Source organism: Polyodon spathula, chromosome 3 (assembly GCF_017654505.1).
Source record: "Polyodon spathula isolate WHYD16114869_AA chromosome 3, ASM1765450v1, whole genome shotgun sequence".
Lineage (NCBI taxonomy): Eukaryota > Metazoa > Chordata > Actinopteri > Acipenseriformes > Polyodontidae > Polyodon > Polyodon spathula.
The window spans coordinates 62,324,345-62,468,523 of record NC_054536.1 but is presented as its reverse complement, the minus strand read 5'-3'; the positions used below and the strand labels follow the sequence as shown (position 1 = coordinate 62,468,523).

Sequence of the window (144,179 nt, the reverse complement as noted above, 5' to 3'; positions counted from 1 at the left end):
GACTTTTTATTTATTTATTTATTTTTCAGCTGCTGTCCACTTGTTGACTTCTATAAGTTTTATATCTAAATATTATTTTCTCTATGATACCAAATTATTGAAAATCTGGTAACATACAGTACATATATTTATGTCAAATTTAATTAGTGCCCTCATTTCATTTTTTCTTTTGCTTTTTTGGACTTGCTGTAAAGTGGTTGAATTCTGTAACTTGTATATAAATATAATTTTCCCCATGATACCAAATTATTGAAAGTTTGTTTACAGTATTCATTGTTTTGATATGTTTTTTTTTGCATATTCTAAATAGTTTTTTATGTATTCCTAATTGTTTCTTTCTTTTATAGTATGGCCACCACAGATGCAGACCATGCACACTCCTTACCCACCAAACGGCGCTGTACACATTGTCGCATTGCACTGGATCACTGATCACCAGATGGGTCTGCACCTGCTCGCTACACACGCTCACTACACTCTTCACACCTGATGCTTCTGCTGAACCTGCTCCATTCCACTTTGTCAGTGAAGAGAGTGATGCAGTCAGGTTTCTTTACATATGAAGTCACAGACCATGAGGCACTGAGACCAATCCCTTTCAGACCTAGTCGTCCTGAAGGAGTTGACATCCCCATGGTTTCCCACGCGGTTCAATCCACCACAGCTAAGTTTACCCGCAAAATAGATTTTTTCCTCCTCTTTTTCACGTATGTTATCATTGCTGATATCTGCAAATTTGGCCCAGGGATGGCATTTACGGTTACCTGATGTTTATCGGTGTTGGAGCATGACTTCTTTACATCACGGCTTATGGGCTAGAGCATTCATGATAAGCGATCAATTCAAGGCGACAGTGGCTGCGCTATATATTGACAATCCTGCCACTGAAAATAACATTGATCAGTTACACAATAACATTGATCGGTTACTGTGCTACCTCCTCGATCACCTAAAAACCACATGTTTTAAACATTATCAACCAAACCAAAATGTAACTGTCGATGAGCGTATGGTTAGGTCTAAGTCCCGATCAGGTTTTAGACAGTTTATGAAAGATCAATCAACTAGGTAGGGATTCAAATTGTGGGTTCTAGCAGCGTCAGACAATGGTTACACAATAGATTTTGACATTTACACAGGCAGTCAAGACGGTAGGGTAATTGGCTTAGCAAATAAGGTAGTCTTAGATTTGGTCCAACCACTTGCCCATCAAGGCTATAATGTATGGTTCGATAATTTTTACATGTCACCAAATTTACTGATAGAATTAAAAAGGCTTGTTTGTAATTCTTGTGGCACGTGCAAGACAAAACACATAAACTTTCCTGCTATTCTGAGGGACTATAAACAGTGAGAATGTTGGAGCAAGCATGGGGATATGAGATGGTCTCATATTGAGGAAGGGAACATTTTAGCAATTCATTGGAGGGATACTCGAGCTGTTACTTGTTTATCATCATTTCATAATGCCAATGAATCAAGCACTATAGAAAGGCTGTTAAGAACAGAGGGGTGTTGGATTCGGACAGTGATGCGGCAGCCTGCCACCATTCACAACTATAATCAGCACATGGGCGGCGTAAACAAATCTGACCAGAGAATTAGTACCTACCACGTTCTCCTTAAATCCATGAAATGGTGGAAAATGTTTTTCCACTTCATGACATAGCGGTCACCAACAATTTCCTTCACTTCCAAGTCAGATGAAAAAAATGAGGAAACAGACGCTTTTGAAAGATGCTGAAAATATTCTCATCTTCATTTTAGAGAAAATCTTTGCTGGCAGCTAGCGGGAATAGGTATAGATGACAAAGTACCGCTATACGAACCAAATTAAGTCAGCCTCCCTTATCGTTCCATACATTACACGTTCCTGGCTACCTAGAGAAGCATAAGAATTCCTGGTTTTGTTAACGAACGGCTAAAATAGAACATAAGACGTTTGTTGCATGCTTCGCTTCCGAATGCAATGGGGAAACCATTATGTATGATTCGCGAACGGCCTTGCTTCCAAAATTTGTCACTCTCTAGATGTTGATACACATCACAACGCTAATACATAGTCAAAAAAGACAGCAGCAGATGGATTTCGTTGAAAAGGAATGGACAGCCAAGAAAAGTTAGTTGGGCTTGTCGATGAAACACCTGAGACGATAGGTATCCACCTGTGACAAGATAGCTTGATGTGGTGTGGTACCCTGTCACACCACAAGTGCTATAATTCATATTTTTAATCTTGTTTTTGATTTTCTTTGCAGGTATGGTTAGATGCAATATAAAATAGTTGCTATAAATGTTTAGTTATACTGTTATTTGTCCCACAGTTCATTTTTGACAGGTAGTAAATTACCTATTGTAAGTTTTTAATGTTGTTCATTTTTATTATTTATTTGTTGTTATTTTTCTTACATGAAAAAAAAATATATATAAAAAATATATATACAGTGTCATGAAAAATTATTTGCCCCCTGTCTGATTTTCTGCATTTTTGCTCATTTTTCACATTGAATTTGGTCAGATCTTTTTGTGGGTTGTAGTAGTATATATGGGGAGACTGAGAGAAAAAAATTACACTAAAGTTTGGTGCTTCTTTCATTTGTTTGGTGTGCAAGGTAATCAAACATGCAATCTTCAGGTGTCTGACTGTAAATCTGACTAACTTTGGCCCTTACCATCAGAATGAAGTTGTCAGCACACAGGTTCTAGAGGCACATCATGCCACGATTAAAAGAAATTCCTGAAGACCTCCGGAAATAAAAGTTATTGATGTCTATGTCTGGAAAGTGTTACAAGCCATTTCTAAGGCTCTGGGTTTCCACCACATCACAGTCAGAGCCATATTGTCCAAATGGAGAAAGTTTGGCACAGTAGTGAATCTTGCCACCGTCCTGCTAAAATCTCTCCAAGAACAAGGGGTAAAAACATCCAGGAAGTTACAAAGGACCCTAGAACAACATTCAGGGATCTGCAGGCTTCTCTCACCTTGGCTAAGGTCAGTGTTCATGACTCCACCATCAGAAACACACTGGGCAAAAATGGGATTCATGTCAGAGTAGCAAGGTGGAAACCACTGCTCATTAAGAAGAACATGAATGCTTGTCTCAAGTTTGCCAAAAAGCACCTGGATGATCCTCAAGAGTTCTGGAACAATTTTATATGGACAGATGAGTCAAAAGTGGAACTTTTTGACCAACATGTGCACCGTTATGTCTGGCGAAAACCAAACACGGTATTCCACAGTAAGAACTTCATACCAACGGTCAAGGATGGTGGTGGTAGTGTCATGATTTGGGGATGCTTTGCTGCATCGGGACCTGGACGACCTGCCATCATTGAAGGAACCATGAATTCTGCTCTGTATCATAGAATTCTACACAAGAATGTCAGGCCATCTGTCCGTAAGCTGAAGCTGAAGTGCAGCTGGGTCATGCAGCAAGACAATGATCCAAAACAAACAAGCAAGTCTACATCAGAATGGTTGACTAGGCCATTCCAAAACTTTAAATTTTTTGTTCTTCAAAGTCTAGAACTAAACCCCATTGAGATGTCATAGCAGGACCTGAAACAAGCAGTTTATGCTCAAAAACCCACAAATGTCACTGAGTTGAAGCAGTTCTACATGAAGGAGTGGGCCAAAATTCCTCCACGGCGCCATGAGAGACTGATCAATAACAGGAAGCATTTTGTTGCAGTTATTGCTGCTAAAGGTGGCGTAACCAGTTATTGAGTCTAAGGGGGCGATTGCTTTTTCATACAGGGGCATTGGGTGTTGCATAACTTTCTTTAATAAATAAATGAAATAAGTATCACAATTTTGTGTTATTTGTTCACTCAGGGTCCCTTTTATCTAATATTAGATTTTGGTTGAAGATGTGATAACATTCCATGTCAGAAATATACAAAAATGCAGAAAATCGGACTGGGGGAAATACTTTTTCACGGCACTGTGTGTGTGTGTGTGTGTGTGTGTGTGTGTGTGTATATATATATATATATATATATATATATATATATATATATATATATATATATATATATATATATATATATATATACTGTGTATTAAATACAAAATATGAACTACTTTTAATAAAAACAAATTCATTTTCCCTTGTTTTTTTCATACATTACCACGATAAAAGGTTTTACACAAGATTTGGCAATATACTTTGTTATATTTTTCATAGTCTGGACTACTTTCTGAAAATACTTTCAGAAAGTAGGGCAGTTTTGGAATACAGACCATGGTTCAGACACAATCTTGTAGTTCCTCAATAGTAGAAGATATTTGAAATCTGATTGTTTATTTGAAATCCTCATATGCTGATAATTTTGTTATATCTAACTTGGAAAAAAGGTTGAAATTGGCAGTTTTTAAAAATATTATTCTACTTTTTTTAAATTATTTTTTGGGCGGTGCAGTTTATATAAAAACCATGCAATACATTTCACAATAAAATACATCATATCATTGGAAACAACAGCTAAAAGCCTTTCTATAGTTATATTGGGTTTTAATTTCTGATGTAAGGCTGCCAAACTACAAGAGCTAAACACAAGTGGTCATATTGAAGCCCAAATATGGTCATTCTGCCCAGGCGTCAAAGGGTTAACATCTTATATTTAATGGATCTAAGTGTCTTGATTGTTCAGGCAGTGCAGACTTCTGTCTGTTTTTCATAAATAAGGGGCAATCCTAATTTGAATTGACCTTCATTGCACACATCACTGACTTATGGTTATTCTGGGATAGGCAATTTTTACTCAGTGATATTTTCCTCAATATTTATGTTGAAATGTTTTTTGTTTTGCTTTCATTGAAGAAAACAAAAAAAAAAACTTTTGATTACTTTCCGCCAGCCATAACTGTTTTCAGAGTAGCCTAATGATTGTTCAGTATCTATTGTTGTCTGAATGCAGTACAAGACAACTGTAGACTTCTTTGTCATTTTTATTTTCATTTTTTGTTTTGTTTTTATTAAGGCTTAAGCAAATATCCTGTGTTTTTATTCTGTGTCCTTGTTATGGTTTTCTAATTACAACAGGATACTCTTTAAATGTAATGTATAACAACTGTAATATTGAAACTGGGAGTCTGACATCTTCATTTCATGTTAAGCAAATCTAACGTCATTTTAACAGGAATGTATTGTTTTTGTGTTTAATCTAACAGTGCAATGATGGTATTTCCTTTCTTATACTAACAATGGAAGTGTTTCCATGTGTGTTCTAATTTTTCTCACTACATTGTGCTCGAGCCAAATGAAAAATACATTTTATATTAATTAACGTATAGGTTGCAGTGCATTCGAGAATCTCAGGCTTTTGTGATATAAATAAAATTCAATTTCAATGATTTGAAGTTCGCCGTGTTATGATCCACCGCTGTGTAGATTAAAGGAATACAACCCAGTGTTTTTAAGTTTGATTTACAGATGTATTCTATGATTAGTTCAAGTTTCATTAGCGGTAATGTCCAGTAAAAATGTATATCAGTAAAACCTACCACATGGTTTTTTACATTACATGTTTTTGTCCTACACCACAAATTAAGAAAGGTTTTCAAAGCACACCTACAAACAAATGTTGAAATGGGGATATGGCAAAGTGGCTGCTGATTACGAACATGTGCAGAGGTGATGCAATGCAGGAATACTCACAGGCTGACAATTTGTAATCCTATTTGGAAAATGGTGTTTTATACAAACACAGACAGTTACTAAACATTCACGAATATATTTTTACACACAGCTTCCTCTGGGTCTCTCACGGTCCTTCCAGTCTTTAACACAAAAACCAAGCGAAGGAAAAGATTTGTGATTATCTGTCCCCTTTATGCTGTCATGCATAACCCCATGGTAAACGAATGCAGCTGTCTCTACTTTCTGCAGCTGCTACATCATTTACGTTCCTGCAACAGAGTCTTGCCTTCTTCCAGATTAACCAGTTTCCCAGCCTGGGGAAAGGTCAGCTCACAGGTCAGGAGGGAGATTTACAACCAAAACTCATATTTCTGTCACAGGGGACTACACAAGTTATTGTTAACCACACATCTTGTTTTATAACCGAATACAGCAGGAATATGTTTTTATATATATATATATATATATATATATATATATATATATATATATATATATTCCTATTGTATTAAATTTGAGGCAACACGTTTATTTCAACCTGGTACATAGGATCTGCCAGTCCCTCCCCTAAAAAAATCCTGAGACCAAAGTCTGGTCCTTACTAGCGCCAGTTTAACCATCTCCCCATCTCCCTAAAGATATTATGCAGCATTTTTTGGAGAAGCACTCTAGTTGACTAGAGACATTCTAGAAGTGGTAGATTCGTTTCTGGAGGACCACCGTCTGCCACCTGATCACACACATTGTACTTAACTTTCTTCACCACGGTGCTAGCAACAAAAGGTAAACAGTATTATGGTGTCATTTTTTAAAAATAACTACTTTCTCAATGGCATTAAGGCACATTCACACACTGAGAAAGTTAAACAAACAGTAAAAGCATAAAGAACACTCCAGTCGAGGGGTGTAATTAGCATGAGATAAAGGTACTTCGCATTTAGGGGTGTGATTATCTCATAATTAAAAATCCATTAAGCCTAGCCACAGGTGTACACTACCGGTCAAAAGTTTTAGAACACCTCCATTTTTCCAGTTTTTATTGAAATTTACACAGTTTAATGTCTTAATGTACTCTGAAATTAAAGCATAGAACAAATAAACAATTGGAGCTAAAAAAAAGAAATCATGGAATCGTTTTGTTTAACAAAATTTAATCTAAATTTTTGACTCATCAATGTAGCCACCTTTTGCAGATATAACAGCCGAAAATGCTGTGGTAGCTGTTTTGGTTCAGGGTGCCACTCACTTTGTGAAACTGAGACTTAAAGGTGGCGTAACCAGTTATTGCGTCTAAGGGGGCAATTACTTTTTCATACAGGGGCATTGGGTGTTGCATAACTTTCTTTAATAAATAAATGAAATAAGTATCACAATTTTGTGTTATTTGTTCACTCAGGGTCCCTTTTATCTAATATTAGATTTTGGTTGAAGATGTGATAACATTCCATGTCAGAAATATACAAAAATGCAGAAAATCGGACTGGGGGAAATACTTTTTCACGGCACTGTGTGTGTGTGTGTGTGTGTGTGTGTGTCTGTATATATATATATATATATATATATATATATATATATACTGTGTATTAAATACAAAATATGAACTACTTTTAATAAAAACAAATTCATTTTCCCTTGTTTTTTTCATACATTACCACGATAAAAGGTTTTACACAAGATTTGACAATATACTTTGTTATATTTTTCATAGTCTGGACTACTTTCAGAAAATACTTTCAGAAAATAGGGCAGTTTTGGAATACAGACCATGGTTCAGACACAATCTTGTAGTTCCTCAATAGTAGAAGATATTTGAAATCTGATTGTTTATTTGAAATCCTCATATGCTGATAATTTTGTTATATCTAACTTGGAAAAAGGTCAAAATTGGCAGTTTTTAAAAATATTATTCTACTTTTTTTAAATTATTTTTTGGGCGGTGCAGTTTATATAAAAACCATGCAATACATTTCACAATAAAATACATCATATCATTGGAAACAACAGCTAAAAGCCTTTCTATAGTTATATTGGGTTTTAATTTCTGATGTGAGGCTGCCAAACTACAAGAGCTAAACACAAAGTGGTCATATTGAAGCCCAAATATGGTCATTCTGCCCAGGCGTCAAAGGGTTAACATCTTATATTTAATGGATCTAAGTGTCTTGATTGTTCAGGCAGTGCAGACTTCTGTCTGTTTTTCATAAATAAGGGGCAATCCTAATTTGAATTGACCTTCATTGCACACATCACTGACTTACCGTTATTCTGGGATAGGCAAATTTTACTCAGTGATATTTTCCTCAAGATTTATGTTGAAATGTTTTTTGTTTTGCTTTCATTGAAGAAAACTAAAAAGAAAACTTCTGATTACTTTCCGCCAGCCATAACTGTTTTCAGAGTAGCCTAATGATTGTTCAGTATCTATTGTTGTCTGAATGCAGTACAAGACAACTGTAGACTTCTTTGTCATTTTTATTTTCATTTTTTGTTTTGTTTTTATTAAGGCTTAAGCAAATATCCTGTGTTTTTATTCTGTGTCCTTGTTATGGTTTTCTAATTACAACAGGATACTCTTTAAATGTAATGTATAACAACTGTAATATTGAAACTGGGAGTCTGACATCTTCATTTCATGTTAAGCAAATCTAACGTCATTTTAACAGGAATGTATTGTTTTTGTGTTTAATCTAACAGTGCAATGATGGTATTTCCTTTCTTATACTAACAATGGAAGTGTTTCCATGTGTGTTCTAATTTTTCTCACTACATTGTGCTCAAGCCAAATGAAAAATACATTTTATATTAATTAACGTATAGGTTGCAGTGCATTCGAGAATCTCAGGCTTTTGTGATATAAATAAAATTCAATTTGATTATATGTTTTATGATTTGAAGTTTGCTGTGTTATGATCCACCGCTGTGTAGATTAAAGGAATAGAACGCAGTGTTTTTAAGTCTGATTTACAGATGTATTCTATGATTAGGGGTGTGATTATCTCATAATTAAAAATTCATTAAGCCCAGCCACAGGTGTACACTACTGATCAAAAGTTTTAGAACACCTCCATTTTTCCAGTTTCTATTGAAATTTACACAGTTTAATGTCTTAATGTACTCTGAAATTAAAGCGTAGAACAAATAAACAATTGGAGCTACAAAAATGAAATCATGGAACCGTTTTGTTTAACAAAATTTAATCTAAATTTTTGACTCATCAATGTAGCCACCTTTTGCAGATATAACAGCCGAACACACTCATGGCATTCTTTCTGGAGACTGTACTGGCCATTCCATGATTTGAAGCCTACCGTCTTGTTCTTTTCTTCTAAGGTAGTGCTGACATAGCCTGGAGATATGTTTTGGGTCATTATCTTGCTGTAGGATGAACCCCTGACCAACTAGGCATATACCAGAAGGTATTGCATGGCGCTGCAAAATGCTGTGGTAGCAGTTTTGGTTCAGGGTGCCACTCACTCTGTGCAAGTTGCCGACTCTGGATCCAGCAAAAGAGCCCCAGACCATCACACTTCCTCCTCCATGTTTGACAGTTGGTGTCACACACTGAGGAAGCATCCTTTCGCCTACTCGACGGCATACAAAAACCTTGTGTGATGAACCGAAGATTCAAATTTTGATTCATCGGTCCATAAGACCTTCTTCCAGTCATCAGTAGTCCACTGGTGGTGCTTGATGGCCCAGGCAAGCCTCTTTTTCTTATTTTGCCATCTTAGTAATGGCTTTCTTACTGCCACTCGACCTGTCAAACCTGCAGCTCGAAGTCTTCTCTTCACAGTTGAAACTGAGACTTACTTCGACCAGTGTTAAGCTGTTGTCCTGTGGGCCGCCTATCACGCAAGCTGTTGACTCTCAGAAACTTGTCTTCTGGTTCTGTTGTGGCTTTGAGTCTGCCAGACCTCTTCCTGTCAGAGTTTCCTCCAGTTTCCAAGTGCCTTTTGATGGTGTAGGAAACTGTACTCACTGACACCTTGGCTTTTTTTGCAATTTCTCTAAAGGAAAGACCTGCACTTTTAAGGGTTATAATGGTCTGTCTGTCTTCCTTTGTTAATTGCCTTTTTCTCGCCATTATGACAGCAATATACTACTTCCTGCAGTACAATACTGTCCAAATAATGCTTAAGAGGGTGTAGTAACAGTCTGTTCCAACACTGCTTTTATACAGACAGAGGGTTTGTAAGTAATCAACAAAAGTTGGGACTCCTGTAGGAATTGTTAGCATCAGTTTTCAAGGCTTAATTTACTTCCGTTGCTGCAGAACAGCTGTTAACCCATTACTAGTTCCCTGAAAAAGGGCTTTTTGTATAACTCTGAAATGTACAATATTTTTCAGCTTTTGGTAACCTAAACTTTTTTTTTTAACCACTGGCAGTTTACCGCTTACCTTTGTGAGTAACCATTTCAGGTTATTCACTGGACTTGAACTGCTTAAATATCAATAAAAACGGGAAAAATGGGGGTGTTCTAAAACTTTTGACCGGTAGTGTATATAAGGAGCAGTCTCTCCACTTGTGGGACACAAAACCCAGGGCAAGCAGTAGACACAACAACCAAACCAAGGACTACAATTTGCCTTCTACTTCTCGGACTGAAAGCAGGTAAGCACCTCCACAATAACCAGAGATGATTATCTGCCAGCTCAGATAAAATAATATTTAAGTTATGTGAATCGATGGGCTTATATAAAAGTACAAGGTGTAACTGTCCAAGTGCCTATATATTTAATAAATACTATTCTTTTTATCTGCTTATCTCAAGCTCATTTATTACATAGACTGAATCTACAGGGAACTGAAATTCCAAAAACACTGTTTGTTTGTTGCTAAAGGGTCACATTTTGTATTTACAGCTATGGGCAAACGTTTTCCATCACCTAGGATTTTAGGATTGAAACACAATGAGAGGTTAATGAGAGGTTTTACACCTTTACAGTCTAAAAATAAGTTTTCTTTAAAAAAAAATGGAAATACAAGCAGCTTACTATTAAATACACTGTAATTGATCTACTGTACGTTACATGTGTCTATGATCAGCAACTAGAACTGAAGTGCAGCTCCTGAACTCAGTCAAAATACCAGAACAGGGACTAAACACATCAGAAAAAAGAAGATTAAACTGCAATAAGAACCACCCACATGATAAATGTTTGAACATATTCACCCAAAGCTTTTCCAGACTGTGGTTTTTAGTTTTCAGTTTTACTGACTGTCTACTTGTTACCTCCCTGTTATGTTCCTGATTGTGTTGTTTATGTGATTCTCTTAAAAGACTGAGTTAATGTGAAGGCTTTGAGTCAATACTTTATGTGACTGCTGCTTAGTTATGTTTTGCCAGCACATCTATAAAAACAATTAAAACAATTATTTGCTGTTAAATAATATAAACAAATCTATATTCAAATATTCACTTGTGTTGTGAAATTCATGTGTTGTGTAATCCAGGGTGGTGACTGGTAGCAGACGAATATTCTGTTTATACCATCCTGAACAAAGTAATTACAATTCTTATTCAAAGGGGAAGCATTACAACTGCAACAAAACTGCTATCTTACATGTTTTATCAGGGTGAACATGATAACTGCCCTGATTCTGAACCAATCTTCCAGCATCCTATAGATGTTGTGGCTATAACTGGAGAAACACAAATATTTATACAAATTGTGGCAGTGTAAAGTATTCTCCCTTCTTCAGGGGTGAAGTGTGGCCTCTCAACCAGGAGTGGCATGGTGTGCGCTAACTCCTACCCTCTCCAAGATGGCACGGACCTTAAGTCCTAGGGATAGGTGCAGGACTGATTCAGTGGGTGGAGTTTGTTGTAATGAAATGTGGGGTTGAGGGAGTTGGTCGTGCTGGAGAGGTCAGGATAGATGAGAGGAGCTTGGAGTTTATACAAATCACAAACTCTAACCTGGTTGGTTTAACGACAGTGCCTCATGATTTGAATAAAGATCTCTGTCAAATACATAAATAATGTATTAATAATAACACTGTTACAGGCAAGTTCTCTGCCAGTTTCAAAATGATGAAACACTGATGGAAGCTGTAAATCTGACAGAAACCATTGACTTTCAATGAAAATGCTCTAATTTTTTTTTTTTTTTCTTAAATTATTCCTGATTAAATTTGAGCTTTTAAGGTGGGCTACACTACGATGGATAAACTTTTTCTGCTCCATCAGACAACCCTCAGCCCCCAACTGCCACCCTTAGTTTGGAATCCTTGCCTCATCACTGGAGCTAATTACTATTTGGCATACATTAATTATATCCTACAAAATTCATGCTGTAACAATAAATGACTGACCATCATCCTTTGGAATCCTCTACCATCCTTTATAAAATGCACCTTTGTTACCGTCTTTCTTGTTTAGTCTCTATTTTCTATTTGTTTTATTTTTATACTTAACAGCAACAGTAGACCAAGTGAGAAAGCATTGGCAAATTATACAAAACAGGAAGACTCATATGTTGTGAGTTTGGCTTCAATCAACAATAGGAAAAGTAATCTGTGCACCCCAGTTTGTTCAAATATCAGTTAATATAAATCCAACAATAGGCACATTATCACCATACTCACTTAACTTGTTTGAATATGTTTTATGAACTGGAAGAAAAACAGGGAAAAGACTTGTTTAGTCTTGATATGCCTTGGTGAGGAGTATGGGTGCATACTTTGAAGTTTTAGGAATTAGGGATAAAACATGTTAATCACTCAATACAAAACAACACAGTCCCTTGATTTCCCTTGTTTGCACAATTATTGACAGTGTTTTTTAATATAGAACCTGTTGTGATCAAACAAACTAAAATATATATTTAAACAATTATTTTTCTTACCTTTCTTTTACATTTTTGAAAGTCATCCCTGCAGTGAATTGTGAGATTAGTCTCAACAAAAAAAATCCAGGTGAGGTCATTCCCCAGTAATGCCACATGTATAAAAAGGAAGCAAAACCCTTATTGTTGGAGGACTTTGAGTGGGCTGTGATTATTTTATTGTTTCAGAACTTGGTAGTGAAGGCTAATGCCCAGCTTACAAGTGTTTGGTTCTTCTGTTTGATCCTTTTGTTTTGGCTCTCATGCTGTGTTTTGTTTGTTCCAGTTTTTTAGTTTGCTTTTTTTAATAAATTGCGCGACAGCACTTTAAAACTGCAGCTTTCAGTCTCTGGTTCTAATTTCTACCGGTAACCATCCTGGGCTGTGAGGCTACCCTGTCACAGTGACCAATCAGTTCTATTTTCTAGTTTTGCAACATATTTTCATTGAGTTTACAGCCTCAGTATGGCAGTATGAACATAATGCAGAAAAAAAAAAAAAACATTTAAATATAGGAAATGCCCTGATAAGGTAATAATAATCTTTATATAGCACCTTTCTTAGTGGATCATCACAAAACGCTTTACAAGATACGAGACTAGGATGTGTGAACTATGCATCAGCTGCAGAGTCTCACCCCCAAAGACAGAGCACAAGGAGGTTAAGTGACTTGCTCAGGGTCACACAAAGAGTCCATGGATTTGAACCAGATACCAGCTGTTTAGAAGCCTGTTTCTTTAACCACTGGACCACACAGCCTCCTATGTCCAGGTAAACCAAGATGTAGTGAGTCTTAAATACTGAAACACAAAACATAGCTGCCATCTTGTGGCGAAAATCCACTGTTACACGTACCTATGTTTTAGTCAATTCAAATGCAGTACTTACTTCCATATTCACATTTGTGAAGTTACGCATACTGTATTTGAGTATATTCATATCAACAAGTGGAGTACAAGCCAATAATAATAATAATAATAATAATAATAATAATAATAATAATAAAATGCTTGACTACTTCAATTTACGTTGCATGTTAAACAATAATATGGACAAAACAGCAGGTTGGAGATAATGTAGAGTGAAATATTACTATTGCATACATATTATTATCTGATATTGGTATAATGTCAGGGGCACCATTTGGTCTACCTTGCAAAAGTCTTAAAAGAATACTGTGGATAGCAAAATACTAAATTGTTTCTTTAATGTATTTTATTAAGTTGCTGCAACTGGGTTAAAAAGAGGTAACAACCTCATGGCTCAAATAAATGATTTTGTTCCCATAAAAGGCATATGCACAAATATAAACTTGCCAAATTATTATGTTTTTTACATCACATGCTCAGTCCCCTGCGAACAGAGGGCTTGAACTAATGTTGCATAAATGAGCAGAGCAAAATAATTCCGTTATTGTTGACACCCAGTATTGTGGACCATGTAGTAGCTATAGTTTATGCTTACATTATTACATCATTGTATTGCAGTGTATTTCAACAAATTATTATTTATACATAACTGTTGTATGCCTGCAATCTATTTGCTATGTGAAGAAACATGAGTAGCTGTTATATACTTCCGGCTAATATTGGACTCGGCATTCGCCAAGATAAAATGAGATAGTAGTGGTGGAGACCAACCAGGACGGCTTCTCTGTAATGTATCAGTCTTCAGAGCTTTTCCTCCAACAGGTAATGTGGATTCCTATTGACCCGTGTTGATGGCTAAAATGTAATGATGGCTCCAGAGATCAGCCTATTTTTGGCCTCCCCAGCACATCATCACACACAAAGGTGGAGATACTGGCTCCAAGGATCAACCAAAGTATGTGGCCTCAGCATGACAACCATGTGGAATAGGGCTGGGCAGGACACATCGCAAGGGTCATCATGTGGGCACCTCCAGTCCAGTATTTCGGCCACTAGCCCACATCTCAGGAAGGCTCGACAGTTACTTCTCTTCTCCTCTCCATCCACCATCCAAATCAGTCCAGTTTAGCTTAGCCATCCATTGCTTTTTGTTGATGGTAACTTCCACCATCACATATTTATTTAAGATCCTCAATCTGCCTCTTTCCTCCTCTACGACAGCCAGTAGCTACTTTTCTCTGCCTCCTTGGAGAGAGCCTTCACTATACACCTCAATTCCTACCTATTGAACAAATGTATCTGAGAAACCAGATCATGGATAGCATGAGGAATCCCCGACAACCCACTTCTACTGGAGAAACCCAGACTGTCCACCCCCGCTGTTCCACCTCGGCATACAGGAGTCTTCTCATTCACGGAATCTTCCCATGGCACTGTTAGCTCCACTGTGAGAACAAGGCATGCTGAGGCTGACCACAGGACAAGGGTAGTTGTCGCAAAATAAGGTGTTGGCCAACATCTGCCTACATTGTCCAATCTCTAGCAGCCTTCAAATGTCCATGGCGAATCTCAGTTCTAATAACTTTTTCAAGTTTTATTTCACAGCCCACAGTGGTTTGTGTTTATTTAATAAATATTGAATTTATTTTAAAATACCTCCACCTCTGATTTTTACAATTGAAAAATAGAGTTGAAAAATATTGATTTGGGCAAATTACAAGACATTGGTGGGGTTTACATGCAAGTTTTAATCGCGCTACTGTTGTGCGTTCACGACGTGTCACATACAAATGATGTATGATTGTGCTCGTTCCAAAAGTGTACGGCAAAAAGTGTGTGAGTTAAGCGCCATTACACTTCAGTAAAGCACTGTAAAGTGGTGCTAATTGGCCTAATCAGTCCCATAGCAACAAACTCAACAGTTGTGCAAAATACTTCACGATAGACTTTCGTGAAATACTACGATACCTCCTCCACTTCCCCTATATAAAAGAACGCTTTTCTCTGGGAATGTTCTTTCCACCCTGTTGTCCTCTGTAGCGTAAGATTTTCCTTATCCCAGTCCAAATCAGTTAAATATCCATCCATCCATTATTTTCAATCCACTTCTCCTGGTGAGGGTCGCGGCTAAATTATATATAAATTGTATATAGAAAGATGTTGATTTATACCAATACAATGATGTTTATAACATTATTTATTCATTTCAGTGTATTATGAACGATGCATGAGAACTACTAGATCATTATTATAATCATAATAATATTATGAATAATGTAGCTTTGTCCCGCAGGATGTTTCAAGCTTCTACCCCTTCTGACAGCACACAACACCAAGTCCGCTGGACGGATGAGGAAACTCATTCCTTCCTCTAAATTATTGCGGACCTGGGGGTTATGGATGAACTGGATCGACCTCGCCAAAGAAATGCCACCATTTTCATCAGTATTACCAGTGCTCTGGCTAAACTTGGTATAAGCAGAACGCACCTGCAGGTACGAGATAAATTCAAGAAACTGAAATATTTGTATCTGCAGGAGCGACAATGCCTGCAGTCCTACAGTCAAAGCTCGAGGCCCTAATTTCGGTTCTGGGGGGGAATACACCAGTTAATGGGTGACCGACCAGTGGCAGTGGCTTCGGACCATTTGCTGGAATCCTCATCCTCCCAGACGTCCTGTGAAATACCAGCCCCATCAATACAATGTGGTAATTGCAGCCATCATTTACTTTTCTAAACTAAAATATGCTGCGATTGTAAAATATGGAAATCTATTGGGGGGGCAGTAATTGGAATATGGGTAGCATCTATTGCCCCCATTACCTGAGGCAGACCTATGTATCATACACACGGCGAGCTATCATCTGACCCTCTCTCTCTCTCGTCAGGCATGACAATATAGGTAGACCTATGTCTGCGAACAAGAGAGTGGCAGAAAATATTCAGGTAGCGATGGACAGTGGATTTGTAGTCTCTAAATACATTCCCCACAACTCTGTACACCGTGGCTGACATGAGTTTGTACAGAGCAATGCCCACTCACTTCAGTCACGTGGACGGACATGTATTGGTGGCGGCTCCATGTCCACCCTTACAAGTTCCACCAGTTGGTCAAACGTAGCTCGGATGACCCAAAATGTTTCAATCCACTGTTCGTGAGAGAAAGACTCATGAAGCACAATCTTCTCCCACTAAACAGAGGGACGATGATGCGTGCGCATTCATCTTTTCTGCCGATGCACAAATAGAGGTCTGTACATAGGAAAGAAGTGGATGAGGGTGTCTGCTGGAAAGAAAGCTCTAGATAAGAAAGCAATATGCATGATTCCTTTCCTGCAAACCCATTGCATGGGACTGAAGGAGTTCTTCTCATACAAGACTTAATCTAGCCAGTGTTTGTCTGCGTCTTCTCCATCCATCCATTTTTGTTGCAACTACGTTGTAAGTAGGCCTATAATTTTATATACCCTTATAACTAATTAGCAAATACACACAAATTATGTATTTATTATATTAACAGCTTGTGTAAGCATCCACATTTTCTGGATAATTAATTTTAATATTTCAACAAAGTACCTGTGTTTGAAATCAACACATCATGAGTTGTTTTTAATATATTTGTTCCACTGCTTAATTGATGCATTAACACATATTTGTGATTATTGAACGCATAATCCTTTTGTTTAGCACATTAACAGTTACACAGTTGGCTAAGACTAATATATATGGGTGTGTGAAAGGACATCAGTAGTCTAGAAGCATAAGAAAAGCAGTAATGGGAATTGGTGAGTGCTGTTGGTTTTTGTAGACATGCTACTTCTACCATTTCTAGAAGAACTAATTCTAAACAATAATAGTAATAACTATTATTATTTTCTTCTTGGCAGCATGAACTGTTTTAACTGCAAGCCCTTTGCATTCTAGACAGATGGGGATAACCTCCTCTTCATCTCTGCCTAGTAGGTAAAACCTCATGTAAACCCTTATGCATTATTTGAACGATATCCTTTATCGCGCAACATCTCTTTTCAGCGCGTTTGGTGATATTTAAATAAAACCTCCCATTATTGTATTATTAATGAGGTTGTTTGCATTTGGATGACTAAATTCTCTCTCTAAAATAAACTCATGTAAACATGGAAGCAGAACTGTCATAAAAGCGCAAGAGATCTGTTGTCACGATTTTCAGTTTTTGCTTGTAAATTGCCCCATTGTTTAATTTTCAGGGTCTTTCTAAGCAACAATGGACACTAGTCTCGGTTATTTTCTCAAAATAAATATTTATAAATAAAATAAGTTATTCATTGCATTATTATCAGTAGTAAGAAATGTACCTGATAACTTTAGTTCATGAAATCTTTTCTGATAAATGTAATTCTCTGCAGCAGTTTAAATAACGTTGCATTGTCTTTGCACACAGTACAGTAGCTACGTTTTATTTGTATCACGAGATTAGTTTAAATCATCTGATTTAACGTCCAACTCCATACGAAGCTATAGAGCTATAAGACTTGTACTAAAAACACAAAACAAATGTTAATTATAAAAATCATGACGAACAAGGCAAAATGAGAAGTCCACCACAAAGTTGCAGAACTAAACACATGTACAATACCTATTGTAATGCATATAAATATTTACATACTATTTTCTTAATGGTGGAACAATATGATAAATTAAATAAAACAAGATTTTCAAGCGGGATTTGTTTAGGTATGCGAGAGCAAGTGCAGTGCTCTACGTGCCACTTTCTATCTGCATACCTGAAAATAACACTTCACCTGTAGAGCATTCAACGAGTTCAACAAATTACCCAGCTACCCGGGCAATTTTTTTCAGCAAGCTCATTAAGACCTTATGGCAAAGTGAGTAAGTGTGCAGGTGAAGGTATTACAGCAGTGCAGAGGAAACAGACAGACAACGATATCCGGTGCAATGGTGTTTATTGATTGTATTTTGTCCAGAGCCTGACAGCAAACAGTAAACAATAATGAAGTAAAGTGATACAGTTATGTACAATCCCAGTAACCAAAAAGTCCCGTCCTTTAACACCCACATGTAACACATACACAGGTTATTTATTGAGTGAATTAGTGCTTGTGGTGCAAATACAGTTCTACATGAAAAAAGGGAAGTGCTGGTGTTCGGATTGGTGCTGGCCTTCGGCTACAGCTCTGGATCGTGTTAGTAGTCTAAATAACACACAAACAGTTTTTACATATGGCAGTAGAAACAAACACAACGCTCACGTTTTTCACTGGTTCTCCAATCCGCGGATGCCATGTTGTTTCCCATCCGGGTCACTGAGTTTGTGTACCATAGCTCTGCCCCCTTTCTAGATGGACAACTTCCACCAACCCGGGGAATAAACTGTCATGCCATTTAGTCCAGGTTACTCTGTTCCCTTTGCACAGGACCCTTGCAGGTCAGGAGGGAGATCTAACACCAAGAATCATTCAATCTCTGTCACAGAACCATATTTGTCTTTTTAAACAAGTTCATAACACCAACATTTTTATGTTTTGGTTTTTGCGAAACAAATTTGCTCTATGAATTAGGTTTAAGAAACTTTACATCAACTGTATCACAATCACTTATGGCTGGTGCGAAGGTCGGTTGCCTGCAATAGTAATATAGAAGGCCACTGGCGCGAATTCACAGCTATGCTAATTTAATACATTTTGGAGTACAAACTTGATTTTTTTTTGTACTTGGTACTGTTGATACCCATGATAGATGCTACTTAAGGCTAGTGTAACATGAACTGCAATTGTGTTATTGTTGTTTCTGGCAAAGGCGAGATTAGGCTGGTCGTCCTCTGCCAGTGTGTAATTAAAAACCTCATGCAGAAGGTGACCATCTCCCGAATTAATTTATTAATTTATTGCTAATCGGGAGACAAAAGGAAAAGTAAGCATAGGATCAGGGACCGCAATTTGCCCAGCCTGACCTGTTTGTGTTTTTTTTTCATTAAAACTTTTGTTTTGCTCTGTGAGCAGTGTTTTTTTTTCTTTTGTTTTGAAAACTAAACGGAGCCGCAGCATCTTTTGTCCTGCAGTACTGCCTCTGTGTTTCTTCCTGCATTCTGACATGACATCAACACAAATCCTTCCCTGTCACACTTGCTTAGAAAACAACTGAATTATAAAGTTCACTGCAAAAATGGTGTCACATAAAATAAAATAAAAAATTAAAACGCATATTGTATTATTATTATTATTTTCTATTTGGTCAAAGAAGGTTGCCAGTGCTACTTTCACTGCTAAAGAACATGGTACGTGTTTCTTATTGCCATGAAAAAAAAAAAAACTTATTTTTGGTCAATTTACGTGCTTTTTAGAGTGAGAAAGCAATTTACCCACCCTTGCTGGCCCAAACATCAGATATAAAACTGCAGTTTCTTGTGTCCAAGTATCCTGTTTCTAAAACTCATGCCACCACGCGTGAACCCAGCCTTTTCAGTCGCACCATGTTCTGGCTGCGCACTTACTATAGTGTGAGGAAACTGCATTATATGTGCATGCTACTTCATTCTCAGGACAATTGAAAGAGAATTTAAAGTTTCTAAACTGCACATAAACCAAGCCACTTACAGGTTGTTTTAGTTCCCATGGGCCATGGCTGAATGATATACAGGTAAATACAAGTTCTGTTTTCACACATCTGACAGGAACTTTACTGCTTCTCTTAATATTTTTACTTTAATTGTATGATTATTGCATCACTCCTGTTGAGTTTCACTTACATAATGTATTGCATTGTGTTATACATTCATACCATACCAATGCATTTATTATTTAAAGTATTTCCTTAACGGGAAGTAAGCTCATATTTATTATTTAAACATGACTTCCCTTTGTCTTTTTTTTTTCTTAACTCTAATCCTGTTCTATCAAGTTGCCTTCAGAAGGTGAAACAAGGTTTATTTCATGTGCCGTACACATATTTACCAGCACATATTTAGAAGCAAGTGGAAAGGTAAATTATCTGAGAACATTACAATAACTATAAAGCAAAACTATCAAAGTACTGTGAAGAATAATTTAACTGGGAATGAAACCTGTTCCATTGCATATTTCAATTAATGATTTATCCAGTTAAGCCACAGGGATGTAGACAACATAGTGTCACAGGAAGCTATTGTTCAATTCTAAATTGAATCCATTAGTGAAAAAAATAAAAAAACAAACATGTTTTCTTAAGTCATCTTGGCTTAAACATCAAACATATAACTGCAGCACACAGGATCCTAATTGCCTAGTTTCTCTCTCCTTGTGATGCAGCATTTCAGTATTTCATTCACACAAGCCTATAAGGTTGACGCACTTATAAATTACAGTGCTTTGAAAACGAAAAGCAAAAAGCTGTAGATGGTGATCTGCCACCATTTACAGTTCAACTGCTCTTGTGTATTTTATATATTTTTTGTGTTAATCCTCCCCTTTTCTCTAAGGCTGTGCATTGCAATATTTTTAAGAGTTACTTAACAGTGAAAAGGTAACGAGGGATCTACCCCCACATTTATTTACATGGTACACATTCATTTACACCAAATATTTGGAAACAATGAGAGACGTCAGCAGGAATAAAAAGCGATGTTTTTATTACGCAATAGAACCCGAAGAAGAGGGCTTTACCATCTGGTAAGCAAACCCCCCCCCCCCCCCCCTTGTGCTGTTAAAGCCCAGGCCTTTAACATAAAGAGAAGGGCCTTACTAAACGGTACAGCCCTCTTATGAGAAAGAGAAACATGGAAACATTACCCAAAAAAACCCAAAAATATTTAAAATTTGATTGTACACAGGACTAGTTTTTGTTGCTAATAAATAGAAATAGAGAAGTTCCTTAATATTCTATGAGTAATGTGGTTTGCTAAGAATTTTCACAGCCTTCAGGCTTTGATATCCTAGTGACCATTTCCAATAGCCTAAATACTACTGCAGTACTAAAACAAACATTCTACTTTACATGGAGTTGTTCTTCAGTTCAGGTACCTCCTACACAAACGTGAATGTGGTTTGTTAACTGTTTGTAAAACATGTAAAATAACTTATTTCATAACTGAACATTTGATACCTACTGTATATGGTCAATGAATCACTTCATACAAAATTAGAGAAGGTAAATACAACAGCAACAATGATCTAGGGAAAGAAGAAGGAAGGCCTCAGTTACTTCACAAGTGGATAATAGTGGGTGCCTGTGCAACCAGCTCATCCTCAACACATGTCAATCAAAACAGGCCAATGATAGTCTAACAATAGTCAAACCCTAATTGCCTACCTAACCACACCTGCAGCCTGTCGGTCCGTTAACTCCTTGACATCATGGCAGGCATGTATGCTGCCCACAGGTCCATCTGATCATTTCTGGCAACCTCTGTGGGCTCATACCAAACCTGCCATGAATGACTCCTGGTGGTAAACTTGTGAGCTGGCTCACAATATATATATATATATATATATATATATATATATATATATATATATATATATATATATATATATAAAAAAGGGACGATCCCTCTACCATCTCTTATGGTAGCCTGTCAATGGTAGCCTGTACTGTAAGTAGTGAAGCAACAGAATATATCCAGTATAATCTAAAATAGAGATCTAAATTACATCAAAAACAGCTTATTTGCATCAAGATGACTATGTTGTTTATATTGTGTAGATTTCATGCTTTTGTTTTTTTATGAAATAAGAACTAACAATAAATCTGACATATGAAACTTTATTTATTTATTTTGCAGAAAATATTTCACACTTTGTGCTAATAAAACTGCTATTTGTCATGCAGAATCTGAAGAATTGTATTCAGCACCACTGACTGTTTAAAAAGGAAGCATATATTTGCTTTGCTTTGTAACTAACATTAGCCACAGGAAATGACTAATGCATTCTGGTTGCATTTAGTTACTCTGTTACCTATGTTCCTTCACATATCTATACAAATCTATAGGAGAGGATGTATGGTCTGGGCAGACACATTCTTATAGATGCACTATTAACATGTGTAATAATAATAATAATAATAATAATAACTAGAACTGCCAGGCAGTTTTACGTCTCCTAAGCCCCAGTATCAGTACCCGTCTAAGCGTGTTTAGATCTCAATAAGCCAAGTTTAAAATCAGCAACTTCAACAGTTTCACGCAAGATTTTGAAAGTTTTTTTTTTCCAAAAATGCATAGGTGGCCATCTTGTTTAATGCACAAATGCCATTTTTGAAAATGTAAGCTTTACCGACACAGGCACGATGGTTTTCAAGTTTGGAGTTAATCAAGTGAACCATTTTTAAACTGAAGCAGTTTTAAATATAAGAAGAAAATGTAGGAGTGGCAGCCAAATTGTTTCACGAAACATAACCATTTTAACATATTTGTATTCCGCTGTCACCGGAACGATGCCTACCAAGTTTGGAGTCTGTTGGTCAGACGGTTTTCAAATAAAATCAGTCTGCTGTTAAGGGCGCATTTCAGTGAAATTTGCAGCAACCATTTTACTATTGAATTTTGGACGTAAACGTACATCTGGCGGCCACATTGTTTTATAAAACATAACTATTTTGACATATTTGTATTCCATTGTTATTGGGACAATAACTACCAAGTTTGGGGTTTGTTGGTCAAACGGTGCTCAAATAGCAGCAATATGCTCTTAACGACGCATTTCGTTAAAGTTTGTGGCAGCCATTTCGACATTAAAATTTATCACATCAACTTCTGCTTCGCAAACTTGATCCGGGTTTGGATGCTGATGATATATGCCAAGTTTCAGATCAAACACTTCACCGGTTCCCAAGATTTCCGTTGCATGAGAGTAAATGTTGAACTTCATACTGATTTGAACTCGGCTCTCGCCAAGATAAGCACCAACTAAGACGTAGCTTTGCAGTAAACTAATGTGATCCATCTGCATCTCCATCCATTTGCGTTGTTTTCCATCTAATGATGTAGGTATCCTTCTGTCTGGTGTTGATTGCTGAAGTGTAATGCTGGCTCCAGGGATCAGCTCATTTTGCCTCCCCAGTGCATCAGCACACACAATGGTGATTCCAGCAACACCCCCCTCCATCCCCCACTCAGCTCAGCCCAGCTTACTTACCTGTACATCAGCGTTGCTTTCTTTCTATTGTGCTTGAGATCCCCATCCAGAATCTTTCTGTCTCAACCACAGCCAGTTGCTGCTCCTTTCTGCTGCTTCAGATAAGTTCTTCACTGTGCGACGCAACTCTTGGCCACTGAACCCGACGTCTCTGAGAAACCGGGTTGTACAGTGTGCCACAAATCCTTGACAACCCACCTCTACTGGGTAAACTCACACTCTCCATCTTCGCTGTTCCATTTCAGCAGCTAGTTGAGCATACTGAAATTTCTTCCTCTCATACGCCTCATCCACAGCATCTTCCCATGGCACTGTTAACTCTACCAGGTGAACAAGGCATGCTGATCCAGACCACAAGACAATGTCTGGTCAAAGGTTAGTGGTGGCAATCTCAGGTGGAAAAATAAGCCATTGACCAACATCTGCCAGCATCTTCCAGTTTCTAGCAGCTTCCAGTTGTCCTGGGCAAGGCTTGGCTTTAACACCTTTTCTTGGTGGTTGCTCTCCAGGATGGAGGAAAATTGTCTTTTGATGAACACAAAGGACACAAAGGACATGAGGGATCCTCACCCACCAAGAGGTTTAGGTTCTGTGGTGATGGGAGAACATCATATGCTGCTCTGATGAGGAAACTGATCCTGCTCTGTTCCATTGTCCATGGGTCTTGGCAGCTGATCTTGTGTTATTCCACACTCTCATCCATTCTCCCTGCTTGGCCTGGGAAATGGCCTTTATACACCTGATCCTCTCCTCCTGCTTTTGCCCCTCATTGACTACCAGCTTCCTCCGTTGAGCTGGGGTTGCCTTGTGCCATGTAGGAGGAGCTGAACTGAGAACAAAACCTTCTTTTTCATGCTGAACTTGCCCCATAATATTTCCGATTCGAAGGGCAGCCTTAGCATCTTCCACAGCTTTCTTTGCTGTCCATTTTCTTCCAGTTTTCAACACAGGTGCTGCCTCCCTTACTCATTTGTTGCGTGAATCTACCATTGTCATTTGCAGTTAGACTTTGGCGCACTTAAACTCCTCGGTTAGCGCAGAGATTGGTAGCTGCAGTATTCCTTTACCATAAAGTCCCACTCTGCTGAAGCAGCGTGGAACTCCCAACCATTTCCTGATGTATGAACTGATTAAAGCTTCCAGCTTCTCAATTGTTGTCAAGGAAACCTCGTACACAGTCAGTGGCCACAGCAGTCTTGGCAGTAGACCAAACTGAAAGCACCAGAGTTTCAGTTTGCCTTGTAAAGCGCTGCTGTCTATGCTGTTCAACCCTTCCACTGCTTGTTGTCTAACTTCTCCCACACAAACTTTGTCCTTTAGATCCCCGTCGTACCATCTCCCTAGACTTTTCACTGGCTTCTCAGACACTGTTGGTATTGCCTCACCTTTGATGGAGAACCTTTTATCTACTAGTTTACCTTTAATTATAGAGATGCTCCTTGATTTAGTGGGCTTGAATTGCATTAGTGCCCATTCAATGTTATTGGTTAATTTGTCCAATAACCGATTAGTGCAGGCTACTGTTGTTGTCATGTCATCCATGTATGCTCAAATTGGTGGTGGTCGCATTCCAGAAGCAAAGCGCTATCCTCCCACTACCCATTTTGATGCCCTAATAATTACTTCCATTGCCATGGTAAAACCCATTGGAAAAATGGTACATCCTGCCATTATTCCAATTTCTTCTCCTTTTTTGCTGATTGAATTTGTTGCCAGATTACGCTGATGTGTTCTAAGCATCCTGGGAAACCTGGAATGCATGATTTTTGTACTGGTGTCAAAGAAGCAGTTCTTTAATAGGTAGATTGACAATCTCTGAGCAATAATGCTGAAGAAAATCTTGCCTTCTACGTTTAATAGGGGAATAAGACGAAACTGACCGATGCTTGTAGAATCCTTTTCTTTTGGTATAAAGACTCCACCTGCTGGGTACCATGCTCTTGGTACAACCTCTTTTTCCCATGCCACTTTCATCAATTTCCAAAGGATTCGTAGAACTCCAGAAGCACTCTTGTACACTCTGTATGGAACTCCATTAGGCCCTGGAGATGATGATGCCCTTGCTTTTTTCACAGCTTGCTCTACTTCTTTCCACTTTGGTGCACAGTCCTCGGTTTGGTATTCGGGTGGATTGATAGGTGGGATGTCTGAAGGAATTGACATAGGCTCCTGCCTTTTTGAATCTGTATTTCCTCCAAATATCTCTCTAGCTCAAACTTAGATGATTTTAATATGCCATTTTTCTCACTGGTGAAGATCTTCTTTACAAATTTGAATGGATCTTTATAAAAGTTAGTTCTCGCACACTCTTTCTTTTTGTAGCGTTTCCGTAGGCACTCTACATCAATGGTGAGACAATACCAACAGTGTCTGAGAAGCCAGTGAAAAGTCTAGGGAGATGGTACGACGGGGATCTAAAGGACACAGTTCGTGTGGGAGAAGTTAGACAACAAACAGTGGAAGGGTTGAACAGCATAGACAGCAGCGCTTTACCAGGCAAACTGAAACTCTGGTGCTTTCAGCTTGCTCTGCACAATTGTGCAAGTTTATTGCTTATGACCCTTTGGCTTGGAAGCCTAATTATTATTATTATTATTATTATTATTATTATTATTAAATCTTTAAAATTATTCTGAACACTAAAATGTGAAGCCCATTCCCATAAAAATTACGCAAAGTGTTTTGTATACAAAAGTTTTGCAGTAGTTGGCTACTTATTCAAACTATACAGTACTTCTGATAACTAAAACATCTGTAGGCTAACTATGGCTTGGTTTCCATGCAAAAAAAAAAAAAAAAAAGATAAGCCTCATTATTTTGTCAACCTGTTTTGGTAGTACAGTACCTTTCAGCCAATTTGGCTAGATGAGGTTTTCTTTTAGGGAGTGAAATTCACCTTCAAAAATCTAATTACCGAATTAGTATTAAAATACGTAATGGTGTATTTAAATTTAAACTGGTTTTACAATAAGGATTTAGGTTGTGTTGAAGACCTGGTAGTGCAGCCTGTCTCATTGCCCCCCCCCCCCCCCCCCCCAAAGAAAAACGAAAACCGAGACATAGGGTTCAACAAATACATATGTACCCACTGTGCAGTTAGCAAACATTTCAAGTAAAATATTTCGTGTAATTCATTCGATGTTACAACTATAGCTGAACACAGAATGGTCTGTCACTTTAAATACTCCCTCTTATTCCATTAACAATACATAACGCAACATAAGAGAATAGACTGTGTGGTACAATGGGCGTTGCAGTTTTTTTCATATTGATAATGCACCGAAACAGGTTGTTGATAGCAAGATACACATGCATACCTATTTTATGTGTCACCTACACCCCTTTTCTCGAGGGCTGCGTTTAAATAATGACATCCAGCATGGGTTGGAATTTTTGTTTACGTCACAATGATAATAAAAAGAAATACATTTCCCAGAGTCCTTTGGCACACAAGGCTCGGCATTGTGCAATGCAGGTTGTCTTGGCTGCAGATGACTGGAAGCGTTAACATTTGGCATAATGCGTTGAAGTCCAGTTCTCTTTTTACTGCACGAATAATGAACGAAATACAGAAAGAGTGATATAATGGCTGTTGAAGGTAAGGATTGTTTTGGTTTTTTTTTTTTGTTATCAGTGTGACATACCACTTTTCAATAGGGAAAATCAAAACGGCAGAGAAACGGTGTGGTGGATGTCACATATTTCCGCTGATGTATATACAATTAAATTGTGCTTACTGTAAAAAATAAACAAATAAATACATTAAAAAAAAAGGATAATGTATACAATAGGTATTGATCATGTGGATAGGCCACTATCGTTAGTATAACAACGCGGTACCTACACATTCTTTAGTGTCTTGCACTATGGTGCTTTTAACAGTGTTTTAACTGTAAAAATGCGGTGCTTCTCTTTTGACGTTGGAAAAGAACCAGGATCGTTCACATGAATTGAGTCAGGAATCCCAGCTGACGTAGCTGTGGTGTCTGCATGATTTGTGTGATGCTTAGGTTATATACCCCACAGTATGTCCTTTACTGTCTCTAGATAGATCTTACATTAAAATACTTTTTGACTATTTAACTAATCAGTAGCATCATATGTGTTTAATGCGCCCTGAAGTTTAAAGGAATTTAGTTTGAAACATCCTGCTAGCATATAGTGTTATTGGGGGTTCATTAACTTACTACAAAAGAACTATAGGAAATTCAGCAAAATACCAAGAACAATATTCATCCAGGATGTTGAAACACAGCATAGACATTACAGGGATTCAAAAAAACAGTAACAAAAGTATAGTACTACAGTACATGTAAACTGTAGTAAGTTCTTCGTATTTACTTTACTCACTAGTCCACTAATGATCTGCAGAATGATACATGATGCTATCTCATTGTAAACTATCCATTCCAGTATTTTGCATTCAACCCTTTATATAAAAAGTGCTAATGATAGTGAATTGTTACCAAAGGAAATATATATAAATAAAATTTCTGTCTACTGGAATTCTCCCAACCCAGCTCCTCTTCGCTCTACCCCTCTGCTTCGCACTCTCCACTGGCTGCCTAGCTCTGCTCGCATCCAATTTAAGACCCATGCTCTATTCATCTCCTTATATTCCCTCTCTCCCTCTCCGCTCAATCTCTACTGGCTGACTTGTCATGCCTTCTCTTCACTTTTCTTCCTCCTGCGCTCGCTCCTTCTCTTTCCTTGCCCCCCTGTGGTGGAACCAGTTACCAGTTATCCTCAGGACTGTTCAGTTTTTTACTGCTGTCTGCTGTCTTCTCAAAATCCACTTATTTAGCCTTTATTTGTAAATTCGTATTTATATTTGTTTTTTTCCTTTATTTATATTTATTTTGTATATACGTGTTTGTTTGCATGTTTATTGCCTGTAACGTATATACTTTTATATTTTGTTTAATTTCTGTAAGTCACTTTGGATAAAAGCGACTGCTAAATAATTAATTCAATTAAATATATATTATACGAAGGTAGAAATGTCTCAAGTCGTGATGTAGTGGTATATAATTAAATATATATTTATTGGGGAAAGGCTTAGTCTTAGTTTCTGTTTTGTTTCTGTTTCCCAAAAATAGTCTTAGCTTCGCTTATTTGGGAAGTATTTAACTAGTAGTAATGTTCCATTGTTTTGTTCATGGGTCTTCTTGACACTGCATTTTTTATTGACGTCATGTCAGAAAAGTATACAAATGTCATTAAACTATGTAATGTCTTCTGAATTAGTAATCAGTCACATTTTATTTACAGTATCCCATGAGCGTATATAAAGTCAATGACATTGGTATTTTCCAACTATAACTGTTTTATTAAATTACCCAGCGATTAAAGAAACAACAAGCTGCTTTGATGTAAACCAAAGTACAGTATTGGCCTTGTGTGAACTCTGATGTTAAACTTAGCTGTTCTACACAAAAACACGGTTTTTCATGTTATGCCCCATGCCTATGGAACTCACCGCCACTCACTGTAAGGAAGGCCCATTCATGATGTTTTTAAATCTCGTTAAAAATCTCGTTAGATCTTTTGAAAGGCACTTTATAAATTCAATAAATTATTATTATTATTATTATTATTATTATTATTATTATTATTATTATTATTATTATTATTATTATTATTATTTGTTAAAAATGAGCATGAAGATGGAAGCCTGTGCCCCTACAGCTAAGACTACTAACAAAACAGAAACAGAAACTAAGATTTTCTGAACAATGGAATGAGGAAGACTTTCTGAACAATGGAATGAGGAAGGCAGTTCAATCTCACATTCTCCAGATGAGCTCAAAGCCAGTGCTAAAAACTAAATGTAGGACAGACATTAAATATTTATCAGTGGTAGTGATCATGTGATTTAAACTATTGCTTAGTAGCATATAGTTCATGCTTGTGGGGGTGGGCACATTATGGTGGCACATCAGCAATATCCCAAATATCTGATTGAAAATCAGTAATAATATTAGCTGTTACCATGGTAGCAGAATGTCCAAAATCAGTGGCGCAGTGATTTAAAGAAAAATACATAATGTAACTTTAGCTTACAAGAATGGAGCTATCATGGCTATTTTAACCCAACCAAATAATTATACATTTATAACTAATAGCATATATAGGTTAGACTTAATATTTCTATTTCACTTCGACTCTGATAAGAGTTTAACTTATAGATTTGAAACTTGTTACGATTGTACAACAAACAGCATTATTTTAAAACTATGTCGTTGACTTTGCCCTATTAGGACAGTATACTGTTACTGTTACTGTGGTGTTTTGTTTTAACATATAAACATTACTCTGAATGCTAACAACTTTTTTCTGTTGTAACCAGTGTAACCATTAACCTGTCCCTCTGAAACACACTTCTGCAAGTGGGTGTAACAAACACTACATCTGCTTTATGTGGTATTTCTCACTGGAGGGCAGGTTAATGGTTGCACTCTGGTGATTTTTTTTTTTTTTTGAGTGTAGACATGGTTCTAACATCTGTAGATGCCACTGTTTACTAACCATCCCAAGTTGCTTTTTAAGTCATAATGATATGGTGTAAATGTGTGTACAGTAAATGTTGAAGAGCAGGAAAGCCATGAGGGACACTAAGTAACATTGATTGTGGGGAAGAAAAATGCCCATATTGCATTGCCTTTGAGTCAGGTAAGATTTATAACAAGCAAGAACGCAAATTGAAAGTGGCCCAGAGTCAGATATTATACGGTATGTAGGCTTTTACAACACAATGGCAGTACCACACACTAAACCTTACACATACAGTAAGGCATTTTCATTCATGCGAATAATGTAAAGTCTGATCTGGAACTGATCTAAGTACAGCTTTCTGTTGTATTAAACAAATCTTGTATTTCAGTCTTTTACACAGAGAAGGAGATTTGAATATTTCTAGTGGACTAACTAAACAATAGTTAACCACAGGCTTTCAAGACCTCAAAGGGTTCTACTTTCACCTAAGAAGAGACCGTTGAGGTCTTAAAAGCTTGTCATTAATTATTGTTTAGTTAGTCCAATAAAAGGTATCACATCCCTTCTCTTTGTGTATGATCTGTGGACTGATACGGCTCCCATTTCATCTCGGAAGTCTTTTACAAGAAATTGTTGAAGTTTTTCATTTCAAAGGCGCTATCATAGTGTGTAATATTTTTATTCTGTAGTTCCATTTTGGTTACTTTGTTTGTAATTAAAACATGTTGCTTTTCCATTGGTGGACCACTTCTAATGATCTAGATACCTGACAGGGTACATGGTTAAGATGTAAAGTACAGAGGAATAGAGATATTTATTCTGTTGCTCTTGGAGCTTAAAATTGTTCTCTAGGCTGCCCTACTTTTAAATAAAACAAGATTTAGTAGACTTAATATACAGTTACTTTACGTTATTACCCAGCATGGAAAGTACAGTTTATGACTCTCTGCAATACATTTAGGGGGACATGTACCAAGATCCGCTGACGCAGCACTAAATTGGTGGAGTGTAAAGTAGCGCTCTGCTGCTGCACAAATTTGACCCCGTCCTGAATGTATTAACTGGCCCAAAATTAATGAGGCACGCCGTAAGCTGCCACATTTAAATGCAAAAATTCTGCTGTGCTGGTGTTCTGAAATTCTAAAAAATTGGCTATTGTAGCACAGAGTAACAGACTAATCTGAAAAATAGCACCTCCCCTCCTACCATAATTGAACAATAGGCAGGTAATTTGGAGAGGCAATAACCCGTGTTGACTAAGTGTCTTGACTTTATATTATATTATTATACGACAGATAAAACCAAATATACATAATGAAAAGGATATAATGAATCATGTTTATTATACAACCAATACAAATAATTGTACTTAATGAAATAGCCGATATCGAGCTATAATTCATCTTCAGGGAGATCGGAAAGGGTAATAAAAGCAAGTTCAGTTCGCAGTTTGGACCCCTTTACTACAACAGTGTGCTGCCTTCCGGGAGCCTCGGTCAAGCACATCACTGAGAACGTGGACAGGCTCCTAGAACGAACAGGAGACGACCCGGTAGTAGTCGTCCACATCGGTACAAACAACATTGGAAGAGACAGACCAAAATCCCTGCAAAACAAATTCAGAGAGCTAGGAAGGAAATTAAAAGAGAAAACCAAAACTGTGGTATTTTCTGGTATACTACCGGCACCTTGCAAAGGACCATATGGACAGCTGGAAATAATTAATCAAAACGCATGGCTGAAGACGTGGTGCACACGGGAAGGCTTCACCTATCTTGATCATTGGACCACATTCAACAACGAGGACTATCTGTATAGACGGGATGGACTGCATTTAAATAACAAGGGAACCAGTCTACTCGGAGAAAAGATCCTCAAGCAGGTTCAGAAGCATTTAAACTAGAAAGGAAGGGGGGAGAAATCAACAAAAAAACAGAAGGGAGACCGCATCAAAACAAGAACAACAACTCAGGTAAGACAACCATTAAATGTATTTATCTAAATGCTAGAAGTATCAGAAACAAAATTCTAGAACTTGAAGCTACTGCACTAACAGGTAACTATGATGTGATAGGTGTTACAGAAACGTGGTTGTCTGAGAGTGATGGGGACGAATTTAATATTTGTGGGTATACACTGTATAGGAAAGACAGGCAGGACAGAAGAGGAGGAGGGGTAGCACTATACATAAGAAACAGTCTTGAAGCCCAGGTGTTAAACCTGGACAAAGAAAATAAAACCGAATCAATATGGGTCAGAATAACAGACAAAAATTCAAAGGGCATAATAATAGGAGCATGCTATAGACCGCCAGATTCAGACGGTGAGCACAATAATCTGTTATACAATGACATTAGAAATGCGTGTAGCAAAGGAGAAGCCATACTAATGGGGGATTTCAACTTCCCCCAAATAAAATGGGAAAACCCGGTGGGTAGCACGAAGGATGAAATAGAAATGGTGGAAATGACAAATGACTGCTTCCTAACACAATTTGTCAAGGCACCGACTAGAGGGGAGGCATGCCTTGATTTAGTCTTTTCAAATAACAAAGACAGAATAACTAAAACAGAGGTCAGAGAACCACTGGCAAACTCAGACCACAACATGGTCTCATTTGAAGTGTTTTTTAAATCCCCAAAAGTAATGACTAAAGCTAAGGTTTACAATTTTAGAAAAGCAAACTATGAAGGTATGAAACAGAGACTAACAAAAGTAGATTGGAGTAAAATAGAGAAAACACCCACAGAAGAAGGATGGTTGTTCTTCAAAAATGTAGTACTAGAGGCGCAAAACAATTATATCCCTAAAGTAGACAAATCTAAATGTAAAACTAAATTGCCAAAATGGTTTAATAGATCAATTAAAAAAAAAAAAATTCAGCGAAAAAAGGCACTTTACAGAGCATTAAAAAAGGACCAAAAAGAAAGTACGCAGAAAGAGTACACAGAACTGCAAACGCAAGTCAAAAAGGAAGTTAGAAAGGCCAAGAGAGAAATAGAAATGAACATTGCTAAGGGAGCTAAAACCAATTCCAAAATGTTTTTCCAATATTACAACAGCAAGAGAACATTCAAAGAGGAGATTAAATGTTTAAGAGATACAAATGGCAAAATCGTAGATGAAGAAAAAAAAATAGCAAATATATTAAATGATTACTTTTCACAAGTTTTTACAAAGGAAGATACTGACAACATGCCCCACATGTCATCCAGTTCCTATCCAGTTTTAAATAACTTTAGCATAACTGAGGCAGAAGTGTTAAAGGGACTAGGAGCTCTTAAAATAAACAAATCCCCTGGGCTGGATGAGATCCTCCCAGTAGTACTCAAAGAAATGAAAGAAGTAATTTACAAACCGCTAACCAAGATCATGCAGCAGTCTCTTGACACAGGGGTGGTACCGACAGACTGGAAAATTGCAAACGTAATACCGATCCACAAAAAGGGAAACAAAACTGAACCAGGTAACTACAGACCAGTAAGCCTGACTTCTATTATATGCAAACTTATGGAAACTATAATAAGATCCAAAATGGAAAATTACCTATATGGTAACAGGGTCCTGGGAGACAGTCAACATGGTTTTAGGAAAGGGAGATCGTGTCTAACTAACTTGCTTGATTTTTTTGAGGATGCAACATCGATAATGGATAATTGCAAAGCATATGACATGGTTTATTTAGATTTCCAGAAAGCTTTTGACAAAGTCCCGCACAAAAGATTAATTCTCAAACTGAACGCAGTTGGGATTCAAGGAAACGCATGTACATGGATTAGGGAGTGGTTAACATGTAGAAAACAGAAAGTACTGATTAGAGGAAAAACCTCAGAATGGAGTGTGGTAACCAGCGGTGTACCACAGGGATCAGTATTAGGTCCTCTGCTATTCCTAATCTACATTAATGATTTAGATTCTGGTATAGTAAGCAAACTTGTTAAATTTGCAGACGACACAAAAGTAGGAGGAGTGGCAAACACTGTTGCAGCAGCAAAGGTCATTCAAAATGATCTAGACAAGATTCAGAACTGGGCAGACACATGGCAAATGACATTTAATAGAGAAAAGTGTAAGGTACTGCACGCAGGAAATAAAAATGTACATTATAAATATCATATGGGAGATACTGAAATACTGACTTAGGAGTTTTTGTTGACTCAGAAATGTCTTCATCTAGACAATGTGGGGAAGCTATAAAAAAGGCTAACAAGATGCTCGGATACATTGTGAAAAGTGTTGAATTTAAATCAAGGGAAGTAATGTTAAAACTGTACAATGCACTAGTAAGACCTCATCTTGAATATTGTGTGCAGTTCTGGTCACCTCGCTATAAAAAAGATATTGCTGCTCTAGAAAGAGTGCAAAGAAGAGCGACCAGAATTATTCCGGGCTTAAAAGGCATGTCATATGCAGACAGGCTAAAAGAATTGAATCTGTTCAGTCTTGAACAAAGAAGACTACATGGCGACCTAATTCAAGCATTCAGAATTCTAAAAGGTATTGACAGAGTCGACCCAAGGGACTTTTTCAGCCTGAAAAAAGAAACAAGGACCACGGGTCACAAATGGAGTTTAGACAAAGGGGCATTCAGAACAGAAAATAGGAGGCACTTTTTTACACAGAGAATTGTGAGGGTCTGGAATCAACTCCCCAGTAATGTTGTTGAAGCTGACACCCTGGGATCCTTCAAGAAGCTGCTTGATGAGATTTTGGGATCAATAAGCTACTAACAACCAAACGAGCAAGATGGGCCGAATGGCCTCCTCTCGTTTGTAAACTTTCTTATGTTCTTATGTTCTTATGTTCTAATGCAGACCCTAAATACTCTCCCTTCTTCTCAGTATTCTCCCTCTGTTCCTGGGTTGTTCAAGAAGGTTAGGAGCCTGAACGTAAAAAATGCCCCCTAAGCATCCATGATATCACTAATTTCACAGAAATCCTGTACTTGACTGCCTACCATGAAAAACATGCATTTTATTTTCCTTACAGTATTTTCCATTATTCTTCACCTCCCCTGTTCATTTCATACTTTTATCAAGTAGAAGCAGCGCTACAGTAGCTGTACACGGTCTGTCGTCAATGCCCTGCATTTGGTTACTTCAGCAACTGGGTCAAACAAATACCGGCTTCATGACTGGTGAATTCCTCATACTGTACAGTGACATTTCTGCATGCTACTAGAAATGTACAGTGGGTATAAAGAAAAACAAAGAGGTTTGGTTTTGTCATTTCAGGTTTGCAGTTAATTTTTCTCCCATGTTTAATATTTTGGGATTATAGGCAGCAAAATAGGCTATAAATTACATGATCATTTTAATTGATGTGTCAATGTAAGTTTGCAAGGTTTACAAACTCAAAAATGTTACTGAATTTGTCATTCAAGGTTGTTTTTAAATCTATTTTATCTGCTTGTTACTTTTTTTTTTTTTGCAGCCAACACAGGCCATTTTAAATGTCTTGTTTCCAGCAGAAGTTTGTTACATTTTTAAAGATTGTTTCTGTAGCGGATTGAGTTACAATGTACATTTTTAAACAGTTGACTCAGTAGCTAGGCTAAATGTAAAAATGTTTCAGCCTTGGTTTTTGGGTGATGTTTAATGAACTGTCAATGACAAAACATTTTAGGCAGTTTACATCAGTAGAATGTAATGTAAATAGAAATGTGTTTATATATGTATAAATAAATAAACGTCAGTTTCGTGTCATTCCGTGAAATTCTTTTTTACATTTTTTTATTGTCATTCATGAATTTCTTTTAAAAATTCCATAAATTTTCCAGGCCCCTATGACTGCTGCCATAATGCTCTTTCCTATCATCTGCTTTTTGACTTTTTGTTTGCGCCCATGTAAGACCAATTTGAAATCAGTTTTATTTGTTGAGCCTTTTGGGGTGGGCGCTGCTGTTCTGACGCTTAGTAAATCTCATTTTAGTGTCACAGACTTCATCTACAAATGAGCCCCACCTACAAATTGCACATGCATATTATTAATGCTTAAGACGCCTTAAAATGCATGGCTAATGAGTGACGGAGCGCATTTTGACGATGCTTATGCGGCCTTAATTAACTTGCCAAAAGTGTCATGATACATACGGGGCAATTATAAAGCCGGTGTAAACTTGACGCTATCACCTTAACGTTGTCGCAAATGCTTGGTACATGCCCCCCTTAGTTTCCTTTTTAATGAAAACAAATAGAAGTGGTGTGACTTTGTCCTTAAGCATTTGCTATATTTTACTATAGCCAACTGTTAACTAAAGATTAAGTAGATTAAAATATAACTGAATTATGAATTATGAATTATTCTCTAAATTGGTCTTTACCTGGCTGTAAGCAGGGTCTGGACTTTCAGCTCTGCCCGTCCCACCTATTTGAAACCTAACATGCATGTTTCAAGACCTTGCAGAGTTGACCAGGCTTCTACAAGGATTAGGCCTAACTGTCACACTGGGCACTTATTTGCCTTTCACCTTCACCTTGGGTCCTGGTTTTGATTCTGGCTTTGCAAATGTATGAAAATTGTATTCTAGTGGTCTTGGTGCCAACCTACCTCCCTAGAGCAACCTGCCTTGGGTATTCTTTTATAACCATGGGTGTTTTACCAGAACCCTACACATTAATGTTTATAAGAGACTATAATTCAAAAGACCATAGCTGGCAGGAGCTAATGGTTGGTCACCTGGACAGCTTTCTGTATGATAGCAACTAGATAACCGTTCAGCTAAACAGCTTATATGGTTTCTTCTTTTCCAGGAGAAATACTAATAACAACAGTAGTATTAAAAATGATAGTATTATATAAATGCATGTATTTCTGTGACATAATAAAATAAACTAAAAAAACAAGGTATTTCATTTATATTGTTGCGATCTTAAAAACAATCTGGCAGCAAGTGTACTTTTCTTAATATAGCTGTTCATTTCTTCCATAAAGCAACTGATTATGTTTTTGTTTCAAGCAGACCTGTGGATTCATTAGGTCTTTCCAGAGTCACTTGTGTCATTACATGGCATGTTGCACAATTAAATAGCCAAAAAAAGATGGTTGATGATTAAGTATAATATTTAGTGTGTATTGGCAGCCCTGTTGCATTTCCCAAAAGCAGATAACTGCAATAGGACATTGTGATGGGGGTTGGTGGGTGTAGCGCTTGTGGGACCGGAAGTGACATCACAGAGGCAGGAAGTGAGGTGCAACCTGTGCACCAGCAAGGCAGGGCTGGGCAGGGTTTTAATAATTCACAAAAATACTAACAAAAAGGCAGTATTTCACAAAACAAACAAAAGAAACCCCCGGAAATACCAGCAATGGTAATCCCGGGTTAGAAAGCAAATGAATAAACAAAACAGTCCCGAACACAATAAATCAAAACATGTAAAGTTCACGCCTGTTCCAGCTGTTGCCGCATTGGTGGTGGTGTTGTGACGAAGTCTGGTCTCCTCCAGCTCCGTCTATGGCTCACAACAGTGCTCAATGTCCTGAGACAGGAGGGAAAGGGTCCGGATGTTTTTGCAAAGGTCCACCGGGGTTGGGAAAGAGAGGGGAAGGTAGCAAGAATTCCAGACAGGCAGCTGCCTGTCCAACGCTCTGGAAAACAATCACACATAGTAGTAGTAACACACGTTCCAACAGCACGGCTTCTTCCAGCTTGCTATCTCAGGACAGAGAGAGGGAGCAGATGAAAAGGCGCTGCTTAAATAGGGTTGAGTCCCGCCCATGCAATTAGTCAGCTGATTGCCTGGCCGTGTTGAGACATGCTGCTCAACATGGCCACTGCTTGGCCAGCACTGTTACTGCTGGCGCTCTCCAGCACCGCCAGTGGTCGGGAGGGCACATTACAGCACCCCACAGCACGTTCCTTGTGACAGACACATAATGCCATATTAATGCCATAAACCTGAATCGATCTAAAATGTTCTCAGTGTTTGTTTAGCTTGTGCCGGTTAAACACAACTTTGTCTTTTTGCAAACACAGACTTCAATTCTTGGTATTGCAAGCCAACAGAAAAAATCATACTCCACAAAATAATAACAGAAACATGATGGGAGAGCATTGTTCCATCTCTAAACAGCAGTGCTTTGGGAAGCATGGGAGATGGGACTTTGTTTGGCTGACAACGGTTTGAGACATTTTGAGTATTGCTTAAAATTCACTAAATGGAACTGTTTTGTATTGACTGACATATTTTCTTACTAATAGTGAGTCCATAGCTGAACTACAGCACCACTTATACATGGCAAAGAGCTCACAAATGATCATTCACATCAGTTACAGTATGTTTCATTATCAATGGTTTGAAGATGTGTGCACCCTACACTATCATTTTCAGTGTCTGTAAACTGATAATGCATCACCAGGTTTTTAAGATTTATACCCCTTTGCAGATTTTTGAACAAAGAGAAATTGGTTGTATAACTCAGTAAGCATTAAGACTTAACCTCTGCTATACCATTAATTTGGATAATGTAAACAAGAAACAAATATCTGGGGATATAATCATAGAGGTCTAATTAATCATCGTCTTTCAAGGCTATCCTCTGTAAGATGCAATCTTTGACAGTACCCAATCAAATTGAAATAGTTGAACACCCACCACTGATTTCAATTGGTGACTCACAGTTGCAAATATGGTCTCCTGTACATTTCAATAACATTTGTCATGTCTGATCTGACAGGTGCACGACTGTTTACAGATAATCACCTTTTTTTCCTATACTTACAGAAAAATATGTTCCCTTAGGCCACACTACCTTTCAAAACTGCAGCAGCTCAGCACTTGGATTATCACTTGTCTGCAGAATAGTTGCTAGTTTGAAATTGGGGATTTGTTACATATAGTACTTTAATTACTGGATTCACTTTTGAAATGAATAAATAGGGGATGGATGATTCAACTTTCCCTGGTTTGGTTGGGATACTGCCTTTACTTCAGCCCTTGCGTTATCTAAAATTATGCAACAACTATAACTAAAAACTATGTTTGCAATAAAATCGGATCATGCAGTTTTTTTTTTTTTTCTTCTCAAATGAAGATTTGTTTGACTTCACAGGCAAATAGCAGCATCCAAAATGGAACTGGCCCTCCTGTCAAGACATACAATGTCTTAATGGCCCAAAACACTATACTTCACTAATGAATCTAAAATGTATGTCATGTCATAATAGCAACACCATTCCCTGAAGAATGCACTACCGGCTGGTAATAAGATTTTTAGTTGACCAGTAACACTTAACATCTTGGGCAGACATTGCCAACCTCTAAATAGACTGTTCTCTGGCTTAAAAATAACCTAATACCAATCTGATTCTGTAAAGTAGCCAGCAAATACAGCTTTAAGTGCTCTTTGCTGGGATTGCAAACAGCATTTTTATTGCAGCAGCTTCTTACAAGAGAACTGTTAAGACTAGATCACAGTCTTATTTTAGTAACTATAAATATTCATGTCAGTGAAACACACCGAATAGTAATTTTGGGAAGACACATTCATAACACTTCAAGCAGGAAGTATTTGTCACAGCTAGGCCTAGTAATTCAAATATTTAAAAATAGTAAAGACTTGACCTAAAATTGAGTTTGATGGATTAAAAAAAAAAAAAAAAAAAAAAAGAAACATTTTACTGCAATTAGTTATTTCAGGGTTAATTCTTACAGATTCAAAAGAATAAGGGTCCATTCTTACAGCTGTGTAAGTAGGGTTTAAGGTTGAAATGAAGCAGATTTTGAAATCAATATTTTCATTTTTACACAAGAGGCTTTAGAGTGTTATTCTTCTTCTTATTATTATTATTTGGGTGCATATCCCTCACATTAGGGATAAATTAAAATGTCTATATACTTCACTTGCATTTTTTCAATGTGAACATGCTTTTCCAATTCTAATGTTGCACTTACATTTTTGCATAGGTATATCTAGAGAACAACATTTCCATTTCTGCTCAAGCGTGTTTAGTAGCATTTTTTTTCTCGCCTGTTGGTACATTCTGTGAAGGTTGTACATGGAATCTTGAGCCCTCTTTGATTTATTTATTTATTTATTCATTTTAAATTTAGTCGTCTCCAATTTTTTACCCCGGCTTTCTCCCCAATTTAGTATGCCCAATTATTATCTGTATTCTCAGCTCACTGCTCGTAACCCCCCAGCCGACTCGGGGAATGGAGGCTGGAGCACACGTCCTCCGAAACGTGCTCCTGCCACACTGCGGATCCACAGTGAGGCCACCAGACCTATGGGGCTAGAGGACAACACAGATTTGGAGGCTCCACTGCAGAACCGCAGGCGCCCTATCGGCCACAGGGGTCACTGATGCGCGGTGAGCTGTGAATTCCCCTGCCGACCTAAGCCGTCACCTACCCGGGCAGCGCTCGGCCAATTGTGTGCCACCCCCTAGGAACTCCCGGTCATGGTCGGCTGTGACATAGCCTGGCCTCGAGCCTGCGATCCCCTGGATGTGGGGCACATCCTGTACTCGTACTTGTGGAGCGCCTTTTACTGGATGCGCCACTCGGGAGCCTCTCTTGATTTATTATTTTTAATACAGAAACTCAGCAAAGAGCACTATGTAGAATAGTTTATTACGTGGGTGCCAGTTGTGCATTAAATATTTTATTTAACAAACAAATAAGTCATGTAGGTCAATTTGTGCTTCTCTTGGTTCCAAGATTCTGCAGAAGCATGATGTGCTTAATGTGTTTCCTCAATCTGGAATTTTTTTCTTTTACATAGGCTGTATCTGGTACTTACAGCATCAGGAAGCCCATTCATAATACATGCTGTACCACTGGCTTAATGGTCCTGCATCAGTTTTAAAGGTAGTCCTCCTCATATTCCCTTGTCTTGCACTGAGTGACAGAATGGTGATCCAGCAACATGGTCACCAACATCCGCTATCACTCAATGTCTGTTTCTTGTTCATCAGTGTCTGCTGCATGATTTATAGATAATTGTATGGAAGACAAGCTGATGTACATCATATAACATTCTGATGATTTAGCAAACTCACTAGAGAATATATATATATATATATATATATATATATATATATATATATATATATATATATATATATATATATATATATACACACACACATACATACATACACACACACTCTACCAGTCAAAAGTTGTAGAACACCCCCAATTTTACATTTTTTATTGAAATTTAAGCAGTTCAAGTCCAGTGAATAACCTGAAATGGTACAAAGGTAAGCGGTAAACTGCCAGAGGTTAAAAAAAAAAAGTTTAGGTTACTGAAAACTGAAAAATAATGTACATTTCAGAGTTATACAAAAAGGCCTTTTTCAGGGAACAAGTAATGGGTTAACAACTTACAGCTGTTCTGCAGCAATGGAAGTAAATTAAGCTTTGAAAGTTGATGCTAGCAATTCCTACAGGTGTCCCAACTCTTGTTGATTACTTACAAACCCTCTGTCTGTATAAAAGCAGAGTTGGAACAGACTGTTACTACACCCTCTTAAGCATTATTTGGACATTATTGTACTCCAGGAAGTAGTATATTGCTATCACAGTGACGAGAAAAAGGCAATTAACAAAGGAAGACAGAGAGACCATTATAACCCTTAAAAGTGTAGGTCTTTCCTTTAGACAAATTGCAAAGAAAGCCAAGGTGTCAGTGAATACAGTTTCCTACACCATCAAAGGGCACTTGGAAACTGGCGGTAACTCTGACAGGAAGAGGTCTGGCTGACCCAAAGCCACAACAGAATCAGAAGACAAGTTTGCAGGTTTGACAGGTCGAGTAGCAGTAAGAAAGCCATTGCTAAGACGGCAAAATAAGAAAAAGAGGCTTGCCTGGGCCATGAAGCACCTCCAGAGGACTACTGAAGACTGGAATAAGGTCTTATGGACCGATGAATCAAAATTTGAAATCTTCGATTCATCACGCAGGGTTTTGTACGTCGTCGAGTAGGTGAAAGGATGGTTCCTCGGTGTGTGACAACAACTGTCAAACATGGAGGAGGAAGTGTGATGGTCTGGGGCTCTTTTGCTGGATCCAGAGTCGGCAACTTGCACAGAGTGAGTGGCACCCTGAACCAAAACGTCTACCACAGCATTTTGCAGCGCCATGCAATACCCTCTGGTATACGCCTAGTTGGTCCGGGGTTCATCCTACAGCAAGATAATGACCCAAAACATACCTCCAGGCTATGTCAGAACTACCTTAGAAGAAAAGAACAAGACGGTAGGCTTCAAATCATGGAATGGCCAGCACAGTCTCCAGACTTAAACCCCATCGAGCTGGTTTGGGATGAACTGGACAGAAGGGTGAAAGCAAAGCAACCTACAAGTGCAACACATTTGTGGGAACTTCTGCAACAGTGTTGGGAAGAACTTTCCAAACAATATTTGATTTCCAATGTAGAAAGAATGCCATGAGTGTGTTCGGCTGTTATATCTGCAAAAGGTGGCTACTTTGATGAGTCAAAAATTTAGATTAAATTTTGTTAAACAAAATGATTCCATGATTTCTTTTTTATCTCCAATTGTTTATTTGTTCTATGCTTTAATTTCAGAGTACAGTGAGATATTAAACTGCGTAAATTTCAATAAAAACTGGAAAAATTGAGGTGTTCTAAAACTTTTGACCGGCAGTGAGTGTGTGTGTGTGTGTGTGTGTATGTATGTGTGTGTATATATATATATATATATATATATATATATATATATATATATATATATATATATATATATATATATATATATATATTTCAGTTATATAGACAAAACATAAATAAAAATTACGCGAATTTCATCGTGTTTTAGAAGTACTTTGTTGTTTGAGAAACGTGAAAATAAACCCTCAGTTCTGAATTCTGGAGACACAAAATGGCCTGGCAAAATGACTTCTGACAGCATTTTGCTTTTGTTAACATGAAACCATTCTGTTTGCATCAGTAGGAAAACGTAATGGAGTTGCTCAGAATAAAAAAAAAAGACATCCATTGTATTTACTGTAGGCTTCAAATTGCAAGTTGATGTTCATTTTGGAGCAGTTCATTTTAATCACATCTACAAACTAACACCACAGCACTTTCAAAGGAAGTGTCCTGCAGTATACAGACAGTGAAACAGTTTTTGAATATCTAGTCAAAAAGGATTATTTAAGAGGGATATTACATTTCCTTTCCTCTCAATTCTAAAATGTTTTGCACTGTGTATTGTTTTTCTTGGTTAATGAAATATACAGATGCAAAAAACAGAATTGGGTTAACCTTATTATTATTTAAAACAGTATCATACGTTTTTTAATGGTTACTATATTGGCACATAAGAGATTATAGGTAACCAAGCAATTACATTTAGGAATGCTAACTGTACACTACATTAAATGCATCTGTAAGTATGTCTCAAAGGAAATAAATAGTGTAGACTCCTTCAGGAAGGACTAATAAAGTACTGTACCTTCTGGTGAATTGTATCTTTACTCTCTATAATGAAAGTTTGGTGTCCCTGTGAAGGAGCGGCCTATAATGAACTGGAGGCAACTAACAAAAACAAGGGAACTAAGCATCAACCCAGGCTTTAAAAAAGCTTGACATGGCAAATTGTCAAGATAGATGTTAAAAGCTGTTTTTAATAATGGTAGTTTTCACATTTTACTGTTGATGAATAGAGTTTAAGCAAATACCGAAAATCCATATGCCCACTAGAACAGGGGCTGTCAACATTTTTGCTGGTGAGCTTTCCACCCAAGTGCTAGGGAAAAGTCCAAGGCCCACCAGTGCCACAAGAAAGACAGCCACTGTGAAGGCCTGGTTCAATATTGTTCACAGGAAGCGTGTCATTGTGTAAAAAGCAATGTGTCAAATTGACGTGAATTGCAGATTCTTTTGTATTTTGTACAACGCCAGGATGCTTCCCGGTCATTGCTGCAACCCCATTGTTTCATACCCCAATGCAATTATTCCAGCTGATTTCTGCAGGAGTGTGACACGGTCTTCCTCGTGTCACGCGTGTTGGTAGCCGCTGTTCAAGCATACAGAGAGACAGACGTGTTGAAACGCCGGCACAGGCGCTCAGGATTTATTAACAAACAAATAACAAACGAACGTAAAATAAAGGTGGTCATGTGACGTTACCAGCGATGGTAACGCACAGAGGACTAATAAAGTAAACTGTACAAAAAGGCAAAATAAAACACAGTACAACAAACTATAAATCAAAGGTGCCGTGAAAACTGCAGGTCTACGCAGACAGGTAATTGTCCCCGGCGGAGCGCCACAGCAGCTAAACAATTAATTAAATCAATATGTTAACAATTAACACAAAAACACACAATAAACTACATATTTCCCCATATGCAGGGCTTACGCTTTGCCACAAGGAGTCAGAAAATCATCCAACAATTTAAGTGTGTGTATATATATATATATATATATATATATATATATATATATATATATATATATATATATATATATATATATAAACTGATTTTGCTGTTGTCTTTAGTTCTTCGCAAAACAAAAAGTCTAGCGGTATTTCCTAATTCCACACATAACGAACACAGATGTTTTAAATGGGACATGTTAATGAAATCGACAGATGTTTCTAAGTTGTATTCTAAATCATTACTATGCAGCCGATCAGTGCATTGTGAAATAGTGTCTTCTGACATAGAAAGCATCCTTCTTTTGACAGTGTCATTTGAGATAGGTATTTTTTTTTTTTTTTTTGGTCCTTCTCCAAACATTTCCTTTACGATTTCAGAAGTACATAGCATTATCAACTTTTCCACAATAGTTTGCAATTTTTTTTTTTTTTTTTTTTTTCTGTCTAAGCAATTTTCTGCACCACTATGTATAATGACAATACAAGCTTTCTATCCACTGTTGTTGTGGATTTCATCATAGCTTTAGTACCAATCAGTTCCTTAGCCTTTACCTCAAACATTTGTTTGTCGTTATGTATTTCATGGTGGGTAATTTTTATGACTGTTTCAGGCATTAATTCGACAGTATTTTTGCACAGGTTACTCATTTTGGTTGAGGGATGTCCATTTCCAGTACAAATAAAGCCCTAGTTCAAATAGCTGTCATCGCAGTTCTGTAATTCTGAAGGGTTAACAGCAGCCTTCTGTTTTTTACTCACCAGATCGGTGGTCTTCAGCCTCCGGTCTTGTTATGGCTTTTGAGACAGTTGTTAAATTTTTGAGACAGTTCTGTAACATAGCTCTGTATTTTTGTATTTTTGAAGTAGAAGGTAGAATAAAAAATATATCCATAGGTCATGTGCTTTGTAATTTGTTATACACCGTAAGAATTGCGCTAACATCAATTATTTATATACACACATGCGTGAAAGTTAACATGTTATCGCAGTATTTTAGTACATTAAGGTGGTGTCATCTGATCTATAGCTACTGTAAATACAAAATACATATTTTAAATAACCCCAAGTTTAATATTGAAGCTCTATAAATATTTACAAAAAACAAGTATTTTTATATTTAACAAATAATGTTATCCAGTTAGGTTAAAGTTTCATTTGAAGGTCATGTTTTAAACGTTCTTGTCGGACTAGGAGATTAAAAACATGCAGTGAGACTTGGTCAGGATATTTTAGTATTTTTTTTTTTTTAATGGACTTGCAACTCCCCTGCGGACACATGACTAACAACTGTATATGGTGGCTCTGCCGTGTATGGAGCAGGGTATAGTATCCAAAGCATTGGGGGCGGTACAGTTGTAGTGCTTCAGTAAAATATGTGCTGAATATCTAGCGTACAAGACGGAGTAAGAGAAGCGCTATGGTAGAATATGTTTGAAACATACAAAATATACGATAACACAAATCATTTGAATTTAGAAAACTGCACCCCTCCACCTCCAGCTCATGTTATCCAGAGGCAAACCTTTTATTTATTCATTCTGCATCTCGACAGCAAACTGAGTAAACTGTATTGAAAGAAATGTATCAAAACCCCTCTGCTGTTTGGGATTTTTTTTTATTATTATGAAATGCCCAGACGACCAAAAAAAAGTTGAATGCAAACTGTGCAAGCGACTCGTATCATGGAGGTATAACCAATCTCTGGGGTCACTTGACAAGCGTAAGTTCATATTATTATTATTATTATTATTATTATTATTATTATTATTATTATTATTATTATTATTATTATTAATAAGTAGTAGTAAAATGTGACTGATAACCTGCTTGGAACGGCGACTGTTAAATAAAGCTTAGTTTTGCCTAAATCCGCTGCAGTTGTGCAATGCAAGCTTACTGTATGTATCGCATCTTCAATTACTTCAAATAAACAGCATGCATTTTTATTTGTATTTAAATTATAAAAACATGATTAATGTTCTATATAACGTAGATAGGCAATTAACTAATTTAGGACCTGGTTGCAATAAAGACCAGATGGCAAAAAAGCCTTTAAACTGCCACCATATGTGGTAGAGTAGTTGTTGGTCAAGGCCTGCAGTGGCAGGAAAGCACTCAAATATTTTTCTTTGTACACACAGTACTTCCTCTGTTCCCAGCCCCCTGGTAGTCTCCCTCTAATGGAGCATCAAGCTCCCTTTTTATATCATATGGCTGTTACCAATAAGCGCCAATTAAATAATTTGGGAACAGCCACATTCTCACTTGTATTTTGGCAGGGATAGGAATTAATCTCGTCCCTGCCAACCACCACTCAAAACACATAATCTCAACATTTTATTTACAGCCAGGGCTCTGCCCTGCCACAATGACATAAGGTAAGCTTTTTTTACTTTTACAAAATTACACGTAGGCTTAGCCTCTGTAGCCTCTTATGATGAGCCTCCACTGGTGTGCGGTATGACTGCTGTATTCTTACTCTGCTTGTTCAAGAGGCTTGGTTGAATGTTAAATTGAAGGAAACGGTAACCCAGAGAATTTGGTCACGGCCAGGTTTAGTTGGTTATGTAGGCTACTTCCCTGGGCTCTGTTAACACAAAACAAGAAGTGTTCATTTGCCAGGTCGAGTCAGCTGGGAGATGCTGAGCGGCTTCTGAATCTTAAGTCTTGTGTGGTAGAAAGTATTGCAAGTTCAGTGGTCAGGATTAGTAGTTTGTGGACAGCCGAGGGAACCTGAATCTGCAATGTTACTGTCACACTGCTAAGAATAAGGTTGTCATAACAACTGGACTGGAAACATTGTTAAGTGAAGTTTTTGAGAAACTTCTGTTTTGTATCGTGTGAAAATGGACCACGTTAGGAGTTACCATTGTTGTTACCCTAGCAACAGCTGATGCAATTGAGAAAAAAATATTTGTGAGTTACAAAGATAACCTCAGTGTCACTTAAAATCTTTAAAGTGAATCCTGAGACCCTTTTAATAAAATTAAAGTACCAGGAAAGCCCCGGGGTGGAAGAGAGAGCTGTAGTATACTTCAGTCAGACCCTCAGCTGTGTGGAGCACCACTACTGCGTGACCCGGAGGGAGCTACTGGCGGTGGTGGAAGCCATCAAGCACTATTCTTACCTCTGTGGTGCTGGTTTTTGCTCTACACCGACCATGCTTTGCTGCAGTGGCTGCTGTAGTTTCGGGAGCTTGGGGGGCATGTGGCGCGCTGGCCCGAAACCCTGCAGGCTTTTGACTTTGCAATCCACCATCGGCCTGGATTGAAGCACGGAAATGCAGATGCCCTGTCCAGGAGACCATGCAATGAGGCAGGGTGACGTCACTGTGAGCGGCGGGAGGCCAGACAGCAGGAAGCAGTGGAAGAGGACAACGAGGTTGTGCATGTCCGAGAGGTGGAGGTGGTGACCCTGGAGGAGTGCCACAGACAGCAAGCACAGGATCCCGACATCAGCTGGCTGCTGCGCTGGAAAGAGGGAGACAGGCGACAGGCTTGGGAGGAGGTGGCTCTCCTCTCGGAGGCTGTCAAGGGCTTGTGGTCACAGTGGGGTGCCACTATACCAGCGGTGGCAGGAGACAGCCAGCAGAGAGCTGCAGTGGCAGACTGGTGCCCGCTCCACTCCGGCACACTGTGCTGCAGGCAAACTACGGGGTCCCTGGGGTAGGGCACTTCGGCATCACAAAGACGCTGGCGCGCCTCCAAACTGACTTTTACTGGGGGTGATGCCAGCAGGACGTTGAAGCCTTTTGTCGCCGCTGCAACGACTGTACAGTGAAGAAGGGATCAGGTATGCACTCCCAGGCCCCCCTCCAGCAGTACCAGGTCAGCGCACCGATGGAGCACAATGGGGTGGATGTCTTGCGCCCCTTCCTGGCCACCAATCGAGGTAATCATGGATTACTTCACGACCAGGAGGCTCCAGCGGTAGCAGGTGCATTGGTGGACCACCCGTCCCAGAATTGGACAAGATAGTCTCTAAATGTAAAGATCAAGTCCTAGTCCTGGAATTTGTCCCAGATTCCTAGACACAGTGCAATCTTACAGTTTAACGCCACAGTGAAGCATATCTGTTTGGAGCAAAGCAAACATATTCTACCATAGCACTTCTCTTGCACGTCTTGTACACTAGGCATTCAGTACATATTTTACTGAATCACTACAGCCTAGAGCTATGAGCCCACTGCTTTGGATACATTATACCCTGCTCCACACACTGCAGCGGCGTCATGTAGAGTTGCTAGGTAACGGTTTGGTAGCGGATTTTAATAACAACTTTTGATTTGTATAATGCACACTATGTAAACAAAAGATCGAATTTTGCATATGAGTGACATTTAATGTGTGATTTGGTAGTTTTCACACATTGTCAAACAGTTTCTGTTAACAAAAAAATTTAAAAAAAAACAAAACAACAACACACTGGTGAACCCTTCTGAAGAACCATCAAAGGTTTAAAACAATCTTCGAATCCCTGGCTAGCTACCGAATCTTCGAACCTTCAGACACAGCCCTCTGTAGCACTGAAACTTCCTGCTCTTAACTTCTATCAGACTTCCCAGGACTAACTTCCCCTAAACCAATCAACATTAATAATAGCAGAGAAGTTCAACGAAGAAGAAAACATGCAGATTCCCTTTCAATTTGAATGACAACCATTACCAAATGGGAAGAGCCTCTCTGACCGTCAATCTCTCAGCAAGTATACAAAAGCTGCCCTATCAGGGCCCTGCTGTGAGGGGAACGTCCCGCCCACCTCCTGTTGAAGAGGGATGTCCTCACAGTAGCACATCGCCATTTTCTCTCTCATCTCTCTGAGACAGGTCGTAAATTGCTTCTGCGTTTGCGTACTGAGTTTGGCTGATTTATGTGGTTTTCCAAATAAATTCTAAAATCCACGGTAATAACGCTTTTGAGAATTAGTAACACTGCTTTTGCTATAATTCCCACGTAGTTTTCTGGCTAGAGCTGGTTTCGACCCCTCTTCAGGGATTAGCGAGTGGCCATTACTCTCACTACACGAGGCTTCGTGTAGTTGATACATCGTGTGTGAGCTGTTGTGGTGCTGTAAGGAGACCCCGCAGGCTCGCGCCGTTGTCCTCTACGCCGATTTAATCGGTTACAGCGACCAAAAAAAAAAAAAAAAGCTCGGACCTACAGCCCCCTTAAATCCTTGGGCTTTCCTAGTGCGGCTGTAGGCTGCTCATTGAGCACAACTGTTTAAAAAAAAAAAACAACAACTACAACAACTACAAACATGTCGGTGCAGTCTACTGGATCGCCTGGCTTCCACCAGTGTGACCGGTGCTCAGCTAAGCTGCCCAGGCAGGACAAACATAGATCCTGCGCCAGAACACGCGGCCAAGGCACTGGCAAGTGAGCTGGACTGCTCTCCATGTCGGAAGTTCTCGAGGAGAACTAAGCGACGGAGAGCTGCCCTGTCCCCAGCAGAGTCTCTCTCCTCCAACCAGGGGAGAATGAGATCAGTGGTCAAAGAGCCTCCACTACAGTGACCAGGGAACTCTCCCGCATAACTGGGTCCCCCTCCCCTTCTCCACCTCCTGTACAGAGGCACAGGCATCTCTCAGGGGAGGAGAGGTGGTCACCGCTGAGGCGGTACCACTCAAGGGGACGCTCACCAGGGGACAGACGGTCACCGCGCAGTCACCGTTCCCCTTCCCAGAGCACAGGAGGTCACCACGCAGGTACCACTCCCCTTCCCTATGCAGGTGCAGACGGTCACCATCGCAGTCGCCTCGAAGGCGCCCAAGCTCGGCCAAGCGGCGCTTCGCACAGTTGGCAGAGACTGTAAGGGTTCAGAAAACTATGCTGGAGACCCTGTTAAAGTCTCAAGGCAGGCTGCCCCCTACCACTGGGCAGCCCTAGCCCCCACAGTCTCGTTTCCCATCCCCTCTGCCTAGACCACCTAAGAGGAGCCCAAGAAGCAGGCCTAGGCACGTTTCCCACCATCGGGGACACGGTCACGGTGCTGGTACAAGGTTCCACCTTTACCAAGGGGGACAAGGACCCAACATGCCCGTCAAAGCCTTGCAGAACAACGGAGGCGATGCTAAAGGCATACACGTCGGCAGTGCTGTCCGAGCAGCAAACGCCATGGCCATACTAGTACTCTACCAGAGCCAGTTGGTGGAGAGGCTGCAGGACAGAGCCATGGAGGCAGACACAGGGGAGCTCCAGGCAGTGGCTAAGGCGATGACTGACCTAATAGGGGAGTTAGGTCAGACTTCAGGGAGGTCATTTGTGGCTGACGAAAGCCAAGGTCGTAGAGACCGAGAAGGTAGCGCTGCTGGATGCCCCCATTACACCGGGGCAAACTTTCGGGGTGACCATTGATGTGAGCCTTGAGAGGTCCCACAAGGCCACGGAGGTCGCCTCAAGGTTCACACGCTTTCCAGCTTACAGTCAGCGCCCAAGGTGGCATGCATAGCCTGCTGGGGTAAAAGGGGCTGAACACTGCCCTCCACCCCAGAGTAGACAAGCAGGCAAACCAGAGGCAGAGGCAGGGCCAGCGGCAGGGGACCACCGCAGGCCAGGGATAACCGGTTCTCTGGCTGGAGACCGAGGCCGGGTCCTAAGGAAGACCCATCCCCTCCCAAGCCCAAGGTAGACTGCCCCTGAGGGGCCCCAGCTGCCACCAAACCCTCCCACAACTGGACTGACTAACGGCAATGACCCATGGCAAGGCTGCACCCAGGATTCCTGGGTGCTATCGACTATGAAACATGGATACGCTCTACAATTCCGCATAGGTCCGCCACCCTTCAAGGGTGTGCTCCTCACCACTGTCGAACCAGCAAGGACGTTACTCCTTTAGGTGGTTTGAGACCAATTATGGACCTCAGGGTCCTCTACTTGTTCCTCAAACAGAGGAAGTTCAACATGTTGACAGCACAGCGCATCCTCTAGTCCGTCCAACCGAGCGACTGGTTCACATCGATCAACCTGCAAGACTTATTTTCACGTCCCGATCCATCTCACGCACAGAAAATAACGCGGCAACGCATACGAATTCTGTGTGCTGCCATTTGGCCTCTCGCTGGCACCCTGCACATTTTCAAAGTGCATGGATGCAGCACTGGCTCCACTCAGGCTGTTGGGTATTCGCATCCTAAACTATCTGGACGATTGGTTGATTTGCATGCAGTCAAAAGCACGTGCAGAGGCGCACACAAAACAGGTCATAGATCATGTGGCAAAGTTAGGGCTCTCAATACATCAACAGAAGAGCAACTTCGTACCGTCTCAGTCCATAGTGTTCTTGGGTATCAAACTGAACTCTGTGAGCATACTTGCCTCACTGTCGGAAGACAGGATTCGGTTGTTGGAGATCACACTCTCTCTATTCAGAGAGTACGCTCTCCTACAGGTCAAACTATATCAAAGGTTGTTTGGGCTGATGGCAGCCGCCTTGAGAATTCTTCCACTAGGGCTGCTAAGAACGCGCCAGCTTCAAGCCTTGGTGAATACGCTCAAGGTGCACCTGGTCCGAGATCGGTACCGGCTGGTGCGAGAGTGCAGACAATGCCGGAAGACACTGGAGTGGTGACTCCGTCCCAGCAATATGTGCTAACGGATCTCCCCTCGGATCCCCTCACAGAAGGGAAGTGATCACTACAGACGCCTCCAGTCTGGACTGGGGAGCGGTCTGGAACGGGAAAGGAATAAGAGGTCAGTGGAAGGGACATTGGCAGCAAGTGCACATAAATGCGCAAGAGCTGCAAGCAGTGAGCCTGGCATTACATTTTCGCCAGCAATTAGCGCACAAACGTGCTGATCTGGACAGACAACACCACAGTGGTAGCCTGCATAAATCACCAAGGCAGTTTGCGCTCACCAGGCCTTCACCACACGGCGCACAGACTACTGTCCTACTGGCAGTTCATCTCCCCGGTGTGGACAACAAGACCTCCTGTCCAGAGGAGCTCCAGACAGCTTAGAGTGGAGGCTGCTGTTATTTGGATAGGACGGCGTCCTGGAGACAGTCCAACCAGCTGTTTGTCTGCTACGGGTCTCGCTGTAGAGGTCAGGCCCTATTGAAGCAATGTCTAGTGCACTGGGTGACAGATGCGATACGCTTGGCATATCAACAGATGGACTCCCCGTTACCGGGGGACATTACGGCCCATTCTACCAGGGGCCAGGCAACTTTGTGGGCTTTCCTTCTTGGCGCCTCCTTAGATGAGTTATGCAGTGCTTCTACATGGACAGGTAATTAGACATTTTTGCGTTTTTACTGCCTTGATGTGACAAACCGAATGAGACCCTCTCTGGGCTCTAGAGTTTTGCAGGCAGCATGCTCTTAGGCATCATGTGGGCTCTGTTGCTATCACCGTGGGGCTGTACTGTCTGTAATCTGGAGCCACGACAGCTTTGGTACAGCTTTCCCATTCGTTAATGGTTGTCATTCAAATTGAAAGGGAACATTAGGTTATTACCTTAACCCTGGTTCCCTGAAAAAGAGAATGACAACCATTACCCTTTGAAGTTGTGTCCCCAGCTGACCTCCGTTTTAAAAAAAAATGGCAATGTGCTGCTGTGAGGACGTCCCTCTTCAACAGGAGGTGGGCGGGATTTCCCCCTCACAGCAGTGCCCTGATAGGGCAGCTTTTGTATATTTGTTCAGAGATTGACGGTCAGAGAGGCTCTTCCCATTCGGTAATGGTTATCATTCTCTTTTCAGGGAACGTTTTCTCCAGACCACCCCACACATATCCCTACTTGTTAAACTGCCATACATTCAGTGACTGCTGTACATTCAGTTTGCAATCGTAAAATAAGAGTACGGTACATTTTACCAACCATATCTTATTGGTTCATGTTGTAAATAAAATCATATATTTATTTATATTTATCTAGATATACAAATAAACAAACAAAATATGGAGTGGAAGAATTCAGAACCATGGCTATCCACCTTATACACTTACCTGCCCCAGTAAGCGCACTGTGCTGATGTGCTGTACAAAAATACAATGTGTGTTTTCTGACCAACCTTAGTAGCCCAATGGATAGTTATCTTCTCAGCCCCCTGAGATACAATGATTGAATACTGCAGTCATGTTTTTTCTTCCATTTGAAAGTATTACTCAAACAATATAGTAGTGACTGCATTTGTTTACAAGTTGAATTTGAGAATCGTAAATCTTGTAATAGACATTTTTTTCTTTTTCTTCAAGGCATCTATTTTATGTATACTACACACCAGAAACCACTTTAATTGGCAGATAGCATACTTCACAAGTGCCACAAAACTGGCATTTTACATGAACAGCGTATATCCAGGATCTGTTCCTGCTTACGTTCATTTGGTAAAAGTACATAAGACTATATAATATATATAGATATATTATATATATATTATATATATATATCTATATAATCAATATATAATATATATATCTATATTATATATAATATTGGATAAGAATTGGACTTACTGTGATAGTTTTGCATTACAGAATGCCTTGCTTTAGGATATCAATCTTCTGCCTGTGTTTTTATATTTCTATGACATTTAATGTGATTGGTTAGATTGTTGTAGGATGAAAATGTCAAAGACTGCATAATGATCTCAGGTTTCCACCCCTAGGAACTAGGGGCTGGTTTCACGCTCCCTGATTACCTCTAATCTTGTACTACCTTGTCCAGTTTAACATTAAGCAGTCCAAGATGACTTCAAATTTAGTGGTAATTCAGTGGTACAGTAATCCGTTGCATATCCGACTGCAGTTTGACCAGAATAAGGGCGGATGTGTAAAAAGACGGATAAATGAATCCTGTTTTAAATACCATTATACACAGCTGCAACAATTAATATATTCACACAATTACTGTTTTGAGATTCAGCTTTTGTTAGGGAGCTCCCCTAAATTCCTTGTTTTGGAAAGATACAGGGTATTAATGCTTGTGACAGAGTAGCTGTCTGTGGTGTGGGTGCGTGCATTCGCTGCTGAGTGACATGCAGAAGATCAAGACGGAGGTTGAAGTTTATACGCCCCACAGGCGAACAGGATTTATTTATATATCAACACACTGAACAGCTCACGTGACACTACCAGCAATGGCAGTGCATGGAGTACATACAGCACAGTGTACGAGAACTTTGGTAGGATCTACAATATCTGAACTAATTTTCTCTGTTCAATAATAAACTAACATTGCTGAAGAGGTTGATCATGGCGGATATGTGACTGGTGGATAAGCTACTGATTACTGTAATACATTTGAGAACAGTGATACTCATCCCATTGAATAAGTAACATCTTGCCTGCTTATGTGACCTTTTCTGATTGTAGACTTTTGTTTTCTTGTTATTTTTACTCAGCAGTCCACTGCAACCTGAGTCAGAATGGCATAGATCATGCATCCTGCACAGAAGAAGTGTGCTTAGAGCTGCAGACAGAAAGTGCAGAGAGTCCAGCGGGGAGTGAGGAGAGTAATCCAAGCCTGCCCGAGACTAAAGGAAGTCCAAAACAACAGAACTCGGATGCAGAAACAACACGGGTAAGAAACTGAAGGAGGAAACACACGTTTTTAGTTATCTGACAGTTTAAAAAAAAAAAAAAAAAAAAACATAAAGCTAACAAAACAATTCCAGTTAAACAGTTCTTATATGTCTAGTATTACCATTAATTCACAGATCTCACATTTTTGTATTTGAAAGAAGCACACATTGCTGTATGATGAATTTGGTTATTAAAGGTATTTTCTTCATAGTCGTATGTGAACAAAGACAACTGGTGAACAATTGTGACAGATAGCGAATGAATCAGAGTCAACAATCTCCCTCCTGACCTGTGAGGGCATGATATAACAGGAACAGTGTGCCCCGGACTGGATGGTTTGACAGCTCATTCCAGGGTCAATCCTAAGTCGGTCATCCATAAAGGGGGCAAAGCCACAATACTAGAAGTTAGCGCCTTAATGTGGTAGGCTATGTATCAGTCATCGCTGCCAAAGGAATGAAAGGTATATCGGGATGTGGCCGAGCGATCTGTTCCTTTGTTATGGTTACGGAAAGACCTGTAAAGGATGTACAAACGAAAAAGTACAGTGAGTGTTTAGTGTTGTCTTATCTGTCTGTTTAACTGTTGTTATTTGTTATGCTAGACAGCTAAATATCTGTGATCTGTTGCTCTAAGCCATCATCAAACCCAGACTACACTGCACTATTGGTGTCACTGACTATTGTATTAAATCGGTACTTGCACTAGGAGCACTCACTAGTGGACTTGTGATCATGTGTGCATAAAGTGTGTGTCATTATTAGTATTATTATTTCAGGACTGAACCCCGTGGTTTACCTGAGCGATACACATCGTTGTGTAGAGCCAGGTATTATTATTTAAAGTTGCCAAACAAGCAACCCAGCACAAATAAAGATCTGTTTTTCACTGTGAACTGTGTTGTGTGTGTTATTACTGAGCACTGCATCACCTTTGCTACAACAATCTACACAAAATGGTTGACATTTATTTTCTTTAAAAAAGCTCAAAATCCCAGAAGCTTCAAGAATTGGCTTGTCAGCTGAGCACCGATTGCTGCTTTTCCTGTGAGTAGCCTGTTGTCTTTCTTGCAGTCTCTATGTTTCTTTTCGTTCTTGATTAGAGAGGGTTTATCCGCTAAGAAATAATCTAGTCAGTTCTTATTAGTAATCAGTGATGAGTGATCATTTATTCCCAATTTCCCTGTTAAATGTGGGGGGGTAAGATATTTTTCAGCATTGTAGCACAAAGGTTGTCAAACTATCTGTTGAAGAGCCATAGGATCAACAGCTCAATACTGGAAGCTGGAATTCCAAACTTTTGGGGATGCTTGGAACGTGTCAGTGTGATCTGGCAATAGATTGACATAAATGACAGTGATGGAATCATGTGACAAGTGTGTGAGGCAGGTAGCACCCGTATTGAGAACTGGGAGAAAATCGGCAGCAAAAGGATGCTGTGGGAGATTCAAAGGCTGCCTGTTGTATCAATGATACCATAGGGCAAATACAACAGAGAGGAGGAGGTCTTGGTCTCATTTCGGCTCTCCTGAGAGGCAGAAAGCAGCTGCAGCAGAAAGGAGGAAGTTGGTAGTTACTGAAGTGCAAAAGCAGGAGGAGAGGATGAGGTGTGTCAAGACGGTGTCCCAGGCTAAACACGGAGAATGTGAAACGGCACAAGACCTGTAGACAGTGGAACAGTGGAGGGTCAGTTTCCTGATCAGGTCCACATATGTTGTTCTTCCATCACTGCAGAATGAGTGGTTAGGGGAGCATGTAATTTATATTCATCACCTACTACCCTGAAACACATTCTTATAGAATGTAACATGACTCTGGGCCAGGGTCGCTTAACTTGTCGTCATGACTAGGCACTGTGATGCTTGGTATTAGAACTGGAAGAACATAATAAGATCAACAGCTCGCTACCAATATCAGCAATACCTGGCATCCCAGAGAACAACATTCCTCCATCCGAGAGACCAACCAACAGTAAAGGTATTAGAGCTAAGAATCTCCTGGGACAATTGGAGGCTGCTAGATACTGGAAAATACAGGCAGATGTAGGCCAGCCTTATTATCTCACCCAAGATTGCTACAACTACACTTTGACCTGACATTGTCCTGGGGTCAGCCTCAGCATGCCTTGTTCTGTTGGAGCTAACAGTGTCATGGGAGGATTATGTGGATTAGGCATACGAGTATTCACATCTCAGCTGGGTGATGAAGGAATCGCTCCACCATTTGCAACATTTAGTCTGAAGAATTTATGTAACTTTTGGTTATCCAATTTTTCAAGAGGAATATTTGTGCAAACAAACGGCTCTGTTAAGTCAAAATGTAATATGTTATGTGCTTGCATGGTTCAAAAGTCCATTGAAAAACCATGAAGTCAAGTTTTTTTTTTGTTTCTTTGCAAGTAAAACAGTCAAAGTACTGCTCTGGCTTTCTACCTTTCTTTTTCGGTGGATCCTTGAATCTAAATGCCTGTCAACAGATGATTTTAAGTAGTTCTACAGTAACGTTGCAGGACGTACAGAAGAGATTATCTCCATCGCTGTGTAAAACTCCTGCTGGATACTGCTTTACATGATGTGCTGCAGACATATTTTTAGAAACATCCATTTTGATTACATATGGTCAGATAATATAATTACTGCAAAGCACTGTGTGCATGGTGAATAGTACACGCAGGCACACAGCAGAGCTGTACAGTTTAGTGTTTTTTTTTTTTTTTGCATGAAATACAAATAATAATTTTGAAATGTATTTTTTATTTCTTTAAGAATATCAAAAAAATCGTGGTGCCACACTAATTTCACAATTTCTGCGCAGTCTGTGAAATCATGATTTACACAGGACCCTACCTATCTATGTCTGATTGTTTTTTACATTTAACTCAATATGAAAATAAAAGGTTTGCGTTATTTTGTTGTTTAATGGTGACATTTACTTAGATCTTCCCAGAGGCATGATGTACATGGTTTCTTTTCTACATAGATCATTATTTTATGTGCTAACTGTTAAAAAAAAAAAAGTCTCTTTTCAAACCACTTCTAAGCTGAATTTCTGAAGTGACATGGTTTTAAAACTGTAATGACTGCTCCCTCTGCAACTATGGTAACTCAGTAATGTGAAATCTATACAGTAAACACCACAGCTGATTGAATGCCAACACATGCTATCCCGTAGACATATACTCAGTATTATTCTGATTATTTACTGAACCTAATACATTCAATTAACAGTTGCCCTTAAAGAACTATATTTTGGATTTCAGTATCCATACATGGCTCAAGGGCAATCAGCTGGATGCCTTGATGTAGAGTAGGGGTTGTGGAGTTACATGTATTAGGGGTCAATTTGATTAACCTACTGTATACCCTGCCACAACTGTATTTTATCAACCCTGCGTCCATGGTTATACTGGGGTTACTCTTAGAAATCAATGGTTCATAAAATACATGTGGATTCCCTGATACTGTTAGAAAAAAAAAATAGCTTGTTTGTCAAACCATCCACAATTAAAAACATGTAGAGTAAAAATTAAAATATTAACATTTTCTATATTTACATTATACATAATGTACATTATTCAGAAAGTTACTTTTGTCCAGTTATATACAGGCCTATGGAGCACATTTTTATGGTATTAGCTACACTGAGTTCACCTTGTTGTATTGCTTTACAAAGAGACTCAACTGGAGGACTCTGCCTCTTTCACTCGGCAGGTTTTGTGTACTCATTTAATTAATTGGAACCGGCTAAAAATAGCTACAGCTGTAAGAAAGGACCCTTTACCGATGACTCAGAAACCAGTGGGATTAGCAACATTATTTAAAAGTGTTTGATTTTTCTCAGCATTGTCTGCACAGTTTGGAAATCTAATTTTAACTGCAGGCTTTTTTTCTCTCTCCTGTGAACGCTGTTAATTATTACTACTAACACCTTGCCATATGGATTCTAAAAGACCAGCGACAAAAATAAACTAACTCACTCCTCCACTCTGTGTATTATTAGTTCTGTGAACAAGCTAGCTTTCAACAGGTAAAAGAACAATGAATCAGAGATACTTTGAGATTAAGCATGAGCAAAGGCTATTGGTTTATATTATAAACTTGTCTCAGCCAATCAGGTTCAAAGTAGAATGGCCCCATAGGTAGATGTTCTCACTTTAAACAGCATTTTCAAGCAGCCTAGGCAATCCGGTCTAAAATATAAACTAAAAACACATTTTAAAAATGCTGTGGCTAGTTGAACAACAAACTTCTAATGTTTCAGACAGCTCTACAATATAAAGGTCCAAACATAGAGAAGAAAAAAACACTGCTCTCGATCTGTCTGTTAAAGCAGAAATCAAACATTAAACACAAAGTATAACCTGACTGTTCTGCATCACTGAAGTTAACGAGAGCCTGGAGTATAGATAGAACAGTTTAAAATAGCATGACACAGCAAGGATTCATCAGATCGTGTACGTGTTTTCTACTGCTTAACCACCAAATCAACAGCCTGTCAAAAGTAACTGGTGCATTATGTGAGCTGCTTTCAATATGGATGGAGTCTGCCTTCGCCAAATTACCTTCAATGGCAATCCAGTGGTTCTGTACTAAAGGTCATATTCATATATTATATTAAAAATATTCGTATTTTGATTTACCAATTCTATCACAATGTACTGGACCAACGCGCTGTGTCGGTCTATTACAGTGGTTTCAGCCCCAGTTTTCTGCAGCTTTAGAGTTCTATGCACAGGGTTATAGTTGGAAAATATAGAATATACAGTGTATGTACTAGGAAATATCTGAAATACACTTTGGGCAAAGTTCTCAAAAATGTTACTCCATCATTTAGAAAAAGCACAATAACGTTACGAAACCAGAAAAACTCAGCATCTGATCAGCCTGATCACGTCTATACTGGTATGTGTTTATTACATAATTTTCTTCTCTGGCAAAACTTATTTTACTTATTTGATTGGCACGACACTAAATCTGTAATAGAATTTTCTCGTTGGCATCAGCATTTGCTCTTCTGATTGTAGATTTCTGTTCTTTTGCAAAATATCAGTAATAAAGTAAACCATACTATTGCATTTTAATCTAGGCTTTATTCTCTTTTATTATAATATGTTTGACTAAAGAAAACATTGTTTGTAATACATGTTTTTTGGTGATTTATTCACTAGGTGGCACTATTCACCAGTTATTAAAATAGAGATTAGCAGCAGAGGAAATGGGAATATAAGGGTTGGATGGGTCTTCTATATGTAACTAAGGCTGCTAGATTTTCCATTAATTACACAAAATATAACACTCACCTGCTGTCTCCAAAAGCGTCACGCATTGCTAAACAGAATCATGTTCCCTTGTCCCTGTGACCATCTATCAATGTTTCGGTGACTTGTCTACTCCAATTGTGTTCACTGGTGTTATGCGCAGAGGATGTTACCATGGATAAGTTGTTGTTTTTTTTAACTGAATCATAGAGGTCCTGGTTGATCAGGTAAGGACATTCAACATGTGAGTGTGACACACAATACTTGCTGTGACGAATTCAAGTTTTCACTCCACTGTGACAGCAAAACACTTCAGCCTTCAGCTGTCAAGTGTCTACAGTATATTTATACCATTTGATTGTAGTTGATACCTCAGTGATAATCAAACTGTTTGAGCGAAGACAGACAATAACTGGCTGTAATATTCTAAATAGCCATATACATGCATTTAAAAATTGAAGATCCCCTCTTATCTACTATAGTTAAGGCTACAATTTTGTTGTGTAGGTCACGAAAATTGTGAATTTGAATAAAGTTGCTGAAATTTTGGAACCAACATAGAACCTGAAAGGGAGAATTTCAAACATTATTTAGAGAGATACGGGTATGTGACAGTGAGAGATGTTTTAGTTATTTTAGAATGACAGGTGAAAGGTTTGACAATCTGTTAAGACTGTATGCCTTTCCAAAAAAGACGCACCTCACAAGATTGTAGATGATGTAATTCTAACTTGGTGGCACAGGGTCTGAGACCCTCAACTCTGATCAGAAATTATGTTGGTGTGTGAAGTTTTGTACTCCTAAAGTAACATTTAAACGTGTCAGTAGTCAAAAGCAATTGGTTTTGGTGCACTGCTTTAAAGCTCTTGTGTTTGTCGATGTAGCTAAAACTTTGGTGACCTTTCTGTCAATTCTTGTACAAAGTGACACTGTGGCAAACTTGTATCCTTAACTATAATCAATCACTATGCACTAAATATGATATTGGGCCACCGCTTGCCTTGATTGCAGCTTTAACACAACATTATATAGACTCCCCAAGTTTCATCATTCCACTGGTGTGGTGATGAGAGGTTGGCAGACGATTGTATTGGTGAATGCTTTGTTTGAATACATTCCAAATATGTTTAATTGGATTGAGATCCAGGGATTGTGGTGGCCATGAAAAATGCCTGCAGTGTCTGTCATGCTCTTCAAACCATTCATGCACAATTCTCTGGGACAAAATGTAACCATTACTGAATGGACATTTACCTTCTAAAGACCCGGAAACCAGAATAAGATATATCAAAGCTGCTTACCGAGCCTGTGACGCAGTCATGGCCCACCCCTGAGGGCATAAAGGGACTGCACACACAGATTTTGTATAATTTTACCTTTCAAGACTGACCTGACAGGAGAGCACTTGTTGCTTATGAATGTATCATTTTCACAAATTATTGTGTTTTACACTTAATTTATGTGATATTTTATTAACGCTGTAATAGTTTTTCTATTTACATGTATATTGAGCACTACAGCCTGTTGTTTGTTATGTCCCGCAGCAGCCTTGTGCCCCGTGTGAAGCCAGTGGCTTGAGTCGCTTCTTTCTAGGGATCAAACACCATAAGTTGGCTGACTTCGTGCTCTCACCCAGGCTGCATAGCTCCAGACCGAGATACATGCTTCGGTTCAGATTGCTTGCAGTCTTATCCAGAGAATATCGCTGTGGTTTTGGTGACTGCTTTTGCATCACCATTTCGAAAGCTGTTAGTACCTCTAACAAGAAGGCTTCCCATAGTCTTGTGTTGGTACTGACTAAGTGATTTTGCCAGTGGCTTTTACAGGTGGGCATCCCTGTACATTTCTACCTGCGGTAACTGTCCCAAGGGAGACTGGACAATGCACATGGGAAAGTAGCTCATGGAGGAAGCTGTCTTCAAGGTCTTCCTCATCTTCTTCTGCCTCTGCCTCTCCTTCTCCTCCCTCGAGGTAGAAGAGTTGCAGGCCCAAGCGACTGGTGGACTAGGAGCAGATGGAAAAGCTCTGGCCAGCTGTTTCCCACCAAGGAACAGTGCTCGCAGAGTTACTGCATGAACGCTCTGTTCTGCCTGCCCCGTCTGTACCCTTGGGGCCCCAGGGGGCTATGAGTGTAGATTGGCAGCAGGAGGCCATGATGTCCGTTGCCGCCTCTGAAGAGGGGGGTGAACAGGAGCTGACGTTCACATCTGAGGACGTGGAGTCAGAAAGCAAATCCCCTGCGGTTAAGCTCTCCCTTTCTGCAGAGCTTCTACCGCTGATCAAGAGGGCCACTGCAGTCTCGCAAGTGCCTTGGACTACACAAGGTGAGATAAGGCAGTCCATCTGGGAGAGGTGGACAAGGAAGAGCCTACCACCTCTCCCGTGTCTCTCCTCCAGTCCCCACCAGTGCACTTGGATTTTCTTTTTGAGATCCAGTCGTCTGGGATCATCTGGCTACAGCTCCTGCTGTTTCCTGGTCAGTGGACATCCTATATAGGGTGCTGTGGCAGAGCAAAGCTCTGCCCTTTTTAAATTGGCAGGGATGGGGTTAATTTCCCCTACCTGCCTGGGTTTATTATGTCCAGGTGGCTGGGGTTGATTAGTTGATTAGGTTAATTAACGATCAATCAGCGCCCAGCCACCTGACATAAAAGGAGGCCTCTGCTTCTCATTTGGGAGGAGGGAGCTGAGGAAGCAGGTTGGTGTTTTGTTGGTTGTGATTTTTCAATTTTCTAAATCCAGTGAAGGCATTGCCCAACCTGGAAACCTTTATTTTGTACATTTTGCTTTTTGTCTTTTGTTTTTGTGTTTCAATCTCTTTGTTTTGGCCCTTGTGCCTTTTTATTTTTGTATCTATTTATAATAAAAGTATATTTTTGAACTGCAGTCTGTCTCTGGGCCTCTATCCACTCGCCAGCCTGCCACAGGTGCATTATGCAGAGAAGCTGGGCCTGGCTCAATTTCCACCTGTGGAGGCTTTAATTGCCATTTTGGTACAGGCGCTTTATTTAGCACGCCTGTTAAACAATGCTGTCTGCCCCAAAAGCAGTGCCAGGTCTTGGAGGTGATCCTCAAGCATGCCTATTCAGTCAGTGCTTTCGCCACATGGCTGGCAACTATTATAGTATTCTGGTAGCCTACTAGTCCTATTTGCTCAGGTCCCTGTCTGACAGTCACAGGCCCTCACCAGAACAGCTGGATGAGCTGTGCCTGGTTAACAAGAACCTGCTCTGTGTATCAAAACTGAATAGCATGCTGTAGGCAGGAACCTGGCTGCACAGATAGCTGCATATAGGCAACTTTTCCTTTCCCAGGCACGCATGCCTGATAAGAACATAAGAACATAACAAATTTTACAAATGAGAGGAGGCCATTTGGCCCATCTTGCTCATTTGGTTGTTAGTAGCTTATTGATCCCAGAATCTCATCAAGCAACATCTTGAAGCATCCCAGGGTGTCAGCTTCAACAACATTACTGGGGAGTTGGTTCCAGACTCCCACAGTTCTGTGTAAAAAAGTGCCTCCTATTTTCTGTTCTGAATGCCCCTTTGTCTAATCTCCATTTGTGACCCCTGGTTGAAAAAGTCCCTTGGGTCAACATTGTCAACACCTTTTAGAATTTTTTAATGCTTTAATCAGATCGTCGCGTAGTCTTCTTTGTTCAAGACTGAATAAATTATTTTTTTTTAGCCTGTCTGCGTATGACATGCCTTTTGAACCTGGATAATGTTATGTTATGTTATGTAGTATTTATAATGTATATTTGTTTTGCCTGTGTGCAGTACCTTATACTTTTTATATTAAATGTCATTTGCATGTGTCTGCCCAGTTCTGTATGCTGTCTAGATCATTTTGAATGACTGTTGCTGCTGCAACAGTGTTTGCCACTCCTCCTATTTTTGTGTTGTCTGCAAATTTAACAAGTTTGCTTACTATACCAGAATATATGTCATTAATGTAGATTAGGAAGAGAAGAGGACCTAATACTGATCCCTGTGGTATTCCACTGGTTACCACACTCCATTCTGAGGTTTCTCCTCTAATCAGTATTTTCTGTTTTCCCTAATCCATGTGCATGCATTTCCTTGAATCCCTACTGCATTCAGTTTGAGAATTAATCTTTTATGCAGGACTGTCAAAATCTTTCTGGAAATCTAAATAAACGATGTCATATGCTTTGCAATTATCCATTGTCAATGTTGCATCCTCAAACAAATCACGCAGATTGACACAATCTCCCTTTCCTAAAACCATGCTGACTATCTCCCAGGATACTTTTACCATATAGGTAATTTTCCATTTTGGATCTTGTTGTAGTTTCCATATGTCAGGCTTATTGATTTGTAGTTACCTGGTTCGGTTTTGTCTCCATTTTTGTGGATCGGGATTACGTTTGCAATTTTACAGTCTGTTGGCACAACCTCTGTCTCAAGAGACTGTTGCATGATCTTGGTTAGCAGTTTGTAGACAAGTTCTTTCATTTCTTTAAGTACTATTGGGAGGATCTCATCCAGCCCAGGGGATTTGTTTATTTTAAGAGCTCCTAAATGTGGTGAACCAGGTGACTTACATCAACCACCAGGGTGGTATCAGGTCGCCCAGTCTCCATCATCTGGCCCGCAAGCTTTTGCTCTGGGCACACGAGAACCTCCTCTCAGTATGGGCAGTACACCTGCCCAGGGTGACAAACTGGGCGGCGGACCTCCTGTTACATGCCTTCCCACCGCTGGCCATGCTCTCACTGTGTCTGGAGAAAATCAGATAGGACCAGGCCAAGATGCTCCTAGTAGTCTCTTATTGGCCCAGGTGACTGGTTTTCGACCCTGATGCAGCTCCTGAGTGACAGCTGTGGAAACTGCTCAGTCAGGCACGGGGGTCCTTCTGGTATCCCGACCCATCGAGTCTGCAGCTCTGGGTCTGGCCCCTTAACGGCTGCTTTTGAGCCATCTGGGGCACAGTCCACATGTTCCCAATACAGGTAAACGTGGTGTCTGCCTCATGGGTTTGACCCCACAACCTGTCCCATGGCAGTTTATACTGCAATTTTTGCAGGATCTGTTTGACGAGGGAAAAGCCATGTCAAAATTGATTTGGTCTCCCCAGGAGCTCACTTCCTGGTGGGGCAATTTTTGAAATGGGCTCGATGGCTTTGGCCGCCTGTGAAAGACATTGTTCCTCGCTGGAGGTTAAACCTGGTGTCTAATGCATTCATGAAACCTCCATTTGAGCCCATGCATTCATCTGAGCTGAAATATTTATCACTCAAAGCGACTTTCTTGCTTGCTATTACCTCTGCAAAGAAGGTTAGTGAGATGCAGACATTCTCCATTGCAAACCTGCTTACTTTTTACAGAGGTCAGGACAAAGGTTACGCTCCATAACAATCTTGCCTTTTTGCCGAAGACTATCTCAACATTTTCATGTCATGTAAGTTATTATCATAACCCTGGTTCCCTGAAATAGAAAAGTAACCATTAACCTTCAAGGTCGCTGCGTCAATGACTGAGTCACAGACTCGGTGAGTAGCTTTGATAATCTTATCCGGTTTCCAGGTCTTTGGGTGGTAAATACCCATTCGGTGAAGGTTTACATTTCAATTTCATGGAACCAGGGTTATGATAACGTTGAACCATGGTGGAGGGTTGCTTTATTGGGATACATGATCTGCAACAATGCTTGTGTTACTACTACTACAACTACTGCATTAGTTTCAATCAGTCAATCAATCAATATATATTTTATATAGCACGTTTAAGAGTGGACCACCATTACAAAGCGCTTTACAAGATAGTGAGGAAGTTTAGCCTTTAGAGTAATGAAGACACCCAGGGAATATTAAGACAGTCTTGCCATTAAGACCACACTCTGTCAGCCACTCTTACAATGAAAACAGACTAAAGACCTGAGGACCAGCACTTAATTAAGCACTTAACCATCTTACTCATTCTCTTAGGTAGCAGTATTAGAGGGATTTAACTCAACATATAATGTTGTGTGTAATTATTCTCTTGTCCTTGTCACGGTGGAATAACATTCAAGTTTAACAGACTAGTAGATGCAATTAGCTCCTTGTGTAACAGTCACATTCACTTTAAAGGCAGTTAATCCTAATTCAAATATAATCTTCATGCTAATCCAGCACTGTGCAAACTAATATTAGACTCGAAATGTCTGCCACTATCTCCTGCTGTTTTAGTTTTTTGTATTTAGTAACAACTTCATCACTGTGCTTAATAAACTGTTGGCTGACCCAGCTGTGCATTATTTTTACAATTATACTATACAATATATAACTCTGAACATCTCTGTACATGCCTAGAATATCAAACATTAGCCAATACAGTATATGCTTCTACAATTTGTCTATATATGAAGGCACTGTGCTTAATTATTCCAAAACCATTACAATTTCAGTACCTGTATCACAAACTGCAGACAATTATACTTTTTAAGTTGAAAGTAAAAATGATTTGTATTTAACCAGATTTTTTATTACATATGTAAACGTGGTTACTTTGCTTTCTAATTAGCTATCTATTTGCCATCATAAATATCCTCTAAGTGTGGCTAAATCCCATAAAATCTCATTTTAAAATAATAAATTAAACAAATGTATGTAAATATAAACTTGGTCACAATTACATCATTCATTAATAACAAATTAACACCCTCAAGGTGTTGTAAAGAGGGGGAGAAAAGCTCTCATAATTATTTGTAGAAATTAGAAAATTCTAAGTAATTTCTTGATGGCATATACATCTTTTGAATATGCAAATAAAACCTGATGGAGCGATTATCCTTTTAAGACCATTTCCCAAAGCAAAACAGTGGATTCAAAGTTTAATTGGTACATGACTTTTTTCTATGTAATTAAATCACATTTACTACACCCAGGTACACTACATCCAGGTACACAACAAAATAGATGCCAGATTCAAGCGCACTGAACAATCAGAAACTTCTCAAAGTCTTTGAGTGGCTCCTACAAATTCAATGAATCGATCTTCTCTCAAACCATACCACTGTCGTAGAATGTGCAGTGTAGGTCTGGACAGACTAATTTCAAATAATTTCAAGTATTTTGCTAATAATAAAGTACAACAAAGCTCCCCTTTGGGACTAATTATTTTAACAGTTAGCCTACCTCCTAACCTACCAGACCTACCCCCTGGGTGAATGAACATAGAACAAGGTTGTGTTTTAGATTGTTTATTGTTAGGTAGCAGGATGGGGTCCCAATATATTCTCAGTGTTTTTACACATAATAAATGCCATCTGAGTATAGTGCAACTGTTTTGTTGGATAGATTGTATTCAGAAGGTAAATAATGTTTACAAAAGGCACAATCTGATATTATTATTATTATTATTATTATTATTATTATTATTATTATTATTATTATTGTATTTTTAAATACAAGACAATAACTTGGACTACATTTTTTTGGTCCACCTGTGGTTTTACAAAAAAGACGGATTCCTTTTTAGAGAAACACTGTCGTGTAAATATGAATAATGCGTTTATTTTTTACAGCTTGGCTGAGCTGGTATTTGAACCCAGACTCTAAGGTTACATTTTTGCATTGAATATATTATCACATTATTCTCAGCTGTGTCAAAATAAAGATCATACTGTAAAGCTGTGAAGAGCTGCTGTTAATTGGGACTGAAGCTCAGTTGTTTAATCTCCTGGGAAGAAGGCTCGGGCTGATAGCTGCATATTGATGTTGTGGGTATGGGATATCTCCCAGCTCTGTCAGGGACTGCCACTAAGAAGCAGCTGTTACTCAACCATATTAATTACTTGCCCACTGAATTAAAAAAAAAAGAAAAATAGACAGGGAGATACAGTGAAAACAATACACCTTCAGTCTGTTTTGATGGGTTTAAAAAAGAAAATGTATTTTTTTCTTAATTTGCATAATATCCGTATTATAGTGGAACTAGGTGCTTTCTGAAAACTATAAATGCTCAATCGTAAATTAGGAGGTTGTTATTATTTGTGATTGGTTTTGGTGTTGGTGAATTGGCAACAGAAGAAAGACATTGAGCAGGCTCTGGAAACCTTCAATTGGACAGAGAAACAGAAACCTTTTGTTTGTTAATCTGACAGAGTATATGGTTTTACTGCACGAATAATACATATGATAAAAAATAAACACAAAACCTAGTATGTGATTAACTATAACAAAATTGGGCAGTAGTATGAAGGGCAATTGGAAATGTTCAAACCCTTTGAGGATCAGATTTTAGAGTCTGACATTATCTTTGTCTGTAAAAGAAATTACAAATCGGTGTAGATCAAAAATAGAACATATAATAATAATATTACAGAGGTCGGCTGTGAGCTGTGCATTATCTGCAGAGTCACTTAAAATATTAACATTTTATCCACAGGATTGAGAACAAGGGGGTTAAGAGACTTGGTCAGGGTCATACAGTGAGTCAGTCAGTGGCAGAGGTGGGATTTGAACCGGTGACCTTCTGTTTACAAGGCATGATACAGAGATTTATTTTAAAAACTACACTTTTGAGACCTATTTACTGAATACTGCAGTTCCATAAATCTCACTGCAGGTAAGATTTATGTAATTATTTTGTTAGTTAAGGTAGCAGTAGCCAAATGCTTATCAAGCATCTCATTCAAGGTCTAAATATTAAAGCAGAATGTGCAAACATCCTATGACCTAAAGATGTTTTGGCTCTGGGTTTGTAAAGTGAGCTAATGTCCTGTCTTCTGAGTGAATAGCCCCAGGAGGCTATTGCACTTTGCTGCAGCACATTACTGCCGTCTGTTCTTATTGGAAATGTGACTGTATTCTTTATGGAATGCAGAACTAAAGTAAAGGACTATTTACATTATTGATGACTGGGAAAAACAATGTGTACAATCAAAGAACCCTTTAGGTTCTGAAACCCGATTCCTCAGAGCATTAGAACTCTGCATTCCATAACGTGCTTAAAAATGCTCTGCATCAACACTTCTCCATGCTAGGCACCATTGAAACAGTTAGCTTGATAGTATATATGATAATATTGCTCCCAAGACCCCCATTAAAGGAACTACACAACATCTTGGAATTTCTTTTCTTTTTAATTAAATAAAATCATTAGGAAGGTTTTTCTGTGTCTGAAATGACATTATTGAAGCTGACATTCTGCCCTTGGGTGCTTTCTGAAAATAACGAGGGAATCTGATTTAAAGAGGCAGGAAAAACAATCTGCAGTTTGTATTATGTGCTTCTGGGATGCATTCAGTACCCCTAGTGACAGGGATTTAATTACCGGATTTTGCGTATATCACACTTACTTTTACCTTAAATAGGTATTGATGATGACTTATTAATATAAATTATTAATACTAGTCAGCTTCTGTTAAACCACCTTAACATTTTAGAACCATTTACCATGTATCCAATTAACATGAAACTTATAATTGAGATCATGAAAATCTGAGGATATAAGGAGGAGTCACCTTCAACTTGAAAAGTGTTCAGTTAAAATTCTATGATAAACCTTCTTATAATTAGGGCTCTTTTGTTTTTTTTATTATTTTAAATTTTATGTGAAGTCCCTTTTGAAGTTATTTTGAGCCAACTCAGTTGATTAATTAAACCCTTGGAAACATGTTGATTGTGAAACAAGATCCCTTTGTTTTTTTTCTTCTCCCGTAATTTTTCTGTTTCGTCGATAATGTTAAAAAAAAAAAGGCACTTCCTTATTTTTAATTCAAACCGAACACATAAAGCAAGTGAATTGATTTAATTAAATCGTAGTTAAGAGAAAACTATTATTTGAAAACCAGGGTATACAATTTTTTGGCAATGAATCATTACGATTTAATCAGGGGACAATTTAATTTCACTTGCTTTTTGTGTTCAGTTTTAATTAAAAACAAGGAGCTGCCTTTTTTTTTGCATTATCAATGAAACAGAATAATAGTCTCATTTAAGATACAGAAGAAAAAACTAAAGTGTTCTTTTTTTACAATCAACGCTTTTTCATTAAGAGTCAGCTCAAAATAACGTTAGTGGGACGTTATCAATGCACAGGGAGCATTGCATTGGCATGGCACTCCTGCATGTCTCTTCACCAAACTGCAGAAGACTCTACATTTTCCTGTAGCTCTAGAATAGCTTATCCAATTGTGATTAAACTTTGTACTGTTACTTGTTTTGAGATAATCCTTAGATTGTATTCCATTTCCGTTCCAATGGTATGTATTGTAAACCTGGCACTGCTACACAAAATAATGGATTTGTTTTTTAGCTAAATAATTCATATATAGTCATTGGAAATATTCTGTGAAATATATTTCCTTTCACGTTTGTTAACGCCCATTTTGACATTGCTGACATATGGCACTATAACACAAGAGGGCAGTCTTGTTTTATTCCTTATGAAGACTTTAAAAAATCCATCCATCCATTATCCTTAACTGCTTAATCCTTTTAGAGGGTCACGGTGAGCTGGAGTCTAACCCGGCAGACACAGGGCGCAAGGCGGGACTACACCCTAGATGGGACGCCAGTCCATTGCAAGGCTTTAAAAAATAGCAGAAACTATTAGGTAAAATTGAAAATGTATTGTGTCTGAATCCTACCATATCAACATCTTATTATTGCTGAACACATTTTATTTTTTTGTTAAGTGAATTTTTTAAGAAAGTGATTTTGTTTCCTTTTTAGTTACTTTTGATGTATTTATTTATCAAAAGCCACTCCTTACTATCACTAACATTACTGTATAATAATTTATTATAGTGGTGTCATTTCAAAGGTGATGAAGCAGTGTAAATGTCTACTGGTTTTGGGTAAACTGTTAAATTACTCACTTCAGCTTTCCAGCTAACTACAAGTCACATGACCAATAATCAAAAATACATTTTACCAGAGCAATACAGTTCCCAAAAGATAAAGATCTGAACAAAACGCAGAGCTTTTTTATTCACATGACCAATTAACATTTATAATCCTGGTTTACATGAGATTGCCCTAGAGGAGGAAACCCAATGGAAATGGCGTAACTTGCATTAAGGTACAATTAGAGCAGATAAACCAGGAGTGTGAGGCTACTAAAGCCTATCTTGGAATTTTGATGTATAAATGAAACATGCATTCAGTGACTGCTGTAGCATGACAAATCCACAAAAGGGTGGCTCGAGTGTCAATGCTGTTTCTCATGACGTTCTGAAGTGCAGGCTATGACACTAATTGAAGTCCATATTGGCACACAGTATGGTATATAGGTTTAATGTTTCACTGCATGTGTAATTCACTATGCATTGTTAAGAGTATTGCATTGAACAAAAGGTAAGGGTCTAATTTTATGATCTCCCCCTTGGGGTTCATGTGCACATCACCAGGGATATATTGGAGGCAACCATACAGAGTGGAGACAGATGTACATATATCTAAAGAACTACTTATCCAATTGCAATACAAATTGTTAAGGACATTCTTTAGCACAATATTCTGGAGGTATATGGAGTTTGTGTGTCTGTATAAAGATATATTGTTAAGGGTATTCCATAATCTGGGGATATATTATATATATATAATATAATATATATTATATAATTATATATATTTATATAATCCGTTGGCAAAAAAATGTACACGTATGACACCGTTAATCCAGTACCAACAGAAGAAAAATGTATTAGGTCATCAGACAAAGTAATAGGTCATGGTTGTCTTCTTTTTCATAATATTGATAGTGTTATATTTGTAGTCATGGCTGGGTGTTATTGACGTGTTTTTTTGTTTTTTTTGTCTTCTCCACAGCCTGGCAATGTGAAGCTGTCTAAGCCGGTAGCTCTATGGACCCAGCAGGATGTCTGTAAGTGGCTGAAGAAACATTGCCCCAACCAGTATCAAATCTACAGTGAGTCCTTCAAACAGCATGATATAACAGGTAGGAGTGAAACATTTTATTTTTAAGGCTTTTTTTTTTTTTGGCCCACGCCTGTCTTAAAAATAAAGCGGCTGGAAAACGCAATAGGTTTTTCATCAGTCAGTTGAGGATATCAAAATTTGATATATATATAGGTATATATATATATATATATATATATATATATATATATATATATATATATATATATATATATATATATATATATATATATATCTGTAGCATTTTATGTAGCATTGTACTAGAAATGTAACCAGTCAACCCGGCTATAACATTAGTTCTATTCGGAGAAAATGACCTGAGATTTTAAGATGTCCTCAATGGATAACCATGATTCATTATTTTTTCAGCTTGTTTTGTTCTAACAGACACTCCTACACACACACACACACACACACACACACACACACACACACACACACACACACACACACACACACACACATTTAAGGAATTTTGACTAATCATTCATTCATATTGTGGACTCACTGTGTGACCCTGAGCAAGTAACCTCCTTGTGCTCCATCCTGCGGATCAGATGTTAAATCAATGTCCTATTGTAAGTGATTCTGCATATAATGCACAGTTCACAGCCAACCTCTGTGAAGCACATTGTGATGGTGGTCCAGTATGAAAGGTGCTATATAAAAATAAAGATATTATTATTATTTATTATTATTATTATTTATTATTATTATTATTATTATTGTGCCTTTCAATTCAAATACATAGTTATTTCCAAGGTTTGAAAATGATATGATAAAATGAAAAACAAATGATGTGTAGTACTGTGTGGATACATATGTAAATTAAGGTATGCAAGCTATTTTAGCCATGGGTGTGTGGTTGCTTTTACATTTGCATAAAAATATAATGCTAAGGAAATTCCCAAGGTGGCATTTTGTTTTTTTGTGCTCTTCAGTTCCTTTTTAACACAACCGTCTTGGGGATATGTACAAGCCTTGCCTGCAACAAACCACACTACTTAAATAAACTACTCACATAAAGCTTTATTTTCGAAAGGAACCAAATAACAATTTAAGTACATCTGCAGGTTCCTACCTTTTTAGTACAAAATAAACATCTCGTTTAGTACATAGCAACAAAATTATATTCCTATGAGAACACTTCATGGCTGCACAGCTTCCTAATCCCAAGAAGTGCACTGTGGTGTAATAATTCACTTAATATGAGCCCCACTCTCACATTTGCTCTTGTTAAAAGACTTGTTTTTCCTTAATTTTATATATATATATATATATATATATATATATATATATATATATATATATATATATATATATATAAACCTGAAGTGCATACTTCTTCAATAATCAATATCGTTCCCATCAGTGGAGTAAATCACCTACAGAAATGCTTCCAGTAACTTATTAAATCTTTCCTAACAACCTAATTAAAATGAATCCGTAGCATTGCAGAAAATGGTGCGACATCAGCTGAATCTTATGAAGTGGTGTCACTGTGTTGCGGCTCTCATTAAAATGCAGGGCAGCGTTTGGGTAAAGCTGCAAACGGCTTCCTCACCCAGTCATTAAGATTCTTAGCAGCATTGTAGGATGTGGGTTCCTCTAATCTATTTAAACCCTCAAATACAGATATCTTTGTAGAAGACTTCAAAGAAATTAAATCTTTAAGCCTAGGAGAATTTCTTTTCTTTTCTAAAACTGTACTGCTCATGAGACATTAGAAAGCTAATAATACAGGAGGAATTAGGCATGGAGTAGGTAGGTGCAATGTAAGCTTCCTCAAAAAGCATTGCTAGTGCACCTTAATCCTGACCTCCTTGGCTTCTCCCAAACATAGACTATAAACTGCTTGCTGGAGTGTTTCTGTTGCCACAGCACCAATACAATATGTAAACACTCCTTATTCTTGAGAAAGAAACAGTAAATGAGCACAGAATATGGCTAGGGTCGCCCCTCATCTCTCTTCTACTGAAGTGGAGGTACTTGTTCAAGCCTTTTAGTTTAGTTTAGTTTAGTTTATTCACATTGTGCAAACAGAGCCAACACAGGTACATCTCAATAGTGCAGCACTAATACAAAGAGAGACCCAAGTAGACCATACTCAATAATAAACAATCCAACAATTACTGTACCTCCAAGTAACATCAATAAAAACTCACATACACCTAATATATATATCTTTGCAACTAATGTAAGTTCGCCTCAAAACGCAGATGACACTGAACAGCAGTTTTAAACTAGGAGAGGCTTGACAATGACACAGTGGAATCCGAAAGGGCATTCCATAAGCCTAAGACTGTGCCAAAGAAAGAATAACGACACAACTGAAGGCGAGAATAACTGATGGTCAGGAGCAGCACTGTGGAGACCCCTCAACCGAGATCTTTGACAAGCACAGACTGGCATAGAGGTAGAACACAGTGAATGCAGAACCTTACACAAATTAACAAGAATAAAATAGGACCATCGGCCACTTAATGGTTTAAGACAAGAGCGACTAAACAGGTTGTCATATGCAGAATCCCAGTTCCACTCATTTAATACAACCCTGCAAGCACATTTTTGCACAGACTCGAGCTTCTAAGTATTGTATTTTTGAAATGGGTCCCTGTCCCGGATTGAAACAGTACTGCGAGTGAAATGATAAATGCGCTGCTTGTATGTTTATTAAATGAAAAGGTTTAAATAAAATACAAACACATTGACAAAACAAAACGGCCCAGTGGCCAAACGAACAGACAAACAAAACATTAATACAAACAAGTATCGTGCTAGTTTAAACTGGCATGCTTAGCAATTGTTTTCTTTCATTTTAATATTTTAAATTCTCTCCTCTCTACACCCGTTTTCCATTTACCAAACACAACCCCGAGTGAGTGCTTCGTGTCCCTATATATTCAGCTGTGCAGAGATTCAATTACTAATTAATCATTCACTTGAATCCCAGTACGTGAAGTAATTTGTGCAATCCCGCGCTCGCATGCCATCACATACTTTATCCGCACATGAAGTAATTTGTGCACTCCCCATGCCTAAATATATATATTTTAAATCACTCTTGCTACACAGACCCATTTATATCCCATGAACCAACATTTAACACACTACACGCAACATATGACACATAACACACACATGGGCGGGGCACACTGCCACAGTCCCAGACAAAGCAGTTGTACTCTAAAATAGGTCTTACACTGGTTACACTGGTTACCAGTAAGGTGTGCATTACAGCAGTAATGTGCTTCAACCTCTTACCTACTGAATGAAGCCCTTCAGAAACTGTTAAAACTATCTCGCCGAGTTTGTCACCCTTTAAATTTTCAATCACCACCTGAGGTCATCTGATACCAATGCTTTATTAAGCTTCACCAGGCTTTTGTTCTTTCAGCTGTGGAATTGCCATATTTTCTGCATTATATAAAAAGATAAATAAAAAAGGTCTTTTAGTAGACACTGTGTTGACAGGTACTACCGGATCCAAGACTGTACAGATTGTACAAATGCCAGGTGTTGTACAAGATACACAGAACATTCAGCAGCCGTGACTGGTAGTAATCATTGAAAATGTATTTCTGTAAAACCTTTTGAAAACACCTTGAAGATCTCAGCATCAGTGTCAGTCTGGCTGCCCAGAATAGGGCTATTCAGTACCTTACATGTTTAAAATGTCTTTTATTTAGCAAGATGTGAGACTTACACAATTATGGAACTTCATATGAGGTAAGATTTACTGGAATTATTTGGTTAGCTTCAGCATTGATTAAAGAGTCCAAAACATACACTAATGAGACGGATGCAATCCTAACTGTAAATTGAGCAGACAGCACGTAGCACCACACTATGATAGATCATGTCCATGCTGTTTAAACCATGGCTACTTTGATTACTGGATAATTATGCTGTCTTAAGTAGAAGTATATTGTTTAAAAATTGTTTGAAATTTAAATTTACAGACAAAACTGGATTCAGCCTTCACAGAACAGCATCATTCTGTCACATAAAAAAATATATCTGTTAACAGGTTTCCACTGGCTGCTTTTTTCAAGCTGTCTGGGTTGGTAACTGCTGCTGGGGTGTCAAAACTTGTCATTTTGGTTGCTTGTGTCAAATGGTTTGTCACTGCCTTTTGATTTCTTTGAAATCAGGGATGTGAAAAAAATCTGCAGTGGGAAAATTCCAATTTTTACAAAAGGTTCTGTTTGAGAATATGGACTGCACATAAATCAACGTTTATCTCTTATTTATTTTATATGGGCAACTACCTGAATCTTTACTGTGGTTTGTACTTGCTAATTGAGTTAGTTACCTAATGTGTCACTTGGTCGCTGGTTCAGCACAGTGCCAAGACAGGTGGTTTTCATGGAACAGTGTGTGTATTTTTGCGTGAACAAGGAGTTAATCAAAATGATGGCAACACCATGGCTATTATAAAGTATAGCTTTGGCAGCGACAGAAACCTTTATGAGACTTAATCAGCAGCATTTAATTTACACTGTTGCAAACAATTAAGGAGTATTTAGAGATTGGTCAGAGTTTATATCCAATCGCAGGGGTCCACATTATTTCTAATAGAAAGATCAGCACAACCACATTCGGCTAAGCCAGCTGTGTTTTCCCTGACCTAACCTGCACTGTTGTTTCTCTCTCCCTCAGGTCGGGCTTTGATGAGACTAACAGATAAGAAGCTGGAGAGGATGGGGATAGCACAGGAAAGCCAGCGACAGCACATCTTACAGCAGGTTCTGCAGCTGAGAGTGAGGGAGGAAGTCAGGAACCTGCAGTTACTTACACAAGGTAGACATTCTCAACATGAAATATGATCAGCAGATAGAAAACCGGAGTTGTCTACCTACCTACCTAAATCCAGCTATTAATGAACCTTTACTGCAAATTTACCTTAGGTATGGTAGTCCAAGATTTGTGCTAATCAAGATCTGTTAGCTTACAAGATTGTTGTTTTTGTCCTGAAGTTAAACTTTTTTATTTTTTTTTCCCGAAAGAATTGCTTGTATAGATGATTTGAATAAGAGCTAATCTTGAATATGCAAAACATATAGGTGTGGTCATACACTAGGTTATCATTTTCAAAAAGCAATAATAAAGTTTATAAATGTGCTTTTAATGGCTTAACCTAGACGAGAGGGTTTTTTGTGGTTGGTTGCACAGCTGCCATTTCCTGTGTTATTTGTATTCTGCCCTCATACTGTACGAGTTACGGCAATACTACAAAAACAACAGTCAAAACAAAATGCCATTCTTAGCACATTTAGTTTCAGGATACATCTCTGTAAGTTATTAAACTCACCTAATTGGCTTTAGGAATTTAAGTCCATTTATTTTCTTTGTCATCTTTGGGAGGTTCCAATGACTTGCACATTTTAAAATGCCCAGGCTACGCATTATGATCTGAAATGTTGGAATACAATTGTCCTTAGTGCCTAGAGTAAAAAGAAAAAAAGTAGGGGGGAGGGGGGCATATTTCAACTACTGTAAATACTCTAGAATTGAATATTGACGTTTGTACATTGTACAGTATGTAGGCCTAGTTATTTTTACTTTTTTGTACTGTTTTGTGAATAGTGTCTTTGACAGTCACACAAATAGAGGAAGGAACCATATTTTACCCACCATCATATAACAAAAATGTAATGGATCAATTTAAACACTATTTTTCTTTCCCTGTTCGGGTAGAGGAGGCAAGCCTTACTGCCTCCATTAGGAGGGAAGAGTAAAAAATATTGACTTCAAATATATGTATATGAATATATCACACATTCCTATTGCATATCTTTAAGTATCACTGAACAGACCATAGGGTTTACAAACAGACACATTGGTTACCATTTCTACCTGCTGTGTTACACCATTCCTCCAGTATCATTTTCTATTCTATTTTTATTTACATATCCTTGGGCATAAATCAAATCATTTTTGTTTGACATGTTGTCACTCATAAACACACATCTTGTATTATCGCCAGTATGAGCTTATATGCACAGAAAATGTTTTTACCCCCCCCCCCCCCCAATAAAATATTTAACAAACAGACGCTCAAACTGTTCCTTCATAGACCCATTATCGTGTTAATACATTCTTTTCTTTTTTTAAATTTATTTCATTGATCAGTTTGCACGTAACAATGCTGTTTGGGTCTGTGTAGTAATTATGCTTTATTTGGATAGAAATAATGCATTCTGGGACATTAATGCAAGCCATTTTCACAGGGTGCATAACCTGATGTCAGTGAAAAAAAAATTAAAACCATCATGATTATATTGAAAAAGATATTGCAGGAATGCATACAACACAGCAGGCAGCAATGATAAATAATGTGTCTGTTCAGTAACACTTGAAATGCATTAATCGTATTGAGTGCATAGGTAATTAACTGAAATGAACTCTGTTGTTGGTTAACAGGTACAAACAAATTAAACAAGACAATAACACTGTTTTAAAACATATAGGGCCACATGAAAGGAGACTCTGTTATTCCTATTAATGCACCAGGAGATTTTTATTTTATTATTTAATTCATAGGCTCAGATTCAAGCCAGAACTCACATGTTTATGATACTTAATGAAGCACCCAGAGTTATATAATGTATGTGTAAATACATCACACACTGAATTCTCACCATTTTGGAAACTTCTTTTGCGTCAGAAATAGAAGCAGCTGCACTTGGTGAAAATGTGGTCAAAGTCAAATTGACCCTACTGCATCCTTACCTGGGCTTTTGCAGTCATTTCATTTCCCAGTGGAATTAGTTTCTGTTTAAAGAAGAAGATTCATTTGTGTAATAGAATAGGCTTGTTCTCTACTGGTACATTTTGAAGATTTGTTATGGATAGCAGTAATCCAGGTTCGAAATCCCATCAATCACCAAAACTGGTTTATCCTGGTAGTTTATTGGAAAACATGTATCTACTTGATTTAGTTTCTCAGAGTTTTACTTTTTCTATTTCTATTTCTATTCTGGTAGTTTGCGGTTTTTAAATTAACCAAACTCAGCTTTTTAGCAATACAGTAAATATATAAATCAAATCAAAAGGCGAAACAGAAGTCTCAGATTCTAATGCACAAGGAAGGTGTCAATAGCTTAATATAAAGTTTACAATATGTTGCTCAGACATTAAATAAAAATAAAAATAAATTATCTGTATCAGAATCAACCAGTCAAGTAGATCCTAGATGCTTGTTCAATCAATCAGTCAATCAATCTTTATTTTTTTATAGCGCCTTTAACGAGGGCCGCCATAAAGTGATTTACATGAAGAAAAAAACAAATAACTGTAATTGTATTAATAACAAGAATACCCCGAAAATAGTTACAAGTGTTTAAAATAAATAAAACAGTCAAATGATGCGAAAAAGTAAAACTAGTAAAATATTCCATATGGACGAGAGAATGTCATTTTAGATAATTGGATAAGCCAGACTATAGAAATGTGTTTTGTAATCGAGATTTAAAAACATCAACCCTTTGTAGGAACAAATCAATAATTGATAATTTAATGTTTATCTGGGTTGATTAGTCCTCTACTTACGCTGTTTAAATTGATGTGTTCCAAAGATCAAGGATTTACTATGAACACACATTCACGCACAGACACAAGGAATGTTTAATCAATAGTAGTATTTTATTAAGCACACAACTAATAAACAGAAATCAGAAAAGTTAGAAAGTAAATATCTTAGTCTCTAAGCCCAAAGACAATTCCAAAGCTCTCACTACATTCATGCTTGACTAGCAGGCAATTGAAATATGACACCACAGGTCTCCTCACACACCAGCAAGTAAGCAAGCAGGCCGTGACAAGTGGCTTGCTCACACACACACACACACACACACACACACACACACACACACACACACACACACACACGTGCGCGCGCGAGTGCGCGCACATCCACATCCACATCCACATCCACATCCACATCCACATCCACGCACAGAGTACATCTGAGAATGCAAACAATCTTAGAATATTTTCTGCTCTAAAATCTGAACAGACAAGTACAAAATCATACAAATGTATATTCTTGTATTGTTTCTGAGGTCTGGTGACCTTTCAACTCTTCTGACCCAATAGAAATAGTAAAGTGAGGCCACAACAGTTGAAAGGTCACATCAACAGAATTCAGAACCAGTCAGAGTAATGGTAAACATAATGGAAAGGTGAAAAAAAAAACAACATTTGAAGCTACAGTACTTACCCCTTAAAAATCTCGTATACACAAATCTTCTTATATCTTCCTGGGACTCCAAGCACTTTAGATATTGATTTTGGCTTTATTGACGCCTCAGAATTGCTGGAGTCACTGAACTAAACTCTTAAATGCAAATGCCTTAACCAATTTTAAAGAAATAAAGTTAGCTGTTGGGTAAAACACATTTGCCAAATTCCACAACTAAGGTAAGGTATTACAAAAAAAAATCCTATTTCACTTTCTGTTCTACAGACATAGTCGACCTGGCCAAAAAGTCTGGGGGTGATGCATCTTCATGGCACACTTTTATACTTTTTTTGTTTGTTTGTTTTTTAACAATACTGTTGAAAGTGATGGGATCAGAATTGTTTGTCTCTCTCCATAGTGCTATTTGTACAAATGGTGGATGTAGGTCACATTATTTCTTTTTTTATAAGCTGCTACTGTTTTACAGTCCTGGCTGGGTGATGTTACTAATATACTTTTAACCATAGTAGTATCATTTAAGGTGAACCCAGAATATAATCCATATACTATTGAAATCAATGGAACAAGCTTTTTCTAAAACATAAGAACAGATGTGGTTTGTCTTGGCTTGGCGCAACAACCACTGCTTTTTAGAGAGGATTATGTACTCCAGTGTCATTTTAAGCATTAACCTTTAATATCACGCACACAATTTGTTTATTCTGCTGTTCATTGCACATAATGACAGTTTTGAATGTTATACAGCTGAGGTTGAAAAGAAGTAAGTTGGTACAAGTGAGTACTGCTGTCGTCCTGGTTGGGAAATGGCTAAAGTATTTACCACTATTTTCAGTCACTTAAAAAAAAAAAAAAAGATTTTACATACAGTATACAACATAATTATTTTGGTATCTAACCTTTTCCTGTGCACAATTTGATTCTCACCCAGGTAATCTACAGGAAGTGATTGAGTACCAAGAAGTTGCATACCTTTTCTATTTGAAAAATCCGTATTTAGAATTGAAAAAGAAAAAAGATAATCTGTGAACCAGTGATAATGGTGCTAATGCTAATAAGATGTAAGAAAATGGATTTGAAAGTCTCAGTAAGTCTTACAAGTCTTATTCTTCTTAATGGTGTTTTGGTTTAAAATGTTCTGGGCAAAGAATTAAGTGCCTTTTTATATCTCAAGTTGTATTCTGAGCTCAGCAAGGCTGAAAAAAGTTGTCAAATCTCAGTGCTACAGAGATGACATTGGTGAGATGTAAAGGTCAGGTATGATTTATAACCTATGTAGACACACTGACTCATCAGCTATACAGTTTCACGGTCCACATTCTCCTGCTGTTATCAACTTGTCTGAGCATAAACTGCCAGATTGCCAACTAGTTCCATTTGTGGCAGGGCTGATTTCTGTTTTGTGAATCACAAGTTATACTAGGTTTTCAACTAAGTAACTTTACAGAATTACACATAGGACCTGACTGCCCTTTTACCTTTTAAAAATACTGCCGAGAACCATTTCAGTTGTACAGTAGTCCCTTGCTAAACCGTCAGAAGACACACAATGCCGGAAGACAGACAGGTCGTCCAAAATGTTAAGGTTTTAAAAAAAATAACATACACACACACACACACACACACACACACACACACACACACACACACACACACATTTATAGTGCTCATTTTATTTTAAATGTATAAATCATTGTGATAAAATAACTGTAAAGTAGGCCTCTACAGTATACAGTACAGTAGTACTTTAATCTATATGTGACAGGGAGGACTCTTTTGCTGGTTCTTGTGTGGATGTGTGCAGCTGGGAAGCATAACAAGAGGCCAGTTGGCTCGCCAGGTGCTGAGCTGATTGGGAGGTCTGGATTGGCTGGGGGCTGTGCCCGGGGATTCTGTGCACAGCTCAAGAAGCATCTGTGTAGCAGCTTGAGGTGAATGCACCACCATGCTACACAGAGCGACGCTTTGTTTACCTCGAGGAGGAGAGCATAACTACTACGGAAGCCTTCATCTGCAAGACTGTGCCTGTGGAGGCTCAGCCCAGTCAGGACTGTAATAGGGACGGGGACTTTGGGAGCAACAGCAGTAGGTTAGTTTAGGGGATGTTGATCCTATCCACAATAGAGATGGTTTCGTAGTGTAGTACGTTCCTGGAGCATTGTACGTTACTGTACAATGCGAAAATAATAATAAAAGATCATTTTAAATTGAAACTTATTTTAGCGCATTCTCTTTTTTTCCATAGCCTACTTAGTACACAAATAACACAAAGTAGATCATGGTGCCATACTGACACATTATGATACTATACAATACTTTACATATACAGTACTTAACTTAGTGTTCTGCATTTTTGGTTTCTATCTTTAAAACAAATTCCCGGGAATTTTTTTTGTTTATTTTACATATATTAAAATAGGAATAAAAGCAGTAAGAATGTGTTTTTAATTGAAACATCGGTAAAAATTTTGGGGAAAAAATCTCAGTATACACACTTTACATATCGAATATGATGCGAAGCAGTTCTGGTTTCTGATTAAGTTTAATGTCCCTGGCATGTATGATGAAGCAGAATCTGTGCTGATGGAAATGATATCTGCAGAAGGTATGAACAGCAGAAACAAGCCAGGTTTGAAAGAAAAATGGAAAGAACTGGACAGTGCAAGCCATTGGGAGACCCATACAAAATCACACAGGACATTTCCATCAATGCATATAAGTTTACCAACTAAATCATCACCATTTTCTGTCAAATATTTACAATTAAGATTGTCGCTGTTAGGCAGTGTTTAATATGATGGACAGTACCGTCGCACAAAGTCACCAATATACACCTCTCTGTAACAAACAGTGGATGTAAATGGATTGCTTGTCTCTCAGTTCACATTCTTGTTTTAGTTTAACGTTCCGCTTATTTTTCAGTATGTTCTTTTATTGTCAGTGTGAACATGTACCTCAATGTAGCAGTATTTGCAGTGCTATGAATCCTCTGTCTCATCTGACTTATGCTATTTTTGCTTTTTGTATACTTCGAAACATTTGCTCTTTTGAATATTCATAAACTGATTTACATTTTCTCCCCATTCCTCATCCACTAAAAATGTAATATTTTCATGTAAGTATTTCAGTTTAGTTTTTGATCAAGCTAGTAGCTACTTCGCCCAGCAATTGCCACAATAATCAGACTTTGATTGGTTAACAGAATTGGGTGATAATGTGTTTGTGAACAGAGAATAATGTGCGATGTTGGAAAGTTATTTGCTCCTGTGACGGCTAAACATACCTTCTGTATCCTAGGATACAATGTAGGGCTGTTTATTACAATGTCGGAGCCAAAATAAAACAACATTTTAATCAAAATATTGTATTTCTTAGAAAATAGTACTGGAAAAATATTGAACAGTAGACCAAAAATTGAGTATAAATCAGTAAGAACTGACGTTCAGTTTAAAAATTCAGAATAAACCGGAAATACGGAACATATACTGTACGTATTTCACAGAAATACATCATTTGTAAACTTGCATAGAAAATTTTACAGTGCATGGCTGCAAGATAAAACACATAGTTTGCCAACTACTTTTCTTTCTGTTTAATGCTAAAACTATTTTAATTACTGTAGTCCACATCTTGTGTTTTTGAAACACTGGAGTCCATCATTATTTCTGAAAGCTTCTTGCCCTTTTCTAACCGTTCTATCACTGTTAGTTTAAACTCTGTTGAGTATGTCTTTCATATACCCTCTTTTAATCCTGTTTTTAATTGTAGCAACTTAGTAAGCTACTTGCATCTGCTCTTTCATCTATTTTCATCCTGCCTTTGGCATCAATATAACACACTTTTTTTTCAGTGTCTCTTTGGATCATGCAATTCACAGTGACCTAGCATCAAACTAAATTATTATTTGGAGACATACATTGTGTCTGGCATATCTGAATGTATGGCATTGTCACGAATGACCCTAATACATGTCTTTCCTTGTACAAGCACCTTTTTTGAGTGAAAGGTATAAGCAGCAGAGATGGATGGCTCTTTGATAGAAACAGCTTAATTTATTTGAAGTATTTCCAACTGATGATGGGAATGAGAATATAGAGATTGGAGCCCAGCTAATAAGATTTAAGTTTTGTTTAGGTATCAGGCTTTTAAAGACTGTCACCCACACCTGTGGTGGCTTTGACAGACTCACTGAGAACTGACACAAGACTGTCACAGCTACTGGAAGCAGACTGATCTTTGGGATACAAATTAAACATCTGTGAAACTGTAACAAATATTGTAATGACTGTAATGGATTTTAAAGAATATAAAGTCAGCAGAAATATTAAACAAATTGTTAAAACATACTATTCAGAACACATTTTATAATGTACTCTGTATTAGTATTTGAGAATACTGTAGGATTCTGTATTCCTGTTTATTCTAGTATAACAGTAGAAAAATATTATTAGTGAATGTATAAGGTCTGAAAAGAGAGCTGCTGGTATGAAAAGGTCAGACTGGCCTGCTGAAAGTTCCAAACCACCTTTATCTGGCAAATGCATCTTTTTTAATTAGACTCAGAGTTTCAAAACATTCTGATCCAGCGAGAGCAGAATGGCAGAATCTTTGAAGCACATTTAATATGCCAGAAACAATTAAACTAAAAGAGATTTGTGGCTCTACTATTGTAAGTAAAAAAAGTATTGAAATAAATAAGAAAACTGAGATTTTAAGTAACCTAATATAATAATGTTAGAAAAGAAATGTGTCTGGGTGCCTTTGTTATTAGAGTGCATACACTCTTGAAGCTGGTCAGACTCAAAATAGGGCTTTCCCAATCTTTAAATTAATGAAGACTATCGCGGAAGCCTGTAACATTGGTCAAAGGAGGTATCTCATTTAACTTGAAAATGAAGTCATATTTTTAAAAAAAAACTAAACACAGAGCCAAGGTATTGCCATATAGCAAAAGAAAAAAGTAGTCCTTATTAGACAGAATGCTATTTGAATAAAAAAAAAACATTGTTTCACCTATTTGAGTTTTATTGTAATAGAAAAACTATAAAGAAAGGAACCGAGTATCTACTTTGCTTGAGAGTGTATTCATAGTCAAATCTCTTATTTAGAGAAGTAAGCTTGATCTGAAAGAAGTCTTTAAACTAAACACAGATATTCTAGAATAATTCAAACAGCAGATAAGTGTAAATGTTATGTTGCAACAGAGGAACTGTTAAGTTTGAATATAAGACAATAAAGTGTAAACTGGATTTAATAACTGTAGTATACAGCAGACCAACTGAAGAAATTAAATTAGTGACCTCGCCTTTACCGGCTTGTAGCAGAATGGTGCTGGCTATGGGAAGTGCTTCTTGGCAGTGGAAGCGAGACTTGCTGATCGTCAGCAGTCTTTTTATAATGAGCTTTTAAAATTAACTAACAAAATACCTTTTGGTAACAGAATAAGGGAGTATATGGTTTATTGTCTGTTCTCTACATTATATTATAGAAATTAATGAAAACTTGGCAGCCGAAGCGAGCATTTCATTTAAATTAGAAAAATTGTCTACAGTATAAGTTCTTATCAGGAAGACAGCGAATTTAATTGGGATGATGTTTCTGGGCCAAAAATACAGAGGCTTTTGTATTACAAAAGAAAAAGCAACTGTTGGACAGAATTAAATTTGAAACTAAAAAAGCCACAGTGTTGCATTTTTTTAAGTTTTACTGCAGAGGTATTTATTTACAGGGAAGCTGTAGAGTTTAAAAGTGAAAGAATTAAAAGTCTGTCTCAGACACACAGTAGAATTCTGGAGAGATATTAGACCTTCAAAAAATATGGCTTACTCTTTGGCACCTCAAAGCAAGGTTTTGCTGTTGGCTCTTAAATGCGGAATTTGCTGTGTATCAACCTTGAATGATAACCAACGAAAGGTGCTTTAAGAAAAACAGGAGTATGTACCTCATTATATTAAGAAAATAATGAGAGCGTAGTTATACAAATTAGGATGTAAGCTTGTTTTTACCTGTTTGAGGCTCTCTTGAATCCAGCCAACAAACAACTTCATGTGGTGAATTTGGAAAAGCGCTTGTAGTAGAGTTTCATATCAATTAAAAAAACTAGCATTGGCAGGTAAACCTGAAACCTGCTTGCTCTGGAGATTTTTTAGAAACAGAGGGAGGTCAGGCTTAGTCCAAGCATGGTACAGTTAATATGAGACTATTATGTTTAACATGTTCATTATAGCCTGAATTTAAATTAAAATAACTCAATCAATCAATCAATGCCCATTTAATGTCAGTTTTAACCAGTTTAGCATGATTGCGTTGTAGCTAGCTGTCAGTTGTTAAATATTTTGAAATATAGTACACCCTTGCTATAACACCCTTCATTATAACGAACCTTCGGCTATAACCTTCCTGGACCCTAAACCCCAAATAAAGATAAAATAAAGATAATATTATAACGTATACTACAGGTAGTGGACAAAAAAATGGAAACACCAATGTAAAGTTGCTTAATAAGGCATTGGGCCACCGCGTGCGGTCAGTACGGCCTGTATACACCATGGTATGGAGTCTACCAGCCTCTGGAATTCTGTAGGAGGGATGCGGCAGTATTCCTCCACAAGAAAGTCAATCAACTCACGTCTGGTTAATGGAGGTGGAAAACGCTGTCCCAGGCATTGTTCCAGAATATCCCTGTGAGGCGAGAGTGTATTAAATGGAATGTCCAGACAGTAATTTATGTGTACAGAAATAAAATAATTTATTTTTATTATCGATACACAACAAAATAATTAAATAACAAAAGAAAACAAAATGGTGTGAGGGAAGGAGTGCAGGGGTGAAATCCAAAACAGACCGTGATAACTCGTCTTTAATCGTCTTCGTGGCGAACCATACATAAACAAAAAAAGACAAAAGAAATGTTAGTGTTTTTTTTTTTTTAAATCCCGCTGCACCAACCTAGTCTCTCCCTTCACCCATTACTCCTCCTATTTTACTTTCGGACCAACCCCGAACACAGTAGTACGTTCCCTTTAGTATGTAATGTCCCACCTCTGTAGTCAGTGGAACACCAATCCCCAACTGACAAGTGTCCTTATCCTTCACTTGACTCCAGTGGCTGGAATTTACATACTCGTACTTCCACCCCTCACCAAGGTGCCGCCCCTCAAAAGATGACTTTTGCCATGGTCACGAGATCTTGGTAAGGGAAGTCCTGAGTTGGTTTGATGCCATCTACTGTCGGGAGGCTGAATCACAGACCGAAATCCCTTTGACTCATCACAATCCCATAAATGCTCAGTTGGGTTCAGATCTGGTGATTGAGAAGGCCATGACATATGGATAACATCAGTGTCATGCTCATCAAACCATTGGGTGATCACAGGTGCTCTGTGGATGGGGGCATTGTCATCCTGGAAGACAATGAGTGCACCCAAGCCATGCCAGGAAAATGCGCCCCACAACATTACGATACCACCAGAATCCTTCACTGTTAGAACCAAGCACTCAGGGCTGTAGAGTTCTTTAGGTTGGCATCACACGTGCACTGGTCCATTTGTCGAGAACATTTCTGCACTGCTCAGTAGTACATTGCCTGTGCTCTTTGCACCTCTGGACTCGCAAACATGCATTGCCAGGTGTGATGAGCGGTTTCTGCACTGCAACCCGACTATGGTCTCATGCTCTGCGGAGTTCTCGGCGGACTGTTTTTGATGAAACTGGCTGCTCGTGCCCCGGGTTGAAATTTGCAGTTAATTGGTCTGCAGTTGCTTGCCTGTTTTGCCTTGCACTTCGAATTAATGCATGGATATCATGATCCTGGTGTATGCGCTTCCACTTACTGTTGCCCTTTGCTGATGATGTCTTTTCCTCAGAGTTCCATGCCAACATCACGTTAGACACCGTTGCTCTTGAAACATCAAGTTGAGCTGTCTTGGTCACTGAAGCTCCTGCCAAACATGCCCTAACAATCATCGCTCTTTCAAAGTCACTGAGGTTGCTAGTATGCATTTGTCCCTTCAGTGCTTCCGTACGCATTGTTGACAGTGACGTGTGGATGAGCTGTACTGGGGCTTGTAGTTTATATTAGGTTTCTTTTCTTACGAAAGCTTTTGATTGTTTTTTTTAATGCATAGGCTTGCGTGTTAATAATACGCTTGCTTTCAGTTAAAACAAATAATTGGGCTATTTTTTTGGCTATTTTTGAAGTGACTTTGGGCTATAAACCCAGCAGAAATCTGGCAACCCTGGCAGTGGACACCAATAAACTATAATCCCAGAGTACAATACGACTGAGCTATGAGAGTTTAGATCCTATTATACTTTTCAGCTGAAAAAATAAATCATGTGTATTGTTTATAGTGAACCTTTAGGTATTTCTAGTATCATATGTGCACCTAAATTAAAATGTATGTTCACACAAGTGTTTTGTTATATACAGAAACTGTTGGGATATTTTCATCTGTGCTACTGGACGACACAGAAGGCTGTGCCCATCAGCCAAAACAAAAACTGCTGTATGCTTATATGCTAGTGCTTGTTCTGATTTGTCCTGAGGTCCACCAAAAATCTTTTGCGATCCACCCGTAATCACGATCCACGTATTGGCCACCGCTGGTCTACTCTCTCACTGAGAATGATTTTTGCACAAACTCTACTTTCTGTACTTTTTTTTTTTTTTTTTTCCCAGAGCATTTAGGATACGCAGATTGCATGTGCTTGGTCCTCCATAACAAGTTTCAGAGAGCAATAAAAGAAGTACATGCGAATCTGATGGCATAATGGTGTCTGTTAGAGAGGCTGCTGTGTACACAATACGAATTTCTTTGAAGCAAACTCGGACTTTTTTTTTACATGCCATACCTCACATTTTCGTTTTGTTACTCTGATTTTTTTTATGAAAGGTGCAGTCCGCATTATGCATATTGCAGCGTCATATGCTGCAAATACTACCAGACACCCAAGTGGTGATACATGCAAAAACAAGCTGTCCTCGTACTTTTTCATAACCCACTCTATATTTATGTTTAATTCTGGCTCTTGTTCAAGACTTTGTCCCTGCAGGTATTTGTGAAAGTATTTCCCTTTTAATCAGTAGTGGCTTTTGTTAAAAAAAAAAAAAGTTGTATGAAGTTGTAACAGTAAATCATGTAACATTTTCCTCTAGTAATCCATGTAATTGGCTCCCTGGGTGGACTGTTTTCTGCTGAAGGCAGACAGACAAAAGCAGCAAACCTCAGTTTCACACATTGACTTGATGACCCTGTCAGCAGGCTCCAGCATTCTTCCACTTTGGTATTTGTCTTTTTTGTTTTTTATGCAGAGGTCCACAATTCAAAGAACCACTGCTGTGTCAGATTGTGGGGCATGTCTAAACCCATAGCTTGACTTGACCTAATTGAAGGGGGAAAAAAACTCATGTAAGTAAATGTATTACGGCAAACTTGAAAGCTTATAGTCATGTTGAATAACATTTGGGCAGAGGCAACTCCAATTCAGAAATTCATGGGACATCCAATTCTATATTTTGTGAAGACAAATAAACAGAAAACCAGTATTCAGTATAATTCTTAATTTTTGTTTCTGTTTAGATCATTAGTTGCTATGGTTATTAACTATTATAGCAAAAATGTATTGTGAAAGGATTCCAGATGTTCCGAGGTGAGATGAGGAGGTGTCTGGTGAATAGTCTCCAGTCCACTATGCTTCTCCTGTGGGGGATTTGTAACACAATCCAATGCTAAACTTCTTTGCCATCTCACTTTATTAAATCAATATATACTGAAGGTATCTGTCAGAATCACTATAATATACTTTAGGTGCCAGTGTTTGTATTTTATATCTGTATCTGTGATCTCAGTATCTGTATTTGAGGACATGTTGTTATTTACACAATTAAATACACAGTTAATTTAATATACAATATTAAACTATGGATATTAAAACTGAGGGTAACTGAATATTTTTTGGCACCACTGTAAATTACTGTATATCAACTTCCATTGGACCATTTCATCATAACATATGTTTAGTATTCAACAAACAAAGCATACATAACAAACAGAAGTAAAAAAGAACATTTGCATGTTTTCAAAGACAACTTCATCACAGTGTTTATGATGAATATTAGCAAAATAGCAGATCCTTAATTCCCTGCTCTATTTTTTTATCCACTGTAATCTCTGTTACGGGAACATTTAGATAAGGGTGAAGTTCCTGACTGCGCTTCAGAACAGATGGCATAAAAAAATGTTTAGTATAGTCTTCTTTACAAATAATAATATTTTATAACTTGTATCCTTCCCTTTTTAGGGCTTATCTTTCTGCGTGCAGCAGTTTAGATGGTAATAGATATTCTTCCCACAAACAAGTTATTTTTTTATGGAGAACAAACAAACACCAAATATGTGTATTTAGATGTTTGTTTGAGTAAAAACTCAACTAATATTGTCCCTGACTTCAACAGAAATAAAAGTTTAAGTGCAATATGAATAAGAGATTGATTAGTATAGAAACTGTGAGAGTTAGCAAGGTATTTCCTTATTGTTTTATATATCTGTGGAATACTCTAGCTATTACAGGTTTGTGATAGTCCATCAAAAACCTACATTTTTATAACAGATTTGTTTACTAGCATGTTTTGTTTTGTTAGTCAAATAACTTAATGCAACAGTGAAATACCATATGTATCTGTTATTTAAATATGTGATATTATTGGTATTCAGTGTATGTCAAGGACATGATGCAAGGGATGTATGAATCACACAAGGAATTTGCACTGAAACTTATATACTTTGCATTTGTGACATCACATCTAGATTAACTTTGTATTATTTGTTTAGTGTGTGATATGCATAAAAGCCTTCCTTATAATTGTAACATACTTTCATAGTTATTGTTTGAAATTAGCATTTTATGCTCTTGCTTGATCCTAGCTTTATCCTTTTTTTTTTTTGGTATGGGCACCCCTTCCTAATGCCCTGTGTAATTGTGCTGGACGGGTACAGAGAATAATTGCCTACACAGATGTGCAGTAAATCCAATAACATGGTTCACTAATTTTGAGGTCCAAAGAAAACAATGCTGCTATTTTACTTCTTGTAAATTGTTTGAAACCTGTTCTCTTAATTAACCTCCCAGAGGTTTCTGGAATCCACCAGACATCCATCATTTTAGTTTGTGTTGCTCTGTTTGCTTGAAAGAGGAATGAAAACTACCAATGCTGCAAAACTAGTAAGAAACATCACAGCCTCCTGTAAATGTATCACCTAGGTTGTTCACTGTGTTTCCTGTTTTAGAATAAGTAGATAAGTAAAAGTAAAAACTTTAAGAAATCACCTATCCCGGAAAGCCTAGCAAATTATATTTCTTTGTGAAGTGTTTTGAAGTGCCTTGGCATAGTAGGCCTTATACTAGCTTATGTTGCTGCTGTTAAAAATAAATCCTTGGTGCTTATTAAGTTTTCCTAATAGTGTAATAGCAAAAGCTTGAAATGCTAAAGCTTTTACATTGGTTAGGAATCATTTTTCAACATCTTCAAAAAGCCCTTGGGATTCATTCTGTATTAATTGCAGATTCAACTTGAAGATGTTTTTAAAGATGTTTGTCATTTAATTTATTTAGTTTCTTACAATATTTCTAAATTCATCCGTATTGAGTGTTTTAGAGTTATGGATGGAATGTCTACGGCATCACAATTATCTACATGATATCAGAAAAAAATGACAGGTTCTGCTATACCTCTTACACACCGCTTTCTCTTCTACCTGAAATGTTTTCATAGTTTTGTTGAATGCAGAAGAGCCTGTCACAAGGACATGTTCTTTCTTGCACATGCATATTTAAACAAGAAAACAGTTTGTCCTCAAAGGTGTAGATAATATTAAAATATTATAGTTTTGTGGCTCTGTTTTTAGAGCTTAATATTTTTTTGACATCTTCATAGATAATTGCAGTCAAATGTACAGATGCGTGTGCTATACCAATGCCAGGTTTCATAGGCCTAGCTCTCCTGAAAGCTTTATTGCTGATTTTAATGAAATTATAAATATTATATATATATATATATATATATATATATATATATATATATATATATATATATATATATATATGATCTGCAACAGTGTTTGCACTCCTCTTACTTTTGTGTCCAGAGGTTTAAATAAAACATTTAGATGTTGTTTTCTGTGTTCCCAGGGTGTCATTAGCTGCAGGCTGTGTTTGCCCTCTCTTAAAACAGTTAACATTTAAATTAGTAATAAATTACAATAATTTGCTTTGACAGGGATGAAGATTAAAAGTATCTCTTATACACTGAAGTTAATAAAGTTCCTAGTAAAACCTGGAATGGATAAAACTGCTTTACACTGGGAGTTTATTGCCTTCCTGCATTAGTTATTTGGGCGATATCTGCTAAGGCCCAATTCCATTTCTAATGGTGATGCTGCCTTTTCAAATTGTCCAGACAGGTTTAGTCAAAAATATGAAATAAATAAATCTGTCTGTGGTAAAAACCTATTTGCTCTGTTTATCCTCTGTGTAACTTGAAATTATGCTACTGTGCTGACTGTCTCCTTCAGTCATCAAGTTCTAGACAAATCTCCAGTATTGCACTACAGATTGTTTACAATGTCACCAGAACATCTCCTTAATATTACAGCCTTATTATGTACAATACTGTATAGTGTACGTTCTACCCTATATCATTATCAGTAATATTAGATGGCAGTTCTACATAACTGTGGCAAAGTGGCTAGTGGAGGGGAACAGGTATAACGGTGATGCGATGCAGGAGTGACAGGCAGACAACAGTTTCCAGTGAAAAGGTGCTTTTATTTATAATCCAGGTCTGGTGACCGTTAAATAATAAATCCCCGGCTATACACAACAATGTGTAAAGCACGGGGATAGCAATAACACAGACACAGTCCCGAACAAAACGAACACACGGTCACCAGTCCTGGGTGAGTGCAGACGTGCTTGTGGTGGGTGAAGACACTGTATTTCGTGACGGTTCCGTGCAGTGGTGATCCGGATTGTGCTGACCCTGGTCGACAGCTCCGGATAGGTGAGTTAACTGTCTGGTGGTGCAAAACGCAGACAATTACAAAACAAACACAACAAAACACAACACGTAATTCTCTGCAACAACGAGAGCTCCTCTCTCGATCCTTCTCTCTCCAAGCGTTTAACCCAAACGAAGGAAAAGACCAGCGTTACCCTGGCCCCTATATGTAATCCCGCATGATATCAAGATAAACGGTTGCAGCTGCCTTATTACTTGCAGCTGCCTCTCGTTTATCTCTCAAATCAATACGGTCTTACAACAGAGTCGCGCTTCCCTCCAGGCTGACCCACTTCCCTGACCCGGAAACGAACTGTCAGGCCAGCCCTTCCAGATGCTTCTCCTCCCGTTCTTTAGCGCCCTCACAGGTTGGGAGGAAGATTCATCACCAGAACTCATCTTTCCGTCACATATCCCACCGCTCAGAGTGGAGCCGAAGGAACACTCGGCTAAATCTACCTTCCCCATTACTCCCCCCTCCCGGGAAAAATAATCCGCATTTTGGTGGTCTTTCCCCGCACGGTGTACCATGTGGTACATGAAGGGCTGCAATGCCAGATACCACCGAGTTATCCGGGCATTGCTGTCCTTCATTGTGCTTAACCACTTGAGTGGGGCGTGGTCTGTGACCAGATCAAATGAGTGTCCCAGCAGGTAGTATCGTAAAGAGTGAGTAGCCCATTTAATGGCCAAACACTCTTTTTCGACTACGGAGTAGTTGCGTTCCCGAGGTAACATTTTTTTACTGAGGTATAATATCGGGTGTTCTACTCCAGCTACTTTTTGGGACAAGACTGCACCCAAACCTACATCCGATGCGTCGGTGTGGAGGATGAATCTCTTGGTGAAATCTGGAGTAATAAGAGTGGGGGCCTGGCAAAGTGTACGCTTAATAGTATCAAACGCTCCCTGACACTCAGCTGACCATTTAATTAAATTTGGAGCACTCTTTTTGGTGAGGTCGACTAACGGGTTAACCACTGTGGCGTACTCGGGGATGAAGCGGCGGTAATAACCGGCTAAGCCCAGTAGTGACCTCACCTGAGTCTTGGTTTTGGGGATCGCTGCATCAACCAAAGCCTGGATTTTGGTGACTACAGGTCTCACCCTTCCATTCCCCATTAAAAATCCCAAATATTGAGTCTCTGTTTTGGCAAACGCACATTTCCTCAAGTTAGCTGTCAGCCGGGCTGCCCTTAGAGACTGAAGAACGGCTGCAACCCTAGCCAAATGCTCTCGCCAGGTGGAGCTGTATATCACCACGTCATCAATATACGCTGCTGCATATTCATGATGTGGGCGTAAAACCTGGTCCATCAGTCTCTGAAAGGCAGCGGGCGCACCATGTAGCCCAAACGGCATGGTTTTAAAGTGGAACAGCCCTTCTGGTGTTGAAAATGCGGTTTTCTCTCTGGAGCTGCGGGTTAAAGGGATTTGCCAATATCCCTTCGTCAGGTCCAGAGTGGAAATAAACCTCGCTTTTCCCAGTCTGTCTAAAAGTTCGTCGACCCGAGGCATGGGATATGCATCGAACTTAGCAATAGCGTTCACCTTTCTGAAATCCACACAGAAGCGGTTGGTGCCGTCTTTCTTAGCCACTATGACGATCGGACTGCACCACTCGCTCCTGGAAGGCTCAATCACCCCAAGCTCGAGCATATCCCATACCTCTTTGCGAACGCCACTTCGTCGACTTTCCGGGATCCGGTACGGTCTCTCTCGCACTGTGACACCTGGTGGAGAGATAATGTCATATTCAACTAAGTTTGTCCTGCCGGGCACGTCAGAAAAAACATCGCTGAACTCCTCAATAAGCTTACGCAGCTCTCTTTGCTGATCCGGAACCAATTGTTCCCCCATAGAAATCGCTCTTGTGCTCGGGGTCTCTGGACAGGGACCTAAATCATCCTCCATATTGCCTGGGGCTATAAATAAGACCTCCCTTGCCTGCCAGGGCTTTAATAAATTGACATGATAAATTTCACGTTCATTTCGGCGATCGGGCTGTCTAATTTCATAATTTACTTTCCCTATAGCCCGAATCACCTCATACGGCCCCTGCCATTTAGCACACAGTTTCGATTCTGATGAGGGAAGTAGCAGCATTACCTTGTCCCCTGGTCGAAAGGTTCGAATCCGTGCATTTTTGTTGTAATGCTGCTGTTGTCGGTGCTGAGCCGATCTGAGGTTGTCTTGGGCCAAACGACCGACCAAATCCAGCCGATCTCGTAGTAGGAGCACATACTTCACTACATTTTTAGACGAGCCTTTGTGCTCCTCCCACCCCTCCCTCAGCAGGTCGAGAATGCCGCGAGGCTGCCGGCCGTACAGGAGCTCAAAGGGGGAGAACCCCGTTGAACTCTGCGGCACTTCTCTCACCGCAAAAAGGAGGTAGGGAAGAAGCGATGCCCAATGTTTCTGCTCCTGTGTTACAAATCGCCTCAGCATCGACTTTAAGGTCTGATTAAAACGTTCAACCAAACCGTCCGATTGTGGATGATAAACGGACGTCCTGATGGGACGTATTTTTAATATTTTGTACACCTGCTGTAACGTATTGGACAAAAAATTGGTTCCGTGATCAGTCAAAATCTCCTTGGGGATCCCTACTCTAGCCATAATCTGCGCTAACTCGGTGGCTATTGCAGCTGCACTAGTGGACCTCAATGGAACTGCCTCTGGGTATCGCGTTGCATAATCCACCACTACTAATATATGCGTATACCCAGAGTCAGAAGGTAGCAAAGGGCCCATTATGTCCATTGCAATGCGCTCGAACGGAGTGGAAATAATCGGCAGTGGGACCAAAGGAGCGGGGCGCACTCGACCTGGCGCTACTCGCTGGCAGTCTGGGCATGTGGCTACATATTTCGACACATCAGTATGAAGACCGAGCCAATAGAATCGAGCCAATATTCGCTCCCTCGTCTTCTCGGCTCCGAGGTGCCCCGCAAAAGGGATATCATGCGCCAGCCTCATGACCTCGGTCCGACAAGACGGGGGAACCAATAATTGTGTTACAGGCTGTCCTGTGCCCGCGGCTAGGTTTACCCTATATAGTAATTGCCCCTTTATACTGAAATGTGGATATACTAGCGGCCCAGCGCCATCAACATCCTTACCTTCAATGGACCGGACCTGCCCCCAAGCGTGCACCAGTGACGGGTCGTTCTTTTGGCCCCACACTAGGTCCGCGCTTGAGTACCACGGGTCCGGTATATTGAGAGGGGCTGGAATAACCTCTGCCCTAGTCGGCCCAGTAACCTCGCTCTCTCGGTCGCACTGCGTTCCCACTCCCTTCGACTGGCGTTTGTTACCATTACAGCACTCTCCCACCAGACCCCAGCCTTGTCTCAAAGACGCTCCCTCCCATTTCGCGGTCCGTCTCTCCTTATTTGTTTTTCTAGGACGGAACAGAGGGGAAAACATTTCAGGATGAAAAGGAAACACATCACCAATCCGTTCCTTTTTCCCTTTTTCTGCCACGTTTACGTGTGTGGCTGAGACTGCCATTATTTGCACCAATTCTTTGAATTTTGGCCAGTCTCGGCCCAGAATAACTGGGTGCGGCAACCTTTCCGCCACCCCGACTACAAGGTGACGTTTTATCGGTCCTACCGATAAATATACTTTTAGGGTGGGGTATGCCGCCGTGTCTCCATGGATACAGGAGATGGCCACCTGACCTTGTGGCCGCCACGACATACCGCCCAAGAGAGCTGTCCTGATCAAGGTTTGCTCACACCCTGTGTCCACTAACGCGTGGGTTTTCACATTCCCTAAAACCACGTCAATCAGACAGGGCCCCTCCCAACCGTTTTCCCCCTGCTTACCCGTTCCAGGTGTCCAGTTGCATGCAGCCACGTCACACTCCATAGCAGCGGGGCATGACCTGGCCCTATGTCCTGGCTGGTTACACCTAAAACAGAGTGGAGGGACAGAGGGGGCATAGGTTAAATATCTGTCCCGCTGCTGGTAGGGCAACGGGGCAGGGGCAACACCTCTACCCCAGCTGGGGGCCATCCTCGGTCTCCATGGGGGGGAGGCAAGGGGGCCCAACGGGGTCGGCGGTCTGGGAGGTCTGGGTGCCGGGACCGAGGGTGATGGTGGTGGTGTTGGAGGAGAGGGAGGGAGAGGTTGGTTCCTGAGCAGGGCAGGGGCTGACAGGATCCCGACCCGGGCTGACGTCAAAGAGTCCTCAAAATCTTCGGCCAATTTGACCGCCTCCTCCAGGGTGTCAGGGTTGTGGCGCCGTACCCACGCCTGAGTTTCGGCGCCGACCACATGGCAGAATTGTTCCACCACAATGGCTTCCCCCATTTGTTGAGCGGTCTTCTTCTCTGGGGTCAGCCAATGGACCATGTGGTCGCACAACCGCTGTGCCACCACCCTGGGGCGTGTCTCCGGGGCTCTCCGGTACTCGCGGAACCGCGTCCGGTGGGTCTCCGCGGTGATGTTGAGACGACGGAGGATAGCCTGCTTGACTAGGTCATAGTCAGTGGCGTACTGGTCGCTCAGGGCTTGGTAAGCTGCCTGCGCTTCCCCGATCAGGCAAGGTCCTAGCTGGCTTGCCCAGAACTCCCGAGGCCATCCCGCCGCGGTTGCCAGCCGCTCGAACGCCACCAAAAATGCCTCCGGATCATCCTCCGCCGTCATTTTCATGGCCCGTGCCTTCGGGGCCGACATCAATGATGTTCCGGTAGGGGTCGCTCCTGCAGCAACGATCAGCCCTACCCGTTCAATGAGCGCCGTATAGCGCTCCTCCCTCCGTCTCTCCTCTGCATCCCGTCTGGTCTCCAGTGCCTGCAGCAACTCCGCCAGCGCGTTGCGGTCCATAGTCCCGTGTTCTGACACCACGTGTGGCAAAGTGGCTAGTGGAGGGGAACAGGTATAACGGTGATGCGATGCAGGAGTGACAGGCAGACAACAGTTTCCAGTGAAAAGGTGCTTTTATTTATAATCCAGGTCTGGTGACCGTTAAATAATAAATCCCCGGCTATACACAACAATGTGTAAAGCACGGGGATAGCAATAACACAGACACAGTCCCGAACAAAACGAACACACGGTCACCAGTCCTGGGTGAGTGCAGACGTGCTTGTGGTGGGTGAAGACACTGTATTTCGTGACGGTTCCGTGCAGTGGTGATCCGGATTGTGCTGACCCTGGTCGACAGCTCCGGATAGGTGAGTTAACTGTCTGGTGGTGCAAAACGCAGACAATTACAAAACAAACACAACAAAACACAACACGTAATTCTCTGCAACAACGAGAGCTCCTCTCTCGATCCTTCTCTCTCCAAGCGTTTAACCCAAACGAAGGAAAAGACCAGCGTTACCCTGGCCCCTATATGTAATCCCGCATGATATCAAGATAAACGGTTGCAGCTGCCTTATTACTTGCAGCTGCCTCTCGTTTATCTCTCAAATCAATACGGTCTTACAACAGAGTCGCGCTTCCCTCCAGGCTGACCCACTTCCCTGACCCGGAAACGAACTGTCAGGCCAGCCCTTCCAGATGCTTCTCCTCCCGTTCTTTAGCGCCCTCACAGGTTGGGAGGAAGATTCATCACCAGAACTCATCTTTCCGTCACAATAACAAACTGGTGTTCAGAAAACCGGCTGCTGGGAAAGTTCTTTAAGTTTTATTTTTTCCATGTATTTGATACAGACATTAAACTAAATAGAATGCCACACTGCAAAGCAAAGAGAATGATTCTTTGTGGTAATCCATACAATATGAGGCCAGCTGCTCAGCTAGCCACGTAACGAATGACATCAAACTGCTGACTCATAATCTGTTTCATATGCTCATATGCTTTGTTGAAGAGTTGTGTGATAGTTTAGCAAACTGCTTATATGAATGCTGTAAATCCAGTAATTTATGATCAAGGCTTGAGTTTAATATTTAAACTGTAATATAGTGCAAGTATAAATTAGTTTTACAGGTAAATGGGCTGAAGTTAAGGAAGTGTTCTATAAAAATAAATGCTTTTAGTCCTGTTAAGCAAGCAGCCTTCTTTTTTGTGTTTTAGATTTTGTTGTGTTACACTTTGCTTGATCAGCTGTGACTAAAAAAAAAAAAAAAAATCAGTTGTGTTCTTAGCTTGTGTAGACTGCCGCTGTACCCCCACCCTTAATCAGATTATTCTCCCAGGAACACAGAGTTTTTTACCACGCAGGAAACCGTCACTTTGTAGCGTTCACAGGTATAAATGTTTATTTTGCACTGGCTACTGCTCTCAAATTGCAAATGATTAACCAACAGACTTAACAGGTTGTAAATACAATAACTGCCATTTTCACAGTCAAGAGAACAACTAACCTAATAATCATCTCTCCTAAAGAAAGCCATTTTATAATCCCCAGCCCCGCCTGCTCTTAACAAGTTTAATTATTCAATAATCATGTTTCACCTGGAATGATTTTATACAAAATAAACTCTTATTTAACATTCATACTTTTACAATAAAACATTTGTATACTTTACGATAAACGAGTTTCTTCTCATTTATGCACACTTGTTTAACCTGCATGAATACCATGCGTGTTTACCAACCCTGATCGTTAAACTATTATATTGCTCACTCGTTATTACTATCATTGTCGTCATTATTCTTTTGTCCCTAACCATTACCAGTAAAGACTGAAAATCAGCATTACCCCTTCTATTGGAAGATTACTGAACATATACGGCTATAACAAAACCCTTGTTCCACATATATAGCATGGCAACTTGGCGCCATAATCTAAATACAACAATATCCCATCATATATCAAACACATTTGATCAACAGCATGCCCACTATATATTAAACCAAGGCTCCATTGCCAGTAGAATAACAATCACAACAATAATCACAATAACAGGCAATTTAATATTACAGTGATAATCATCTCAGATCTACTGTACAATAAAGGAGTTTTCATGAGAAACTGTGCAAAATCAGTGCCAGATACCGCAAGAAAGATTTTTTTTTTCCTAAGAAAATAATTTCTCATTAAAACAAACTCCAATTAAACAAATTTATAGATACTATGAATTTTCTACATAGCCCCGGCCAAATTTAACAGTGGCATGTTGAAACTACTAAACAACTTCTTATAACAAGAATTTCCTGTGTGTGTAAATAATTTTTGGAGCCCACATTTTGATCAGTCGTCAGCCTTTCCAATTTGCTCCATATCCTGATGTTGAGGATGCCTTGCTTTTGTGGTTGAAAAATGCCCGTGATCAGAATGTGCCTGTATCTGGGACCACTGTGAGACACAAAGCTGAGACGTGAGCAAAGCAGCTGAGACATGCAGATTTCAAGTGCAGTTAATTTGCAATGGATACTTCAAAAAAGTTTATTTACAAATGTATTTTCAATAAAATGCACAGTACTTTTAAATGTATAATGCTTTTCATTGTGCTAATTGAAGTTTGAGTTAATTGTCAATGTAACTTCAATAAAACTAACAGTATGCACTTGGCTTAGAATTACTGATAAGACTTTTTTTTTTTTTTTGCTGGTCCCTTGAAATTCATATTAATGAATGTAATGGGGTGACATGTCCAAGCCAAACGTCCACCCTGCATGTCAGAGACACTCGGAGCTTTCCTTCTTTGTTTTTCGGTACAAGCATTTATTTTCTTTAAGTAATATTAAGCATTGATTCACATACTGGTCAGTCCTCTCCATTTTTCACCTTACACAGACAGATTTAAATATATCTTTAAATAGTTACATGCATAAAACATCACATATAAAACCTTATTTAAGTCATTTGTTTCTTTTTTACACTGAGCACTCGAGCACACAGTATTTTTAACAATGCGTAATAGTATATACAAAATTGCAAGCGTTTCATTTATTTTCTCAATGTTAAATATTTAGGGTTTTAATTACTGTGCAATATACCTTTATTGAGATAAAACACCGTGGCTAAGCTGCAACAATAAAAACACCACCCCAGAGTAAGTTAAATATAACACGACTCATTGTAAACAGTCATGCTCCAGTGAGGGTGCTCCCTCACAGTGAAAATAGACTTAGGTACAGGAACCCAGTGGCATCTGGTGAAACTTTACTGTGGCTTTACTGTGGTAGGGTGACTTCATAATAAACTTGTTTCCTGTAAAAAAGTATAAAGTGAGAATCAATCACATTTACCTGCAGTCTGTGGGCCTCCATTGTTAAGACACAGACTTTTTTTCTCCCTTGACCAGTTCAGCATAAATTTATGGTCACATCGTCTGTATGGAAGCAGTTAGTATACATGCACATTGTTGCCACGTGTTCTTGCAGAACAGCATGTTATTGTTTTGGTCTTGATGCCGGAGTAATAAAGATGTTAAGTTTAGTCATTTTTGTACAACAGCAGCAGCAAACAATCTTGTTTTCGTAACTAATTCTTGAATATGTGATTTATTTAAAAGCATTAAGACGCCAAATGAATTGTCTGCATTTGACCATTTCTTTGACCGTGTATTTCTATATTTCTATAAACTAACCCATCACCTTTGTACGTTTAAGACTGATCATAAGAAACTGTGTCTGAAACCTTGGAAAAATGGACATGTTATGATTCAATTCTTTATTATTTAGCCAGGATGAAAACCCAGGAGGCTGTGTGGTCCAGTGGTTAAAGACACAGGCTTGTAACCAGCAGGTACCTGGTTCCAATCTCAGCTCAGCCACTGACTCATTGTGCGACCCTAAGCATGTCACTTAGGTTAACCTTAACCTCACTTACAAGAGATTTCTTGTAAGTGACGCTGCAGCTGATGCATGTTTCACACAGCCTTGTCTCTTATCTTGTAAAGCACTTTGTGATGGTGGTCCACTATGCAAGGTGCTATATAAAAATAAAGATTATTATTGGATTTACATCTCATTCTCATGGGTGTTGACATTCTAAAACAAATATTACAAAATAACATCGCCACAATTACAATTGACTACTCCAGGTGTTTTATTCTAAAGTTCCGGTTTTGGAATTTTCATAATGTAATGTTCTAATATGGGGGGCTATTGATCTGAATGAAATACATTTGCTCAGATTACATCATTATTAAAATCTTCATCTCTTAATTTAAACATTTTCAGTTTGGATTGCCAAAAGGCTCAATTCTTGGTTTAGGAACGTGTCTGTTCTGAACTGCATGTTTATACCCCTCGCAGTTCTGTGTGATTTCACTCATCCTGTAGTTTAGGCAGATGCTGTTAATGGGTGTTGCTGGGTTACCAAAATGAACTAAAGAAAATAAACATGTCTGTATTTCAGACTGGTGAAAAAAAAACGTTTTTCTATGCGAGAACATTTCTGCATGGAATTCTTCACCATCACCCTTGTGGTGAATTCTGTATTGATTTCTGTGCTCACAGAATTGTAGAATTAAACTGCTGATTAAACTTGTTAGCTTGTGAATAAGAATAGTCTAGTGTTGGGTTTATGGATGCATGCAAAATGGGTGACTAGAAGATGTTCTTACGTAGTGGTGTACTGATTCATACATGCTAACGTTGTGAGAGTTGAATATTTTTAAATACTGAACACTTGACTTGTTTATAAGCAAATGTTACATTCAGTTTTGGGGTGGCCACAATAAGGTCCTGAACCGGGGCCCTTCATTCTCTTCCTCCTCTACTGCCCAGCCTTGTATAGTGTATGAAGGTTAACAGTGCAACTTTGGATGCAATTTCCATATTCTGGGGTCTGCAAAGTACATCAACTTGAACTGATTGCCTTGACTGCACTTATAATAGTTAGATTTGTTATATTGTTTGTTGAATTTTATTTGTTAACTGTGTGTTGTTGAAAATGAAAATTATTTACAGTGTGCAATGTAGAGTGGTCTGTTTCTCACAATTTAAATAATCTAACACTGGATATTAATAGTTCTGTCCAAGATCACTACCCATGCATTAAATGCAGACTACATCTTAACACAAAAGTGAGAGTTTGAATAATAATAATCTTTATTTTTATAAAGCCCCTTTCATAGTGGATCACCATCACAAAGTGCTTTACAAGATACGAGACTAGTGTGTGTGTGCAGAGTCACTTACAACAATGTCTCGCCCGAAAGACGGAGCACAAGGAGGTGAAGTGACTTGCTCAGGGTCACAAAATGAGTCAGTGGCTTAACTAGTATCTCCTGGTTACAAGCCTGTTTCTTTAACCACTAGACCACACAGCCTCCTTGTTTTAAACACTTGTTTTCTGAGGATCCCCCTGAGTAACCTCAGTGGAATACACATATCAGTAGGTCAAGAACAACTGGAAAAAGTATACAGGCACTAAAGGTGAAATAGTTTTGAAAAAAAGCAGCTCTGTATGTATGTGATAGCTCCTGGTAGGAACGCAGCATGTAGATGAGGCCGGAAAGATATTAGACAAAAAAAGATTAATGATCTTGATGAAGGGGAAGTGATACATAAGGGGATGCTGACTTTGGTTAAATGAAGCGGAAACCAAAAGCCTCAAAGTGCACATTTGGATGAGCATAAAGGACGTTCATGAGAGTGAAGAGATACATACTGTACTGCATGTGCAATGAGAAAACATTAGAATATCATATTTGGGAGGTTTACAAATGAGAGGTACAGAAAATTAAAATTAAAAATCTGAATCTACAGTATGTCTGATAATACTTCAAGGTTATAAGGGAAACTGTTCACAATAAGTCAAATGGGTTTAATTGAAATTCACCTTCAGTATTCAACCCTGAAAGCACTGTAATATTTAAAATGTGCACAAGTCGAGTCAAATGAATACTCATGTGGTAATGTGTTCTTCTCTCCATTGCACACTAATGTACCTGTGGTGCTGCAGGCACCGAACCGGTAGCAAACAGCATTGTTTTCTTACCCAAGCAGGCCTTGGGTAACAAGCTAAGGCGTTTTTTTTTTACTGTACATTGCTCACTATTTGCTTTATACCTGGCTTTATCCCTGTGACACAGGCAAAATCAGTCTGTCTGTCTAGTACCAAGCAGGCCTTGTTGACAGTCCAGTTGCTGTCTAGCAGCTGAGGCAACAACTGTATATTGCTTTCTATTGCATAAGGCCTGGGTTTTTATCCCTGTATCAGCAGCCTCAGGGACCAGCACAGCCAGCTGTGTGTGCCAGACCACCGCCCTGTGCAGAGTCAAGAGCCTCAGGCCAAGCCACAAAGTGAGCAGCAGCCCTAGGGGTTTGCTGCCACAGGTCCTTGGCCCCTTCTCAGGGAGCCATCTGGAGCAATGGTGTCAGTGCACCACAGACACCTGGGTACTTGTACACTTCAGACCAGCTACTCACTGCAGTTGCTGCTATGGTATCTCAAGAGGTAGCAGTTCTGCAAAAAAGGGCTATTCATTTGGTACACCCCCACCAGTTGGAGGACAGATTCTACTCCATGCTCAAGTGGGATGGTGGCATTAGACCAATCCTCGACCTCAGGCAGGTCATCCTGTACTGAGCCAAGGGAGAGTCAAAATGTTGACAATGCAACCGCTGTTGCAGTCATTCATACCAGGCTGTTGGTTCACCATGGTGGACCTCAAGGATGCCTACTTCTGTATCTCTAAAAACTGGCGCAGTTAAGTGCTTGCGGTTCATCTTTCAGTGTATGAGGTCAGGGTCTTGCCATTTGGCCTCTCTCTAGCTCCCCATGCCTTTTCGAAGTGCATGGAATCTATGCTGGCTGATTGAAACTCAAAGGTATCAGAGTATTCTTTATTTGGATAACTGGTTCATCGTGCCCAGTCTCCAGCTCAAACAGATGCTCACACATAACTGTTCATTGGCCACCTTTACGGTTGGGGCTTACGGTGAATCATGCAAGAGCCAGCTCGCACTTTCTCAGACAGCCTCCTAACAATGAGTGTGCTTGGACTGCAGGTCCATGCTGTCCTCTCTGTCGGACGGCAGAATGCAGAGAATAGCCACCTGTTTTGAGATATTCAGCTCAACAGAGCACTCATGGTATAACGTTCCAGAACTTCTGGGCTTGAGGGAAGCAGCTTCTCAGACCCTTCTCCTGCGCATGCATCCTATGCAAACCTGGTTCAGTAGCAGGGCTTTTTCAGCCCGCATTTAACTGCGACTGGCCATTCACAGTGTTCACCATTGTCTAAAGGCACTCTCTTGGTACAAATAGCCTGGCCATCTGCGCCTTGGCTAGTGTTGGTCAGTGTCACCAAAGGGGAGGCCTTCACCATGAATGCGTCCAGCCTGGGCTGGGGCGCAGTGTAGAATGGCACTCCACATAATGGTTTGGAACGGCAGGCAGTTTTAAATAGCCTGTTTTTATATTAGGTTCAAGGGAGACACGTGCTTGTGTGGATGGACAACACTACTGTGGTGGCTTATATAAACCACCAGGGTGGCCTCAGGTCCCTCAGTCTCCATCGAGAAGCTGTTGCTAGGGACGTGCGATCACCTCACTGTGCGGCAGACCTCCTGTCAAGGGGAGTTCCTAATGCCTCACAATGGAGGCTTCAACCAGAGGTGCTGAGCCTCATTTGGCATTGTCCTCGCTAATTCTTCATAACAGGAACTGGGGACACACTAACGATATATACCTTGGCACACCTGTGGCCGAGGCAGCTGTTGTATGCCTTCCCACCGCACGCCATGCTCCTGCTTTGTCTGAAGAAAATCAGACAGGGCTGGGCCAGGGTGCTATTAATAACTCCTTAGTGGACCAGGAGACAGAGTGGTTTTCAGCTCTGATGCAGCTCCTGAGTGGCCAGCCATGGAGCTTGCCCGAATGTTTGCGACCTGCTCAGCCGAACGCGTTGGAGAGGCATCCCAACCCATCTGGGTTTGGCCCCTGAACAGCTGTCTGGGGTTTTTCCAACAGGGTCACTGACACCCTGCAGAATGCCATAGCAGCACCCACGTGTTCCCAGTATGGGTACAACTGGGACATTTTTCAGACATGGTGCTTGCCTAAGAGCTTGACCCCATGACCTGTCCCTTGACAGTTTTATTGCAATTTCTGCAGGACCTGTTTAATGAGGGGAAATCTCCCTCTACATTTAAAGGTCTGTTTGGTGGCTTTTTCAGCTTGCCATTTATAAACCTGACTTGCTCACCAGGAGCTCATTTCCTGGCGGGGCAATTTTTGAAAGGGGCACGGAGGCTGTGCCCTTCCCTTAAGGACAATATTCCTCAGTGACGGCTGAACATAGTGCTTAAGACACTCATGAGGCTGCCCTTGGAGCCACTGCATTCAGCTGAGCTGAAGCATCTGTCTTTTAAGACAGCATTTTTGCTTGCCATAAGCTCACCAAGTGCATGAGCAGATGCAAGCCCTTTTTCTGGCGAAAGCTTGTCTGTTTTTTGTAGAGTTTAGGACCAAGGTCACATTTGGTACGAACCTGACTTTCTTGCCCAGATGTATTTCGACCTTCCATGTCAACCAATCAGTTGAGTTGGAGGCTTTCCTTCCCACTCCTTTCCAGTCGGATAGGGAGCATAAGCTCCATACAGTTTGTCCTGTTTGGGCATTAGCACGTTATTATTGAAAGAACCAAAAGTTGGAAGCAATCTGAACAGCTGCTCATCTGCTATAGAGCTAAGGCCCATGGTAAAGTCCCGTCTAAGCAGAGGCTGTCCGGTTTGATTGCAGAGACAGTCAGGATTCCTTTAAACAAGCCAACTTGCCCTCTCGGGTGTTGTTCCAGGGTGCATCTGTCACTGGCATTTGCAATACTGCAGTATGGGCTACACCCAGACTGAATGTGCTGGATAATCAAAACCCTGGCTTTTGGACCAGAGTGCTAACAACGGCTTCTTTCTTCAAGACCGGAAGCACCTGCAGAGAATTGATTTCTGCTATGTACTAAAATTAATAAATAAGTAAATAATCTATATTGTGGCAGCCTTACCATCTGACCCTCTCAGATTTAAATCGTTCTGCGAATAACACATTTTGTGATGGCTTGGGTATAATTACCCATTATGTAATAGATACATTTCGTACTTGAATTAGAAATGTATCGTTACAATCTTTGGTCACTGCGTACATTACACGCAACAGGCTGAAGAAGAAAAATGTTGACTGGCGCTGTTCAAACATCATCACAGAGCCTAGTGTCTCTCACGAGCTTTGGTAAGTCTCAGAATTTTCAGGTAAACAACGTTCATCCATTATATAATGGATACCTTTCTATTTCAGGAAACCAAGGTAATGATAATAGCCTAACATTTTCTTTTGTTTTGGAAGAGGGGTGTACTTTCTATTAAAGATTTATGTTTTTTTTTTTTTTTTTTCTCAAGTGTGCCTGCCAGTGACAGTTTTAAAATGTTCTATGCAGTAACAATGCAGTTTTCTTAAGTGTCTGTGTGAGGGGGGCTTATATTAATTTGCAAATCAGTTTATACTATAACTACTGCTGTAGGACAGAAAATAAGTAAGTTGTATTAGTTACACTATGTTGGAAATGTGTCTTTACACCTTTTTAAATTACAGGTTTGAAGTAATGCATGTTTTCATTTGGACCATTAGTGTTCCCGTATATTGACTTGGGGTTGACCTTTATGTAGGGGATACAGGAAGTGAGAATAAGTGAGAAACGTGAGTGAGATTTATACACCAGACTACATACAGTAGCTGCATTATTCCTTTTAGTGTCAAAGCCTCATCTCAGAAACTATTTGAGGTAGTAATTTACTACTTGCAGGGATCCCTAACAGCTCTGTGAGCAAACCTCAGTTCAGATTTTAACACCCCCTTCTATCTTAAACAAAGACTGCCAATTGTACAAAACCTTATGGTGCTTTTGTGATGGTGAACTAATGTCTACTGGTGGCTAGCTCGTTTGAGACCACCAAACCTGACTTCTGACATAACCAAGGCCAGTGAATTAGCCTGCTGTGCCAGTCTCCCGTAATCTCTAATTCCTATATTTAACTATGGTGTGGTTTTGTGGTATCCATACAATGTGTAATCAACATAGCCAGACCCCAAAGATAGCAATCTCAACTCCAGAAGATTTAGTATTGATTCATTTGTGGTGAATTTTCTGAAGAGCATTTTTCCCTCTTATTCACTATGACCGCATAGATGATGGATACTTCTGTGACAGTCGTTCAAACAATTCTGCTTGCAGTTCATCTTAATTACTTGCAGGGTATTTTGTTGGTTGTTCAATTTTTAGAGGTTTAATGATGGTATACTGTACTTACGGAGGATACATTTACTTGTCAGTAAATCTCAAAGTAAAAACATAGTTGCTGCTATCCTAGCACAAGGCTTGTTAGCATAGCAGCAATGTAAAATAAAGCCATGCAATTTCTCTTTGCTGTATGTCAGTGCCACGAAGTATAATGCTAAAACAATATTTAACTTCTGTCAGGAGAGTATTTTGGGCTTGTGCCAGCTCGAGTTTTCTCGGTTTACGAGTTCTTTGGGTGATTTATTGAGTAGGCCCTATCTGTTATGTAAACGATTGTTCTGACAGAACTACACACCGAAGCCCTGTAATTATCCAAAGAAAGAGTGGCAGGGGCAGCATTACCAAAAGAAAAACAAAATTGTTTTGACCTCTCTTCTGGGGATGAGAAGGTATATTACTCTCCATGTCTGTTCAGTCCAAGGCTTGTTTACGAGCAACAGCAGTGGTAATGATGTTGTGAATTACGTTCGGTTATTGTTTTAAAGTATGCAAATTATGTGGAAGACAGTTTCTTTCCCAGTTTGTCATCAGCAAAATAGCCCCCAGTCACTACTGACCTAGGTAGGAATAATATTAGAGCCTCATGTGAGTAAGTAAAGAGATATTTAATGAGTTACTGTTTTTTGTTGTTTTTTCACAGGCTTGTATTATCCTGCTGTCAGCTCTTTAGCAACATTCTAATGAATACTGAAAATGTTGAACTGTAGTCAGTTTTTAAACATAACCAATATTTCTTTATTTTAAAATCAAGCAAGCGAGCCTTCAAATTAGAACATTATATGTTCTCTTATATCTTTGTTCTGTACTTGCTGATTGGATCAGTTGCATTTGAATAATTAAGAGCTAGCTCTTCTGCCCACTCATATTGCCCTATCTTTGCTTTGTAAGGAAACATGGTAAATAAGTTGTAAACACACCAGGAATATCAAAAGAGCTTGTTATCACTTAGTGATATTACGTAAAGGTCACTCTGTGCAATGTTGATTGTTTGCATACACTGAAACAGATTAGCCAGCAGTGCAAGGACCTGGACAAGACTGCTAGCAAGCAGATGTTAAAATAGTGGGTGGTATCGGATATGCTCTCGTCAAAGCCTCCATTCTTATAATAGCCCCCAACTAAATTTGACACAGACCATTTCTAAGACGTTTATTACATTTCTATTAATCCTTTGTCTTGTCATAGCCTCATCCATGAATCCAATGTATACCCCCAGGGGAGTTGTCCACAACATAGATATTAAGATGAATCCTGTTTATGGAACCTGTCTGCATTGGAAGAGTTGCTCTGAACACTTCAGTTGTCTGTTCAGGCACAAGGCCAGTCGCTTCACACTGCTGCTGTGGAACAATAAAACCTAGAATGCTGTTTTTCGTCATGTGATGAAAGAAGTGCTCAAATAGGTAGAGTCCCCTGTGACTTTTAATGCAAGTCATGCGGATGCCCTTTTGGCTCAGACTTTCATTTTCCTTTCATTTGTGTAATCATCCTTTTCCCAATTGTCCACCCATCCAACCTCCTGTGATTTCAAGCTTCTGAAGCAGAAAGCTGCCACACAAAGTGCATCTCTCTCAGTGTTCAGCCTCGTTTATTACATACAAGAATCCAGCTTGAGGGATTTGGGGAACTAGGAATAATTTTGAACTAAATGCGCCTATTAAAAATAAAGCAAAATGCAGTGAGAGACAATCACCAATAGTAATTACATATTGCACACTATCTGAGCAGAAATGTTATTTTAGAAATCTACAGCAGTATTCTCCATCCAGCTATTAGACACCTAACCAAGCATAACCTTGCGTTGCATTGTCTGGAGAATATTTTAGATGAAAATGCTGGACCAGTATAAATTACTTTTAATTTATTATTTGAATTTGTCTTTACAGGAGAGGTCCTCTGAGATGTATCGTTTCAATGTGTGGATGCCCTGTGTCTATTTATGGGGGTTGGGGGAATTGTATTGATAAAGCCAGTGAGTGTTGGGGGAAATTGACCTGTGTTGGAAATTAACCAGTGCACTGGGGTTGCACTGACAGCAGCACATGATTTGATAAATGATACAGACGTCAAAATGCCTTCCCTAGCAAACCGCAAACTCTCAGCTTGTTAACCATTGGATAGAGGAAGAACTGAATTGCACTGCCTGCTTGTTTGTTTTTTTGTGTGATGTCACTGAGGCAGGCATTTCATTTTTAAAGGGCAGAGACATTTTCAGCAGCAAAGAGAAACAAAACATAACAAAATAACTTGTTTACAGCTAAGAAAAAAAAAACAGGAAAACACTGTAAATCCAATGTATTTCAGTTCTAGTTATATTAGATCATTTATTCTGTCTCATGTGTTTTTAATATATATGTTTTTGCAACATTTATAAATATCTAGAAACAAGTGGTTATAAGCAGATACTATTTTATGAACTAAATGTGTCAGGTATGTTTTTTTTCTCTTGTTACTGATAATGGAATAAATAAAAAATGTATTTATAAATATTTATTTTGGGAAAATAATTGAGAGTAGTGTCAATTATTGCTTATAAAGACACTGAGAATCAGGGTGGTTTTCAATTGGTTTTAAGGTATGTGACATTTACAAGGTAGTAAGGGGCAACGATCTTATCGTGGCGTGTAAGGCTGTTGGTGGAAGCACCTTTGGCAGCAATTACAGCTGCAAGTCTTTTTCAGTAAGTCTCTACCAACTTTCCACACTGGTTGCAACAAGGTTACAACAAGTTTTCCACTAGTATTTGCCTGTACTTTGCTCCATCCATTTTTCCTTCAACCCTAACAAGCTTTCCAGTCCCTGCTGAGGAGAAGCATCCCCATAGCATGATGCTGCCACCACCAAGCTTGACTGTAGGAATGGCGTTGACTGGGAGATGTACTGTGTTGGGTCTGCGCCAAACGTAATGCTTGGCATTTAGACCAAAAAGTTCCAGTTTGGTCTTGTCTGACCACAACACCTTTTGCCACATTTTTGCAGGATCACTCAGGTGCTTTGTTGCAAACTCCATGCAGGCTTTGAGATGGCTTATTTTTAGTTATGGCTTTCTTCTTGCCATCCTGTTATACAGGCTACTTTTGTTGAGTGTTCTGGATATTTTTGACTGATGCACATTTTCTCCCATCTCAGCCGTTGAACTCTGTAAATCTTTTAAAGTTGTCGTTGGCCTCACAGTGGCATCCCTCACCAGTTTCCTCCTTGCCCGACTGCTCAGTTTGGAGGGGTGGCCTGATCTAGGCAGTGTCTGGGTGGTACAATGCACCTTCCATTTCTTGATGATTGAGTAAACTGTGCTCACAGGGATATTCAGAGACTTCAATATTTTTTGTACCCTTCTCCTGATCTGTGCTTTTCAATGACTTTATCCCTGACTTGATTTGAAAGTTCCTTGGTCTTCATGGTTGAGTCTTTGCTTGAAATTCACTACCTGACCAAGGAACCTCACAGAGACAGGTGTTTTTATTCTGAAATCATGAGAACCACTAATATTGCACACAGACAGAGGCCATTCAACTAACTGTGTTTCTCATTAAGGTGTTTTGTGCACCTGAATTAATTTAGGTTTGCCACAGCAAAGGTTTTGAAAATTTATGCAATCATGACTTTTCCATTTTTATTTCATATTAATTATCTATTTAATTCTTTCTTTTTGTTTTTTGGAATCTGCTGCGTGGTTAAAATAGGAAAAACTCCTGACGGTAAACAATGTTGTGACTGCTATAGAAGATGGAACAGATGAAAAAAATATGTTCGTGGGACTCAACACTTTATGTAGGCACTCTAGAATTTGATTGGTGAAAGATAACGTAGGTTTATTGGAGTTCACAAACCCCTTTTTCATCTTGATACGGCAGCCTTTTCGCGCCATTTTTTTTTTTTTTTTAATTATTAAGCTTTTTGCTGGATTACAGTCCTTCATTAAAATAATTTTCTTTATGTTCAGGGCATTTTGTTAAATACACGTGTGCAACACACAAACCTTAAGTGTATTTTTATTTTAGTTTTTCATGGTTCTTGTTCAAAATTTTTTGAATGCCACTGTTCATTTTAAGCATTTGTTTATACATGACAGCACTCGCACACATTTTGTCACCATCACAACTGTTGCATGAAGTTGGGGTTACCGTATTTTGCTGGTGTTAATTGCCCCAGTTGTTTACTAACTTGACTTGTGTTTTTGATGCAAGTGCGATCTGCTTTTATTGTGTCTGAAAAACACAAATCAAGTTAAAAGAAACAAGTGGGGCAACCTTGGCCCCCACCGCTTTTACAGTTGTGCCTGTTTGCTTGGTGCTGGCCAAGGTTGTCCCAATTGTTTCTTCTAACTTGGCTTGTGTTTTTGCTATCTCTCCTGTAAATGGCTGCAGGCACTTTTTTCACATTTTGAATGTGTTTTTGTTTCAGACATCACATCCTTTTTTCACTTAATGAATAATAACACATTACGGGAATAGCACGATTGTTCAACCTATACTGAGGCAATGTATTGCTGTGTGGATAGGGTAAATGTTAATAGTAGCTTAGTCTGTTGAAAGGATTAAGATGTGAATCTATATAGCATAGCGGTTAAGTAGTTGGAGTGAAAGTACGACTAGTTACGGTTCAAATCCTGCCTTATATATAGTTTATTCCCTAGTATATTTCCATTTTGACAAAACAAATTAATTGTCATTAAACTCGGATGTCCAGTAATATACATATCATGCGTGGATAAAACTCCTTGGGGTCTTCAAAAATGTTTTCTTGTATGCGACGAATGTGACTAGTCCATTTTAAAATATCAATAAATCGTTTAATATAAATGATACAGACGTCAAAATGCTTTCCCTAGTATATGTCCTGTAATATACAGTGCCGTGAAAAAGTATTTGCCCCCTGTCTGATTGTCTGCATTTTTGTATATTTTTGACACTGAATGTTATCAGATCTTCAGCCAAAATCTAATATTAGATAAAAAGGGATGCTGAGTGAACAAATAACATAAAATTTTGGTACTTATTTCATTTATTTATTAAAGAAAGTTATGCAACACCCAATAACTGCAACCAAACACTCCCTGTAGTTATTGATCAGTCTCTCACAGTGCTGTGGAGGAATTTTGGCCCACTCCTTCATGCAGAACTGCTTCAACTCAGTGACATTTGTGGGTTTTCGAGCATAAACTGCTCGTTTCAGGTCCTGCCACAACATCTCAGTGGGGTTTAGGTCTGGACTTTGACTAGGCCATTCCAAAACTTTAAATTTCTTGTTCTTCAACCATTCTGATGAAGACTTGCTTGTGTGTTTTGGATCATTGTCTTGCTGCGTGACCCAGCTGCGCTTCAGCTTAAGCTCACGGACGGATGGCCTGACATTCTCCTGTAGAGTTCTCTGATACAGAGCAGAATTCATGGTTCCTTCAATGATGGCAAGTCATCCAGGTCCTGATGCAACAAAGTATCCCCAAATCATGACACTACCACCACCATGCTTGACTGTTAGTATGAGGTTCTTACTGTGGAATGCAGTGTTTGGTTTTCGCCAGACATAACGGGGCCCATGTTGGCCAAAAAGTTCCACTTTTGACTCATCTGTCCATAGAACATTGTTCCAGAACTCTTGAAGATCATCCAGGTGCTTTCTGGCAAACTTGAGATGAGCATTCATGTGAGCAGTGGTTTCCACCTTGCTACTCTGCCATTAATCACATTTTTGCCCAGTGTCTTTCTGATGGTGGAGTCATGAACACTGACCTTAGCCAAGGCGAGAGAGGCCTGCAGATCCCTGGATATTGTTCTAGGGTTCTTTATGACTTCCTAGATGATTTTATGCCTTGCTCTTGGAGAGATTTTGGCAGGACGGGCACTCCTGGGAAGATTCACTACTGTCCCAAACTTTCTCAATTTGTATAATATGGTGCTGACTTTGGTTTGGTGGAGCCCCAGAGCCTTAGAAATGGCTTTGTAACCCTTTCCAGACTGTTAGGCATCAACAACTTTTTTCTGGAGGAATTCAGGAATTTCTTTTGATCATGGCATGATGTGCCTCTAGAACCTGTGTGCTGACAACTTCACTCTGATGGTAAGGGCCAAAGGTAGTCAGATTTATATTGGGCACGGCTGGCCCAAACCAAACAAATGAAAGAAGCACCAAACTTTGGTGTCATTTTTTCTCTCAGACTCCCTCTATATACTACTACAACCCATAAAAAGATCTGACCAAATTCAATGTGAAAAATGTGCAAAAATGCAGAAAATCAGACAGGGGGCAAATACTTTTTAATGGCACTATACATATGCATGGGTAAAAGTGCCTGGTGGCTGCAAAAAAGCAGGAGAAAAAGGATTTTTTTTACCTTACTTCAGCAACTTATTTCTCTTACTGTATGACAGATGTTGACTTTCTTTTTCTACATTTCACCTAAGAGTGTTGAGAACTACAAATTAAAAGTGAAATGGTGCTTTTGGCTGATTTACATTTGCTGTGCCAATACCCTGAAAACACGTAACTATCTGTATAGAGTCTCTCGCAGTTCTCACTGATAACTTGGCGCGAAGAACTACTGTTCCTCTCAATATACAACACCTGTCTCTGCACTGAAGCATTTGTATATCAGCTGACAAGGTTTCAGCTTATATCCCATCATGACTTTTTTTTAAAGGCATGCTATACATCCGCTATACATGAACCCCCAATTTTTGTGCATATGTATACCATAGCTATATTATATACTATATATAGCCTTACAGTACGATAATACAACACAAAAATGGACTGAATGATAATATCCAAACATAATCTTCATATGTTTTGATAAAGTAGCCGGCACAAATATAGTTAGGTGGATCGCTCCAGTCGCCTGCTGAAAACCCTGGAGAATAAACGTGTATTATGTATTGCAAATAATCTCTCAATGAAACAGTGTCTTGTAATTTGATCAACCATCAATATTTTTCAACAAAACTTTCAGGAAGTATTGTAAGGTCCCTCCGGTCATAATAGAATAACACGTGTTTATACATGTATCTCTAAGCAGAATACATAATAATAAAAAAAATAGTTGGCATTTAAAAAATAAAAATAGTATTGTGTTGAAAAAAAAGCTAAAAGTTTAAATGGTTTCTGAAGTACTTTATTATGTTCCCCAGAGTGTTCTGAAAAAAAGGACACCATTTCCAAGATGCTACTGTAAAAAATAGATTTTTTGTTATATATATATATATATATATATATATATATATATATATATATATATATATATAGATATAGATAGATAGATAGATAGATAGATAGATAGATAGATAGATAGATAGAAGACCGAAGAGTCGGATTTTTTTTAGACCAGGACCCCGTCCTGGGGAATTTTGTTAAAAAACAGGAATTGGTCACAATTGTGTGTACATATTTATATATATATATATATATATTATATATCTATATATATTACATATTATATATATATATATATATATAGATATAAATCGGTCAGTAGCCAGCCATGACTAAATACACACCGTGAAATTGCCCATCGACACTGCAGCTAAGCAATTTGTAAGAGAGCGTAAATAAATATACGAGTAGAGTTTAACTAAGGCCTGTGACTCATAGCTGGCTGAGGCCTTGGATATGTATGTAGTCTGCCCTCTATGAATATTTGTTTTCTAAATAATGTGCACCACAATATGTATTACAGCTCCCTTTGATGCATACCTAGCATCGCCTTGTAAGCCACCATTAGCTGAAACAGCTTTCTTATGTGAAACAACTACTAACTAAATAACTGTTACACATTATAAAGGCACATTTGTGTTGTCAAAATTACAGACTGTTTTTTTACAGCTGCATATAGTAACAGAAGTTAATGTGAAACAAAAACAGGCTATATTTGTAGCTTGACTTGTGAACTGTACAGTAGTGTGAATGATCAATTTCAGCTCCATGTTATTATATGGGTTTATTCAGCCAAGTTTAATATCTCACAGGACTAATGCCAAAAGGAAATTCCCTTAACGACAGGAAATAATGTGTACAGTCTGTTCTGACGCCGTCATATTTAACCAAAATGCTATAAATCCTATCAACTGTATACATCACAGCCCACCAGAAGTGGTATGTAATATCCTGTGCAATCTGCAATTTTTATTTTTAATTTTTCGAATTGCTTCCCACCCACTATGTACATCGAACAAAGTTGGTGATCAGTGAGTGCAGTACATTACTTTATGAATGGATAGATTAATTTGCTACTCTTGGTAACGGTGGCGGGGACTAGCACTGGTATTTACATTTATTGGATATGAGGGTGACCCAAGCCCCAGTGTATTATTTGTGAGGAGGTTTTGTGTGATTTTTTTTTTTTTTTTTTCTTAAATATAGATGCTCAGTAATCGTATCCTGCTAAGCAGTTAATTGCAAAATAATGAAGAATACATTTCACTGTAGTTTTTTTGCTGTCCGGTCAGGTTCTACATGTACTTATACATACAACTTGGTTTCAAAATGCTGTTGTGAAAAAATGCGTGGCAAGTGATCCGTGGGAAAAACACCAAGGTGGTCCCTCCCTACATTGAAAAAGGTTGGGAACCACTGGCCTAATAGAATTAATTCCAACAATATTCTCACTGTTTAATTAGGTTGCTACATAAAACTGCTGTAGTTTGAAACAATCATTATACCAGTTAGACGTAAAACTGACAAAATTAAGCTTGAAGTAAAATCATGCTTTCTGTTTTACTGCTGTTTGAAAACTGATGCAGACCTAACCTAATACTATTGCCTTTAATTTTAAGTCAAAGTTCAATCACACAAATACAGCATAATCACTGTATCCATCTGTGGCAGAGCAAAGCTCTGCCCTTTTTAAATTGGCAGGGATGGGGTTAATTTCCCCTACCTGCCTGGGTTTATTATGTTCAGGTGGCTGGGGTTGATTAGTTGATTAGGTTAATTAACGATCAATCAGCGCCCAGCCACCTGACATAAAAGGAGGCCTCTGCTTCTCATTTGGGAGTAGGGAGCTGAGGAAGCGGGTTGGGGTTGGGGGTTTTTGAATTTTGATAAATCCAGTGAAAACTTTATTTTTGTGAGTTTTGTTTTTGCTTTATTTGTGTTTGAGTATCTGTTATTTTGCCCTTGTGCACTTTATTTTTGTGTTTATTTATAATAAAATTGTTACTTTTTTGAACTGCAGACTGTCTCTGGGCCTCTATCCACTCATCAGCCTGCCACACCATCAAATACAGGCGTATTACAGTACTTATAAAAATGCTTACCATTGAGCAGCGCCAATTTGGAGAGCAAAGTCTATTATTCAGCTGCAAACCTTTATCATCTGACATGTCTTCAATTAGTCTTTGCTTCACATGGTATTTTTCAACACATTGGATTTTTTTGCAGTCTCTTTACTATTGTAGCATTATCTTAAGTGATGTACACATTGAGACAGACAATAACATCAGCTTCCCTTTCAAGTATGAAATGTAACCATTACTGAATGGGTGTTTACTTCCTAAAGACCTGAATCCTGAACATTGTATACCAAAGCCTTGTGCCCCGTGTAAAACCAGCAGCTCAAGTTGCACCTTCCCAGGGACCCAGCATCATAAGTTGACTGACTTTGTGCTCTTCCCCCAAGCTGCATAGCTCCAGCTGGAGCTTATTTGTCTCGTTTTTGTTCCTTTTCGCAGTAGCTCTGTCAAAGTGCCTTTTCGAGTAAGAGATCGGGTATGTCTGGTTTTTGTTCTTATAATATACTATATATATATATATATATATATATATATATATATATATATATATATATATATATATATATATATATGTTGCTGTTTAAATGACTCTTTTTTGAAACAGGGACTTTTTTTCTCATTGTTTTACTTCTGTTTTACAGATATTACATGCATGCCTGTCTGTAACGTGATGCTAAAGTCACTGAACAGGTACTGACCAGGTGTTAAAGTCACTGAACGTGGAGTCGGACGGCATGTCCCCCGCAGTAAAGCTCTCCCTTTCGGCAGAGCTCATACCGCTAATCAAGAGGGTCACTGCAACCTTGCAGGTGCCCTGGCCTACAACGGGGGAAACAAGGCAATACATTTTTGATGATGAGCCTACTGCCTACCGCTTACCTCCTCTCCCATATCCCCCCAGTTCACCCGGATTTTCTATTCCAACGGTTGAGGTTTCCATTGCTGCGTTGGTCTGGGCACCAAATTTGGCACAGTTATCCAAGGACGCTGCCTGCCCTAATAAGCAGTGTCAGTTTCTGAGGTAATCCTCAAAAGGGCTTATTCAGCCAGAGCATTCGTTGCATCACTGGAGACCTATAACAGCATCCTGGTAGCCTACCAGTCGCATGTGCTGCAGTCCCTCTCCACAAATCACAAGCCCTTACTAAACAGCTGGATGAGCTGCGCCTGGTGAACAAAAACCTGCTTTGTGTATACAAACTAAACGGACAGGCTGTAGGCAGCTTTCCCAGGCACGGGTGCCTGATGGGGACCAAGCACTGCTGTTGGACGTCCCAGTCACTCCAGGGCAAATGTTTGATCCCGCGGAGGACGAAATGATGCAGCATCATCGGGTGAGGGAATCCACTTAGAAGCTGCATCGTCTGCTTTCCAAGTGACTACCTGTGGCACGTAAACCAGCAGCAAGCTGGCGCCCTAGGACCCAGCAGCCCCAGCCTTCTTGACTATTGGCGTCAGTGCACCAGAGACATCTTGGTGATTATTACTGTTCAGAATGACACAGTCCCCCTCCCTTTAATGCTACAACATTAGTCACAGACCCACAAGACATCGCTACGGTGTCTAAGGAGGTGACAGCTCTGCTGTAAAAAGCCCTAAATGTAAATAGTGTGTGTGTGCCTTGGCAAGGAGGGGGTTAAAATCCATAATACATGTGAGAAAGTGGCTGAAGCCTTATTTGAATGATTAATGGTAAATTGGCTTTAGCCACAGGGTATATAAAGAAGTAAAAATCCTTGGTTTGGGAGAAGGTGTTTGGGTAGTGTATTAGGTGAGTGTTTGTAGTGGTATTGTGTGGTAACTTGGTCAGTGAATCAAATACCCAGAATTGTTTTGTTTAACCTTTTATTTTGGCCATTGTGCTTGTTTATTTGGTTTCCGACTTGTTTGTGTTTATAAACGTGCACAACAGCGCTTGAAACTGCAGCTTCCATGCCTCTGAGTCTCATTCCTGATGCTATACTGTTACAGATCCCCTTGAGTTGGAGTAAGGGTTCTACTTCAGGTACTTCATAGTGCCAAAGCGGGATGGTGGCCTCAGACTGATACCCAACCTCAGACAGGTCAACCTGTATCTGAGCCATAGGCTGTTCAAGATGTTGACAGTGCAGCAACTGTTGCAGTCAGTCAGGCCAGGCGACTGGTTCACCACGGTGGACCTCAAGGACACCTATTTCCACATCCCCATAAAACTAGCGCACAGAAAGTACCTGCAGTTGGCCTTTTAGGGGCAATTTTTAAAAGGAACTTTGTTCCTTGCTGGATGCTAAACATGGTGTTAAATGCACTAATGAAGCCTCCATTTGAACCGTAGTAGGCTTTCTTGCTTACTATCACCTCCGCAAAGTAGGTGAAAGCCTGCTTATTTATTTTACAGAGGCCAGGACAAAGGTCACACCGTACCAGTCTTGCTTTCTTGCTGAAAACTGTCGTGGCTTTCAATGTTAACCAATCTGTGGGATTAGAGGCTTTCCATCCACCTCCTTTCCAGTCTGAATGGGAGCGGCAGCTCCATACGCTGTGCCCAGTTTGTTCCCTGGCGTGTTAGGTTGACAGGACAAAAAGTTAGAGGCAGTCTGAACAGTGTTTTGTCTGGTGAGGGACAAAGTCCCGTGGTCAAGCCCTGTCTAAGCAGTGGCTGTCCAAGTGGATCGTAGACACAGTCAAGACTGCCTATGGGCTGGCCAACCACCTCCAGAAAAGCTTGTGGCCCATTCAACCAGGGGCCTTGCAACTTTGTGGGCTTTATTATCAGGATGCATCTGTCAAGGACATATGTAATGTGATGGTGTGGGCTACTCCTGATACCTTTACTAGGTTTTAAAGGCTAAATGTCATTGATCCTCAAAACCCTGGTTTTGGAACTGTTCTTCACAACACGGGTATAGAGGTGAAATTATCCCTCAATATTTTCACCGTAGCTACTTGTTCCTGGGGTTCTGTATGGTAACCCACAAGGCAGCCTCTCGGCTTGTAGCATTCCAATCGTTCTGCAATGTAGCCCTTGCGATGGTTTTGGTACACTCACCCGTATGGTAATGGTTACATTTCGTACTTGAAAGGCAACGTTAGGTTAGTAATAACCCTGGTTCCCTGAAATAGAAATGTAACCATTGATGTAAACATTTCTGTTTCAGGGAACCTGGGTTATGATAGTAACCTAACATTCTTAATGCTTGTGAGGGGCTTTGCTTTGCTTTTGCAATACGGAAAGAGGCTAAATAAGTTTTTTTTTTTTTTTTAAATCAGCAAATAGAGCAAAAACTTTCCTTTTACTTTACCACCCCAACGAATACTAAGCAAATGGCACGCAGTCAAAGTAGCAATATTTTTTTAATGATGTTGCTGATAGGTTTCCTATAATATGACACAATGTATTTGTGGTTAAATCCATTGCATAAGGGGAGTGGGGGATTGTAAACAGATTCAATATAAACAGAACAAATATAAAAAATTGAGACCCACCTCAGGATCGTTTACACAATCTACACCTCTTCTGTGGGAGACCGGTATTACTGCTTCTTCATGGGACTGTCACTGTCAATAGGGATTCAAATGCGTTCTAAACTGTACGTTTAGCCATTTTTTATTCATGATACGATAAGGTTTAAATGTTGATTTAGGATCACACAAAAAAGCAGCTTAAAAGAGTATTTATATTGCAGGAATGAGTAGTTAAATTGATCCTGGAGCTTTGCCGCTTGAACACGTTTACATTGTAAAAAGTGTGTCCGCCTGTGGGTTTTTCCTATGATTAACATATCTCCAAATTATTTTTCTCTTTTTATGGTGCAGCAATATTTAATCCATTTGCTCCCATAAAATGTCAGAAACCACAATTTGACACAGTGGAGCAGCTTGATGCCAATATGAGATTGAAGCGCCAGGTGTGATTAAATAAGATCCCACATTTCATTCAAACTTTAATTTTCCCATCACATTCCAGCAGCTGCTCCCAACACACAGAAAGTGTATTACTTTTATAACATATACATACAGTAATGGGAAAATGCAGTCTAACTGTAATTCTGTCCTGGCCCACTGTGAATTGGTTTAGGGCATGTGTGCTTCAAGTTGTTTAGCAGCTGAGGGGACAGTGTTACAAATCTGTTTTATTTCTCTCAGTGGGGAAGGGGGAGTGAGACTGGTAATGGTGTTATCATTATGAAGACAACCTGAATTTAAAATGCCCTAACACTGTTCAGATATGTGAGATGGTGGGGAGAAATTGTGTCACGAGGATTTGGAAATGGTACTAATAAAATTTGAACTTTAAATATCACTCTGTTTTAAATATGTTTTGTGAATTATTTTACTATTTTTCCAATGTTTGATTATTTTTTTTCATATCTGTCTTTCTTTATACTGTAAAATCTACATTATTGTGTTTTTTTATGTTTGTCTTTTGTGTACAATGGTGTCACAATTTAAGTTCCAGCATCACAACCTCTGCATTAGACTAGTAGAACTTTAGTAAAAAAAAACTCTCACCTCAGACACTTCTTATATGTGCCTAGATATTGCATGTGACAATGTTGCTGGGTGATTCATCCATAACTTCAAACAATGTTACTTCAAACAAAGTAAGGGATCGATTTCATCTGCCTATATCCGACCGGAATATTACAGCTGGATTTTATTGGAGCATTTTCAAGCACTGGTTAATGAAATGCAAGATGATTCCCCAACGCTGGAAAATGCTCCAATAAAGTGCAGCGGAAGCCTTTACCGGAGGGGTGTAGGTTGATCAAGCCTGCCCATTCAGACAAGTAGACAATTGCTTTGGCCACTTCCTAAACTGAGTCTGGTGCTCTATCCTAGCATATTTAGGTTATTTCGTTTAGGCTAGCTGTGGCAAAGTGGTTTGCAGTGTAGAGGTGATGCAGTGCTCATTAATAACAGACACAGACAGTTCAGAGTGAAAAACATCTTTTATTTGGCTGGGTTGCGTGCTTGCAACTTAAATAATAATAACTGGCTGTACACACCAATGTGTCTCAAAATAATAATACACTAAACAAGACAAACAAACACAACACAGTCACAAGTCCAGAGTGAGTGATCTTAGTGAAAATGATGATATACAGTGGAACTGCCACTGGGTATCACGTTGCATAATCTGCCACTACTAACATATGCGTATACCCGGAATCAGAAAACGGCAATGGGCCTACAATGTCCATTGCAGTGCGTTCAAAGGGAGTGGAAATTATTGGCAGTGGGACCAAAGGGGCGGGGCGCACTCGACTCGGCGCTACTCGCTGGCAGTCTAGGCATGTGGCTACATATTTTGACACATCCTTATGAATAGCTCTCTAGTTTTATCAGCTCATCCCAAAAGGGATGTCATGCGCCAGCCTCGTGACCTCAGGCTGATGAGACAGGCTGTCCTGTGCCCGTGGCAGGGTTTGCTCTATATAATAATTGCCCCTTGATAATGAAGTGTGGATATAGTAGCACCCCAGTGCCTTCAACACCCTTACCTTCAATAGACCAGACCTGTCGCCAAGCATGCAGCAGTGTGGGGTCGTTGTGTTAGTCCCACACTAGGTCTGCGCTTTGGTCCCACATGTCCAGCATATTAAGAGGGGCTGGAGTAACATCTGCCCTGGATGGCCCAGCAACCTCACCCTCTCGGTCACACTGTGTATCATCTCCCTTCGATTTGGCGCTTGATACCAGCCGAACTTTCTCCCACCTGACCCCAGCCTCATCTCATTGATGCATCTTCCCATTTTTTGATATTTCTCTCTTTGTTTTTCTAGGACAAAAAAGGGAAGAAAACAAGTCAGCTTGTAAGGGGAAAATCTCACCAATCGTTTCCCCTTATTTGTCAGCCATGTTTACATGTACAGTGGGGACTGTCTTTTTAATTAATTGTTTATATTCTGGCCAGGCCCAGAATTACTGGGTGTGGTAGCCTTTCCAACATCCCCCACTGTGACGCTGCATCGGTCCTACCGATATATATGATTTTAGTGTGGGCCATGTCTCCATAGATACAGGAGATTGCCACCGGCCTTGTGGCTGCCACGACAGCCCGCCCAAGACAGCTGTCCAAATTAAGGTCTGTGCACACCCTGAGTCCATTAATGCATGAGTACTCACTTTACTGACAACCAATACAGGGCCCCTCCCGACCATTTCCCCATCTCTTACCCGCTTCCGATGCCAGATAACATGCTGCCACATTTTACTTTATTGCTAAGGAGCACAACCGGGCGATATGTCCTGTATGGTGGCACCTGGAACAGATAGGAGGGGCAGAAGGCATGGCCTTCGACTACACCACTGAGTAAATGGAAAAAATGCACATTGATGCACATTTACAAAATACCCTTTTTTACTTTCAGAAATTAAAAGGAAATAATTGTTACTTGATGCTGTATGTACGTCACAGACAATTTTACCATATTCATTCTGAAAACCTGTTAATTCGTTGTCTCGTCCAGTCACACATCTGCATGTAATTGTACTTGAAAATGAAACAGAAATCTTGTAAATTAAACATTGTACCTGTTCTTTAGGTAAGCTCTCAAAATGACTTTCAGCTTCTCGTAGCATTGATATTGAAACACATTAAAATGAGAGTGAAACCCTGTAGAAATTTGCTTTAAACATAGTAGATTGTCTGAAGTTGCACAAAGGTACTTTTTTGTCGTCTTGCTTTTCAACAAAGCAGAACCAAGCTTCCTTAGCTGTAGGTCACAGTAGTACATGTTGCTCATTTATCCTTTAATGTCACTGGTCATAAATTATAGCAGCAGTATGTATCTATAGGGAAGCTGTTTTGAAGATACAAAGGGCACAGAAAGTATGAATACTGTTTGACATAAAGGTAAAAGTACATTAGTTGTACATAACAACAAATACGGTATTTGGCAAAATAATAGAAAAGGTACTTTTCTATTAGCTACTCTGTATTGTTAAATCATCTGCAAGATAGACTCTGTGACCAATTATCCATGAAGGACATTGAAAATGTGACTATATTGTTGATAAAACCAAGCACTTGTAAAGAATGGAGATGGAGCCACACTGGAAACAAACCATTCAGGTAAAATATGTGCAGTAAGAATGAAATCTGTGCTAGACTAATATTTGGTGGAATTGCACTTCATCCATAGTTGAAAAATTCAATTATGATGCTACAGCTCATTCCAATCAAGGTGGTATGTGTTTGCCCTGTTACCCTGTTATACAATGCATCTGAGGGAAATTGAGATGCAGTGAGGTCAAGTGACTAGTGTAATGTAGAACAGTGACTCATCGTCAGTCAACTTGAAGCTGAAGTTGTAAATTAGTTGAATAGTAGGGGAGTGACGTAAGTAATGGTATAAATGAGTATCCATATCAAGTATCATTTTTTCCCCCTCAAGTATAAGTAGTACAGAAGTACATAATCACATATTTTAGGACACTTCTAGTGGTAAAAATGCCCATCATGACTTAAAAGCCAGACAATAGTCCCATTCATTTTTTTTATATATTGTGAGACTATAGACTCAAGCACAATCTGTTTTTTTTGTGTGAAATTGACAAGATGGACTATTTGGCGAAACAAGTGAACACTTTTCAAAGAAGAAAGGTGTTTCTGTTCTCCCAAGTGACTGCATTAGAGTAAACAGAGGGGGAAGCATGTAATCAGAATTACAATGGCTCAGTGAAAAGACATTTGAGTATACCAACATACAATAAATGAAGTGATGTGAATAAACATAAAACATCTGGAGCAACATTTAACATTGCTCTACATTTTCTCTTTTATTGCAGAAACTGAAGATATTTTTCCAGCAAAAACATGAAATCATGCCCTTACTCTTTTGCTGTAACCATAGAGTCGGCTAAAACTCTTTTTCTTTACTAGGTATTGTAAGTAACCTTTAAAACTGGACATTTAAACAGCAGCAGTAATTGCTACTCTGATTTACCACCAAGATAAGGTATTTTAGCTAGATATGTTTTAGTTTGAGACAAAGTGATATAGTGATTTACTTTCAAGTAACATAGGGAACATTGTGTGACATGAAATGTGGCTAAATATATTTAAAATTGTAATATTTCGGGTTTTACATCAATGTTTTAGTATTTGTATTGACAGAATACTTGTTTTTCTTTTCTTTAATATATTTTATATTGAACTCACAGTGTGGAAGCTGCAAACTGAAACAATGTAAATGTGATAACTGTCTCCCTTGCTGCCAAAGGACAGGTTTGCTGAGGCGTAAAAAAAAAAAAAAAAAGGTGTTAATTGGTAGTTTGGTACTATAGTAAGACATTAATTGTGACAGGGTGACACGCCTGGACCGGCTATGTTAACAACAAGATAGGATAATTCAAAAGATCTAATTACCAGTTGGTTTAAAAGGTTTTTTGTAGTTGCTATCTGCTAAGGTCAACTGGCATATTTCTGGTGGGGACAGGGTTAAATATTCTCCATGGTTTTTGTTTTTGTGTTTTCCTTTTTAATCCAATAACTAGCAGCTCCTTTTACATTTGATTTAGCTTTTACTGTCAAATACAGTGAAAAGGCCACTTTTTATATAGTGATTTGTACAAAAAAGTAATCTTTGGCTTGCTGGTGTAGTTTATAGATTTTCCATTGCCTGCCTGACATGGTCTGGTATAACAAACGACTGTGCAATGCTAAAGCGAAATGCGATTTAGTTCGATGTCGAAGACGAAGTACAATATTGTTGTCCTCGCTAGATTTTGACTTTGAGACTCCTGTAAATTGTGCAGCCTGCAAGTAAAGCAATATATCTTTCTTTCATTTTGCTTGTAGTTCCATCCTCTCCAGCTGGCTCCCACAAACACTGCATGTAAAATCAAATGCAGTCTAATTGAGTGTATGGGTCAGAGGTGTCAGCTGATGTATGAATTCTAGTTATTCTCTTATTGACGTTGGATGTCGGGGGTAATGAAATAATTTATCAGGGTAAAATTATGGTACCACCACGTGATGTAACTTAAATTTCATGAAAGATGAGAGAGTAAATGCATCGTGTACGTGGTACTATAATGTCAATTACAGTACAATGCCCATGAATTTGAGTTTTAAAAAGTTTAACTTGGCCTTGGTAAGGACAGTTACCATAACTTTTTAAAATGTACTTATCAATTCGCAATACAGATTTAGGGGAGGAGTTTTTAAGAAGATGCCAATGATAACGTTTTTAGTCGCCAATTTCAATCACAAGCTAGAATAAAACCTAAGTGCTCTGATTGGAAGTTGCCACTTGTTACCCACTGAGGAACTTCTGTCAAGACATCAATGACCAGAATGTATCATATTCTTAGAAACAAGAGGACCATATACTGACTGGCACCTACTGCACAACCTGCTACAGCAACAATAACCTTTACACCAATGTCAGTAACATACATCCCTACCATGGCTGTTAATTCATAATAGAGCAAAAAATATTGAAATAGAGCAAAATATTATAATTATAACTTCATGACCATGACACACAACAACAGTATGTACAGAGTAGTATAGAATAAGAATTAGCAATAATCACAGTTTGACACGCGATTCTCCAGCTATATTTGTTTAGTGCTAAATGAACCACTTCAGGTGTTTGTGTATTTTTTTTCTTACTTTTTAAATTTGGAATCACCAATTGTATTTTACCCCATTTTCTCCAAAATTTGAAATTCCCAATTTGTAAGCCTTGCTTACAGATGAAGATGAACACATGCATCCTCTGAAAAGTGTGCCGTCAGTCTTCTGCCATGCAGCTACCTCAGAGCTACAGTGTTGGAGGACCACGCAGCTCTGGGCTGCTTGCAGGCAGGCCTGCAGGCGCCTGGCCAGTCTACAGGGGTCGCTGGTGTGTGATGAGCCTAGGACACACTGGCCGACCTAAGCCCTCCCCCCTCCGGGCAGAGCTCAGCCAATTGTGCGCCACCCCCTGGGAACTCCCGTCCATGGTTGGCTGTGGAATAGCACAGACTCGAACCGGCGACGTCCAGGCTATAGGGCGCATCCTGCACTCCATGGAATAGATAGATAAATACAACCAGACACAGTAAACGTAAACTCCTTGTCTAGACTGAGGCTTCCTGTCAGGAGGCGAGTGGTAGGTGGAAGGAGTAATTGTCCAAACAGGGAAATGCATTTTTTTAAAATATTATTTTGCTCCCTCTACCGGCATTGGTATGAGGGGTGCACACACACAGGGTTGCAGTCCCAAAAATAAACAGTTCATACAATACACAAGTGTCCAATGTTTATAATGCAGCTGTGCTCCAAGTGCACGGTCGAGTGGTAGAGATGTGAAGGAGAAAGTGATCCAGGGATTTATGCAGACTCTGCGGCTTCAACTTCCAGTCTCGAAACAAACAGCACTTCGGCTGCATTAACGTTCACATAAGAGGCCATACTCACGTAGCTGTGTCCCCATGGTACTGTCAAACTCCTCACTGTGATCAGTACAGGGCATGCTCTATCCAATCACCGCCCGTCCTACAGCTCATCACAATAGAGTTGTTCTGCAGTTGTGTGTATATATATATATAAATCCCTGTTGTGCCAACAGTATTTGCCAGCAAAGTATGTTAACTCAATATGAAACAAGAAAACAGTCAGCAGTGAAATGAAAACTAATCTCTGCAAATGGTAGCACTACTGATAATAAGCCACAAACGTAACCCTTCTGATGTACATAAATGTACCTGTAATGTGTAAACCATTTGGTATTTGTAAAGGGTTTCTGAAAAGATTCCATAGAAGATATTTGCCATGAATTTATTAAATAACTACTTTTGCATTGTAGTTATTCTTAATGGTAAGTGTAGAGTAGGTGGCTTTCTGGTTGACATTTGTTAAAAAAAGATAATTGTGTTTTGAAGAGCTGTCCTAAAATATGACCCCTGTGTGACTGATTACTATATTGCTCCATAATATAGACTTATTTGCATTAAATTAAACAAGCTGTCTTTCACTAACAAACCCATGTATGTGCACTGGCTTGCGTTTTTATGATAAGATTGGTGTTGTAAATGTCTTGTGGGATGAATTTGGGAATGGAAATATTGATAATGGATAAGTGAACATATATAACATTGATATATGGTAATAATTTGGTCAATCTGGGATGTTTTTAGGCCTGTAAAGCTTGACAGTAAGCACTGCAAAGTTATAACTAGTTTATGAATAAATAAAATGGAAACCTATTGTAAACGAGCTGCAAGTGTGTATACATGTTCAGATTCAGATCAACGTGACCAGAATTCAGTCTCAGGAAAAGGATGCATGGCCTTGTTATTTATCAGTTCTGTACAGTTGTTTTTTAATATTTCAACCTGTAATCTCTCATACCATTCAGATAAGCCATATTTGTTTCCAAGTACACACTCAATCACACACACTCACAGGAAGCAATAGAAGTAACACTTTTCTAACTCTCACCATCAAGAACACCCACCCAAACTAATTAATTTCAGTGTCAGTGATGCACACAGCCTACTTACAGCATCAGTGTGGAAGACCGCATAGCAAACTGAGGAGCTGATAAAGCAACAATAAATACATTTTCATTTCTATTGTTGAATAACATTAGTTCATTTTTATTGTTGAATAACATTGGTTGTTTATATCAAATAACATGACTACCCCCTTTGCACTATGGGTTAAAACATCTTTTGTTGCCTTAAACATAGTTAAAAAAAAACAACAACTTTGCCAACGATTTTATCTAAAGAATAAATGATTGTACTGTAGAGGCATGCAGGTGTTAACTGGCTCACTGGTGTGAGTCTTATTTGAGGATTTGCTCAATAGAACAGTTAGTCAGTTTAATACCAATACTTTATTAGACTTAAAGAACAGCTTGATGACCAATTTCAGAGGCAGTGCAGCAGTTTTCTCTTCTTCCTGTGGTCTAACAAAATAAGCCTTTTATAACTAAACTGTAGTTAAAATAGAAAAACAACACCACATCTTGCAACACAGAGATGACCATGGATATCAATTGATTACTGTGTTTGACCATAGTTTCACAGTAGGGGTGTTGTTGATTATAGGGCTCTATTATGGGCCTCTATTAAGTTATCCTATAATTGAATATCATTCTCCCCGATAAGGATATAGTGGAGGCACATATGAACATATGTCAGGCAGAAGCACCCTTTTGTGAATGCATGTTGGCTGTTTCCTATGATGGATTGATTCCATTGTTTTACATGTTATGGTGGTGAGACTGATGGGCCTGTAGTTTACTGGTTCCACCTTGTCTCCCTTTTTAAATACGGATACTACTTTGCAATGCGCCAGTCAGCCGGGACATCCCCTGTCTTCATTGATTTGTGAAAAATCGACTTGGCGATGACCTTGCTTGTTGCTTTCAGCACTCTTGGGTATGTGCCATCAGGACCAGGCTTTTTTTCTTTTGAGAGCTGCCAATACTCTTAGTACTTTTGTTTGATTTAACCCTAAGTGCGTCTATGATTGTATGAGGACTCTTGACCTCTTCCTTGACTGTTCTTTTGCTGTTGTGGCATTAGAAGGACTGTTTTGGGGCTGTGTATAATGACCAAATCAGTGTTGAGTTCAGTATCTCTTTTTATGTGAATATTATGATGTTTTCTGTTTTGTTTTTTACCTGTGCAAACACTTACTTGTATTGTTTTGTTTTGCTGTGCTGTTGTCATTTTTGTGTGCTCTGCAGAGCTCCCCATTCTTCCCGATGCTTTATTTAATGGATTGATTAAACTATTCTGGCAACTGTTTGTTTAGTTTGGCCTGAAGAGGTCTTGCATTACCAACATGATGTCTCTGAACTTTGTCCGTCCATATGTATTTCTAAATTCCACTTTTTTGCATACTGTGGATGTAGATAGTTAAGTTAATTTAATAAAAAATTATTTATGCTAAAAGCAATAGCAATCAATTGTTCTTAGGCTAAAAAGGACTATACACTTAGTTTTGTTATTTAAGCTCTACAGGCCAGGTTATCCAGGATTCCTGAGAGGGGTAACTGTGGTACAGGGGTTAAGGTTGTAATTACCTGCTGCAGATGGCTTTGTGTGGCATGTGGGTGGTGAAGTCAGGAAGGAAGCAGTAATCAAAACAAGGTATTGTGGGTCAAAACGGAAACTCAACTGCGCGCAGCGCGTTTATTAAATAATAAACAAAATAAAGAGACTTATATAAAACACTAAACAAAAAGGGCACAAGGGACAAACAAACAAACAGTAACAAGTAGTATGCTGGTTGTGAAACCTGCACACGTAGCAATTGTTTACTTTCTCATCAAACTCACGTCTCTCCTCTGACACTCCCCGCCGAGAGTGGGTCTTTTATGTTCGTGGCTGGAGCCTTAATTACATATTAATAAATGATCTATTAAGGCTACAGTCACATTCCCATGTGAGTTCTCGGGAAGGTGTTTTAACCCCATCCCCACTGATTACACATTATAAGACCAGCTTTTCGCCGGTCTCAAACAGTAAATAATAAAAGTCAGACATGTAGTACATCAATATAAAATAAAGGAGAGACACTCTTGCTGCTGCTGGGATGAGACCCGTGTATTGTTGTAATGATGAATGCGGGTTCCTTTTCTAACAATGCTACTCGGCAACTGCGAACTGGGACAGTTGCTTGTCTGGACTGGAGTTACAACATTACACAATGACGGTGCTCGACCGCCCGCACATAAACACAAACGTTTAGCCGCATACAAATACAATTATAATAATAACAAATGAACACATACATAAATAATAAGAACACAAGGGGTGGGCACCCTGTCACATCACCATACCGTAAAGTTTACTGAAATTTTACCCATTCATACTTCACAAAATGACAGTGGTAAATGGTAATTCTTTACAGTACTATTGAAAGCTTATATAAACTGTTATAATGTACAGTAGTAAAACAAACACCAATGAATTACATTTTGGTGCAAACTTCAGCATGATTGCGGGTCTGTTCTGCTTTAAAATCACAAAATCATTTGTCTCATTAATGTCTGGTTTTGTGAAATTTTACCTGAGTTATGCTTACAATAGAAAATATGCAATTTTGTAAATTACTTTTTTCTTTTTGTTTTATACAAGCAAGACTTAAAATTGTACAAATGCTAATCTTTTATTACATTTGAATATTTGTCCTATTTTTTTTCCTATGATAGAAGCCAGGCTTTTACATCATTATTGATGATCCATGCAGTTTGGCATAGGACTGTTGCAGATATGATTTATTGCGTGGTTTTAAGATTGATAGCTTTGCAAGTCTAATTTAGAACTGAGTGATTGCCATTGCCAGGGTGCTGAAGTTCAGCTAGTGAAACCACAGGATTCTGATTGGATTTGACTGGTTTACTTTGCTAAATAAATCTGCAAAAATGGATGTCATCTCAATAATTAAAAAAACAAAACAAACTTGCACAGCAGGGTCAGGGAAAGAAAGATAAATGGCTGCTCCAATATGTGTGAGGGAGGCAGCACCTGTGTTGGAAACTGGAAGAAAGTGGGCGAAGCTGTGGAAGATGCAATGGCTGCCCTTTGTATTAGTGATATCATGGGGCAAGTATAGCATGGAAGCCTTGGTCTCAGTTCAACTCCTCATACATGACACAAAGCAGCCCCAGCTCAACGGAGGAAGCTGGTAGTCAGCGAGGTGCAAAAGCAGGAGTGTGGAACAATGCAAGATCGGCTGGTGAGATCTATGGTCGGTGGAACAGAGCAAGATCAGTTCATCAGGTCAACATATGATGTTCTCCCATCGCCACAGAACCTTAATCTTTTGGTAGTAGAGGTGTCCATGGTGTCCTTCGTGTTCATAGCCAGCTACATTACAACACATTTTGACAGGATGTAAGGTGGGTCTTAGCCGAGGACAGTTTACTTGGTGTCATGACCAGGTGCTGCAATTTTTGGCCTTAGCATTGGAAGACAAGCGCAACATGACCAACAGGTTGCCAGCAATTCCAGCAATATATGACACACGAAGAACAACATTCCTCCATCCAGGGGAGCAACCACCAAAAAAAAGTATTAAAACCATGCTGTCCATGTTGTCATGTTGATGTGCTTGGGAGGCCGCGCTGTGGTTGATCCCTGGAGCCAGCATTGCAGCCATTGTGTGTGCTGATGCGCCAGGAAGGCAAAATAGGCTGATCCCTGGAGCCAGCATTACACTTCAGCCATCAACACCAGGCTGAAGGATATCTACATCATCAGATAGAAAGAAATGCAGATGGATCACATTGGTTTACAGTAAATGAAGTTGCCTTAGTTGGTGCTTATCTTGGCGAGAGCCGAGTCCAATATCAGCATGAAGTTTTAACACCTACTCTCATGTCATGGAAATAATTTTTCAATCCATGTTTCTAAATGCTAAAATGAAATGAAGGACATCCTTATTTTAATGTTTAGTCTTTCCAACATGTATTATTCCTGCTAGAATCAGGAGTTAATAAACAGCTAACACCCTGCATTGCTGTATGTAAAGGGAGTGCCCTCTGATCTGTTGTTGTGCTTGACACATTGTATATGTATTACTTTAATACCCAAGCAATGGAAACCTACCACCAATCACAGCAGGACAGTGGTTGTAAAGCATCCTTTTTTATTAATTCAATAACCTGTGCTAGTGAGGCACCAGAATATGACATGTGTGAAGGTCAATGGTTCCCAGCATTGAAACAGCTAGAGACCTAGTCATTTATAAATATTTTATATATATGATGATTGTATTTTAAATATCCGTTTTCAGTTCTACCTAAAATACGTAAAAGAAAAAGACAATGAGAATAGGGAACTAGTTGCACCAGTGCACCTTGCATGATTTTTAGAGCCCAAGAACGGTTATTTTTTAAAGTAAATGTAATAAAAATGGTGAGTTATCACCTTGCTTTTGATGTAATCATTTGAGAATAGTTTTTTGTGTGTCCTTTTATACAGTGCTCTCTCATTATTTCATAATCGGCAATTCACAAATTTGGTTAATTTCATGGTTAGACCATGTAGACAGTAAATTGTAATTGTACTATATTAATAAAAGGGCCCTTCACAATGAACTCTTTTCAGTATTTCAGATCTCACATTACCATCTGTTTAAAGCCAATAATGAGAGCAGCCCATACTTCCAGTAAAACAGGCAAGAACTGTTTATTATTGGTCTTTTATGCCGAATTTTTTTCTTTGTTGATTTGCAATCTGCAACTACATCAATAAGCAAAGTCTATAAAGCGAATTTGAATTGATCTCAATTGCATCTGAATATTCACCTTAAAGAGCTGTGCTGGTCTAAACAAAAGGAACAGACACTTGAACAAAAGGAGCTGAATGGTGTCACCGCCTCTTGGTTTGTACAGGCAGCTTTGAAGACAAGTTGGAGGATCTCCCACTGGGGATGAAAGCCCCTGCAAAGAGAATATAGTGAAGGCATTCGTACGAGTGTAGATCTGGAGCGCCCCTTATTCAGTTGTCATGAAACTAAGCGTAAGTTATTGATTATCAGATTCTGGGGATATATGAGGGTGTCTGCCTGTCTGTCTCTATGTCACACTTCATTCGTGCATACATCTGGAGAACCACTTACCCAACTGGTATGAAATTTGATATTAACATTAATTAGTTTAAGCTACTGAAACTGAGATTCTCGGATATAACAGGTGTCTGTCTGTCTATACACATGTCACTGTTACATTTTTGGAAGTATCTGCAGAATCATATTCAGACTTATAATCACCTTATGCCAGGCTGGCTCGTTTTTTTTTTTCAGAAATTAAGGCCTGGAGTTAAAGTGGCAGGATTGTGGGCCCTTCCTCCTGGGATACAGCCTGCAGTGAGATAGGCAGAGAATTGGGTCAAGTATAAGGAATTCAATGTTCAAGTTCATCCACATTTCACAAATGCAAACTTGACAAAATGTTAAACTGCAAACTTAGTCGACAGGGGAAAACTAATGATCATTAAATATTTATTTCAGACTTATTTACGAAAAGTGAAAACCGCTATTAAAGTAGATAAGATAGTAGTAATTAACTTTTTTGTAGGAAATTATTTTCAAGTTAAATATCTTGAAGGACTGTGTCGCTCTTCATTCTCTTTTATACATAATAATCTCTGTTACTTTAGATAAGACTGAAGTAGGTGCAAGGTCCAATCCAAAACCAACAGATGTGAAGATTCCAAACTCAGACTCCTCTCCCCTCTTACTTTCTACCCAAAGGCAAATGCTGACCTTCTTAAGAGATATTGTGTCCTCAGGCTACATATAGCTCTAAGCACAATGTTATCCACATTATGAGTTCCAAGCCTAAGTATACTGTATTTTATACAGTATACAGGCTACTTAAAACTAAATCTACTTTTTAAGAGTCATAAACTCAGTAGAGCTAATGTTATAATTCAAAATGCGTACTTGCCTTTTATAAACAGGTTGACACAGATTCAATTTTAGCCAGACAATTGCAAACTTGGAACACAGCTTTTTGTTTATGACAGACCATCCACAAAAAAGACTTGGTTGTTTCTTGGTGTATCAACAAACAAATATTAGAAATGTCTTAAAAAACAGATATAGATTTGACAGATAGCCATTTCAAGGGAGTTCCTGTGTCTTCATATTTTCCATACTAAATGGTCTGTCATCCCACGCTATAATTTCCAAGAGAATACAAAAAGTATTTCTGGAAGTCTGTTCAATTTCTTTGTTTGCATCCAAACTTGAATTGCCCTGTGTTGTCATGACAATGACTGAATATATGAGGGTCTGGAATCAACTTCCCAGTAATGTTGTTGAAGCTGACACCCTGGAATCCTTCAAGAAGCTGCTTGGTGAGATTCTGGGATCTCTTCTCATTTGTAAACTTTCTTATGTTCTTATGTACTGTCTGTATGATCATGTCATTTTAAACAATGTCAGTAGAACTTGACCTTGTAAATTGCTATTGGTAAACTGATGACCAGCAAGAGTTGGGAATTGGAGCACATATTTCCTCGGCAGGTATTTAAAAAGGTACACAGAAATTAGGTATAACTTTAGAACTTTTTAAAACACTTTTTTTTTTCCTTGAACAAGGTTAACCAGCTCTTCAGCTAGCATTAAGACCAACGTGATATATTGGGAGAGTTTCCATGTGTGTTCTAATTTTACTCGAGACATTGTGCTTGAGCCAAATGAAAAAAATGTCCCTATACATTTTGGGTTTATTTTCAGCCACAAACTTGATCCTCTTGAGCTGTTCTCCCAAATGTACACGTGCGTCACCACATCACATGTAAATAACCACACATGGAAACTCCCCCAGTGAAAACCAGCACACTACCACCTCTGATCAGGACAAACCAGTTTTGGGCAATGCTACAATTTCCATCAGGGCTTTCCAGAAACTAAACAAAGACAATGCAATAATTTCAGGAGTAATTTAACCACTGATAAGTTTAAATTGATTCATACTGCTCTTGATCAGCAAAAGGCACGCAGAAACTGAGTGTAATTCCAAATCAATTTTCCATAACATCTCATACAGAGAATGGAATTACATTAAAGAATTATGGAATTACATTGAGGCTGAATAAACTGCTTCAAGATTACAACCTCTTAGTCTCCTGACCTTTAAACATTGGTGGTAGCCACAAGGAAATTGGTCTGATTTTCTTATAAAGTCTGGTTTGTGGTCATTTATGCTCCATTAGGAAGATTTACTGTAATTCTGTTTTTGTTGCGAAAAAGCTCAGTAATATAACATTTTCAGTTTCTGTGTGACTCATTGATAGAAAATCAAAGAAAAGCAGGGTATTTTATGACATTTTAATTTTAGGTTGAAGGGAGTTTTTAAAAAGAATTGCCCATAGACAAACACTGTGGTTTGTCTGCTTTTTTGTGGTGAATAGCAAAAGAGATTATGTCAATGAAAAGATAAGTAGTGCGTACAAGTGGGTGGATATGTTAATCCATGAAACAACTTAGTGTCAGTCCATTTAGATTTCTCATCAAGTTCAGAGTGATGGGTTTGTCGCTTGGTAATCTAGAGTTTGTCATTTTAAAAACAGGACTGATTCAACTTCCAGTTATTAACCATAACAGTGTAAGTGTTTAATAGGAACATTTTACTCTTTACTGTAAATTATGTTTCTTTCACAATACTAATCACAACATTTTTCTTTTAATCCCCTAAAGGCCACATTTCCCCTTGTGACGCGATATGGGGAATAAACGTTTGTATTTCACACAAAGTTTTAAATATATGTAAAAAAACATTTATCCAATTGAAATTTGGTTTATACATGATAGTTTATACGTCACATGGGAGTTATATTATTTCTGACCTATTAAAATGTCAAGTTATAACCTGTCAAGTTTACAATTTAAATTAATGGTTGTTTATATGTATATATGTAGATTAACTCAGACTTAGTTGAAGACAACTTAGTATATGACAGCATGTAAAAGCTGTGATAGAATAGACAAGCAAATACTTTTGTTATATATATTTGCCAAATTCTCATTTGCTGCTGCAGTTTTGTAAGCACAAATATGAGTATAACACAATGCAAATACAGTGATTTGAAAAACAGGCAGATATCAGTTGGCAGACATTATTATGTTTCATGATGAACAGGAAAACTGTGTTTTACCTTTAAAAAAAATGTATTTGGCAACTTCAGAGCTGTTGTATACTATCCAACCATTATAACTTGTACTTTGTCCAAGAATTATGAAAGTTGAGCCAGGTAAAGTGAAAAGACTGAAGGGGTTATTTGGTACGTGTGTTTCAAATGCTTCCTACAAGAAGCAACTGCTCCTGTATCTCTTGTGATTCCAGTAACACCCACCATGAAATAATACAGATAGGCAACATTGCTTCATATAATGCTGATATAAAATGAAATCCTATTACTATAAAATGTTAGCAGTGCACTCAGCAACCAAATATGTGTAGACTCTTCATGAAAGTCTTCAGAAATAATAAAAACCTGCATGTTGATGAGAAAACCTTAATATTAAACAGAAAAAAGGGAGACCCTTCATATACAATTGAAAGCATGCATGTGCTTGTTATATATGATATACACAATGTTTATGCATGTGCATGTTATATACGCTTGTGGCAAAGTGGTTTGCAGTACTCAGGAATTATTTGAAACAACACAGTTCATAGTTAAACAGCTCTTTATTTGGATGGGTTGCTTGTTTTGCAACCAGAAATAATAATACCTGGCTCTACACAACAATGTGTATCGCACAGGTAAACCACAGGGTTCAGTCCCAAAATAATAATAGACACTAAACAAGGCACACAAGCACAACGCAGTCACAAGTCCAGAGTGAGTGCTCTTAGTGAAAGTGGTGATTTACAGGTTTATACGTGCATGATGGTGAAGTGTAGTCCTGGTTTAATTGTTGTGTGTTTAGCTACAGCTGACAGATATTGGCCTTCTATAAACGACAAATGTAACAGTTTAATAGAGAAACAAAACAACACACAAAACTCAGTTTCTTTATAACACAGTACTCCTTCAGTGGTCCTTTTGTAACCATAGCAAAGGAACAGATTGCTTTGCCACATCCTCTGATATACCCTCAGTCATACCCCTTTCAGTAGCTAGTTCAATCACGTATCCTCCAATCCATAACTGACACATCACCTACCGCATTAAGGCTGACTTCTGGTATTGTGACTCTGCCTCCTTTCTTGATGGTCGACTTCCAACTGACCCTGGAATGAACTGCCAAGCCATCCAGTCCAGGGCACACTGTTCCTGTTATACCGTGCCCTCGCAGGTCAGGAGAGAGATTGTTGAATCGGATTAATTCGCTCTCTGTCACAACTCTATACACAATGTTTATGCATGTGTTTGTTATATACAATATACAGAAGGTTTATGGCTCCAAATAGGGCACCAGGGCATAAATAATGTTTTATTGTGGCTTTGGGGGGGGGGGGGGAGCATCCTTGGAGTGTGGTTCTTTTATGAACAAGAATTTGAAACAAACACAGTGAATAGCACTGCATTCAAGATTTTTTGTAATTAAAATTGTTTTAATTAAAAGTGTTTCTATCAGCTCATGATCTTCTGTTTGCCTGCTGTTGAGGAATGGATCCTGGCTCATTAAGCCTTTTTCTCTCAGCATTTTGAGCCAGGGAGGAGGCATCTGAATGGAACTAAGTCTTTAACAAGTTTGATCAATAACCTCTGATTAAATCAAATGCTTTGAAATGAAAGGGAGGTTGACGTGATCAAGGTTGTATTTTATTTTCACAAGCTGTGTATGTCATTATTCCACTTTGGGGATGTATTCCATTGTAGGGGATTTAGTAGAGGCACTTGGAAGCACTTTATGACCCACATAAATAGATGTAGAACCAGTCTTTCAGTTGTGATGAATTTGGTAAGGATATTTATTTCCAAAAGTTCTTGATTTGGATTTAAATATGTGTGACCAACTTATTTATGATTGTTCAGGAAGTTATTCAACATAATAGGAATGAGGCTTATGGTAGATCTGTGCCATTTGTATGTTACGGTTAAATTTGTTATATGTGTTTTCAATGCCATCACCTCCGTGTTTGCTGACCAATTGTAATAAAATGCTATTGAACGTACTCCCCACGCATTTCGCACCAAATGAAAAAGGTGTTTTACATAGATACATATATTTTAGTTTTCTTTTCTGTTAGAAAAACACAATTGTCTCCTTTATGCATTGCTTATCTTTTCTCCTCTTCTGTCAGAATTAAGGAAGGAGCTAGAAAAACATTAATGATACCCTTTGTACCTCATTAACCATGACTCTCAATGCCCTGTCAAATTAGCAGTCACACATTTACATCAAGAAAATTTATGTAGACTTGGGATTGTACTTTTTTCTTTTTTTTTTAAGCATGTATAGTTTATGTTACAGAGGTTTCTCATAACAAACAGGTGTACACATATTGGGAAAGTTCCTCTATATATCCCAAGATTCTGATACTGTCAAATATAATAAAAATGTTGTAACCAAGTGTAATCAGAGTTAAATAAGTGGCTTTCTAGATTATATAAGTGTAAGATATCTGTCCGGGAATTCAAATTACATTCATTTTACAAACCGTAGAACACCCAAGTTAAGACTGGGAAATATGCAATCTGTCTTGTAACACAACAAACAGAAAAATGGTGCCAATGACTGGACGGCCATCTACCACCCACAATATCTCATAGTATGTCTAGGCACATGCGACCACTGCCACTGTAAAATGTAAGAATTCTTATTTTGTATTAGCTATTAGTCAAGGATGAATGCATTATGGGAAGTAGGGAGACATACCTGCCACAAACAATGGTGAGGTCAGGAAGCTGTGACAAAGAAACAAATCTCTCTGCAAGATCTCCATTATAAGAAGGAACTGCCTTTTAATTGGAATCAACAAGGGAAAAAAAGAGATATAAATCCAAAACCACTCTCTCAAAGAAGAAATGGCTGTCAACCTTGGTGTAATGGATTACTCTTGATCGGGGTCAATAAAACTTTAGGTGCCTAAACTTGACTAAACATAATTCTCCCCTCTCTGTTCCCCAGCTTATTTCTGATTTTTACTGATGATAATTTTTTTGTCCTATTATTTATTTTCAATTCATTGTTTATAGTTATGTATTTTATATTTTTGGTTGAGTAAAATCTCCATTAGTAAAGCTCTGAAACAGAAAAGGCAAATCACAATGTGTGTTTTTATCACAATAATATGATGGTTGTTAAGTAGTTTTAAGTAATTTTGCAATATGAACCGAAATGGTATATGTTTGTTTATTTTTAAAGCTTTTGCTAAGGAACAACTATGGGAATCAAAAAGTGTACACATTCAGATGTGTGGATTGTATTTTGTCAGTTGTCTTCATACATTCAATAAGTTTCTGCGTCATTAACAGAAAACAATTCGCTGGGAGGCCTGAAAGAATTGCAATAGACACTGCCAGTGGGTGTGGGGCAGTTCTTGCTTAGAAAATGTTTTTAAAAAATATGCCACTCATTTTAGGTGACTGCTTTATTTAAAGTAGAGGTACTGTATGTGATACTGGTCCTTAATTTTCTCATTTTACTTGCCTTGTTTGTGCAACTGCAGAAAATACTGTTGGTGATTAGATTTCATGCAATGGAGAATTCATGCATAGTCTGTGAGATTTGAAGCAGAAGATAAAATGTGAATATAAATTGATAGAAACTGAATTAATGGTTCCACTACACTTTTTAAATGTCATTTATTTATTAGGGGTGTGTCTGTAAATTGTTATAATGTACGGTATATCTTATTGTCGTCGAGGTGTGTACTATGAAACATGACCAAAAGCAATACATAGCAACTTGTAGTCCATTAAATGGTTCTTGAAGGATAGATAAATATGATTTATAGTTAGTATGAATACATGCCATTACTATTTTAAGTTTTTTCTTTGATCAAAATCCAAGTTCATTTAAAATTACTACACATAATACAAATACGATCACATGTATTCTGACATGTATCGCATTATATTATGCCACTGATGTGCCCATATTATTTCTAGGTATTTCATTGGAAGGTTCTGTATGTCCTTTTATTTGTTCTGTAGTATAGTGATTGTTCTGTAGTGTCCACGGCACCTTAGTGATTTATTTTATTTATTTATTTAGTGTCAAAAGTAATATCCTATTTTTATTGTATAATACTGGTAAATTACATTTACAGACATTCTTTGACATTCTACCCATCCCCCAGTCCAGTCTGGCAAAGCTAATGTTATTATGTAAAATGTATACATTGTCAGTAAACTGATTCTCAAACTGGAACTGCAAGTGTTGTAAGTCTAATTAGCCCTTTCAAGACACTACTTTCATACAGTAGTCCAATAACATATTATAAACCAATGCTAATAACAAAAACAGAATCAGATTTTACATGTATTTTAAGGTCAAATAAGAAATCAAGTAGGCACAAGCTTTGTAGACAGTAGTTTTGTGTTTTCTGTTTATCCTATTGGGAAATCAGTATATATCTTTTATTTTTTTCTTAAACTACTACAGGCTCACCTCCTGTAATGTGTTGATCCTACTTGACCATTTCCTGCTTGACCATTGAAACAAGTGAAACTCAAAATAGGTTGCTATAAATGCAAGAATACAAAACTAGAACCCTAAAGATGCTGTGGAAGACAGTAGAGCAGTAGAGTAACATGACTAACAGGAGCTAGCTGTCTTGTGGTGTTCCAGTCGAGACAGCCCCAAACGACCTTCCTTCTGAAATTCCAGTACAGGATGAACAACAATAAGTGTTGAATCAGTCAAAATAATTCACTGTTTCGAGTGCTGCTGCAAGAAACTGTGGATTATTTTCTCACTGATTCAACACTTTGAGTATCTCAGATACCATTAACAATACAGACTTCCACTTCCACTTTGCTAAAACTATATAGCAATTACATTTAATCAACTCTGTACCCAAAGCCACTTGCAATGGTTTTATTTCTTTTGAAGCATCTCTTTGTACTGCTTCATCCTCCTCCAGCTATTTTAAAAGTTTAGGCTTTTATACAGGTTGTGCTGAATGTCCTGTTCACTTATTAGAATGTTTGATTTTTCTTGGACCTTTTTTTGATTTGTGTTGTAAATACTTTGCAGTTGCTTGCAGGAGTCAGGCTATAGTGCATTGTTATTTTAAATGGTTTGTTTTAATCATTTTCATTGCAGTTAGGAGAGCAGAGTTATAACATTTTAAAAAGCTAAGCCTTTGGCATTTAAAGATGAGAGCAGAAGAAACCAGTCTAACTTTTCATTTTGCACAATTACTATTTCTAGATGCTGGGAGCAAAATACGTGGTGGTAGTTTATATAATACAATCATTATTGTTATTATTAATATTATTGTCCTTATATTTCATTGTGTCATTTCTCTAGTACTTCAGAGGCCCTCTACTGAAATTAGATTTTACATTTAAAATAAATATTTATGACTTTTCTTGAAAAAGAACTTTTGAATTTCGACCTTGTAAGACAACATTCAGGACGGACATCCAGGGTATATATATATATATATATATATATATATATATATATATATATATATATATATATATATATATTTTAATTTATTGATGTGTTTATATTATTAAGTAAAAAACTTGCACAGGCAAAACCTGCTTTATTTGAAGATGTGAACTCCATGGATCTGAGGTTAAATAAACCTGTATCGACACTGTGCATTACGCCCTGCCCTCCAATTCAGTCGCACTAAAACAAGCTTTCAGGTATCCAAATTAGGCTACATCAGTCCTGCGCGGCAGTCCAATTAGCACTTACTCTGCATCACTCTAAACAACGCAAGCAGTGTGAAGGCAATGGAAATTCCAAAAAAAAAAACTCAAACCATCTTAATTTATAGCCCTTAGGGATGATATGTAATAACATGACAGACCGTTTGAGAGCCAGCATTGATGATGCAGGATGTGATGCTATTCTTATCTGTTATTTAACTGTTATTAAGGCATGTGGCTTGACTTCCTTATGAAGGGTAATTATGGATACACGATTATCCTTGGAGCCATGGTAGCTTGCTTACCGAACACTCCACCTCTACCCTCTTTCATGCTCCCTGTTTAAAAGAACCAGCAGCTGAGTCCCAGGCTTTCACATGGCTCCTTTGCCTCAATTAGTTCAGGCTCTAACTGAGAGGGGACTGTACACTCTGTTACAAGGAGTAATAGTTTCATGGGAGTATTTGAGGTAAAAAGCCATTAAAACATGTCCACTGTTACATTTTCTTTTGAAATGGGATTCAGTAAGATTTACAGGTGTCCCCATAATTTTGCCAGTGTTTATGTCCACATCTATGTAACATTTAAGTTTTCTTTGGTTATCGTATGCTAAGGCCACACTCTGCTTCCTCTTCACAGCCTCACCGGAGAGTTCACAGTAGTGTCCCCATTCCAGAGGCAGGGAACCACCTGACTGTCTCTCCCAGGAGACCACAAGGAAGTGACCTCTTCAAGGACAACATCTGTTTAAGACAGAAGAAAAAGGAACAAAAATGAAGTCTGAAGAGATGTTTCCAAAAACTGGAAGCTCCCCTTTGTTTACTAGTATACTGTACTTTAAACTATAAGTAGCACTTTATATATATATATATATATATATATATATATATATATATATATATATATATATATATATATATATATATATATATATATATTATTATATCTATATAGTCTTAGCACTGGTCAACAAGCATACATGTTTCTAACAGAGCTCACTTAAGCATACTAACAGTATGTCAGATGTTGTTACAGTAAATCACTTGTTGCCTGCATTACATCAGGAATATTTGCCTTTTTTTATACTTTTTACTTTCTGGTTGTGAAACCTGCTGGCTGTCTACATTTGAACCTAGTGATTATAAAATGCTTAGTCTACAGCGTTTTTTGAAACCCATGAGTGTTGGGAAAGTTCACTGTGATTCCAGCCGTGTTAAAAGTGCACCTGTTTCACCCCTGTAGTAAAGAAGGCAGCACAGCACCTCAAACTCCCTCAGTGGTCATGCTAATAGAGTGAATTTGCAGTGTGGCTTTTGCAGGCTGAGGT

General features: G+C 38.8%; 1 protein-coding gene across 3 annotated transcripts; it reads left to right on the top strand.

Moving 5' to 3' along the window:
* Positions 1 to 26,911: 26,911 nt before the first annotated feature.
* On the top strand, positions 26,912 to 143,707 carry samd12 (sterile alpha motif domain containing 12). Of its 3 annotated transcripts, none has more exons than XM_041245654.1 (6): positions 26,912 to 27,048; positions 54,650 to 54,825; positions 71,869 to 71,998; positions 76,642 to 76,782; positions 89,496 to 89,592; positions 143,492 to 143,707. In XM_041245654.1, the coding sequence occupies exons 1-5, from the start codon at positions 27,036 to 27,038 to the stop codon at positions 89,558 to 89,560; spliced, it is 525 nt and encodes a 174-aa protein (XP_041101588.1). In that variant the 5' UTR covers positions 26,912 to 27,035; the 3' UTR covers positions 89,561 to 89,592; positions 143,492 to 143,707. The 3 variants fall into 3 exon arrangements, with proteins under 3 accessions (XP_041101588.1, XP_041101587.1, XP_041101589.1); XM_041245653.1 differs by having other exon boundaries at positions 54,647 to 54,825; XM_041245655.1 differs by lacking the exon at positions 89,496 to 89,592 and having other exon boundaries at positions 54,647 to 54,825.
* Positions 143,708 to 144,179: the final 472 nt, after the last annotated feature.

Bases quoted from the DNA above. Each gene is read 5' to 3' on its own strand.
- samd12 (XM_041245653.1), top strand. The intron at 54,826-71,868 runs GTAAGAAACTGA...TCTTCTCCACAG, and splicing joins CGGATGCAGAAACAACACGG to CCTGGCAATGTGAAGCTGTC. The intron at 76,783-89,495 runs GTAGACATTCTC...TTTTTTATGCAG, and splicing joins CCTGCAGTTACTTACACAAG to AGGTCCACAATTCAAAGAAC.